Genomic DNA, 144,179 nt, shown 5'->3' with positions numbered 1-144,179 from the left:
AGATAAAATAATTAAATCCTAACTTGAAATCACTGTCCCATATCACAGGATGCGGACTCTGCAACTACAAAATGGAGTTCCATCTTATATGTGTTTGTCCAGCACTGTTACAGTCAAAACAGAAATGACTAAAACCCATTTTTCTGTCAATGGCGGCACGGACATGTGTAGAAGCAATAGCAGTTCTCGTCTTTAGCATGGTCCCCTCGGATCTGTCCAAGTTTGGCAAATTCATGCAGGCGGCAAGAACGGCCCTGAAAGAAGCAAGGTGACATAGTGCTAATATATACAAGCATTGGCATAGCCAATAGGTCTCGCCTTTGGGACCTTATAAGTGTTTAGCCACGCAACAGTTGCATAACTAAATACTTATAAGGTCCCAAAAGCGAGACCTATTGGCTATGCCAAGCGGGCGCGCGGCCACGAAAGTGAAAGTGATCGCGATCAAACATCAAAGCGGCCGTGCGGCGGCGAAAGTGAGGCGCGCGCGCCCCCGCGCACATGCACTGTAGCTCTAGGCTGGCCTGGTAGCACTTTTTGGAGCCCTCTCAATAAGTCTCGCCAGACCAGCGCATGCGCTGGGTCAGGCGAGACCTAATAAAAACTAACCTGAGAAACTCCACCACACAATTTGTGATGGTTTGCGCAGACATAGCACTTTATTTAGCTCATTTGCACAGGCTTAAGATAGACAGTATTTTTCCTTTATCTTGCTTAGAAAGTACTGACCCTGATGCCTTTTATAATGTAAAAATACAATGTTTGATGCATTAGTTATTCACTAATCCGCAGGAACGGTGTGACATCTCCCTCAGCTGCACTTTATCCCATTAATTTCACTGTGGCAAGCTGCTGGTGGATGACCACCCCACCTACAAAATTCCACTTCAGCTGGAAGACTGTCTCCCATCTTGCTTAGAAGCATGCAGACTTTGCGCTTTATTCTCCTCACTTGCACCCTTTAAGTCACTCGATGCAGTACTTTAGAACTGTTGTCTCTGATGTTAATGATATGAAAGCTTTAATGAAATTCCCGCAGATCTTGCACTCTGTTCTGCTTAAATGCACGCTTCACGTCACTCGACACATAGCTTAGAATAGTTGTCTCTGTTGCGTCTCTAATAATATGAAATCTTTTAATGACATTTCATGCCATTGTTATATTTAACAAATGTTAATGCACATATATGTTTTTATATTTGTATATTGGAAACATAGAATTTGCATGACAGTATCGCAGTATGTTTGCTGCACCAATGTATTTTGTTCTTACTGTTTCATCATATTAATATTGCATACATTCATAGGAGGATTTGCAATGATTTTAATTAATTACACAATAAAATGGTATTCATTCATTCATTCCCATTACAGACAACACATCTTCAATTGAAATGGACATTACGTTTGCATAGACATACAGTTTTACTGATAAAAATATACAGCTCACAAACGATAATGTGTGGAAATGTCATCACATAGTGTAGTGATTTGTTTTGATCGTATTAAGATATTTGTTTCCACCACACTTCAAAATCACCCAAAAATGTGCTCATTTCCAGCACACTCCCAGTAGCCAGGTTGATTGTCACACTAATCCTCTCACTTGGAAGTCAGAGAAAGAAAAGTAAACACCAGGCTCCCTGGAAGACAGATCCTGACATTTGACCTCTGTCTTTGAACGCACAGCAAATGTAACAAAATAAGAACAAGATTTAAAGTCATATTTACGGAACTTGAGTTCTGGTGGAAGACTACAGTAAATAGGTGTTGGGCAAGGGAAGGGACAAACTCAAGCTGGACAGCCTTGAACAAATAGAGCCAGCAAATAGAAAGCCAGAAATTATGAGTCATAAACCATAAAGCCAATGGTAAGCAATGGGTGAAATGCATTCCCAGGGAAGCTTCCAGAATGTCCCCAAGATGTCATTAGCAAACCAGACAGCTGGTCTGTCTGGTAGGCTGCGGCCTAAAATTGTAGGTAAACTATTCCACCCCTGCAATACATGACTAAATTAGCCAACACCTCACAATGGTCTCATCCAGCATTTTGTTGTTTGATCTTGCACTAGAGAAGTGTTATGGGTTAGCATTGTGTTTGTTTGTATTTAAGTATACTTCTTCTCAATATGTGAAGCAATTCAGGATATGGGCTTCCACAGTGATAATTGATCAAACCAGATCTTACAGCTGACTTTGTGTTCTTGTTGTTGTTATATATTTGAAATGTTTATGGAAAAGGTACGTCAAGAGGGAGGCATGGTTGAAAGAGAGATCGGGGAAGTGAAAAGGGGTGAATTAGGGAGGGGTAGGTGAGACAGAGAAAGAGATGAGATCGATACAGAGATAGAGGGTGGGGAATAGAGAGTAGTGAGGTGGAGTCAGATAGGTGAGGTGCATTAACAGATAGAGTTAGAGAGAGACAGTGAGGTGATGTGCAGGGATAAGATTAAATAGAGAAGTAGATATAGAGAGTGATAATGTAAAGAGAGAAAGGAGGTAATAATGTCTAATACAGGTGGAACGAGATGCCGTAAGAAAAGAGCAAAGTAGTGAGAGATCAGGAGAGAGCAAGGGTAGAAAGAGAGGTGAGTTTCAGAGATAGGGAAGTGGAATAGTGTGAAGTAAATTGAGAGGGTGGGTTTGGGAGAGAGATGTGGGGTTAACAGAGATAAGGAAACACGTGGAGTATGATGTAGAAAGAGAAAAAGGCAAAGGACTAGATAAGGAACAGAGTGATGAGATATATAATATGGAGAGATAGAGTTGAAGTTTAAAATGACACAGAGAGAGGTGGATTAAAGCGCGATGAGGTTCAGAGGGACAGTGTAGATGGAGAGATACAAGAAGCTGAGGTGCAAATATAGCAATAAAGTGCTCCGAAGGGTGTGGTAGAGAAAAAGGGAATTGAGGCAGAGAGGGGGTAGAGAGGCAGATACGTAGATAAAGGCACAGAGAGTGGTAGAGAGTTGAGACTGTAAAGGAGAGATAAAGGTGAGATATAGACAGGTGTATTTGATAGAGAGTAGGGTAGACAGAGGAGGCCTGGAGAGAGCTGAAATGGTGCAAGGGAGTAGGCATATAACAATGCGGCTTTATAGAGAGAGGGAGGAGAGAGGGTGAAGTAGAAGAGGTAAAATAAAGTGCAATACATGAGAATAGAGGTAGAAGAAACAGAGAAAGAGAGGTAGGATTTTGTAGAGAGAGGTGACATGGAAGCATCAAAGAGTGATCACTTTCAGAATATCAGAACCAAAATTATCGTGTGGACAGAGCATTGTGTGAAAAATATCAAGAAATAAAATATTGAGAAGGTAAGTGCAAATAGGTAAGTATAGATTTACTATTCCTAACTCTACATCTACTTACCTTGAAGATATATATATTATCAAGGTACATATATGTGGAGTTATATATAGCAAAACGTTACTTACCTATAGAAACTTACCTTCACAATATTTTTGTTCTTTATATTCTTGACACAATATTTTGTCCCACAATATTTTTGGTTCCGATATTCTGTGCAAAGACCAGGGAGAGGGCTACAAAAGAGAGGTCAAGAGATAGTTGGGGATTCCATGATAAGGGACATAGAGAGAGTGGTAAAGTAGAGAAAGGTGTGATAGAAAACGTGGGCGGCAAGGTAGAGAGAGGGAAGTAAGGTGAAGAGAATTCTTTTTTTAGTGCAGTTTTATATTGCACGAACCCAACCTGAAGGTATTGTAGTGCTTTACATGAGCACCAGTGACATTACATAAGGACACATATGTTTTTTTAGGCACAGAGAGATTACGTGATTTGCCTAGAATCACAGAATGGTGAGCCGACACTGAGACTTGAACCTGGTTCCCCAGTTCCAAAGTAGGCAGCTCTGGACATTACACCACACCCTCTCAAAAGAGAGATGAGGTGATAGAGAAGGAAATAGGTGTGGTAGAGAAAGCAAGTTAGAAAGGTAGAGAGTGGTACAGAGTGGATTGGTAGGGAGACACAGTCAAAGGTACGCGTAGGCAGAGAGTGGGACGGACATTGAGATAGAGACAAAGAAGCGAGAGAGAGATCATTTTACCAGGGCCCCCTCCAGGTCTTAAAACACCTCTGGCTGTGTATGCTGGCAGTGTTAGCCCGCTACGGGAGATAATTAATATCTAGAAATTATCGTCATTTACTAGGGATAGTGCTGCTTTTTTACAGCCATGTCCTGCACTTAAAGAGGCACTCTCCTTCTTGTCCTCTATTCTACCCAATGTGCCTTGAAATGATGTGTTGTTCCCCTCACTGTGACTGCAAGTCTCCCTATTAATTCTTTCTAAAAGATGGAGGCCGGATTGGTGGTGGTAGTGTATATGATGGAAGCAAATTTGGCTCGATTCCTACTTGACTTACAAATGCTTCCTAACACCGGCTATAAATGTATCTTAAGCTTTAGTGATCTAGGGATGTCGCTGTTTTAGGCAGGGTGCAACAACCTCTGGACATTTTGAACTCCCAGTGCCCACCAGATGTTCTTGAAATGGTTTAACCATTGTGCCTCAAGGGCCTTACAAAAGCATGGAATCATGCCATATTATTGAACCACGCATAACAGTTATCAAGTTTGTCTGGTTAGCCTATTTTTAGGGAGGGTCATGCACGATTTTGCACCATTTATCCAGTGCTTTCTGAAAGAGGGGAAGACCCAAACCTTCGGGCGGAGTAGCTGGCTGGCTTGACAAACCATGAAAGTATTTGAATATTTCTTCAATTCAATAATCTTATGCTTTTTAGCCAATGTATATTGAGTTGTCTCAGCAAGAAACCAACTGGCAGTGGTGGCTGCTACAAAACGGGGGTGGTGAGAAGGGACGGGGGGGGTAATAAACTTAAAAATTAAAAAACACTTACCTGATTACAGCCACAGCTTCTTCTCCGTCCTCTTCTCTTTCTGGCTCCAGGCAACACACAAGCTCCCCTAAGCCAATCACGGCACTGCTGTCAACAGCATGACAGCAACGTCGTGACTGGTCTGAGCTGCCTGTTAGGCTGCTCGGACAGTGCCTGGGAGCCTTGGGACTGTTCTCCATGTTGCTGTGAAACACAGCCAGGTGGAGAAATTCTAGGTGCACATGACTGTTCGGTCAGCCCACCACGGCCAGCCAAACTGTCATGTGCACTTATGGTGTGCAAACCACTCCTTCTTCCCCGGGACCCCCTGCCCCGCCCACCCTAACATAGCCCGTAGCCGGTACCTAAACAAATTGATGATAATGTTATTATCATTTTATTTTTCCTTTTTCCACTGATCGTCGAGCAGTGGGCGCCGCTCCTCCACCTTAGCAGTGGAGCCGCCGCTGCCAACTGGACCTCCCTGGAGAAAGCTGAACACTTTGCTGTGGTCAGTTAGGATTTACCTCCCGTCAGATCCCATTATTGCTGTGTACTTTGCTTGTTCGAAAAAAGAGTAAAGTTGGGTAAAAATATATTCTGCCTGCAGCACCCAAGCATCCTGAGAGGACCATGAGGCAAACCCATCTAACCATCTCCCACCCCTTCATCAGTATCCCTCAGACATAGTCAATCACAGCCCTTGTGCGTCACTGCTCCAAGAGCGATTACTCGTCCAGGAGGGCCTGCTGGTACATGCTCACCTCTTAGAGCATTTCAAGAGTTGAGTTATGACCAAATTTATTATCTCTTGTCACCTTCAGCTCTGAGATCATGCAGGGCCCTGACAGATGTCTGTTCTTGTCTTGCACACTGTCAAGCAAACATTTCAGCAGTAGTTTTAAATTCTGGGCAGCACTGGTTTTTCAGAGCTTAGAGATGTTTTCCATAACAGTCGATTCATTTCCTGGTAAACACTCAGTCAGGAGAACCCAGCAATTAGTCCAACCCTCTTTTTTTACTTTCACGAAATCCAACCTTTATGTTTCAGTAACCTGACAGAGATAAATTAAGTAGCAGAGAAACTATGTCGGGATTTTTTTTATCTCCCGGCTATCGGGGACTGGAAATTTGTATAGAGTTCTTCTTCAGCATCTAGGACCGAATTTAGTACCCGACCGTATGAGTAAAATAACGACTATCACTGGCTGCGATATAACTATAGCACATTGGAAGTATTATATCCAGATCAGTGGAAAAGTTATCCGTGTGGCTAATTTTAAGTGAATGGCTTTCTATTATAAATGGATGTTATACTATACTCCAGAAAAAATCAAAAAGATGTATAGTGGAGTTGAAGACAGTTGCTTCAAATGTGGGTCAGAATCGGGGATTGGCTCCACATGATTTTTACTTGCCATAAATTGAGCGTGTTTTGGACTAATATTTTTAATTTAATAGGAGCGCGCATGGGACGAGTGATTGTTCCCGACCCTTTGGGGGCCCGTTTTGGCACCCCATCGAGTTTAAACAATCTCTCTACCGAACTGAATCAGCTCCAATTATTGCCACTCCAGTGGGAAAGTCCTTAATACTAGCAAATTGGAGGGAGCGCTAGGTGGCGCCTGACCGGCATGGCCGCCTTTCCGTGAGGCTCTCGGCGCCGGACCCCTCTAATCCCTCTGGATCCGCGCTGAACGGCCCTGGCCGGCCCGATCCGGCCGCTGCGACTGGCGGAGCTGCCCTGCTGTCCCGGGCCCGGACCTGGGGGGCCATTGTCCCCGCGGGGCTGCAGTAGACGCCCCGGAGCTAGAGCGGAGGCGGAGGGCAGCGGGAGTGAAGCTGCTGCGCGGGCGGACTCCCAATTGAGCCCACGGAGCCCACGAGGGGCGTAGGCCCGATCCTGCTGGCGGCGGGGAGAAGACGGGCACACGGCCGCTGCGGGCCCGGAAGTGGGCGGAGAGACGGGACTCCGGTCTAGTGGCGGCTCGTGGGGGTCCAGGACGCGTGAGGCTGACCCCCGGAGGAGAGACGATGCGGTGGAGCAGGCGGTGAGTGTGGCTGCGGGGGAGATATCGCTGGAGTCTGTCGGGGCTGCTGTGGGGGCCGGGTGCAGTGGGGAGACCCCCCCCATCGGGCCGGGTGTCGGCGGCCGGGGATTGGGGCCCCCCCCTCCTCCTCCTGTCTGCGGGGGAGTTATCGCTGGAGCCTGTCGGGGCTGCTGTGGGGGCCGGGTGCAGTGGGTAGACCCCCCCATCGGGCTGGATGTCGGCGGCCGGGGATCGGGCCCCCCCCTCCTCCTCCTGTCTGCGGTGCTGGCGCTGGACCCGTCCGGCTGAGGCTGCCTTGGTGATCCGGTGGCGTGGGGTCCCCTTCTGGGTTCGGGCCGCGGACCGGCGTTCCGGGGAGGTGTGTGGCCTTTCCCCCCCCTCCCCTCCTCCCCCCTCCAGTGCTCCGCGGTTGGCCTTGCTGGAGACGCAGTGATCGGGACCCCTGGGGAAGGGGTCCGAATTGTGTGGCCGCCTCCTGTGAAGTTGCGCGCCGACCGGGCTGGCGGGAGGCTCCCGGAGAGAGGTCACTGGCGCGTGGACGAACATCCATCGGGCCTTGGAGGCCTGTCGCCTGCGAGGGAGTCGGCGGGTGTTGTATCGGCCCGGGGCCCTGAACTAAGTTGTGGAGCCTCGCCTTGCCCGGGGTAGGCTGTGGGTGCTGCTGTGGCGCTGTGCTCCGGGAGGTGACCGGCTGCCCTGCTGGGGGGCCCGCGGAGGATCGTGCTGGGGGTCTGGAGGGGCCAGGCCTTCTCCCTACACGGGGTGCCCTGACTGTGCCTCCTTCTGCCCACACTTCGCCTCGCCGGCATCCGTGGACGTCCTGGGGGTGCGGTCCCCGCCCGCTGTCCGACCCCACCGACCTCCGCGCCCAGGGTGTCCTCGCCATGGGTAAAGACAAGACAGCCAAACAGACGCCCATAGCTACCCAAACCAAGATGGACCAATTCACCACCTCCGAGAGGGGTTCAGGCCCTACCGGCGAGCCGGCCCCGGCCCCCCCGGCCGACCTTGCGGCCATCCTGCAGGCCATATATTCGTCCCGCACCTCTCTGGAGGGCATGGTGGGAGAAGTCAGGGTAGATGTCGCTCTCCTCCGGCAAGACTTGCGGAATGCTACCGCCCGCATCTCGGAGGCCGAATCCAGAATATCCACTGCGGAGGATGATATCCGTCAACTTCAAGACCAAGTCCGAGAACTGACCACTCATTCCAAGGAACTACACCGCCGGGTTGAAGATGCCGAAAACCGCGCCCGGCGCAGCAACCTGCGCCTGGTGGGATTCCCGGAGGGGGTCGAATCGGGCCGTGCAGACGATTTTATGGAGCGATGGTTCCGATCCTGGATGCCGGTGGACAGCCTGTCTGCCTCGTTCGTGGTGGAGAGAGCCCACCGTTCCCTGGCCCCCAGGCCCCCCGGGGCCCCCCCCGGCCCTTCATCCTCAAGAGCCTCAATTTCCGGGACAGAGATGCCATTCTTCGCGAGGCCCGGCGCACAGACACCCTCAAATACCAAAATCATACAATCATGGTCTTCCCGGACTACACTCGTGAAGTCCAGGAACTGCGAAGATCCTATACGGAGGTGAAACAGAAGTTGCGCTCCCTGGGCCTTTAGTACCAGCTGCAGTTCCCGGCCCGCCTCCGGGTCGTCTTCCAAAACAAGACACTATTTTTCGACACGCCACGAGCGGCCTGGTCCTGGCTAACGGAAGAACACTCCTTGCACCGCTCTGGTCGCGGATCACCTGTGGGCGGGCGGGGGGGAGGGGAGTGCCCCGGTCATCGAGGCCTCGCCGGCGGTGCCGCACACTGCCCCGGGCGCGTTCAGCAGGAGAGATGGTCATCACGCGCTCCAGGGGGCGGCCGCGCCGGGGGTCAAGGGCCTCTTCTGTCTCTTCGGCTGCGCCCGCCAGTCCTGCGGCTGTCGGGCGGCTGCCGGGTCGCCCCAGCTGACGGATTCCGCGGCCCGGCCTGCCGTGCCTATGGACACCTCAGACCTTTCTCGCAGCCCGACCATTTGACATTCTTCTGCTGTCTTTGTTTGGTTGGGGGGGGGGAGTGTCCCCTCCGGGTTGCTGGTAATCGGGATTGGGCTGGTGTGCTCCGCTGTGTTCGTTGCTCTCGGCCAGGGCGGGTGAATCAGGCTTGTTTTCTGCTGTCTCAGGGGTTCACTAGCGCTCATGGCCGAGCGTTTTAGGTTGTTCCATTTCGTTAGGGCGACAGATGCTTCTGTTCTCGAAGTATAGGGTGGGGGGTGGGGGTTTGGGGTTGGTTTGGGGCTGTTTCTTCCTCCTAGGGAGGGTTTTGTTGGTGGGGGGTGACTCCCGCTTTGTTGTTGTTCCAAGGCATCATGTAACCTTTGACCTGCTCTCTTGCTCGATGTCCCGCTGTCCCTCCTCTCCGGGAGCTCGCGCAGCCGCGCCTCCATTGACCCTCTCTACTGTTCAAGACCATGGCTGATCCGCCTGTTCCTATGGCCGCCATGCGCGTAGGGGTCCAGGACGCATGAGGCTGACCCCCGGAGGAGAGACGATGCGGTGGAGCAGGCGGTGAGTGTGGCTGCGGGGGAGATATCGCTGGAGCCTGTCGGGGCTGCTGTGGGGGCCGGGTGCAGTGGGGAGACCCCCCCATCGGGCCGGGTGTCGGCGGCCGGGGATTGGGGCCCCCCCTCCTCCTCCTGTCTGCGGGGGAGATATCGCTGGAGCCTGTCGGGGCTGCTGTGGGGGCCGGGTGCAGTGGGTAGACCCCCCATCGGGCTGGGTGTCGGCGGCCGGGGATCGGGCCCCCCCCTCCTCCTCCTGTCTGCGGGGGAGATATCGCTGGAGCCTGTCGGGGCTGCTGTGGGGGCCGGGTGCAGTGGGTAGACCCCCCATCGGGCTGGGTGTCGGCGGCCGGGGATCAGGCCCCCCCCTCCTCCTCCTCCTGTCTGCGGTGCTGGCGCTGGACCCGTCCGGCTGAGGCTGCCTGGGTGATCCGGTGGCGTGGGGTCCCCTTCTGGGTTGTTGTTGTTCCAAGGCATCATGTAACCTGTGACCTGCTCTCTTGCTCGATGTCCCGCTGTCCCTCCTCTCCGGGAGCTCGCGCAGCCGCGCCTCCATTGACCCTCTCTACTGTTCAAGACCATGGCTGATCCGCTTGTTCCTATGGCCGCCATGCGCGTACTGTCCTGGAATGTCAACGGTCTGTTAGATCGCTTCAAACGCATGGCGGTCCTTAAATATGCACAACGTGCGGAGATTGATGTGCTCCTTCTCCAAGGGACCCTTCTTCTCGGCAATAAATGTCCCTTTCTCACCCGTTATGGCTATGATAGAGTGTGGCACTCCGGTTTTGCGAGGGGATCCCGGGGGGTGGCAATCTTGCTCCGCAGGTCCTTTCCCTTCGTCTTGGCCCAGGTGCACTTGGACCCCCAGGGCATGGTGGTGGCGGTTTGTGGTACTCTCGAGGGGTGACCCTTTATGCGGCACCAGCCCTCTTACCGTCGGCCCTCTCTTACGCCGCGGGCCTCCTCCCGACGCTCTCGGCGGGCTCACTCATCCTAGGAGGGGACTTCAATGCCGTTTACGTGCCCCACCTGGACTCGACGGGACCGATCTCCACCACCCGCGCCGCTTGCGCGAAGCAGCTGTCGAACTGGGTGGAATCTCAAGGCATGTGTGATGTCTGGAGGGTTTGGCACCCACAGACCCGTCAATACACCCACACGTCGGCGGCGCACCACTCCCATGCCCGGATCGATCTCATTTTCGTTCCGTCCACCGACTGCGCGGGGGTGCAGGATGCGCGCATCCTCCCGAGAGGCCTCTCGGACCATTCGCCGGTGCTGCTTGCTCTTGGCCCGCCTCCCCTTTCTGCCCGCCCGCTGTGGCGTCTGAACGCTTGGTTCCTTCATGACAAAGCCTTTCGGAAAGTGGTCGGTGGCGAGATCGCTGAGTATTATTCTCATAATGCGGGTTCCGTCTCCTCCTCTGCCATCCTTTGGGAGGCAGGCAAGGCGACTATTAGGGAGGCTGCTAAGGGGCATGTACAATTGCAGCGATGTACACAAACCCAACGACTCGCGGCTTGCGAAGCCCAAGCTTTGGAGCTCGAGCGAAATCAGGGGGTGTTGGAGGACGCCACCCGGGAGCGCCGCCTGGCTTTTCTGTGGGAAGAGATCCGCCTACACTCTCTGGAGGCGGCAAAGGCTCTGTGGCGATCCTCAGTGGCCCGGGTTTATGGATGGGGAGATTAGAATGGTACACTCCTCCACCGGCTGGCCACCTACCCCCGGGCGGGCAGGATCATTCCTGCCATTACAGATCCTGCGGGCGAGACCCATACGGTCTCGGTGGCACTGGCCCAAACTTTTGCTGACTACTACTCCCAGTTATACCAACCCCGGGCGTCTGCGATCTCCCTTGCGGAGTTGCTGGAGGCGGACGGGACGACGCTCGGGCGGCTGGGACAGGTGAGTTGTGAGTCCCTCGAACTGCCCATTACGCTGCAGGAAATTGAGGAGGCGATTAGCCGCCTGGCGCCCGGGAAGACCCCGGGACCGGATGGATTCCCACAGGAATACTATGCTCACTATCGTGAGACCCTGGCCCCGAGGCTTCGGGACCTGTTTGCAGAGGTGGTGGAGAAGGGCTCGTTCCTGCCTGAAACGGACACAGCTACCATAGTTGTCCTTCCCAAGACGCAGCCCCCGTCCCAGTCCTGCTCCGACTACCGGCCGATATCCCTAATCAAGATCTATGCCACGATTCTTGTGCAGCGGTTACGCCCGTCTCTTGCCTCCCTGGTCCACCCGGACCAATGTGGATTTATGCCCGACCGGGGGACTAGACACTGCCTGCGGCGACTGCACCTTGCCCTGGCACACCGAGGGCGCCTTTCCCCCTATCTGGCCCTTCTGCTGGTTGACTTTGAAAAAGCCTTTGATTCGGTGGGGTGGGCCTACTTGGGTGATGTCTTGGAGCGAATGGGCTTCGCCCCCCGGTTCCGCGCGATGGTCGGTGTCCTGTATGCGAGTCCGCGTGCCCGTGTGTTGGTCAATGGGGCTCTATCCTGCCCGTTTCCCATCAGTCGGGGGACGCAACAGGGATGCCCGCTCTCGCCCCTCCTTTTCGCTCTGGCCATGGAGCCACTGGCTGTGCTGATCCGGTCGGATCCCATTATCCGTGGGTGGGAGTGGCCCGGTATGATCCCTGACAAAATTGCCCTCTACGCAGACGATGTCCTTCTCTATCTTTCTGATCCGGCGATCTCGGGGACCCGGGTCCGCCGGGTTCTCCGTCAGTTTGGTCACGCGTCAGGTCTTCATCTGAGCCCCAAGAAATCCGTGCTGGTCCCGCTGCACCCGTCGAGGGAGTGTTTCGACTGGCAATCTGACATTCCCCTCCGGCGGCTCTCATTTAAATACCTGGGGATCTGGGTCACCCTCCTTCCGGAACTCTGCTGGGCCCTCAACGTGGCCCCTGTGGTCAACAAGACCAGATCAGATCTGATTCGATGGCAGTCGCTCCCGTTGAACCCGTTGGGGAGGGTCACCCTCTATAAGATGATGATCCTCCCCAAGTTCTTATACATGTTACAAAACACTCCGTGCCCCTTCCACGCCCGTGGTTCCGGGAACTGGATAAGATGGCTACCAAATTCCTTTGGGGCGGCGGCAGGCCCCGGTTGGCCTTAGATCGCTGCCGGGTCCCCTCGTACGATGGAGGCCTGAGCATGACCAATCTTTACCTGTATTATTTGGCCACCCAGCTGCTGGTGATTCACGACTGGTTTTCGGCTGGGTGGGAGGATCCGGCCTACAGGCTCGAGGTGCAGCTTACCGGGTTCTCCTCTATCCAAAACATGCTCTATGGGGCGACGGTCTCCCGGTCGCTTCCGGATGTTGTGCGGGCCCCCTTTCTGGCGTGGCACGCCGCCTTGCGGCATACCTGCTGGTCGGGAAGGACGACGTTGATCACACCACTTTGGCACGGACTTGGTTGCGGGAGGTGGCGGGGCTTGAAGGATTTAGACGGTGGGACCTACTCGGGATCTCCAGCTTGGGGGATGTCTGGCAGGGGAGCCACATGTGTTCCTTCCAGGAACTTCAGACCCGCTTCTCTTTGCACTCTTCGCAATTTTATAAGTACCTTCAGCTGCGTCATGCGATCCAGGCCCATGTCCCTCTGGACTCCAGGTTGCCAGCCCATAGCCCGCCTGAGGCTCAGGTGATGTTGGGGTGTCTGGGGAAGGGGGGTATATCCCGCATCTATAAATCTCTGATCAACAATACCCCGGTGGATTGGAGCGGTCTGAAACAACGATGGGAGACCTGGGTGGGTCCCCTGGATGATGCTGACTGGAGGGATGCCCATATGGCACCCAGATCACTTACCACCTCCGCTAGGTTGCGGCTCATCCAGCTTTACTACCTCCACGCTGCTTACCTGACCCCGGACCGCTTATATCGTGCCGGCCTCCGCCTGGACACCTCATGTGCTCGCTGTGGGGTAGATCCGGCAGACTTCTTCCACATGGTATGGTCTTGTTCCCGCTTGGAGAGCTATTGGGCCGCGATTGAAACTGAGTTAACTGAGGTCCTGGGATGGGAGGTCCCCCATGACCCCAGAATGGCTCTGCTGGGCATAACGGATGGGCTAGACGGGTCCCGTAATGACAAGTACTTTCTGACCACTGCCCTAATGGTGGCCAAAAGGGATATCGCGGCTGTGTGGAAACAGCCGGACCCGCCCAGGGGTGCTACCTGGAGAAGAGGGGTGGATTGGTGTGCCGCTCAGGAGCGGTCTTTGTATGCTGCTCGGGGCTGCCCCCAAAAATTCCGTAAAGTGTGGGGGAAATGGCTTGGGGGTCTGTTTTAAGGGGGGAGTGCAGGGGGCGGGGGACGGGGGTGGAGGGGTGGGTCTTGCAATGGCTTGTCAACGCTTTTATGACTGGTTTTCTTGATGCCAAGTTCAACGAATTGTTGTATGTCATCCTTGACTTTGCTTTCTATAAAGAAATAAAAATTTGCTTATCAAAAAAAATACTTGCAAATTGGAAGCCAACAATCGTACCCACTATGGCTCAATGGAGGATTAAATTGTCTAAGATGAAAAACCATGAGAATTTGTTTGCAAAGAGAGTCAGTGCTAATAAGTGCTTTAATTAAATTTGGCGTAACTGGGAAACAGTCAGGATCATTGAGTCTAACGGGTAGTGGGCTTCGCCAGCCAAATGGGGGATATAGGAGACGCCACTCACATTATTGTTAATGAGTATACTATGAACTTCTATGATTATTGCATTTGATTTTTGTAAATTGATGAACTGCTATTTTTTTAACTTCTCTGCTAGCCAAATGCGGGCCATGAGAGATGCCATTCACAATTATTGTTAATTTATATACAGTAAACTTTTATGAATATTGCATTTGATTTTTGTAAATTGATGAGCTGCTATTTTGAAGTGTTATTTCGAATTGAGAAGCATCATATCTTCTGCATTTATGATAACAAATGTAAAAGAAATAGTTTCAAATTCTGTTCAAGCTCAGAACTGTAGCATAAGTTAAAAACTATGTTTTACTGCAGAGGGATCTATAGTTTGAAAAGTTGCCATACACATCAGACACGCACTGTATTGGGCATGCTGTTCTGTCCCTGCATCCCGGGATGTTACATTGGCACTGTATTCTGGTACGTTATCCTGGCACTATATCATGAAAGGGTATTTTGATGCTGTTTTTTGGGCAATGTAATTTGGAATGATCTCAGGGCGTTCAATCATGAAATGCAATGTTGGGAGTGTCCCTGATATGATATCCTGGCCCTAAAGTGTGGGATATTGTTCTGGCACTGCAATCTAAAGTGTTATGCACTAACAGTATCATGAAATATTATCCGTGTGTGGTATTATGAGATTTTAGCCTTGTACTTTATTGTGGGGTGCTATAAGAACCTATATGGTATGATTTTATCCCAGTTACATATAGTTGCTTTGACAGACATAGGGCTATTTATTTGGAAGTGGGTTACCCCTCCCAACTTAATATACACAATCTGGTTGGGTCACAACATGGTTCTAAGAGAATCCCTTCTCAACAAATTGAAGCAACATGGCCGGCCGTAGTGATGGCGATGCCCAGTGCAACAACCTTTTTTAGCGTTCCACTCAATTACTTCCTTCTCAGCCGATTCCCACACTGCCACCCTCCAACAGTTCCCCACATCTCTCATAACCCCTCCCTCACATGCATTTCATTTGTTTTATAGCGCTGGAGCACTCTACATCACACATACATTATACAGAGACAGTTAATCATACATGTGTAAATCAGTCTATAGAAAATGTTCCATAAAACAATGAGGATTATAAGATGCAGGAATTAAGAGTCATCAATATTAGTAGGCAGTACATTTTAAGAGTCTTTCATCTGGAGAAGAACACACTCAGGATTTAAAATGCACCAGAGTGACTGGAGTTGGATTTACTAATAAACATTTTTTTTTACCCAAACAACCCCATTTTTGCAATATTATGATAATGAAAGACTAGGAAAAAACATGACATTCTAACCTGTACCATGCAGTTTGCATGCAGCTCTTTAATGACAGTTCATAGGTCACTGTGCTATATCAGGATTGAAATATATTAACTGTAAGTAACAAAAGGTTGTTAATAAGCAAGGAGGTGCACCGGGAAAACAAGCCCAGTCTCATAAGTTTCATACAGAGATCCTTTATTTTATCACTCTTCAAAATTCTTTTTAAAACAAGTGCAATCCAGCCAACGCGTTTTGTTCCAAACAAAAAACACTCCTGGAACTTCGTCAGGCCTGTAACAAATCACATAGAACATATACAAATTCAACATACAATACCACACATTGTATACAACATTGACAAAAGACTGCTTTGAAAATCAAATAAACACACATAAATATATAAATCAACATGTACATTCGTCCAACTCCATTAGGCACATGTTGCCATGAACCATTACATAGGAAGTCACATAGGACAAAAACAAAAAAAAGCAACATTTTTATTACTTTGAAAAAAGAAAGTCATGCACATTTAAACACACATTCATAAATACAAAGAGTGAATTTGAGAAAATTCACACCATTTCCCATGGTTTGAATTAAAGGTTGCCAGGTCATAATCACATTTCTTTTCAGAACTACCAAGTGATTAATCTCATGTTGGAAAACAATAATAAAGAGAAAATAGATATAGTTAAAAAAGAGCAGAGAGAGTGCCAAAGAAAGGAAAGAAAAAGAAAGGAAAATAGAAAAAGGAATGAATTGGAACGACTGAAAACCCTGTATACGCCATTAATTACTGAGTCAAATCACACCACCAACTGTGATAAATCATTGCCAATGTCTGTTTTTACAAGAACTCTCACCTTTATATTTAAATAGGTTGATATCTCCAATAGTCCAGCATAAGACGCTAGTTTGTAAGGGCATTGATAAGCCCCATGACCGCCACTTAGTGCATGGAATAAAAACATATTGTTGGAAATGCGAGGGCCGACAACCCTGTTGACTATGTCCCACAACTTCAGTTCACCCTAATTGAGATTAAAAAAAATAGGTCTAAACCGTAGTTATACTTAGCGGACATCTAGGGCATGAGTACCCTAATCATTTAAACATGAAAACCACGTACATGCAGCATAATGTTATGTTTAGGACAAGACTACCCCTCGCCATAGTCTAAAGCCTGTCAGTCGATGCCAACGCATCCTTAAAAGACCCGCATGCGGAAAAAATATATATCCGGCACTTCAATGGTGCAACACATGGTAATCCCTTTATATCGATACTTATAGCTCAAGGTGCCTTAGAGTTAATAACCATATTATCAATACCTTCTGCATTTGTCGGCAATCTGTCAAATAAAAAATAAAATACAGGTGCTCCATATTAAATCCAAACCGGATATTACCCAAAGCTTACCATGATAGGTGAACCTTTTCATGTGACACACTCACAAATGCGGAAGATATTGATATTATGGTTATTAAGTCTAAGGCACCTTGAGCTATAAGTATCGACACAAAGGGATTACCATGTGTTGCACCGTTGAAGTGTCATATATGTATTTTTTCAACATGCGGGTCTTTCAAGGATGCGTTGGCATCGACTGACAGGCTTCAGACTATGGCGAGGGGTGGTCTAGACCTAAACATAACATTATGCTGCTCATACATTATTTTCATGTTCAAATTATTAGGGTATTCATGCCCCAGATGTCCGTTAAGTATAACTATGGTTTAGACCTATTTTTTTTTTACCTCAATTAGGGTGAACTGAAGTTGTGGGACATAGTGAAATGGGTTGTTGACCCTCGCACTGCCAACAATATGTTTTTATTCCATGTACGAGGTGGCAGTGATGGGGCTTATGAATGCCCTCACAAACTAGCGTCTTATGCTAGACTATTGAAGATATTAACCTATTTAAATATAAAGGTACATTTCTTTTAAATGACAGACATTGGTAATGATTTATCACAGTTGGTGGTGTGATTTGACTTAGTAGTTAATGGTGTATACATAGTTTTCGGTGGTTTCCATTTGTTCTCTTTTCTATTTTCCTTTCTTTTTCTTTCCTTTCTTTGTCACTCTCTCTAATCTTTTTTAACTATATCTATTTTCTCTTTATTATTGTTTTCCAACATGAGATTAATCACTTGGTAGTTCGGAAAAGAAATTCGTATATGACCTGGTAACCTTTCATTCAAACCATGGGACATGGTGTGAATTTTCTCCAATTCACTCTTTGTATTTATAAGTGGCATCATCTTTATGCCATATGAGTGTATGTGTTTAAATGTGCATGTCTTGCTTTTTTCAAAGTAATAAAAAATTAGTTTTGTTCGTTTTTGTCCTATGTGCCTTCATATGTAATGGTTCATGGCAACATGTGCCTAATGGAGTTGGTCGAATGCACATGTTGATTTATATATGTATGTGTGCATATTTGATTTTCAATGTAGTCTTTCATCAATGTTGTACACAATGTGTGGTATTGTATGTTGAATTTTTATATGTTCTATGTGATTTGTTACAGCCCTGACGAAGTTCCAGGAGTGTTATTTGTTTGGAACGAAACGTGTTGGCTGGGTTGCACTTGTTTTAAAAAGAATTTTGAAGACTGATAAAATAAAGGATCTCTGTATGAAACTTATGAGACTGCATTTGTTTTCCTGGTGCACCTCCTTGCTTGTAACAATTTTGAAATATGTTGAACAGTGGCACGGAAGGGCGACAGGTGCCGGAGGATTTATGCACAGGTCATCTATACTATGAGTGATGAATAAATGAGGTGCAGCCTGGATAGTCCATCGTCTCTTTCTATTTCTGTGTTCCTGCAAGTAACGAAAGGATCTCTGTGAAAACAGCAGTAACCCACTGAGCTATCCACATAAAATACAATTTAGTGATCTGAAGCATACACCTTCTTTGCAGCAGGCATTTCAACCCTCGGCTTTCTTTTATGATGAGTCGAAACTGCCACTAGACCACTCAGATCTCTCTCCAGCGGTAAAATTAATCACTAAAGTTTTCTTGACAATTTTATTGTTGCCTGAAAACTGCTGGGCATACAAGGAACTCTGCAACAGGTCCTTTTAAACCCATAGGTTATTTCTAAACACAGCATCCACCGGGTGCAGCTAAACTGGTCACAGCATGGTAAAGCAGACCCTGGTTAGCAATGCCACAGGTAGCATGCAATTCCCCAGATAAATGTATGTTCAGTTCAAGTAGTCAAAGGCAACATTACATTTTAGAACACAACATAATAAAATTCGAAGACTAATTTAGAAAATTTAAAAATACTTTAGCAAGCAAAAAGATCCAAACAATATTAAAAACTTGGTATGGGAAACCCGAGTTGTGTCTTCACAATTTTGAGTCAAAATGTAAAAAAGAATGCCCAAAGGAACAATGATGCTCTAACGGTCACATTCTACGTGCATTACCTAAAAAATGATGACACCAGTGGCTGCTCTTGCACCAGAAACTGAAGCAGGGAAAAGTTATAAGCAAACTGCTCTTTCTCACAGAGACCAGAGGTCAGAGACAGAGTCAGTCATTTTCCTCATGGGTATCCTTTAATGCTTGTAATCTCCCATGTGCTTTTCTGGGGTGTGTTTTGGTCACAGTTCCAAGAGATGCAGACCTCTTTGCCCCTGCTTCATGCTAAAAGCAACAGCCCCAAAGGTTTCTTGATTTGGGTAAAGTCACTCCTGGTCTTTCCAACAACCCTCAGGTCCTCCAGACATACCTCCAGGCATCACTTCTCTCTTCAGCCAGGGCTCTGTTAGTGTCGAGTTCCAAGTAGTCGCCGGATCTGTTCAGAACCGGGAGCCTATATTTCCATATTTGTCCCTGTAGCATCAACAGAAGGTCAACTACTTGACCTCTGGAGATTAATTCTATTCTCTGGGTGCCAGCAGGAGTTCTTCTTTCCCTAGCAGTAGGGCAGATGTTTTTTTATCTTCCAGTTATTTCTTCTCAGGTGCAGACATTTTTCGAAGAGGCTGTGTTGAGGAGACAGTCTTTTCCTGTGCACTAGCCAGTGATTGGAAGATTCCCCACACCCAGTCCTGACAGTTTACGCAAATAATTCGGATCTCCTTTTTTATCACCTTAGCTCCTGGTTTACTGACAACCTTCGGAGTACCCCCAACCAAGATGGTCTCAGCCATCCTCCACCTGCAATAGATCAGGCCCTTCACCTAGCCACTCTCATATGGATTTGAGGTGTCCTTCCCTTACTCGTGATAGAACTGGCTTGATGGAGATAGAGACAGAAAGCCTAGGATGGCCCTGGGAATTAAAGGTTGCAGTTCCTGGCAGTTCATTTGGGATTTGCAGGCAAGCGGTTGTTTGTTCTGCCAGGTAACCCTGTACCTCCTCCCGGATGGGTAATCTATGCTAAGTAACTACTTGTTGGCAACTTCCCTGTCTTTCTGTGCCAGAAGCCAAGCCATTTCCTTTCAGGAGGAGGCCCATTAGCAAGTCAGCCAAGGAAGTACATTGCACCTTTGGAGCAGGACCGAGAGACACCCACGTTCTAATACTGTTTACTCTCAGGCAGCACAAAGTATAGTTTTGTAAAGTTCCATTTCCGCTAAAGTTATTCAAAACCTACCTTCAGTGAATTAGATTTTTTACGTTAAGTGGAAAATAAGTTAAAATGACCATCCTGCCGTTTCCGTAAAGTTTGTTGTCCTTGTATTCCCTCTACCCTTGATTTGAGGTACTTTTTGTTTCCTTTTCAATTGACTTGTTGCCCTTTGATTCACTCTCCTAAGCATTTGCTGTCCTTTTGTTCTTTTTCCCTCTGGATTTGCAGTCCTTTTGTTCCCTCTCCAGTTGAGTTCTTGTCCTTTTAATTCCCTTTTCTCTCTCTAGGTTTGTTGACCTTTGATTCCATTTTACCTGTATTTGCTGTTCTTTGTTTCCTTTTCCTCTGGAGGTGCTATCCTTTTATTACCTTTCGTCTGGAGCTGATGTCCATCTGTTCTTTAGATTCCCCTCAATGTCAAGGAGTGGATGATGAGATGGTCTGTTGAGTTCCCTCCCAAAACACCCAGGAAAAGGTCCCTTGATTCCATTAGCCACAGTGACACCCTGCACAGATTAATAAACCTGACCATTAGAAGGTCACATCTTGGAGGAAAATCCCCCAAAGGTGGAAAAACCTTGCTTGGCAATCTTAGTAAATCTTGATTTAAGATAGCCTTGGTGGAGCGCGCAACCAAGATGGCCGCGTAGGTGCGAGGCTCCCGAGGACCTCCGTGACCTCCTACATAAATCCTGGAAATATCCTGTCCTAGATGAGGGGACTGTGTTGGTGAGCCCGAGCTGAGGTGTCACCCGTTTTCCGCTTCCAAATTGGACCTCGGACACCGGCGGGAGCACCGATTGAGGTTTGCGGCCTTCTCCACGCCGGCCCCCCGGATTGGAGTTACGGGGCGATCCGGAGACAAAGTGATCAACAGCGGCGGGCAGGGCTGGGCGACTCGCGTACCCCGCACTTTCACTTTCGCTTTTGCACCCTCCTTGCTGTGTAGGCGAGGTTGGGTTGCGGGGCGGTGTGTGGTGGTGTGGCCTCGTTGGGGTGCCCTGCTGGCCCGCCGGCTGTGATCCGTCCTGCGGACCTGTGGCTGCCCCCCCCCGGAGCCCGTGAACTGGTTTGTCGGCCCTTTCCGAGGTGATTGGCACGATTTGGGGACTGCAACCATGTCCTCAAAACAAGATGGCGACCGGGCAAAGGTGAAATCGACCCGCCGTGGCGCAGCCCATCAGTCCAACAGCATGGACCATTACACCCTCCAGAAGGGATCTCCCGAGGTGCCGCGTAGGTCTCCTGAGGACCCGACTGATGCTCCTGCGCTGCCCGCGGATCTGACCCTGCGAGATGTCATGGGCGCTATCGCCGAGATGAAGGCCTCGGTGGACCAGCGCTTTGACACACTGGCGCAAAAGATTGACTCGGTCCACGTGGATGTTGGCCTGGTGAGGGCTGATTTATCCAAGACCAATGACCGGGTCGATTCTTTGGCCCACACCACCTCGGGCCTTACAGCGGACGTGGCGGCCCTCCAAAAGGAGGTGCGCCGGCTTGGCCAGGCGAGCGCCCTGATGGATCGTCGACTGGAGGATTCCGAGGGTCGGGCCCGGAGGAACAATGTCCGCATTGTCGGGGTGCCGGAGGGACGTGAGGAGGCGGCGGCGGACCTGTTTGTGGAGGACCTGATACTCACCCATCTCCAGCCCCGGGGGCTGAGTAAATTCTTTGCGGTGGAACGTGCCCACAGGGTTCCCGGAGGAAGACCTAAGGCCGGAGCCCTTCCGAGGCCTATCATTGCCCGGATTTTCAACTTTCGGGACAGGGACGCTATCCTTCAGACTTCTAGGCAACAAGGACCGGTCAGACTTGACAACATGGACGTAAACTTCTATCCTGATTTCACCCCAGCGGTCCAGAAGCAGAGACTGAGCTTTCTCGGAGTCAAACGTCGTCTACGGGACTTGAACCTCAAGTATGCGATGCTTTTTCCAGCTAAGTTGCGGGTGGAGGTGGATGGCCGCACGCACTTTTTTGATCGTCCCGAGGCGGCCGGGGACTGGTTGGACTCCTTGCCCGGGGATCGGGGCCGGGGGGGTGGGGGGGGCGTGGTTGGAGGGGAGGGCTCGCCGGATCAGGAATGAGGGATTAATAGTAGGCCTCGCTCTGGACAACATTGTCGTCATTTTTGACTGTTCGTTAAGTCTCCCTCCTGTGGAGGTGGTACGGGGTCTCTTGGGGGCTCTCCCTCCTCCTCTGGGGGACTAGTTAGTTTAATCATTCATGGGGCGACAGGCACACTGCACTTTGGGGGGGCTGTTTGGGCTCATGCAGGGGTGCAGGGAGGGGGGAGTTCTGTTGGGATGGGTGGGATGGGGTGGGGTGTTGTTCGTTTTTACCGCAAGGCAAACCCTTTATTGTATTGGTGTTTTTAAGGTGCTCTCCGGGGGACGAATGATGGCTTCTGTATGTGATGGGGGGTAGGGACCTGACTTTATTGTCCTGGAACGTTAACGGACTGGGGGATAGGATTAAGCGAGGTGTGGTCCTGCAGTATTTGAAACGACTTTCACCAGATGTGGTCTTTCTGCAGGAGACACACCTTATTGGTAATTCCTTTTGTGCCATGAATCGACGTGGCTATCGCTTGGTGGCCCACTCGGGCTTCACGCCGGGCTCACGGGGGGTGGGCATCATGGTGAAGAACTCGCTCCCGTTGGAAATAGACGAGGTGCGCCATGATGAGAGGGGACGCTACACTGTCTTAGTGGGGAGAATGGAGGGTAAAGTAGTTGTCTTTGTATCAGTGTATGTCCCACCGGGGCTACAGTCTACGACTTTTGCAGACTTAGGGCGCCTCCTCCTTGACCTTCCGGGGGGGCTTCTGGTGGTTGGGGGGGACTTCAATGCGGTGGTTTCTGGGACCGTGGATCGTCACCCCCCTAGGGACCTCCCCCGGGCGCAGGCGTGGCTGTCCGGCTTCTTAGATACACTGGGATTGGTGGACTGCTGGCGCTTAAAACATCCCACGCAGCTGCAGTACACTTTCCACTCGGGTGCCCATGGTAGCCTCTCACGGCTTGATTATGTCCTTGTCCCTGCGGCCTATGTTGGGAGGGTAGGAGAGGTTCGCCATTTGGCGCGGGGTATTTCAGATCACTCCCCGCTCCTGTTGCACTTTGATGTCTTCCCGAGGGGGGAGGGCAGGGTAGCTCCAATCAATGCCTGGTATCTGCGCGACCCCACTATTCGTGCTGATTTGATTAAATCCTTGCAGCGGTATTTCGATGAGAATGTGGGGTCTGTCCCTTCGGCTATCTCCCTGTGGGAAGCCTTCAAAACAGTTCTTAGAGGGGAGGCCCTCTCCTTTATTTCCCATGCCCGGAGGCGCGAGCAGGAGGAGGTGACCCGGGTGGAGGCCGAAATCGCTGAACTGGAGGGTGATCTAGAGGGTGGGGTGACGGACGCTGCACTACATGTCCTACAACTTAAGCAGGCGGCCTACAGGGCCCTCGTCACGGAGGCGGCCAGGGGCCTCTATAGAGAGCAACAGGGGTGACTGTATGACGTGGGTGATAAGGCTGGTAAACTGCTTGCATGGTTGGATAAAAAGGAGAGAGCGAGTCGTGTGGTCCCGCTGATTGAGAGGATGGATGGTGTGCGTGTCACCGAGCCAGAAGACATTGTCTCTTGTTTCGCGGATTATTTCCGCGAGGTGTATTCCCCGGTTTCTCCCTGCTCGGAGGAGGATTCCCATGCCCTGCTTAGGGATATCGCGCTGCCTTCCCTTTCGGTGGAGGACAGGGTGTCATTAGATGCCGCTCCTACCTCCGACGAAATTGCCCTCGCCATACGCTCGGTCGCATCCGGCAAGGCCATGGGCCCGAACGGCATCCCTATCGAGTTGTATAAGCTGCGACCGGATGTACTGGCACCCCACCTCCGTGCGATGTTCCTGGCGGCCCACTCGCTGGGCTCCCTCCCGCCGGACCAACGTCTGGCTACAATCGTGGTGATCCACAAGGAAGGGAGACCTCGAGACCGGGTTACATCCTACCGGCCTATCTCGCTCTTGAATGCGGAGCCCAAAATCCTCGCCAAGGTGCTAGCCAACCGGCTGGTCGGCGTGGTGGGCGATTTGGTCCACCAAGACCAGTCCGGCTTTATTCCCCATCGCAACACGGCCCTTAATCTGCGGCGCTTGCACGGGGTGCTCGCGCGTGTCCCGTTTGTGCGGGAGCCGGCCATATTGGCGTCCTTAGACGCCACCATGGCGTTTGACACGCTCGAGTGGCCATACATCTGGGCTATGCTGGCGAAGTTTGGATTTGGCCCGGGGTTCATCAGCTGGGTCAAATTGTTGTATTCGGGCCCATTGGCGCAGGTGGTGGTGAATGGAAGAGTATCGGTCCCATTCGAGCTGGGACGGGGCACGCGACAGGGCTGTCCCTTGTCGCCGCTCCTGTTCGCGCTGGCCTTGGAACCCCTGGCGGAGTGGCTGCGGTGGCACCCTTCCATCCGTGGTCTCCGTTGGACCCCCGAGTATGAGGACCGCGTGTCCCTATACGCTGACGATATCCTTTTGTACCTAGCCTCCCCGCGTAAATCACTGATTGTCCTGGTTGATGTTTTGCGCTCATTCGGCCGCAACTCTGGCCTTGTCATCAACTGGGCTAAATCATGTGTATATGTGCTTTCCGGGGAGGCTCCCGTCCTCCCGCGGGGCTGTCCGATCCAGATTGCCTCGCAGGGGTTTCGGTACCTGGGGGTTTACATTACTCTGGACCCGGAGGCCCGCTACGAGCGGAATTTGCTTCCCCCCCTCCAGCGCTTGAAGGAGGACGTCGCGCGCTGGCGGCGCCTGACGCTTTCGCCGCTCGGCCGGGCGGCATTGTTTAAGATGATGTCGTTGCCACGCTTCCTGTACGCTCTCCAGAATACTATGGATTTAGTCCCGGCGCGCTACTTCCGTGAGGTGGAGAGTCTACAGCGCCGCCTGTTCTGGGACGGGAGGCCACGTATTGCCCTGGCGAAGTTGACGCTCCCATGGTACGACGGGGGGATTGCCCTCCCGGATATTAAACGGTATTACTGGGCCTCCCAGCTAGCTGCAATTAATCATGGCCTTTACGGGCCCGCCTTAAACCCGGCATTTGAAATGGACAAGATGCTCCTGCCTGATGGCGACTATAATCGAGCGCTCTACTCTGGCGCGCCCGGACCCCGCCTGACGGGACCTACGCGTGTCATGGTACGAGTATGGCACGCGGCTAATGCAGCTATGGGGTGGAAGGACCGTTTGACCCGGGCATCACCGTTGTACGCGTCTGAGAGATTGGGCTCCCTGTGGACCTCGAAGGGCTTCGAGAAGTGGGACACGATCGGCATCAGTAAAGTGGGGGACCTCTGGACGAGGGGGGGATTTAAAACATTTGAGACGCTGCAGACGGAGTTTCAGCTGCAGGGCAGTGAATACTTTCGGTACTTGCAGGTCCGTCACGCGCTGGGCTCAGTCTTCCCAGACGTCGCCTCCATCCCGGAGTCTTCCCCCCTGGAGGATAGAGTGCTGGATGGCCATGTTCCGGACAGCACGATCTCCCTCATTTACAAAAAATTGATTAATGATCGCTCGGGCTTGCTGACTGGCCTCCGCGAGGCTTGGGTTGCCGACGGGCTGGAGTTGGACGACGAAGACTGGATTTCCGCGGTGGCCTCTCCGAAGGAGGTGGCCATACCGGCTCGCCTTCGCTTTGTCCAGCTTAAGATACTCCATCGGGTTTACATGACGGGGCCAAGGCTTCTGCGTATGGGCTATGCTGAGGATGGGTTGTGTAAGCGTGGGTGTGGTGCTTTGGCGACTTTTTTGCATATTCTGTGGGAATGCCCGAAGGTGGAGCGATTCTGGCGTGGTGTGCATGAGGTCCTGCGAGTGGTTACGCATGTCGCACTGCTGCCTGAAGCGAGGAGATGCCTGCTGAATGTGTGGGAACCAACTGACTACTCGGTTCCGCAGACGCGATGGGTGACTCTGGGATATATGATCGCTAAGCGTGACATTGCTCAACTGTGGGGATCCCAGAGGCCCCCGGCGGTGTCGGCCTGGAAAGAACACATGGATTGGTGCATGTTCCGAGAAAAGGTGGTGTATGTGGCGAGGGGTAAGCCTGGGGCATGGGTGAAAGTATGGGGCCCCTGGAACGCCTACCGCGGGGGTATCTGCGCGCCACCATTGCTGCCTGCGGCCTCACCAGCCCCGTCCCCTTAGTTGACTCCCTTCCATAGCCCCGAGCACGGAGTTCCCCCAGTCCTCGATCTGTTCCCTTTCCCCTCTTTAGACTCCTGTTGATGGCTGGGGTCCCCCATTCGGGGAGCACGTGCTGTTACTTTCGATTGCGGGTTGCCTTGCGGGTGTGGTTTTTGTGTTGTGTGTATAAAATGAAACCGTATTGTGGGGTCAGATTGATGTGGCCCACGACGCCGATACCTCCTGATTTTGCTTCTCTGCACCGCCCAGTGTTCTTGTATAAATGTCATATGCTCCTGTCATTCTAGCGGCCGGCCGGAAGGTTGTAGGCCCATACTTGTATATTCTTGAGATTGCAATAAACGGTTTAAAAAAAAAAAAAAGATAGCCTTGGTGAATACAGCAGGGTATTAAGCTCCTACTGAGCAATAGGAACAACAAAAGGGCCAAGCAGGAAAAGCAGATCCACAGAATGAGTCACAAAGAAAAGTATACAGCCTGCTAGACCTAACAAGCATTGGCATAGCCAATAGGTCTCGCCTTTGGGACCTTCTAAGTGTTTAGCCATGCAACAGTTGCATAACTGAATACTTATAAGGTCCCAAAAGCGAGACCTATTGGCTATGCCTCGCGGCCCTGCGGCTGCGGAAGTGATCGCGATCAAACATCAAAGCGGCCGCGAAAGTGAAAGTAATCACGGTCAAGTGTGCGCCCACGCACAATTCTGTCATGGAATATGTCACTGCTTGTCACTGCTTGCCCTGTAGTTGCTTCCTAGTCGTCGTTTCATGCAGTTGCCTCCATTCAGTACTGTTTGCTACCCCTCATGCTCACCGTTGCTTCGGTTTGTTTCTTTTATATGATGCATATTATCATGACACTTAGTTCTGATGTCGGAGGCACCGTGAAGTCACTAATCTTTCACTTTGTACATCAATGCTTTCTGCTTGCGCATACAGTAGACATGGGAAAACCGATGTTATATTGTACATTTTCATGGCATACAACAAAATCGCTGATCACAGTACTTGTATCAGCACTCACTTGTGTTCTCCTCCAATCTCTATCTTTGCTGTCTCCTGTTTCCTACATTTTCACCTTTTTTCTCCCGCTCGTAAATTTCTCTCACCCCTGTAATCCTTATTTTTATTTTTAAATTTACTGCTAAACCCCAAGAAAAGGCTTTTGTGCTGCATTACCAGTCCGTTTCGGATCAGGAATAGAAAAAGGGAACACACTTCATACAAATGCATGCGCACAAATGATGCCTTTTTTATTATTATTATTCAGTATGCTGTACATAATGAACTAAAGGCAAAATGAACTAATGTCTGTGTATTATTCTCATGTTGTGCCCCCATAAGCTAGGCCTATTGGCTTTGCCAATGCTTGTTTATTGGAAGCCTAACCTACGATAAAAAGAAAACCTGCACCCATCTGAATATGGCCAAATATGGTTGCAATAAAAACTGCATATTTAAAAAATATTGATATTGCTGTTTTCTCTGGTTTAAGAAACTGCCTACCAAGCTGCTCCATGCTTTTTAGTATCATTGCTTGTGACAGTCAGGTATACATCTAAAAAGCAGATGGAAAAATGAATCCAAATGTAACTGGGCTGGCCTTGTTCAGGAAAATGAAAAGCTCACATTTATGTTAAATTTAAATAAAAACGCACACTTTGAACCAGCTTTGTCACTGAAGAGAAAGGAACTGTGTTTAGACAGATTTCAACAATGTGCACATAATTTGTGCAGTCCCTAAAAAAAGTGAAGACCACCAACGGGTTGCGGAATCAAAATGTTTAATCGCCCAATGGATGAAACCTGCTGACAAAATGGACCTTTATTTATGTATATTATGTATTATAAAAAAAAACCACAATAGTCTGGTGAGACAGCTGAAACTGACGCAGAGGGCAAGCCTAAAAAACTACAGTGATTACCAAGACTCTATGCATCCATCTCAAGAAGGGTCATTGGGGGCGAACAATGGCACCAGTTGGAAGAAAGAAATGGACACTGCAAGTGCTGAGGGTTGCTACACACCATATAACAAGGGGACAGACTTGTGAACTAGACTGTTGCAAAGAGCCAGTCACTCCTTCCTGTGGGTGTAGGATTGGCCCTCTGCATGAGCTGCAGTGGGCGTGGCATCCTGCATTTCAGGGGCTTGGAAGTGCCAGGTTCCGAAATAGAACAAACCGACGCAGCCTAAGCCACCTTAAGTGCTTCTCATTGCGGAACCTTCTTTAGGGTTTAGTAACGAAAGAGCAGCGCTCAGAATGTCAATTCATTACGTAATCCCTCTCAAATTCCACGAACATATTTGCACTCACCTAGCACAATGAGGATGCTGTCATTTTTAGCAACCCACTTATTATGCATGATAATTGTGCATTTTATGCTTGTGCAAGACGTGGGGGGTGCATTCTGAGGGCCATGAAAGGATGCATTCAAAGGCAAGGCGATGGCGGCTACCCGAAAAGGCAGCGGGTGGAGCACTGCAACGCCTGCAATTGTAAACACAGCCAAACACAAAAGAACCCGACAGAAACATGCCGGCTCTGCCAGTCAATGACCTGTGAAGCAGCTGATCACACCGCTTGGGTTTCCTTGCTATCAGCACGTCTATCCAGACAAGCTCCAATCAGGTGGCTATATAGACACCCTCCCTCCCACGTCAGCAAGGAGTCCATCCTTAGATTTGAAAAAAAATTGGAACACCCACTCTTGCTCTGGTAAATAGCTGTCAGGTCACAAAGCCAACCTGCCTGCCTTTTCAAGCTGCTGCAATAGGTAAATATTTTATTTTTTTATTGTATGCATATGCCACAAAAAGAAAAAGAAAAAAATACTTCTAAGGTCCCAAAAGCGAGACCTATTGGCTATAGCAAGCGGCCGCGAAAGTGAAAGTGATCGCGATCAAACATCAAAGCGGCCGTGCGAAAGTGAAAGTAATCGCGGTAAAGCGCAGCGCGTGCGCCCGCGCACATGCACTGTAGCTCTAGGCTGGCCTGGTAGCACTTTTTGGAGCCCTCTCAATAAGTCTCGCCAGGACAGCGCATGCGCTGTGTCAGGCGAGACCTAAAAAGAAAAATGAATAGCAAATGGGCATTGAAAGCAACAAGAAACAAGGGAACAAAATACTTTGCAAGGCATGACAGCTTCCAAGTGCTGCCTTGTATATGCTTGAACCAGGCACTGATATAACAGAATGAAAATCTCAGTTTATAAGGCTTAGTTCCAACCCACTTTAAAAATTCATTGCATTCACTTCACCTCGAAGGAAATGCCTCAGTTTCACATCCAGTTCCCCATGCGGCATTCTGAAACCACCCTGCTGCTGCTCACACCAGGGGCGCAACTAGACCCAAATTTCAAGGGGGGGCTAACACTCCCAGCCAGGACTGGCCCTAGCACTGGTCGCACACAGTGCAACAGTCTTTTTTGGCGGGCCCCTCCCCATTTCCTCCTTCTCCATGAATTCCCTCAATACCACTCACAAACAATGCACCTCATCTCTTTATAGCACCTTTTAGACAAATATTTCATTTTTTTATAGCGCTACTCATAGTTTACTCACACTTAGTTCTGTGATATGCATGGTACACGTTCTTTGTAGCAGGCACATTAATCCTCTGCGCTGTGTGGGTGACAGGACTGCCCATGTGAGTGATCAGTGAGTGATGCGACAGTGTGAGAGTAGCGTAAGAGGAGTGACTGCAAGGTGAGTGAGGTGACCATATGAATTTGGGTGCAGATGTAAGTGCAGAGTGGGACGAATTAATGCATGGTTAGTGATGGGCTTGTTTGAGTGAGATTGCAGATTGAGCAGTGGGGGGACAGGTGAGTGAAGTGTCACATGAGTGCAGGGTGAGTAGTGTGCTCATGTGACTGCAGGGTGAGGTACAGGGTGAACAGCGCAAGTGCATTGTGAGTGCAGAGTGATCACTGGGAGTGCAAGGTGAGTGGGTGAATAGTACGAGTGCATGGTGATCAGAGTGAGTGCATTGTGATCGCTGTGAGTGCAGGGTGAGCGTGAAAGTAAAAGGCGAGAATGAGGAGTGAGTTCTCTGAATGCAGGGTGCATTCTCAGACACTTGAATTAACTCTATTGACGGCAGCATAGGTTTTAGATATGTTAAACTATTGCTATTATGCAAGGCTTTAAGTGGGATGGAAAAGCTGGGGGGCCTCTCAAAGGGATGTGGCCGATATAATTAAGGTGTGGCTTAAAACATTTATTCTAAAAATCTGTGCTCTGCATAATGTGCCACCCGACTGGTATTTAACTCCTTCTGTTATTGCCTCCACATAAGTAACATTACACCTACAAGAAGCCAGGACGATTGACTTTGTCAAAGGTTGTTAGTTGCATAACATAAATATACTACATACATACATACAACTATGGCTGTGTTGTATATAATATTGAAAATGCTTTAGTTCTTGCGTGAGAGGTTGTGACGTAATGGCTAAAGCTGCCAACTTTGGAGCTGAGGAAGCAGGTTTGAGTCTCCGCGTCGGCTCAACATCCTGTGTTTGTGGGCAAATCAACGTAATCGTCCGTGCCTACCAAAAAATAAATTAAGATGTCCGTGTTGGTACTCATGTAGAGCACTTCGAGTTTAGCAATACAAAACTGCAAAAAAGTTACATCAAAACAGTGAACTGCTGCAGAGTTAAGGTTCCTCCATTCTAAGTGTGAAAATGGAGAGCCCGATAGAGACCCGTCTCGGCGTCCGCTTTTAAGAACTGCTGGTGCTGAGCACCGGCAGGACCCGGCCCACTTAAAGCTCTGCTATTATGGCATTAATCAGGGATCGAGGGTAGAGGAAATAATGTGCGGATCCTGCATCAAACTTCCAGTTTTAAGATTAGGATTGCCAGCTCATTATTTTGATGTCCCAGACGGTACAAAAATAAGTAGTCACCTAAAGCCATATTTTCAGCACTTATCTGTGCATACTTCGAACAGCAAATAAAAATAGAAAGCACTTTTAATTGTGTTCTAGGACTGCCTGAATGATCCATGACTGATAATTACAGGGAACAAAGACAGAGAAGTCACATTACAAATTAATACATACGTTTTATATTTATAACTCTATTTAGTGTCAAGACATAGGGCCAGATGTACGACGGTTTTTAGCGTGCGCAAATGGGTTTTAGACCTGTTTGCTCACGCTAAAAACCTTGGGCCCATGTACAAAACCTATTTTGCAAGTCGCTAATCAATTAGCGACCCGCAAAATAGGTTTTGCGACTTTCTAGTAGGAAGGGTCATTCCCTTCCTAATAGCGAATCATGAGCAATGTATGAATGTTTTGCGATCGCAATTGCGGTCGCAAAACACTTGCAAATTACCACCTACTTCAAGTAGGTCGTAGTGCAATTGCAAATAGGAAGGGGTCCCCAGGAGACCCTTCCCTTTTGCAAATGCACACGAGAATAATTTTTAAGGGTAAGCAGTGGTCCCAGGGACCACTGCATGCCCTTAAAAAATTAAACGAAAACGTTTCATTTTTTTATTTTTAAATGCATCCCATTTTCCTTTAAGGAAAACAGGCTGCATTCTTTAAGGAAAATGGGCTCCCAGACATGGTGGTCTGCTGAGCCCAGCAGGCCACCATCCCTGGGAGGGCCAGCCATTCCTAATGGGGTTGCAAAATGCGAGTGCCTCATTAATATTAATGAGCCTCGTATTTTGCGACCCCATTGGGAATTGCAGTCAGTGTCTCTGACACTGTAGTACATAGTAAATTGCGACTCGCAATTTGCGACTGGCATTCGAGCGCTAATTGCGAGTCGCAATTTACTTTAGTCGTACATCTGGCCCAAGGTCTTTGCAGCTCTTTAAACAACACATGGCTGGCTTTTTCTGTTGGCAACCATACTTTATATTCATTTTCAGGAAAGCCATTGTCACACTACAGCAGTAAATATAAAATACAGATGTAAGGAATAGGCAGAGTGGAGGCCCAGGGGGTACTGGAACCAGAAAAAAACGAAGCCTCGGTAACCAGTTTACAAAGGTATGTAAATACACCAATAGTCTTTAAAGACCTGTGAAAAACTCCAGACACTGCCCAGCCGATCCCACAGCAGCTCGAGTTGCAGCAGCCCCGGCTGAGCCACACACCGGAGGGGGTGGGAGTGGGTGGCTGAAGTCCTTTTAGCCCTATGGTTCCTTCTCATTCATTTGCTATACTTTGGTTTCTTTTCTCCCAGACTTGCTACCCTTTTGCCATTTAATTCCATTTGTTCTGGATTTGCTCTCCTTTGATTCCATTTCCTAGATTCACTGGTATTTAGTTCCCTGGCCTCTGATTTTGCTGTCCTTTTGTTCTCTCTCCACTTAATTTGCTGTTCTTTGTGAACCTCCTCTCTGAATTTGCTGCCCGTTGGTTCCCTTTCCTCTCAGTTTGTTGTCTTTTGGTTCCCTTTCCTTTGGTCTTCCATTCCCTTTTCCCTGGATTTTTTGTGTACTTTCCTGACTATGCTCCTCTTTGCCTCTTGATTTGTTAACCTCTGATTTCATTTCGTCTGGATCCACTGCCTATTGATTCAATTTTTTTCTTGATGCTCTGTCCTTTGGTGTCCTTTCTTCTGGGTTTACATGCCTTTGCTTCTTTTTTCTCTATTCTTGCTGACCTTCGGTTACCTTTCCCTGAGTTTGCTGTACTTTCGTTCCCTCTTCCTGTGGAGTCACTGTTCTCCTTCGGCATGGTTATCTCCTGGTCTTTCTTGGGCAGTTTTTCTGCCTCTGAGACTCACTGAGTTTATAAGAGGAGTGACCGCCATTCTTCCAGTACTCACATTTGTAGCAAGTCATGGTAGGCTGTGTGGCAGAGGTTGATGCCAGCCTTGTAGCAAGGCCCACAGGTAAGGCCTGGTGAAGAAACAGCTGTCTCCTTTCCAAGTCTATTTCTTGAGTGCCCCCTCAAGGTGACTACAGAGTTCTAGAAACATATTAAGGCATGAGCAAAGTGGGCAATTGCCCAGGACCCTTACCTTCCAAGAGCCCCCTAGGAAACTGAACTCTTACTCTTTTGTATTTCTGTCTATTTCTCTAGCTCAACCTTTAACAGATAATTCAATAGTGTGGCATCATGGCAGGAGAAAATGGGTAAAAACATTTAAAGCTGTTTCGAAGAGGGCCCTCATAATACCTTCTCGCCCTGGACCACCGAAATCTTTAGAATGACGATGCAGAGTTCTGCTACCAGACTTGCAGCACTCCCAGCATCTCAGGCTCCCCCTTACTCTGTTGGTAGTAAGGACCACACAAGCAAGGAGAGGGGAATAAAAAGGAGGAGATTCAATAGGAGAAAGTGGAGAAGCGTACAGGAAAAATGGTGCTTAATACTAGGGCCCAAAGTTTTTCTTAGGAGTCTGTTGCCAATGCTGCCAAATAATGGGGTTGCAGAATACTAAGTTTTATTCTGCCCCATGCCTCTTTCTTCTGCCAGCTTCCACTTCTCACTTTATGTAACTTTTGCGAAACAGACGTGGAAGGAGTACGTTCGTCAGCCGTATACAATTCAGCGGTATAGCACGACACATGATGTGCTTGGGTTCCCGATGCTACCATTCGTGAACCTCTACTGTTAGCTATTATTTTTCTAGTTGTGATTGCAGGCGTGGTCAGCACTGTATGCACAGTCAAGAAATGTGCTAGGACCCTGCACACAGTTTTATCTACCAATCTGGGCGAATATCGCGTAATATCTTTGCTCGTTGGATCACATTTTGCCCTGAAGAAGCCCGCAAGGTGAAACGCGTTGGCTGTATTGCACATAATCACGAATAAAAGATCTATCACATCAAGTCAAATTTGTTCCTTTTATCGTCACTCTTCTGTGTGTTGTGAACTAAATCCAAGCATTGTTATGTAATCGTCTCTGTACATGTGCCTCTCTTATTTTTGTTTATATATGTTGTATTCAAGACCATTAATGGTGGCTGGTCTTTAGAGGTGGGCAACTTGCGAGAGACTGGATAGAAAACCTCAATAAGGTTCCCCTATTATTATTATTATTTTGAGGAAAATACCGGTAGTGGTGCGGCAGTGTACACCCTGCCACCGAGACTCTGTGTGTTAAAAAACTTTTGCGGGGGGGTTTGGGTGGGGGTTTATCCCTTCTCCTTCTTTCTCTCATCAGTTTCCCATCTTTCTCTTTCTCCTTCCTCCTTTATTTCTTTTCTTTTTTTCCTGCCTTTCTCTCTCTTGCTCGGGGTCTTACGATAAAAAATATACCTGGGACCCAAAAGATTAATACTGGAGCTCAACTCCTGCAACCACAGACGTATGCTAAACATGCATGGATGTGTGTGGTGAGGACGCAGATGGGGTGTGAGGTGAGGGTCTTACTGGCTTGTGTGTATGGGTGCGCATGATGATGTATGGTGAGATAATGAGTGGGAATGGTACCTGAAGGCCCACGTGATCGACGGAGTGGTGATGGTGTGCTTGGTTCTGTGTGCCGGGGGTGCATGAGGAGAAACGTTGAGAAGCGGCCTATGGAGTTGTGTGGTGAGCATAGCAGCTTACTTAACATCTTACACTTTCCTAAACCATTGCAAAATGGGAGGTGGAGCTGTTTCAACAAAGCATGCATCAGGAGGTGAGCAAGGCAGATTCTTTTAGTACTCTTTTGTACTCCAAGAAACTTTCACAGCTAGGGGGGGTATAGGCACAGATCACATTCAGTTTCATAGCTCAAAGAGGGCGGTGGGGATACTGGCCTGTGCTGTATCCACTATGCATTTGGTATGTGACTCTGCACAAGACCTTCCAGTCTTTCTGTTATACTGTGGAGCACTTTGATTGGTGGCGAAAAAACACTCATGTGGATAGTCGGTCGAGGTAGTTCCTTGTGGAGTACTCCAGCAGCAATGGTACCGTTCCTCACAGAGCACAGCAGAGATGGTACCATTGCATATGCCTGCACATGCAGGATCCGTAGCTACTTCGTTGCAGGTGTCACCTAGCCAACTCGTCGCCAAATTCTTGAAGCGGAAACAAAGTTGGCACGACTCCAGGTTTTAGTAATGTATCCCCCTGCGACATAAGAGTAGCTATCCGTCCGCCAGTCAATATCCAACTGACTTCCTTGGAACATGACTGCCGCAGCTGGAACCTGGAACACCAGAACTGACTGTGTTACACATTCCTCCATAACACAGAAAAAGGCTATGCAATAGTATAACACATTCTAAGACAACTTAATGTTTTCTTTCAGGCCACAATCACACTGCTGTCGTTGTGAAGTCTTCGCAAGAGGAGAGAGAGCACATAAGGAGGTTGAGGGAGGGTTTCACGCTTCCTTGTGGCCCAATGGCATGCCAGCGATGATCAGCCAGCATGGTGGGTTCTTAACAAAACATCATATTCTTGGGTAAGAACTGAGTACCAGTTGAAGAGTGGAGTTTTGGGTTGTTGTACGCATTCAATGTAAGTCTAAATGTTAATCAGAATTTTTCAGTGGGTATTCAACACAGTATCACACAGGCTGCAAGGATCAGGCTCTCATTAAATCCAGGGGTTGACGTTCTGGGCTCCATTCTAACGAAGGGCCTGATGCCTGGCCTGGGGTCTTTTTCATGTGCATATTTGACTGTCCAGCTGCCTATTGTCTCTGTTGGGACAGTGGGGGATGCCCACCTGGGCTCCCAGGACAACGAGGGCACGTAACTGTACCGCTACCCTCTGGTACAAGAGACATATAATATAGCCACTCATAGTACCAAACAACTGTTTCCAGCTTCTCTTTTCAACTGTGGTGACATCACACTAGTGAGCAATCAGTTTGTGGCCTGTAGTGACGATGCTGTGCATGAGAAGGGACAGTACGCACAAAGGGGGGGTCGGAGGAAGGTGTCAGGAGGCCTAGTATAATTCAAGGGTACAAAGATTATCTAAAGAGAATAAACTCCTTCACATTTGTAATTTAATTTATAGCTGCCCCATAAGAGGCGTCGTGATTCCTTGATATGTTTGTCTTCAAGGTCTGATTGCGAGAGGAATGGACTGAGGAAGGATCATGGATCCATTTTACCATTCCAATGACTGTTAAAGGATTGGCAACCACAGGTTTTGCGTTACTGTGCGATTGGTAGCCTGTGTCTGCACATAATCTAGACCCTCTGCAGTAGTTTATATGCACGGTACAGAGATTCTAGTATTTTACCCTGAACTGTACAAGAACTGATGTAGAGCTTCTAACAAGGCTTTCATTTTCTCTTACTTTCCATTCTCAGAACTTCTCACATTCTAGTTTTTTATTCTTTTTACATGTGGAGGTCTGCCAATTGTTTTTTGGGGGGTTGCTGTAGATTGCATTGAGATAGTACAGGCCTGCCCTATTTAGGCTGGTTTATGGTGCCTGCATGTCAATATGTACTTCCTGCTTTGTCCGGATCATTAGGCTCTGAATGCAGCAGGGCCTGTACATAAATGGGTGCAGCCTACATGTGCGGAGTGGTAATTGCACTCCAGGTCATCGCAGAAATTATTTAGTCTTTGGCTTTTGCATGAGAAGCGAATATTTTCTGGGCACTGTCATGTTGGTAGTCGGCGGCCATATTACTAGGTAGACTAACATAATTGATAGCCTTGATTTCTAAGTCAAAAGTCCAGGATCCAGTGCCTCTGATGACATGGAGTCATCTTGTATTATGGGTAAAAAGACTCAGGGGCTTATTTACAAGCCTCGTCACTTTTTCCCATATTAAAAGTGATGCACCAGCAGCGCAAGGCGGAGCTGGCTTCAGCACTGATGTTGCCTTGTGTGACAATATTTTTGCCCCCCCCCCCCATGACCTCTTCTTAGGATTCCCCATGACCACCCAGAAAAAGTGCCTCTTATCTCTGCATAGCCTTTCACACACATACATTTCATTTGTTTTAAAGCACTCGTAAAGGCTGACTTTACTAACAAGAATGTATATCTACCCAAAAAACCCTTTTCAGCAAGGTTAGGAATAGATAATGAAAGACTGACGAAAAAACACATAACGTCTTACAACACTTTACTCTGCTCTGTGCTTTGTCACTCTATGCCCTTCCACTCTATGTCACTTGACTCTGACACTACTCCACTCTATGCACTCCACTCTATGCCTCTCCACTCTTCAACATGACTCTCTACTCCTCTCTACGCCAATCTATACAACTCCACTCAACAACACTCTACTCCACTCCACTCTACTCCATTCTATGCCACTCTACTCCATTCTACGCCACTCCATGACACTCTATGACCCTCCACTCTGTGACCTTCCACTCTACAACCTTCCACTCTATGACCCTTCACAACACTCTATGACCCTCCATTGCACTCCACGACACACTACTCCACTCTAATCTACCACACTCCACTCTACACCACGCCACTCGAAGCCCCTCCATTCTTGAACACTCTACTCTACAACACACTTCACTCTATGTCACAACACTCTATGTCCCTCTAGTCCACTCTATGCCCCCACTCTACAACCCTCCATTCTACTCTACTCCACAACACTCTATTCTAATCCACAAAACTCCTCTCTTATTCATGACACTCCACTGTACAACACTACACTCTGCTACACTTTACTCTATGGCACTCTATGCCACCCTACAACACTCCACAACACTCCACTCTAAGCCACTCCTCACCACTCCTCTCTACGCCCCTCAGCTCTATGCTACTTTACTCCACTCTATTCCACCCTACACCACTCTCCTCTACACCACAAACTTTTAGCCATGCTGAACAGCCACACTGTTGTACAACATGGCTAAATCCTATTGGCAAAGTCAGTAGCTCTTGCATAGGCGAGACCTATTGGCTTTGCCAGTACTGTTGTTTTTCTACAGTTTCCTTCCCTTTTCTCTCCTCAGTTCCAGTTCTTGGTTGGTTTCTCTCATGGAACTCTCATCAGACCTCTGCATTTTTCAGCTGCATTGCTATCAGCATTTTTCATTCAGTTGCTGGTTTCCTTAGGGTGCAGCGTTGTGGTATACTGGTCATCCCGACCGGCTCTTTAATGCTGCTGTTACTATGGAAGTCGGTAAACTACAGTCTCTGTGATTCAAATAACATAACTGCAAATTCATGGTTTCTTGTATCATAATCCTTTGCCCTTTGGTTTATAGTCAGTCTGAGTGAGTCCACGTATATAAATCTGTGAGATATTGAAAAATGATGTAATCATGATCTGCTGATCATTAGCAAAAAAGAGAGGCAAAAGTATTTTGCTCTGACCACGCCCCTGTTTTTTCTACTTTCTGCCTCTCATTTCTGTGCCTATAGTGTCATGACAGGAGTTTAGAAAGGGTCTGTCTCCTTGAGGCAGGCTCAAAGTAGTAGAAAAGGTTTCTTCTCCAAAATTCTTCAAGCGTTGCACATGTTGTGCTCTGTACAACACACATACACAGTAAAAAAGTTCTAAAGTGTGTCCGAGCATAGTGTTTTCTTCTGGAAGGGCACACTTTCAGTACAAAACCTATGTTATGCATCACACACACCTTTGCACCGTGGTGCAAATGTGTGTATGCAGCACTAGACAGCCTGAAAGTGTATCAGTATTTTGGAAGAGAGCAGAAGTGTCATATATTAATAGATAAGGCACTGTCCTTATCTCTCCCTCTCAAGCAATGCAGCACAGCGAGTTTGGTTGTTGTCCTGTGTGAAATATTACTAAATCTGCTCCCCAGTGACAAAAGAAGATAACTTAAAGGAGTCATTTGCAGATTGTGTGACCTGATAACACAGTTTCAGCACTAAACCAAATTGTGTGATGCTGGGCAAACAACTTCATATGACTATACCACATTTTTCTTAACTGTACCTATACAAAAAAAAAAACACAATTTATAGAGTGTAATCTTGATTCACGTATAAAAATACTTTTGTAGCCGATTCAAATAATGCATGTCCAAATATATCTTTCTTTTTGCCTCATGCCTGCCAAACATATTCAGGTTTTCTGTCGTATATTTATAAACATATATTTAGAAACTGTAAACTGTTTTAAAAAATGTCAACCAATACAGTAACCTAACACTATTTAATAAATTGAAACACTGGTAAAAAACATTGAAGTTTATTTTTGTTTTTAGCAGTTTTATTATAGTTATATGTCATCTGTAGTTTGATGTCCAAAACCTGCCAACGCACACAGTGCCACAGTGCATCTCATGATAATCTGCTCCCCTCTAATGTTCACCCGGTGATGAACCCATATCACCCGGTAGATCAAAAGGTGGGGTGGAGCCCCCTGAATAGAGTGAGTCTCCGGCTTCTTATTTGGAGCCTCTTCACAGATGACGGGGCTTATTTACAAGCCCCTTGCGCCGCCTCTGCGTCTCTTGGGAAAAAGTGGTGTACCTGCAGTGCAACGGGCCTGTAGATAAGTCCCGGGATGCGAAATAACCCCAGGATAACGGCTGGCAAACTGAAACGTTCAACAATGTGGTATAACGGCCAGAGCTGCCCACTTTGGGACTGGGGAACCATGTTCGAGTCTCGGCGACGGCTCAACATCCTCTGATTATAGGGTGACCAGACGTCCCCGTTTTCCCAGGACGGTCCCCGTTTTTGGGGAAGTGTCCCCGTGTCCCGACACTTTTCTCCAAGTGACTCAAATGTCCCTGTTTTCAAACAGTGTCCCCGTTAAACACAGAAATATCCCTGTTTTTCATTGTTCCGGTTGAACATGCGCGCGCATGCTCTCTTTGCACTGTTTACGGCATGTGTCGTCACTGAGGTGAGCGCTGTAGCAAGAAGGGAAATCCTTTGAAGAGAGACATTTTACACGCAGCACCACCTACGTCATTGTGCCAGCCAAAGTTTCTTCTTTGGATAAAACAATATTTCTTCATCCTGTAGCTTGTATTCATAGTCATACAAACGTTTCAGTAGCCCTTATGCATACCGTGCAAGGATTAATGCATTGCTCATTGCTTGTTTTATTCATAACCAATTGATGCATGCTTTGTGTTCTCCATATCAAAGCTATGACTTGACCTTTTGACTGACCTTTCAGATCACGGCAAACTGTTTAGCTGGAAAGAACTTAAAAGAGCAGGGTTAACGCCTGTGGGAGAGGCGAGCAGTGCTGCTCGAGCTTTTTGCTCAGGTCTTCACACTATTGCACTATGAGATGATACCAATGGCTAGAGTGCACTATACATACCCCACTAAGGTAACATGACATCTCAGCAATAACTACGCAAATGTGGGAGGACAGTGTGGTCGGCCAACCTTTGCCACCCTTAAGACCCTAAGGCAGTAATACCTGGAGAGAAGTTTTTTTTTGTACATTGGTCCATGGCGGCCATTTGGCAATTTAGCATTCCGCAGTTTACCTCCCATGCTTTTCTGTCATGAGCAACTAAGCAACATTGGTGAGTTGTACTTTATGTGGTGCTGACGTGCAGCTATAGAAACGAGCATTGATAAAGCTAGTAAATCTGGCGTTTGCTAGCCTGTGATGTTTTATTGATTTTTGGCAAATATATGCTATAGTCCTTAAAAGTGTAAATGTAATAAAAAGTACTAATGCTGCTGTGTGAAGGAGAGGGTTGCCAATAAAAGACCGCGGATTTGTTGTCTGTAATGCTTCATCTCGGTCTGTGGAGGGAGCTGTAATTGTAGTCCTTTTCCTATGTCTATGACAGCTGTCAAATAGTCCTAATTTTATGTCGATGGTTACTGCAAACCATAGTCCTACTTCTATGTCTATGACCTGTCCCCGTTTTTTGTTTTGAGAATCTGGTCACCCTATCTGATTATGAATAAGTAACTGAATCTCTTCGTGCCTAAAAAACATGAATGTGTCCTTGTGTAATGTAACTGGTGCTCGTGTAAAGCGCACAAACGTTAGGGTCCAGTGCGCGCTGCACAAAACAGCAAAACCAAAAAATATTTACAAACCGTGTTCACCACAAAGTCCCGTCCCCTCCTCCCGCTCAGTGAAAAATGTTTGGCAGGTGAGGTATACATTATTTATTGGTCTTTGGTTTGAATGAAAGGTTCTTCTCTGGTTTACGCTTCATTTAAATGTGTTGCTTTGCCTGTCTCTATGGTTTATAATACAAGGCTCAATACAGTAGTTCCTACAGAGTCTTTAGCGCTCCGCACAGCATTTTTCATATTGTTGATCTCATTAAACACGCTGATAAAGTAAGACTTCTAGTTCTTCTCCCCCTTGTCAGCCTCGGGTTGCTGCTGCCTTGGACGTTTTACTTTAAGACGAGGTCGTTGTTCAATGTACATCTCCTTGTAATTGTCCATGATGGCCACTAGATGGCACGGTTGCTTCAAGAGAAGGAGGCTGGCTGACGTAAAAGGAAAGCATGGTTGGTCGAGTCTCATCAAGGAGCAATTAATTAAAAGGTGGGCTTAAAAAAGTAATCTGTAAGGTGAAAGTTATTACACTTAAAACAATGAAATCAAAAACGTCAAATGAATAAAATTGCAGCATTTCATTTGCTTCATAAAAGGAGCCCAAAAATGCGCATCACACACAACACAGAGATGTCAATGACTTTCTGAGACATTCGCTTCACATTAAGCTGTTGACCTAATATAATTGTGCAACCCGCTCTTTGCTTCAATTTCTCGATAACTTGGGGGATATTTATTCGCTGTATGGTCTTTCGACAGACGCCAACATACTCCATGGGCACATGTGTTCCATCCAGTTTTAACAGAAGTTATTTCATTTTAGGTCAAGGAATGACATGGTCAGTGCTAATATAGGTGTTTTGTAATATTGTGAGATGCGTTGCGTGCAAGGTTGACAATCACAGTGAGAAGCGATGGTGGGGCATGGGGGGAGGGGCAGTCTTCATACCCATTCTACCCTCTACCCACAAAGTCTCCACCTGTTCCCCCTCCTCCCTCTACCCCCCCCCCCCCCCAAAGAAAAAAGATTGCTGAGGCTGCTGCTGATGCCCTGTGGTGTTTTCACACCCCTTAATGGATCTCTGCTACTGCAGGGGATTCCAGCTCGCATTCCATGCCACTGCGTGATATTGACTCTGCATCGGATGACTGTGTGTTGGAAGCCAATACTGTGGGACACACGGTGGCACCGTGTGAGCTGGGGGAGCTGCAATACTGTTGTCTGCGGAGAGGGAGCCGCTGCACAGCCACTCATATCAATGGGTCATATGGCCACTGACAGTCCTGCGTGTGAGTTCTGTGCCCCTGTTTCAAATTCTGAAGCCTGCTTGTGACCCAGACCCACTCTTTCTCTCTCTTTACTAATTCACACGGCTGTTGCCACTTTTCACAGCAATGCAAAGGAAAGGATCATTATACCCAATGCCTCAGACTGAAAACCGCATGCTTCTAAGGGCATGATTATGGCTGCCTTGGTAAAGGGTGAGATACATCCTACGACCAGTAAATACCATTACCCCGGGGAGAGGTTTTTAAAGTGTAAAGTAAGAACTTCCTATCCCGGGTTTGTACAGGGAAAATTGTGAAATACATACGGAATCGGTTACCGCACCTATTGCCGAATGTATTAGATGTTCCTCGCACATTATCTCTCAATAAATGTTGCTAGGTTTGACATGACGAGATCTGTGAGGCATTGGAATTTAACCCCATACTCAAACAAGCATTGGCATAGCCAATAGGTCTCGCCTTTGGGACCTTATAAGTGTTTAGCCATGCAACAGTTGCATAACTAAATACTTATGAGGTCCCAAAAGCGGGACCTATTGGCAGTAGCGGTTCGTGGAGGGAGTTTGGTGGGGCGGTGAGGCGGGGCGGGGAAATGTAAACACCGCAATATGGATGAACGGAGGTAAGTACACATTTAAATAAATAAAACGAATTTTGTTGCGCGCGCTGCATCGCATTTTGCGATGCAACGCGCGCAAAGGAATTTGTTTTATTTAGAGGTCCCATGTATATCCTGGCCAATCTTCGTTTTGGGGTACTTCAGGATTGATCTATGGTTTTTAAAAAGTGATTCAGCACCAACATAAACAGCTAAAGTGATATATAGCAGAGGCTGATATCTGAGGGTGTTAACGTTCAAAAGTGTCATGCGAGAGGGTTATTTTGGAACACACTCCAATAGTGAACTTGTGTGCCTCCTGCACACCCTCCTCTGTTTCGTACCTCCACGAGATATTTTTGGTGTTTTGTTTCTGAAATAGCTGGAAAACCATGACAGGCTGTCAATAGCAAAACATAGTACACTTTTAATAAGTCAGTCTTGTTCCTAAGGGGGGAGGAGACGATTCATAGAGTTAATGTGGTGTCCAGGACTGTTTAGTCACTTTCAGGTTAAACCAACTGCATGTGCCTCTGGGGCACCTCCTGCTTCAAGAAGAAACAAGATGGCGCCATTCTTGAGAAGTGCACGGGACCAGTCTTCCTGCACATCCTGCTAACACTGCCCACCTCCATCTTTCTCAGGATGAGTGTCTCCATCAGCAGGGCTGCCATGTGGTGGTCGAGCCCCCTTTCACTTAGTGAGGGGGCATCCTGGCTCAGGTTGAACTGGTTGTCCATGCTGTTGGCATCACAGAGCTTTGCAGATGGGCAACTGCTGCATGGGAAGAGTGAGCAGTTGCCTCGATTATGCACCTCCAGGTTGCAACGATGGATATAGGTCAGAGGATAGCTGGGGCAATGATGCAGCTGTTGGCGCTCGTGCAGCCTTCGATGCAGCTTGAGGTGAATGTACTGGGTGAAACGGGTGTGGCAGAGCCGGCACTGGTACGGGCGCTCCCCTGAATGCAGACGCAGATGTGTCTTGAGGTTGCTGGTGCTGCTGAAGCACTTGTTGCAGACCTGGAAGATAGGAGACAGATTTAGAAGAAACAACCCACGCACTGGCTGGCGGTTGTGTCTATCCCTGGCAACACTGAACCAGTACCCCGTCATACTTTCATTCTAGTCATTTTTCAGCCAACACACAATTCATGTTTCATTTGGCCCTCATGTGCCCCTTGTTGCAATACTCCCTTCTGTTAATTCCCAACCCAAAATTGTAGTCATAGCCTCTAGATCTCTTACGCATGCCACCACTTGGAGGTGCTGCCTCAGACCCAAAGGCACCACTAGCCATTCCTCGCTCTCTCTGTTCTGGAGATGGGTGGGCACTCAAGTTCACCCTCATTTGCCTAACAGTGGACTATTGTCCTTAACAAAGTTGTAGAATGTAGAGTGGTGTTGGCAGGGTACCCTTTTTTGTAAATCCATGGGATAATGCTGAAATGTGCATGGGTGGGACTGCCATTAACTAAAGAATTGGGAATCCAAGGGAGTAATGTTTGGAAAAATTGTTTGACAGCAGAGGCCTGAAGTCATTCCAAACCCTAAAGATTACTTTGGACTAAATTGTACCTATGCATGGCAACATAGGTAACTTGCCTGCTGCCGAACACACAAGCTACAAACAGGACAAATGTCAATGCTCATTTTGCCTATTACAAATGCCTTACCACACGAGGGAATTACAATGGGGTAGTATCTGGTCTTTATAGCCATATAATCCAACATGTTTTTAGGCCTGGGCGGTGAATTCTGCTCTGTTTGAGAGTTTGCAGAGTTTTCCACACTCCTCTGAGAACATGGAGTTCCAAAAAACTGGATTTATTTTCTCGCTCATGCTCGCCAGTAAAATCCACCTCCCGGCAAGATTTATTGACATGAGCGGTCGGATTTCTCAACGTGGGCAGTCGCGGAAGGTCGTGGCTGCTCGCATTGAGAAACTTTCTGTTCGCGTTCATAAAGCTGCCGCTCGAGTAGAAAATCTACTCAAGAGGCAGAAATGAAGTAGCCTAGCGTCCTCTTGCGCTGCACATGGTACCATTCATGCTGATTTTACAGTGCGGGGCAAATGCCAGGTGCTGAAAATTAATGCGAACGACGCAACCAAATGCACTCTGCAGCTTGCAGAACTTCGCGTAGTATGGCAGAGTTTTTTGGTCACTTCGCGGAACTCTGTGAACTTCACCCAGGGCTACATATTTTCTCCTCTTCCACACTGCAAAGATCAAAAATATATAGGTAAAGGGTACTGGGTAGAAAATACTCCACAGGTGATTAATCTGCACTTCTGAATGCAGACTGTAAAAAAACATAAGGGAAGCATGGCACTGGTCACTCGTAAAATTGCATAGGGCAAGATTGTTGCCACATATTAACTGCTGGAGATGAAAACAAGTTGGATGTAATAACCTAGACATTCCCTGGCACTGCCCCTGTATACACGTTTATTGGAAAGGCATATGGCCCCAATTAGAGGATATAATTGGCTCACGCATACAGCAGTGCCCTTGCCCTCGTATATGACATGAGATGGTGGGATTGAATAACCACAGTAGAAGGTGTTTAGCTACAGCATTAGCAATGGCCAGGATATGTATCCTTCGGCACTGGTTGTATCAATCTATACTGATGTTACATGAGTGGGTGGCGGAAATGTAATGGAAAGCATCATGTGAGAAAGTCATTTAGACAGTTAATAATCTAATAGGCTCATTTGGAAACGTATGCAACTCATTTAAATCATGAGGGAGGACTACGTAGCAACTTCTTAAACATGGCTAGCCACTGAAAAGTATTGAAATGTAAACAGGATATGGTAGATTCCAAGGTATATATTCCCTTCAACCTAATTTTAATTCTAATGATGTGAACCAAGCATTTTGATCTATAGCAATACTAGTACGAACACTGAGTGCTCAATGTAGGAGGGTGCATGCATGTAGTAAAGTTATGAGTATGGTGTTTCCGCACTTGTGGTGAAATCTTCGCACTTGGGGTGGAATCTCTGCACGGCGCACTCTCCGCAGTGCGCTGTGCAGAGATTCCACACTTGTAACTTTACTACATGTAAGTACCTTCGTGAGTTGGGCTCTGAGATTAAATAAAGTAGAGAAGACTTTGCATTTACAGAAAAGGCATCACTATTGCCTCGAAGATTGTGTGAAACATTAAAGAGTCACGGTTCTATCAGATATGATAAGATAGAGGGGGATATAGAGGGGAAATGAGTGGAAAAAGTTTAATAAACATTTGTTGCAATATGCAGTGCAATTTGGAAGTAGGTCACAGTCATATAGAGCGATGCATAACATTGGTTAGTTGATCTATTAATGAAAATATGCTATTATTATCGTGTCATTATCATTTCTTTTACTTTCGTTATATGTTGTTATTCTTGGATGATCGTCGACTGTATTGTTGTGGAGTAGACTGCTAACAACTGGTGGCCTTATTTAGAGTTCTGAGGACAGGTTACTCCGTCACCACAAGTGCCATTGGATATAATACTCTTGTAATACGTCAGACAGAATATCTGTCTCATTTGTGATGGATTAACCCATCCACCAAACTCTAAATCAGGCTCTTAAATGTTAATGAAGGATTATTGGAGCAAGTGATTTGTCCTTAAGATGAGACCAGTGCTTTGCCATGATCACTGTTTTTTTAGCTGTTAATAGTCAGGTGTATGAAATTTGCACCTCTGTGTGCCTCTGTTGTGAGTACTTAAGGCTGGAGACTTCCCTGTTGTATGAGCATCACTCTTCACAAAGGCTGTGTCTGGAGAGAAGACTGGAAAGAATGGTTGAAAGGACAACCACTCATAGCTAGTTCTTGAAGTGCAGGCATAAAATCTACATCCCCTGTCAGCTTTGACTGTATTGTTGTGGGAGCCACTGACCCGCTTGTTGTTCCACTTCCAATTTTTCTTTGACCAAAGATGGAAGTGCTCCACAAAGTACTCTGAGGACTGCTGTGCAACAAGAGCTTGTGTATGCCTGGACACAGGCTTCTCAGAGGTAAGATGACATCACCTGGAGTCTTACTTTGGAAGAAAGAAGATATTCCCCTGACCTGAAGCTCCTGGAAGCCAATGTGGTTGTTGAATGAAGGTAGGAAGTCTGCCCAGTCTGCAGAAGGTGGGACTGTTAAGGGCATGTTGCCTCTTTCACACAGTTGTTTTGTGTAGAGGCACTTTTAAATCTCGCAACAAGCGAATGACTTGGGCTTACAGGATACAATGTTAATGAACACTGCACTGCCGTTTTTCCAGCGTTTGAGGTATGAGCAGGATAGCAGGCCTCCTTGCCCATACGGATTGTAACATATGCACCATTGTACTACTCTGAAAGTAAGTGCTATGTCCTTTTTTTTAAAAAAAAAATCGTTTTGTTTCTCTTTCCATTTTTATCTCTCTCACTCTTTATTGGTTGGATTGAGGAACTCCCAGAGGATGTTCCTTAAGGTGCATTGACCCCTACTTAAGAACCTAAATATAGATACTCTAGGGATACTGGGTGTCGCCATCTCAGATTCCTATTTTAAACTACTCTACACTTCTACCACGATCCTGAAGAAACGCCACGGGATCCATTAGGGAGCCTCAGAAGGCGTGAAACATGTCGACCTAACGCACTCACTCACCATTACCACTTTTCACTTGCTGTCAACAGAACAGAAGGAAAATATTCACCCCTCAGATATAATTCTTCTTGAGGCCTTCATTGTCACCAATTTTAACTTTACCACATGGACTCCTGGTTAAAGTTTCTTCAGGGTACTATTGTGGTAATTTTACTCACTCACCTTCCTCCCCCCCACACACACCCGCACTCACCACTGTGGCGTTACTCCTGAAATGAACTCCGACAAAGAGCCCTCTTGGTGGCCCATGGGGGACTGTAGCGCCACCCCCATGAGTAGCACAGCCTGATGATGAAGCATCACACCCGCATGGGTGTGTGAGGGCACTTCTTCAAAAAGGAGGAATTTCCCCGCCTCCACACTACTCTATATCCAACCTACCCTGTGAGTCAGTTTCTCACAGTCTTTCACAGCGACCGAAATAGGCCAGCTCGTCTTTTCTTTAGGAACTGTTACCCCTTTGTGATTATTACTATTGAGGGAGAGCCAGAAGTAACCTAATCAAAAGTAGACTAAGTAGAGTATTATGCATGCCCGTAGGAGTGCGGGCATAGTCTTTTTATATTAAAGGTTTGCAAGAAATTGGGTTATTAGTTGAGGGAGGTGAGTAAATAGTTCAAGTAATGATCATAGTCCTTGTCAGGGTAAACCACTAAATTCACTAAAGAAATCTGAGCACAACCCCCTGGTAGATATGGCACAGAGCAGACAGGCTTAACTTAGAGGCAATGTGTAAAGTATTTATGCAGTATCAAAACAGTAATAAAATTTAAATGCAAAACAAAACAAATCCCAAACGGAATTAGATAACGAGAGTAAAACTTAATAAACAACTATAAGGAAATGCCTTTTTTCGCACGATCATACTAACGTTTTGAACTGATGTTCCTGACATTTCGACTCTGAGAGTGCACTGAACCCTGCTAACCAGACCTTAGTGTCAGTGTTCTGACTCTAAAAAGTATATGTTTGATTGGCTTACACCCAATTGGTATAACTTTACACACTTATAGTCCCTAGTATATGGTACCAGTGATATCCAGGGCATGAACGTTAAAGCATTGCACCAAGGCTGCAGCACCTATTGTGCCACCCTGGCTATGACAACGTGGAAACATTTCCTCGCCTGCCACGGCAGACTGGCTGAGCAGTTTTAAACTCCTAAGCCAACTTTGACATTTAAACTAATGGCAAAGCCCAAACCTCCATTTTTTAAATATGTCACCTCTAAAGCAGGCCTATTGTGTGGCTAGGTGCTATATATATTAAAGAGCAGGTGATGTATTTTTATATGTCCGAACAGCAAAAAACCCAACGTGTCATTTTGTACTGCAGAAACATAGGTAACCCACTTGCCGAGAGAGTACGAGGTTACATGCAGACAACTCAGCAGTGCTGACTTCTACATGGGACAGCTAAAGTTGATACTTCAAGGTATCAAAAGAGTTGTTACATTGAACACTCCTTGATGTTCAAGTCAAATGTAATGTAACTGTTTAAGAAATGCAAATTTTAGAAAGTTGCCATTCTGTTGCCCAAGTCTTCCTGTAGCCACTCGCAGATGCTGGCCACAAGACAGTCTTCTGTCCTCTTGGGAAGAAGTATGAACAGCTCCCAGGATTACAAACATTAAAGGTCTGCCGTTGGAAGAGATGTTCACCTCTCCCTAGCAGGAAGCCACACAGAGTATGAGCCGAAAAGGCAAGCTTCAAAGGGAAAGCTGGCTTTGAAAGGCAAACGGTAGACACATACGAAAGGGGCTGCTCTTTTGTTGAGGTAGGTGGGTTGGCGTTAGGGACAGAGAGGGGAGACCAGTTGCCAAACTGGGGTATCTATGGGCGTGTAGTCCCCAGCTAGCCATGCCTCTTGGGTGGGCTACCAAGCTCCATACAACGAGAGAGGGGTTCTGCCATCTAGGGATTAGGAAAAATAGTGCAATCTGGGATAGCTAGATACCACACATTGCAGGAATTAATCATCAGACGGGGAGAGTCCTAATGACCCATTGGCTAGTAACTGCTCCATCTACTGAGGGCACATTCTGGGCATAAATATGGCACCCTTGGTACCCAGACCTCAGATCACACGTGGACAAGAGAGAAGACTGAAGAAGGAGTGCCCTGTTGTTCCCTGGCCTTAGCAAGAAAGGCTGCACCAAGCACTCAACTGCACATGCTGATCTTTTAGCTAGCAAAGAGAGCAATGTGCCTGTGGTGCCTGGCTCATGGAATTGCCATTCCCAAGCCCAAGACAGAAGAGGTGAACTCCAAGAGTCAGTTGGCTGACTTCCTCCTACAGCAACAGGTCAATGTATTCCATGGTGAGGTCCTCACAACCACACCACATATTAAACCACTTTTCTCACAAGAACGTAACACCCAATTACAAAAATCCAATTTGGGGAATCAGACATGTACCAATGATAGTCAATTGTCATAGAAGAGAAGGATCTAGGCGTAATTTGACGTTGACAGCGACGGAGCACGTGTGAGAGACACTAAGCATGTTTTCCCTGCCTGGTCAAAGATTTTATTTTTTGACCTTAGTCCTTTAAGTCCCAATCCTCCACAGGAGTACGCTTGTAAAGCTCACCAGGTCCACAGAGGAGACACTTAGAGGCTCACAAGGTAGCAGGCAGAGAATAACCTGGTCCAGCTGCCACTGGTCAGCTGGGCAATTGCAGTAAAAGGCCTAATGTAGCTTAATGTGTCCCCTTAGCTTTAACAGGAGGTCAACCATAACACATTTGGTGTCCATATCTTTGTCCTGGGAGGTAGAGCAGGACCAGTCTTCTAGGCTCTTCTCAGGTCTCAGACAGCAGGTACAGTCCTTTTCTGAGCTTCTACAGTCCAGGAATATTTGGAAGACGATGCCTGGAGATGCCACATTTATGACTGACATGAGCTGGTGGGTGGGGATGACCCCTGGGCACACCATAATCAATGGGGTAAAGGTTACTGGGGCTAACCCTAGCCAATGTGGAAATTTCCAAGATGGCAGCAGTCTTCGGCCACACTAAACATGGGCTCTGAGGGTTGGGTGTGTGTGTGGGGGGAATGTACTATAGGAATCCTAGTGTCCTACACCAAACACTGAATTGAAGTTTTAGGCAGTCCTTGTTCCCCCCGAAAGGCACATGACAGAAGCCTGGGTGAACAAAGCAGGGTTCATCAACAACCAGTCAATGGATACACCAGAACTATTTTGGCATCCGCTCTTGACCTTTGAAGTTAGCTTCCACTGTGATATGTTAAACTTAAGCAGACCTGTCAAGCAGATCTTGGTACTCTTCCAGGATTTGACACTGTGATGTCAAAAATGGAGTTCCAACCACAAAGCCAGTGCCAGATCTACATAAAAGGTTGCACTCAGGCACTACCACCCTCTCCTGAGAGACACCAAGATGAGAGCCCGTACTGAAAAAATCTAGGCCAGCTCCAAATACTGCAAAATCAAAAAGCTCTACAGTAACTTTGAAAAACAAGTGAGCTCCAAGGACTTTATCACCAACTTGCCCACAGCCAACCAGGGCAGCCACATAACCAACTGGAGAACATTCACTGAGAGAGACCCCACTACAATCACAAAAACTGTCCACTTTGGGACCCCAACAGACCTGTGCCCCCATCATATCTACAAAATTGGCGGAACTCTGGTCAGCAAAATCCTCACACACATCATCAACTCCTCCAGCGAATCCACCACCTTCCCAGAAGACTGGAAACACGCAGATGTCATGGCCTTCCTCAGAAACCTTTGGCAGAACCAAGTGAGCTGAGAAACATCCGCTCCATTTCCCTACTCCTAAACTCAGTAAAAGTAATAGAGAAGATATTCAACCAACAACTCACCAACCACCTGTACTCCACAACCTACTCGCTCACCCCAAATCTGGCTTTCAGAGCAACCATAGCACAGAGACAGGACTCATCGCCGCCACGGATGAGATCTGCACCCTAGTGGACCAAGGAGAAACGCTGCCCTCATTTGTCTTGACCTTTCAGCTGCATTTGATACCTAACTCCAGTCTCATAAAAAAATTACAAAAAAGGCATTCAAGAACCGGACCTAAATTGGATATGCTTCTTTCTCACGGAAAGAACACAGAGACTGAGACTACCACCCTACACAAGAACTTGATCTGTGGAGTTCCCCAGGGCTCATCACTTAGCCCAACCTTGTTTATCAATTGCATGATACCATTCACCGATGTCATCAGAGCACATGGCATCTCCATCATCTCCTATGCTGATGACACCAAAGTCAACTTATCAATGTCTGAAAAATCCGTCACCACCAGAATTGACTTAAACAAATACATGATCAGCATAGCAGAGTGGATGAAAGCCAACTGCCTAAAACTCAACTCCGACAAGACTGAAATGCTAATCTTTGGCAATAGTAACTTCCCATGGCACTCCATCTGGTGGCCAACAGAGCTTGGCCCCAAACCTACTCCTACCAGCCACACAATAAACTTGTGAATCATCTTAGATGACAAACAACATGGCAGCACAGGTAAACACGGTCAGCTCCTCCTGCTTTCATACACTCCACATACTCAGAAGACTCTTCAAATGATTTCCCAGGAACACAAGACATACCGTCACTCGAGCCCTCTTCAGAAGCAGACTAGACTACAGCAAAGCACTCTATGCTGGAATCTCTACACACTTCTGCCACCAACTTAAGATCATCCAGACCGCCATAGCAAGACTCATCCTAAACCTCCCTTGCCACACCCACATTACTTCGCTGGCTACGGATACACAAATACAATTAAAATCAAGCTCCTCACACCCACATACAGGGCACTTCGGAACTGCATACCTCAACAGCTGCCTTCACTTCAATCAACCCACCAAACACCTGCATTGTGCCTCACTCGCGCACATCCCATATCCGTAAAAGCAGAATAGGAGGCCTATCCTTTTCCCACATCACACCCAAAACATGGAATATCGTCCCTGTATACATTAGGACCGCCTACTCTCTTTTTGAGTTCCACTAGAAGCTGAAGACCTGGCTCTTTGGTTAGCTATCCACTGACCAATCACTCACTCCCCCCACACCTACACACCTGCTCCAGTGCCTGGTTACCCTATCCAGCTATAAGTCGCGCTCTACAAATCCAGTAACCTAACAAGAAGCCCAACCTATTCAAATGCTAATTAGTAACTGGCAGAAGTGGGAGAGGAAAATGCAGTTTAGATTCCAGGGACTACAAGTAGGGCCAAGGTAACTTTCTAAAAGTACTCTTTCCTTAATATGACACAAAATTCGATTTTACCATTAAATTGGATTTTCAATAATTATTCAAATGAATCCTCCAATTATTTTTCTAGCTGCTTCCAAACCTAAATTAAAACTATTAGATATAATAATGTAACCCAGTGTTTTCCTATGGAGAAGCCAACCTTGCTACAGCGAAAATAGTTTTTGGTCCTTCTTCACTGCAAGGATATCTAGAATAGTAAACATTTATATATGTCCTACCTTTATATAGCATACACCACACCTTCTGGGCAATAAGGCCTCCTCAGGGGTGGCTTACTAATATTTAAAAGGAAGGTGCTGACCCGTCGAAAGAGTTTATTTTAACAGGTCAAAATGGCAGTTTAACGCTCTACAGCCATGCTACAATGGTAGGCCAGGAGGCAGATTTACTGGGTCACTGCAGTGAGTAGCACGATGGGTGTGGCAGCCCACTAGTGATATTTAACTTACTTGACCTTCTCCACTATCTGGAAATAAAGATAAATGATGATTTTGGAGAAAACTATATCAAATCCAAGTTAAAAAATACCTGTTTAAAATATTTTTATATAAAATTATACATGAAATATTTATTATTCTTCTTAACAACAGTTTACATTAAAAAATGGTTTCGATTTTTCAACAAGGGTTGGATTTGAACCTGGTTTCCCAGTTCCAAAGTTGGCATCTCTAGCTGTAGTGCACATCCGTCTTCCCTCTCCCACCCATCCCTCCATTCAGGTTGGGCATCAAGTTTTTCTAGTCATGTTGCACAGCTGCTGTACAACATGCCTAAAAAAAAACCCAATTAAAAAACGCTATGACATGGCCAGTGTTTACTGCATCATAGCTCTTTTATGTCAAGAAAATATTGACCCAGCCAATAGACCTCGCATAGCTGAGTTTGAGACCTATTAGCTTTGCCAATGCTTGTGAATTAAATCACTTAAATTGAAATTTATACCCATTGGGAGATTTCTTAAATATAAAAATTAATATTTTAGTTTGGATCTTATAACTGTAAGTATATTGATTATATTTTGTGGTACATTAGAGCGACTGGTGTGTTTGTGCTACTTCTGAATAACGATTGATTACAGCATACAGAATCACCAATATTAATTGATCACAATCTTTGTCCTAAGGCAGTTTTGGTTATTGTTTCTGTAGCTGTGCAGCTTTCTCGTGCTTTTTCTTCTTTTTTAAGTCTGATCCTCTCAGCCCATTTTTGTTTACTTTTTCTTTTTGCTTATATACTGTCCAAATCCTGCATTCAAAACGATATGGCACTTTACCGAATAAAGATAAAAACCTAAGAATGATTGGTTTAGAAATTGAAAAGATTTAGCTTGGATGTGTTGTGTGTGTTCAAATAGTTTTTATGTGTACACAAGAAAAGATATCTATATATATGGTATGTAGTCTATGTATTTTTTATTCACAGCTTTGACAAAGAGGTTTTCCTCGAAACACATGTTGGCTGTTTGTTCTTTATCATTAAAGAAGTATTTTGGGCTTTTTATTGTACCGAAATGTCAAGAGGTGTAGCATTTCGCATGGATATACCACCGCTTTGTCGTTTGCATTATGCAACGCATGACAAAAATATCACATCCACTACCTTGCAAAGTAAGTCTAGGTAAGTAAATGTGGTGGTAAGATTAGTAGTTATATATTCTTTCCATGAAGTAGTGGTAGATGGTACTGGATACGATATTATTGTAGGATATCAGTCTCAGTGTAGTGTCACAGAGTGCTTATGTAAGCTTTAAACAGGTGTGTGTGATTCTCCCAGCAGGTGTGGCAGGAGGGTTGCATGGGACATTATCTCCAGGTACGCTAAATCTGCCTGGCCAAAGGCCCTACATTTATTTATTGATGCCTCTTTGAGGCACCCTAAAGTCACTTACCAGGCACTGATGGGGCTTCTCGCCGGTGTGCACCAGGTGGTGCTTCTGCAGGTGTGCCAGCTGTGTGAAACACTTCTTACAGATGTGGCACTGGAAAGGCCTCTCTCCGCTGTGTACCCGGAGATGAACCTGCAGACAAGGCAAGACGGCACACAGGCATTACTCAGGGTACACAATGCAGAGACGATAGATTAGGCTTGGCGATATTGAACTAATGTCCCGCGCAGGAGCAAGGGTTGTGGGACCAATTATCTCTTGTAGACTACAAGTTACTCGCTCTGTGAGACCAGAGTCTGGAAGGACATCAGATTTATTGTTGGATTTCGTTGCACTATCTGCAGTGATCACATCAGCGGCAAGCAAGGTATTGGGCAACGTGGGCTGTAGGGTGTAGGGAGAGAAAGATTGGCAGGTAGAGCTGATACAGCATAGAGGGGGCGGGAATAACTGGTGACGCTGGAAATCTTGCGTACTGTAGGATAATATTGACTGTAAATGTGGGGGCAAGGAGACCTGTAGGGCAGTATTTAGTAGAGGCAACAGGACACTCTTGGGAGTAGCTGTGCGCTGTATAAATCTACATAACAAAACATATAACAATGAGACCTGTAGGGCAGAATTGACTGAGGACAATGAGACCTGTATGGCAGAATTGACTGAGGACAATGAGACCTGTAGGGCAGAATTGACTGAAGACAATGAAAATAATGAGCCCTGAAGGGGAGTATTGACTGAAGACAATGAGACCTCTAGGGCAGTATTGACTGGAGACACAGCTAAGAATGTGAACTGCTTCATGGGATTGACTAAAGAGAGAGAAGCAATGAGAGCAGTATTGAAGTACTGAAACAAGGTATTTGGAGAACAAGGACAAATATGTCAGAAGATACAAGAAGCAGAAGAGCTGTAGGCCGAGGCTGTAGGACTCTAGACATAAAGGGTAATGACAGGACTGGAAGTGAAACAGGACCAACAATGGTAGGAATGACTAGAGACACGAGGATCAAAGAGATCTCTAGGGTAGAAGTGACAGGAAATAAAAGGAGCCATGCGAGCAGTATTGCAGTACCGACAAGAGCTTCTGAAAGCAATGATTACTACAGGGCAATAATGACTGGAGATCAGGGAAGCCACCAGGGCAGTAGGTAATATTCATCAGAGGCACTGGGATCAATGAGGGGGTATAGAATGGTATTAAATTGAGATATGTAGACAAAGGAGTGCTATAGGGCAGGACTGGTTGCATACCTGGGGAGCACTGAGGGCTATAAGGTGGTGTTAAATGGATACATTGTAACAATGAGGGCTTTAAGATAGTGGTGTGTGAAGTGAAATTGGTGTAATTTCCCTTTGCGTAATGATGTGAAATTTCTGGAGAACCAAGCGAAACTATGTGAAATTACTCAAATCACAAAATCAGCATTTAGTGCTATTTATTTTAGCGCAAAATAGGCGTGAGGAAATGTTTTCACAAAAAAATAGTGCTCAATCTAAAAACAAAAACAGCAGCTTCTCGAGTTCAGTTCATTTCTGCTGTTCCCGTGCTCCTGTGATAGGATTTTCCCCCTAACAAATGACTGGGAAGATGGTGCGCGATGACCTAAAATGCACATTGTTCATTGGACACACAAATGGAATGGGTAAGAGTCTGCAATCCAAGACAGGGGACAGACGTACCTTGAGGTTGGAGAGCTGTCCGAAGCTCTTTGCGCAGATGCTGCACTCGTACTTGATCTTGCCATTTTCCTTCTTCAGTGGATAGGGCAGGATACCAGCACCAGAGGATGGATCCAGCTGCTTGCCCGGGGGCACCTCAAGTAGAAGCCTCTTGCTCTGAGAGGTAGGCCAGAACGCAGGTCTTGGTTGTGGCATGACCCTGTTAGGCAAAGAGCCACCTCCAGGGGGAAAGCTGAAGTCAGACATCCTAAACTGTGACCTTGGTGGGGAAATGGAACGCGTAGGTGAGGGGATCAGGGGATCATTCGTTGTCTGTCGCTCACTAGCCCCTTGTTTTGGCAGAGATGTTGGGGAAGGTAACACTGCTCCATATGTGTATGGAGGGTGCCCTTCTCCAAGATGTTTGGGGTAGGCTGGGGTTGTAGGCACAGATATCGCAAAAGGCATGAGGTCACTACAACTGTTCAATGAAGGGATCAATGGAAATGTTGAGGAATACGATGGAAAAAGAAACCCGGGGTAATGCACTGGGAGCGAGGTGTAGGAATGGTGGTACGGCTGAGGAAGATGGCTTAAGGGTGAATAAAGGAGATAGGAAGGGGGGAGTCCACCTAAGCCTAGAGGCAGATCTTTCTGCAGAGAGGTAGCTGAGTTGTGTGAGCAGATTGTCGAGCCAGCCTGGCAATTTGGGTTAATGTCACTTTGGTCTGGGTCACTTTGGTCTGAAGAACTGGTCTGTCCAGATATTGGTTGCTCATTCAAGGTCTTCAACCGCGGCTGAGCTTCACTGGACAACATGTTCCTTGAGTCTGCAGTTTGGTTTGAGTCTCTCTTTGGGGGCTTGTTTTGCAGGTCTGGCTTCCTATCTTCCTCCGCGTTCTTGGTTTGCATAGCTGTGATTTTTTGGTCATCTGTAGAGTGGTTCGCTGGGTTCTGCTGCTGCGGTCCAAGGAAGATACAGCATGCAGAAGGTAAGTTACCTTTTTGTTCTGAAAGATTTAAAGGATGTGTATTGAGTTAGGAGTGTCACCACCTGTAACAAAAGAATGTTCAACAGAGGCCTACATTGACAGCTGGACCCCAGTAAAGATATAAAGGACTGATTTAGAGCGTGGTGCATGAGTTCTCCGTGACAAATGTGACAGATATCCTGTCCACCTAATTTAAAGTGCATTAGTATATAGCGTACTTGTAATAAAGAACCAAGATATCCGTTATATATATGTGAGGCAGTACCCTTGCGCCAAACTCAACATTAGGCCCTCATTCTAGGGCATAGCCTGCAACCACAGAGCACAACCCTCATCATAATGACAGTGAAGCCTACAACCACTGCAAGAGCGCAGCGTGCAAATGCAGCCAGAACACAGACTATGAACACAACTTGAGAACAGCCTGCAACCACAGCCAAAGCACGGCTTGCAAAAAAAGCCAGTACACAAATGCCTGCAACCACAGTCAGAGAAGAGCCTGCAAGTACAGAAGTAGCACAGCCTGAAACTGCAAGAACCATGGCACAGTCTACATCTACTGCCAGAGAACAACTTGCACTACAGGTAGGACACCATCCATGAGTACAGGCGGAACACAGCCCATGACTACAGAAACAGCACAGCCTGCTATGACAATGCAAACACAGACTGTAATCGTAGTCAGAGCGCAGACTGCAAACAGCAGAGCCAGAACACAGCATGCAACCACAGCCATCGCACAGCCATTATCCACAACGAGAGCAGAACGTGCAACCACACCTAAGATACTGCCCATTAGCACTACTAAATTAGATCCCATGGTTACAGTTAGAGCTTAATCTGCAACCACAACCAGAAAACAGACTGTTACCACAACTAGATCACAACCCATAACTATAACTAGAGTAAATCCAGTAGGTAGAGCAATAGACTCCAAACACAGTCTTTGACAAATCTTGATGCAGTCTTTAAGCAGCTTAGAGTCTATAATATAATAGAAGTTTGGTCAGTTATGAGAGAAGTTCAGTGTTCAAAGCGCATTGGTGTTATGTCTGTATCATCAGGACAGTCCGTGTATTTTAAAAGGCATTCAGGGCATATTTACAAGGCGGCGATAGAAAATTATCGCCGCTTGTGAGGCCGTTTTCGGCCGAAAAGCGGCGATAATTTTATCGCCTAATTAGCAAGGTCACACTAACGCGTGAAACCTTGCATTAGCGCACCTATTCTTAACGCCCAGCTTTGCATCTCTAATGAGATGCAAAGTGGGCGTTCCTGACCTGACATGACAGGAGAAATGTCGCTAAGCGACATTTCTTCTATCATCAAGCCCCACGCTATGAAGCATAGCGGCAGGAAAAGTAGCGATAACCCATGTTATCGCTACTTTCCTTACGCCTGCTTCAGGACTGACTTAGCCATGATATCCTATGGAAGGTGGATGTCATGGCTAAGTTTGTGAGTCCCTATCAACAAGCTAACGCCGCATTTCGTGAGATTATCGCTGGGTTTCCAGCGATACTCTCACGTTAGGCAGTTAGCGCTAGGATTTTTATCGCTTTTGAGATAAGCGTTGCTAATAGCACGCTATCTCAGCAATAAAAATCCACGCTAGCCGGCGATAATTATCCTAGCGCTAAGTGCGCTTAGCGATAATTATCGCCGGTTGTTGCTAATATGCCCCTCAGTTTGTTAGACCATGCGTTTAGTACTACTAGCAGGAGTTCTATCTGTTACAATAAGATTTCACTGGACTATGAATGGAGAATGACAGTGAAGTTTGGTCTATACCAACAGTGGAGCTGTGGGTGTGTTATAACTGGATTTCCAGCTAATAACATTTTATTAAAGGTCAGAACCAGTGACCCAAACGAAACCTGGGAAACCTACAAAATGTACTGTTTATAAAATTATAACTAATAACCGCAAGGCAGGTAACATAGGTAGGTAATAAAACCTCCTCAACAAACTCATACAAGATGAAATTAAAATTATAATGAAGTACAATGGTTGGATCGCGAAGTAACCCTTCTAATGTAGACGGATAGTGCAATATAAGGACACGCAACCTTGGTAGCACTGTACCCCAGAGGTGCTTTTTATGGCAAGCAGAGACCAATTGCTTCCCCTAACAAAGTCTGTGGCAAAGTCAATAAGCCAGCCTATCTTGGGAAATACACAGATAAGCTCACCAGTAAAATATTCCATGTCCTACCCTGAATCGAGAACCATGGCCATCTTGTGTCCTCAAGAGAGGGGAGCCCAGTCTTGAAATGTGTGCAAAACACTGTACTTGTTGCTGGAAGAACAAGTACAGTTCCCATGCCAATATTGAGAAAGACTGGGATGGTGGTCCTACCTTGTTCAAGAGCATCTGTTAAAAAGGGAATGTAAATGGATGTGTAACCCACCCCTGCGTGCATGCTTTCAAGTGAAATTGGTAGCCTGATGTTTTGTTTTGCCCTGGAATCAGGGTAATATAGCATGTGCTCAGAGGCCTTTGGTAACAAAGAACATATTCTATGACCTGGAAGGACACACAAAACACCCCCTCATGAACAACTGTCCACGTCTTGAGGTAGCCACGTAAACCAATGGTGGCAGCGTACAGTGTTTTTGTAAATCATTAGTATGACCAGACCTTTTTTTCTGTGCCAAGGGAGAGTGTGGTTTACTAACTCCCCTTATGTAATGTATCACGTTTATGTGAGCCCCCAGATCCTGGCGCTGACGATCCATGTGGGTGTTGAGTATTTGTATGTGAAGTGGATATGGTGCATGCATGTGGTAGTAAGACTGTCTGTGTTTGGAGTCTGAGAACGAAGTCCCGTGGGATCCGTTATGGATGGTCCCTGGTTTAGGCTGGCACAAGATGGAGGGTGGATTCAGCTTCCCCAGACAGTGGAAGTGTACTGTCTGCATTGCTGTGACTGAAGTATATAGAGCCCCAGACAGTGAATTGTGGGAGAATGTACGCAGGGTTACCATTAGAAATTCAAGGAGGTCCTTGTTAGCAGAGGGCCGCTGATTAGTTCTTCCTGAGCACTGCCATTTGGTAGATTTTAGGGGTGTGACTGCAGTGTCTTTTGTCCAAAGTGAGGATCTGACAGGATCCCTCACAAGGAAGAAGAGGACAATTCTGCTAAATGGAAGGGTGTGACTTTACATTCACATTCGGCACAGGTGGGCCCTTGATTTCCCAGCCACATGCATTACACAAGTCAAACGACCAAAGGCAAACTCCCACATTCTCCTCACAAGGAACTATGTACCTAATTAATGTGTTTAATATGGCTGTAGAGCCTGATGATGGCTCAAAATGTCATCAGTGGTGATCCGGGATCCCTTAAATGGCAATGATAAAATTAATATTGATGGGGACTTTCATGCTGCGGTGTCAGTGTAAGACCAACATGCAAGTGGATTGGGAATGGAATGTGAATTGTTGGGCATCATCGAGCTGTACTTCCTGAAAATAGCTCCTTTAAGTAGTTTCCTAGTAGGAAACTGATTTTCTTAGCACAGCGAATTTTGTTCTTTGTCTTCCTTGTAACATTCATTGGAGATTTACAGTCTTAGCAGGTAGCTTGGAAATAAATCTATAGGTTGTAGAATTATTTATATTTCACTATGAGCACAGGAGAAGGATTTTTAGAGTTGACCCAGAGTTGTCTGCTTCCGGTCACGCTCAGAAACAACTGTGAATCACAGGTCTAGATTAATCCTGTTTCCAGACCTTTAAGAATCTCTAGTGAATCCTCAATGAATCCTCAGCACCACCTCCTTCCCACATGTACCTGTGTGTGTGCTGAGACTCAGTATGATCTACAGATGTATACTAAGCCCTGGGGCTCTTTCCCTCTCTCAGCCAAACTTCAAGTTGCAGAGAACCACACAAGCATAATTAGAAGCGGACCTCCGCTAAGATCAGAAAGGCTCCAGTTAGTTCCAGGAGCTAGTCAATCAATCAATCAATCAAAAATAAGTTAATTATGACCAACTGGTCTTTAAACTACATATACCATCATAAAACAGCTAAAAGTACAATAATTAAGGTTTATAAAAGTACCTAAAACCAAAAGTTCATTATTTCTTATTTAAAACAACTTGTTTCCATAGTATCATACTATGAACCAGGTCCAAATACATAAAAGTTCAATGTTTAGAAAATACATAAAATAATTAAAATTGACCAATTTGACTCTGTTTGTCCCTCCATGGGCCACTCTTTCCATTTCCTTATTCCATGAGAAATCTCTTAGCTACTTGGACACATGTACCTGTGTGTGTGCTGAGACACAGTATGGTCTACAGATGTGTACTAAGCCCTGGGGCTCTTTCCCTCTCTCAGCCAAACTTCAAGTTGCAGAGAACCACACAAGCATAAGTAGAAGCGGACCTCCGCTAAGACCAGAAAGGCTCCAGGTAGTTCCAGGAGCTAGTCCAGCCGCAGCAGGAATAGCAGTCCAGGCAGAGCTGTAATGATGCTATAGACCTGCATATTGTAACAAGGGTTATGGAAAGTTAGTCACTGTTGTACTCTTGTAATCCTGCTTCTCATTCCCTCCTCCTTCAGGATAATGAAAATCCACGCTAAAGGGTAGAGGCCTGGAAAACCTTTTGCAGCAGAAAAACAAAGGCAATTTAGAAGGGAAAGTGCATGCAGGATCCTTCTTGTACCTGGACCCTACCATCAGCACAGGCACAAGTGCACAAGCCTCCCACAGCTCACGTCTACCTCTCTTCCTCCATGTCAAAGCAGTTAATGAACCAGAGCAGGGCTGTGGGTTGATAGGCCGAAGAAAGGGAAAATAAAGAGCTTCTACAGAGAGCGTCCGGCTAGTTCTCTGGGGGCCTCTGTGATTAAAGTACAGGGAGGCAATCCCTGTAAAATGCGTTGCTGCTTTCCTAGGAAATACAGGAGCCAGATTATAGTGAGTTCACTGAATTGCCAAGTACCTCCTCTTAGAGTAGCGAAGTTTAACAGTCAAGGCTTAGTTCTGGAGGGTGTGGTAGGATAGAACATCTAGTTTATGCACCACATAAGTCAATCACATTAAGTATAAGGTTAAAACCTCATTATTTTAATTACAAGATATGAGACTTTGATTTTTATTAAGATAGTATGCTCTGCAACTTCAAGATGTTTTATGGCCTCAAAATACTTTTAACAACATCTTGGGTCACCCAGTAACTTTTCTGTGCTTTGCAGGGAACAATGGTGATGCACAAAGGAAAGCTGCAATTCTTCGAGTGTCTATATCCAAGTGTAGTGTCTGCTCTTTGAGCACTGATTGGATGTACAAATACATAGCTGTCATTGCTCTATCTTATTTAATGCCTGCACATGTGGTCGCAGACCAACTTGATTCGGCTTTGGGTGAGTCTGCCAGAGGGAAGTGGCTGAGGTTGTGGGTGTCACTGCACAGTTCAGAAACAGCAGTTTGACACCTCTGCGGTACTTGTCAGTGGTGCAAGCACTTTTCTTTTGTAGTTGCCGACAAACCACGGGGGACGACACAGTTCACTGCAGATTTGCAGAACTCAAAGGAGGGGGTGTCACCAGGCTTAGCCAGCAGTCCCTAGATGGCTACAGGCCAGGGGCTCTCAGCAGGTCATGGTACAACAAGCCATAGTGTCACAACGGGGTAACACACATCCCGATCATACTTTCTGAAGCTCTTCCTTGGGGTTGAGTATCCTGCAACATACAACCATAGAGGCTACATGCATTCATGGGGGGACCCCAACCCATGGGTTCCCCCTCTTATGAACTCTTTACTTTCATGCACACTAGATACAATCAGACATCTCAGGGGCCCAATTGTGACATACCACACAGATCTAACAGGGAGAGCGAGTAGGCCAGCCTTCAACTCTGGTTCAGTTAATAAAGCTTGTATCACACAGCTATATTCAGTTAAAACCACCATCTAGTTGTGTCATGGCCTTGCTATGGGTGCAGCAGCCTCATGTTATAAGGTATACCAATTTGTGGTGTACTTCTTTCACCTAACAGTCTATTAGACTGTTGGTGGGCACCATACAAAATCCTTCTAGAACACCGGCTTTTAGACTTTTATGATGGGCCTTCTGCAGAAGAAAACAACTGGGTATGTCAGAACGATAAACTGCGCAGCCGGTTGTCACATGGGCACAGCACCAAAGACTTTCGACCATAGAGCAAGTCAATTATAGTTATTCTTACTTCAAGTCATCATTCCATCAGACTAATCAGAAGATAATACAGTATTATTGAGAGAAGGAGGAGGAAATACCAAGATAAGCATTTTGACTTCGCTGAAAATGTTTTAGACACTGCTTATTTGGACAAAACATTACTTCAAAAATTTACTTCCAAAACATTTTTATGGAAGGCATCTGGAGTAGTCCTAGGGGCTACCCAGAACACTGCAACAAACAATGTGTTACCCTGAAAAGTCACTAAGCTTTCTTTGGTCCCCTACTGGATTTATTAAATACTCTCTCAGGAGGGATACATTAGAAGTAAAGGAGCACAATATTATACTAAATGATATTTTTGACACAATATTTTTGTCAACAATATTGTTTACCACAATAATGTGTCAGTGATCCCGATGTCTTGCTCCAGCCAACTGCAAGAGTAGAGAGCCTCCATAGGTGGGCCAGAGGCGCCATCGCTCTGCCTAATGAGGTGCAATGACCCACCACAGAAAGCATTCTTTGACCCCAAAGTCTCTGCATCTCAGGGTCTGATCGGCCAGTCAGGGAAGACATGACAGCCGCTTTTAGGTCTCGGCTAGCGTAGGCTGCGCGACATGCGAGTCTCGCTGGTGAGATTTTATGTTTTTGAGTAGCTTTCACTAGCTGGGTTTAAGCCCCGCCCCTCTTTTCCATTGGCTGGCGTCACCATTTATGCTAAACTTTGGCCAGCCATTGGAAAAGAGCTTCCAGTGACGTACACTTTTCTCTTTTAGAGCCGTCCCAGTTGGACTGGCTCGCTTGACTTACGTGTGTGGTAAAAGCTTTCTTATCTTTATGGGGCCATGTGTTTCAAACATATGGCCCCATAAAGACAAGAAAGCTTTCGCGAAGGACGAAAGTGAAAGTGGACCGTGCCTTAGCAGCTCAGCCAGGCGCACGTCTAACGGAGAAGTACAGAGTACCCTCTGAAGTTATCTTTGGGATCAGACCCAGGACAGAGCAGAGAGGGTACCTCATGGGATATCCAACAGAAACACAAGTCAGAGCAGAGTGTTTGGACATTGCCGATCTCACCGTTTAATTTTTGTTTTGATGTTTTGTTTTCTAAAGCGCCATCACGTAGATCTAATACAGCGTGTGCCTCCGGCTCGACGCTTTGTCTGGGTGTACTACCTGTGTTTGCCAGTGCTCGTTACCTGCTGTTGTGAGGTGGACAGGGTGTGCGCGTGTGTGTGTCTGAGGGACCAACATCATTTCCAATAACGCACTTGGCAGAGATGTTGCATCTGAAGAATCCAGTGTGGATCATGCCTCTCCTACCCCCTCGCCGTTTTCCTCAAGGCCCGCCATACACCGGCATGTCGGCGCGTGGCGAGACTCTACCCCCTCTGCCATCGCCATTCCCGCACACGCGGAACAAAAGAGCCACATCCATGGAGCGGGCGCCGCATGCAGGACAGGATGCGACATCCCTCACTAACATGACCAGGTACAGTGATGGCTTGGGCACCGCTCGCCAGTAGGCCCAGCCCGATGAGCTTGTCCAGGAAAGGCACCTTTTCGCGTTGTTTCATCTTTAGCGGCAGGAGACGTGCGCCAACGTTGTCTGGAGTGTTCTTCCTTTTTGGAGGTGTGGGTTTTAGAAGAGAAATGCCCGTATAATTATCTGCGTGAGCAGGGTGGGCCAGGTACTGATCTCAGTCTGATGGAGATGGAGCAGGTCGGTTGCCTTGACAACCCTTCAGATGGAGTGGGTTCGCACTGCGCTGTGTTAAGAAAGGGGCCTATTAATTTTATGCACGTGTTAAACACACTTTGTTGTGCGGGTTGGCCGTGACTTGTGTTGCTCAGCCACCTGCTCTTGCGTGCAGAGGTAGCAGTTAACTTTCTCAGTTGTCTGTTGTAGCTAAAATGCCGTCCGCACCTGCATTATGGTGGCCACAGGGGACAGATGTATTCTCCTTCATGCCCGCATGTTGGCGGTGGCAGGTAGGCCCCTCCACAGGTGAATAGTTACTGTTAGTTCTCTCCACAGCTGCCTGGTGTTTTTTGCAAACAATTTCACGCTAGTGCTGTGGCAGGTGCATCTCACCCACGTCTGGGTGCAGTAGCTACAGTTCCCTTCACACCTGTGGACTGATTTTGCAGCGTCCTTATCTCTGTGCAGTGCTCAAGCCCTTCTAATGGTTTCCCCTTCTCCTTGTTTCATAAAGCAGTCCGTGGCTTATTTTCTATTTGTATTCGTTCATTTTCTGAATTGCAGCTTTTCCCACTGTTATCTTGACAATCCCTCTTCGGACCTCAGGTCGCCTTCTGTTGGTTAATACTCGAAGAACATGTTCATGATACCTTTCGCATCTGGTAGTTTCAGTCCCTGCTGTCTGTCCATCAAATACGTCTCTCCCTCCCCCTCCCTCGCTCGCTCCCTTGCCTTGTCTGTCTTTATTCCTCTTTCTTTCTCAACTCAGTGTCTCTCTCATTTTCTGTGGGCCTCTTTCTTAAAGTCTCCCTGTATTCTTCTCTGCACTCTCCTTTCCTGATGGTGGCAATTCATGCTGGTTTTGAGATTCTTAACTGGACAGTCGAATGTATTATATACACACACACAAGGTTGCTCTGCGTCCATATGCTGATTCACGTGAACGCATGCATGCTCGCTACATTGTCCTGTTTGCTGTATTAGGATCAGTCAGTGTATTGAATGTTTCACCTATAAATGTTGCTTGGACATTCCCTCTTTTTATCCCTGGCTCCTCGTGGTCTGTTTGTTGTGTGTTGCTTCTGTTTCTGTCTTTCACATGCTGCCCCCTGTTCTGACGGTCTATTTGATGCAGCAGTCTTTGGGTTACCTGCAAGTATTTTGCTGTTATCCCAGGATCCCGTTCGTCTGTTTGCTGTTCAGCCGGTTGCTGGGTCGCCTGGCCTGCCTTTTGCATTCTTACAATATGTTGCTGGAGTTGTTCCAGTCCATAGGTTACATGAAACTATTTTGCACGTTGTCACATTCTTCTATTGAGCTTTTTATAGTTGTGCCAGCTCTTCGGTAACAGATCGTCATTTGCTTTCACGTGTTCATGTCTCCTGTCTCACAACAGGGGCAGCGATTAATGTTGAGGCCGATTAGTAATCCGCCCCACTCATCTGGTGCCCCTGGTTCCGGCTTCTCTTTTGATGGATCGATCAGACCCTCCCTCTCCTGCCCCACGGATTGATTGTTCCTCTTGGTCTCTAGACTAAAGTGCTCCTCCCAGTTAATTAAGTGGCCCTTTGCTTTATATTACAAGGGCTCTCCAGGAAACGCGACAGGCATGCACCTTCTCCTATATAGAGCGTGCTTCTTTAGTGCAGGGCTCTGATAAGCTTGTGCCTTGTTTGCCTTTTATGAGATGAAAGAAAGAGAACTATATATAAATACAAATATTTCTGGTTTCCCCAGGAACAACCGCATAACTGAATGGCACTGTAAATCTTTAGTAGGAAGTGTGTTGCACTATGATTGTGTGTCAAAAATCACAGTATATGACCGGTATTTCAGCTGCTACAGGCCTCCCCAGTATCCCTAGGGGCCACTGAGTGCTAGTGTATGTGCTGAACAAGACAGAAGGGGGCAACAGTCTGACCATAAACCCTGGTTAATCTGACATCACTGCTGTGGGCGCGTGCCCTAGTTGCGCACACTGTCCCGTCCTAGTGTTTTTTCTTGCTTTTACCTTAAGTTTCAACCATGAAAGTGGGTGTACCCCTGACTCCAACCCCGATGGCTGTCTCAGGAAAGGGGTCTTTTCACCCTATCTGTCCACCTCCTGTCCGTGTTCACTGTTTGAGTGTGGCATGAAAACTGGGCTACATGGATGGCAACCACTGCTAACCGAAGAGTACTAGTATCCGTGGTTTGCTTTAGCGCTGCAGGCAACTAGTGGCAGATTCAGGGCACTTGCTATGAAGAGGACCCAGGAAGGTCAGAGATTGTGGCATCTATTTAAATGCAGGAGCTGTAGTCTGGAGTGGTCTCCTCACGGGAGCTCGAAGCTGGCCTAGTCCTACTTCAAAATCAGTTTATTAAAATGGTGGATTGACAAGCGCTTGGTGTTTTGAGATCTCATTGAGCGTAGCTGTTGGCGAAATCTAGACTGAGAGCATTTTTTCCATCTATGCTCTATGTCTTTTGCTACCATCAGCACCCCTTTAAATTTGACCCCTCTGACCCCGCTACGTGGACGTCAATTCACGAAAATGACAGGGGTAGTGGAAGTGACTGCACATGCCCTTTGACATTCACATTCACTCACACATACACATGCATTGATTAGACATACACACGTATTCACACACACACACACTCTGCCTACACATACACACACATTCACACATACTCTCTTACGCAAACACAATGACAACTGCAAGCACGCACACATTTTTTACTTACCTCAGCTGCCAGGAAAAGTCACATTCCATGTATTTGTACTGTACTCCATTTTTTAAAATTAAACTAATAGCGAATAATTTAATATTATCCACTATTAGTATAATAACAAATTGACAAAAAACAAGGTGTGAAGCGCCCGCCTACGTCCATAAAGGCCAGCTTCTGTTCCTGGCACTGATTTTGCCACTGCTGACGCTAGGGGTCGCAAAGGCAGTGCCAGGGGTCACAAAGGGCATGCCAGGTGTCGCACCAGCGACCCCTTAATGACGTCCATGTCCCTCTATCTCGCCACTGCACCAGAGGCACAGAAAGAAGGGTGAGATAGAGCGAGAATATAAATAACACACTGTGTATCAGTTTTGTGTGTTGGAGGGATGTGTGTGCTGGTGCTTCCTGTCCTACACTGGTTTACCCCGTGCCAGTGCTGTTTCTTAAGGAATCCCTGTAAACCCTGTTCAGGGTACAAAAGCCAAACGATTGGTTCAATAAACAGCCATACCAATAACACTAGACTACTAGCCAATAACCTTTGGTTCGAAGACAGAGTGCTGCCTGGAGTAACGCGCTTCAACGCCTTGTCAGGGGTAGTAAACACTATAAAAATGCAATTACAATATAATACAATTGTTAATGTTCGTTTGTTTCCCTGTGCCACATTGTGCTTCAGAGCTGCCTCGGGGTTCTAGGGACCTCCATGCCTTCGTGGGTAGTTTACATTTGAAATACCTGCACTGAGAAGTTTAATTTGCAAGTACGTGCTTAGAAACACTTTATGCAAAGCTAGCCAGCACTGTGCTCCCCTGCCGGTTGCAGATTAATTTAAGCATTCGGCGGCAGCTGCAAAGCGCTGCAGCCCACTGACATTCAAAGATGGCGTCTGCTTCCCATTACAGACGGAACAAGCTCCAGTCACAAACACTGACTACTGTTCCAGTCACAAGCCTACAAATAACTCTTTCTTAAACTGTGCCTGACATATGTCTAACAGCATCTGGACTTTGTTTTTGGAAAAAAAAGCAGTTCGAGTTTAGAATAACCTATAATTTTCATCTTTTTGCGGGCAGCAGAAATTAGAGGGGATAAATTGAAAGAAATGGCATTCTTTTGCTTGTTAAGGAATCAGTCATATTCTTTAGTCAGTGTGGCAGTTTGACAGATTAATAGCAACAGGCTTTTCTTATCTTTGCCCAAACACAAAAGTATCATTATTGTTGTTCCTCTGACCTCACATTTTACTTTTCTTCAGATTCCGCTTTTGATGTCTGTACAGCACTCCCCACCTTAAGGACTCTTCCCTCATAACGATTATAACAAGCATTGAAAATGCAATAGGTCTCGCCTTTGATTAAGTTAAAGCCATTTGCTTTGCTCATGGTATTCTATAGCAAAGCAAATGGCTTTAACTTAATTAAAGGCGAGACCTATTGCATTTTTAATGCTTGTTTTACTCAGTTGCCCCTTTCCGTAGACCGAGCCATTTCTCCAGTGGCCGCCATGATTTCTGTTGCTACAATCAACCTCGTGGAGCATGTTTATGGCCCTCTTGGGGGCAGTTCAATAGCTTTACAGTCTTCTACAGTGAGAGTAAGGAGCAATAGATTTCAAGGACGCTTACATGCAACCTGCTTTTACTGAAGAGGAGTCTTCCTATCTTATCTTGTAAATGAAATCTAATCTCAGCAATATGTAATGTAATGAAACACCTTTATATGGCAACGTCTTTAATGTTTGTTAAAACGATGTAACTTAGTACATTGTTTTTATGCAACAATATCTATGTACTTGTTCTTTTGTAAACTGGTCGCATGCAGTAGTAACTGTTCTTATGTAAAGCAACCAGACAGCCTTTTGGCCCTTGTTCACGCTACATAAATTCACAAAATTAAAATCTACTAAGCTGCCTCATTAGGCCATGCGGCTACTTGGGTAGGCTTTGGGGGCCTCCATAAACCAGTGACTCTGGTGTTAGGCCTGCAGAACATCTGGATCGTTCTGTTAGAGGGTTTACGAATGTGGTCTGCAATTATACTTTGAAAACTCTACCCTGCTACTCATGACTTGTTTTTAAAGAAATGGCCACCAGCAACAGGGGTCTTTGTACAAATAGTTCCATTGGCATTCTGCCTCAATGTGAAGAAGCCTGGAACTCCTTCTGTGGACAACCACTGAAATGTCCCCCACTGATGCAAGTGAACCAAAATCATAGTGTGTGCTGGTGTGCATGGGAAGATGTGGTTCCAAGTACTGAAACCTCAAGTGGTGAGGATCCGCATCTTAGAACCGCAAATCCACAAGACATGTATATTGTTAATCCATTGACATCTGGTATAAATAGCAGTATAGGAACAAGATAAGTCTACAAACTGGGAAAAACTCAGTCCATAAAAAGACACCGACATTCTAGCATTACCTGTGTAAGAGGTGTGTTCATGTCTGCGTATCTCAAGCTGAGGAAAGGGGCTGGGGAAAGAGGAAACATGTATAAGCTTCAGGGACGGTGTCCAACCACAGGAGCACAAACGTTACTAGCCAAGTACCTGGGCTTTCAAATCGCTTTTGGTTTTATGCAGAACAGCAGTGCTCTACTGCAAATATGGATATCCTATCAGCCTCAGGAAAAGGAATCTGGATGTGAAACATCAGTCTGTAGTAATAAGTGTAGAGTTTCACTCTGTAATATAATTACAAAGGACATCAGTCAGCAATTACAAGTATACTGTTTGCAATAACAGCTTAAGCAAGACTGTAATAACAGGTGTTTAGTTTGGAGTAACAGGGAAATAGGTTCTGTAATAAGAGGTGTATAGTTTGTAATAAGACTTAAAGTCAATCTGTAACAGGCGTATAGTTTTAAGTTAATATGGACTCTGGTCTGTATTAACAAGTGTACAGTTTGAAATACCAGTGGAGTTCAGTCAGTAGTAAAAGGTGCACTGTTTGTAAACTTTAAAGTTCAGTCTGTAATAAAATATGTATAATTTCTAACAACAGTCGAGTCCAGCCTTTAACTATAGGTGTACAGTTTGTAATCACAGTCATGTTCATATGTACACCTCCCCCCCACAACCTCACCCTTTTTGCATCACTGCACAACTACATAATAGCCAATACCTCTTCACACTCTTTACATCTACATTGTCCGCTTACTGTCAGCTTCTCCTTTGTGTTTCTTTGCATCATTAAGATAGATACTGCATTAAATTAATGGCATTTCAATAATGATAAATACATATACATTAAAACAGGGCAGGGCTCTCCAAAGTCGGTCCTGGAGGACCAGATCAATGCCATATTTTTAAGATGAATACATTTATCTAAATGGGGATGTGCTTAAAATCTGGCATGGATGTGGCCCTCCAGGACTGACTTTGGAGAACCCTGTGCCCAGGCACGGTACTAAATACTAAATCATTTAGTAGTTATATGGTTTTACAGTTTCACTGCAGAACTTTTTAGCACCTTCAATTTCAAAGCATCCCATCGTTTTTGATCTATACAGCAGCACTTGAAGCAGTGAGACTGGGCTGGAAAGGACATGTATGGTTCGATGAAGGAAGATTTTTGTTTAGATTTGATTTAAATACAGTTTTAAAATAACACTTTCAGATAGGCCCTCATATATTAACTGAAGTGACGTATGCATATACAATTTGTTTAATGTTTCCTTCTTTTTAGGGATTTTGGTCTGGCTGCCCACAAATAGTGTAGTGGCACATTTTCAGACTGAAAGCTAATGAAGTATATATTTTGTCACTGAAAAGGTCAAGAGGAGCTTGGGGAGGGGGGTTGCGTGAATATTGGTTTTAAACCTCTTGGTTGGCGGATATTTAAAATAACATGCCAGTCTGAACAATGTGAAAAAATAAGACTAAAGGGAACGTAGTTGTTGTACATTACATAGGGAACACATTACCATGATGTATTGGTAGATAAAATAGTTACAGATGTAGTAGAGCCATGATGTATTTGAGGATGAAATAGTAACATATGATCAGTTCAGTCTGTAATAACAGGTGTATAGTTTGTAATTACAATGGACCAGATATAAAGTTTGTAGTAGTAGTAGAGTTTAACTGATAGTGAGAGGTGTACAGTGAAGTTCAGTGTGTAACAAATTTGTACAGTTTTTAATAACTGTGAAGTTGAATTTGTAACAATAATAATTAGAAGCCCCTTACGTTGCTGGTGCATCACTTTTAATATGGGAAAAAGTAACGTACCTACAACACAAGGGGCTTGTAAATAATCCCCTTAGTGTGCAATTCCAAAGTATTCTGTTCTGTAATAAAAATAATACAATTTGAAATATCAGTCGATCGTAACAGATGCATAGTTTCTAGTAACAGTGAAGTTTAGTCTGTAGTAACAGGAGTACAGTTTGTAGTAAGAGTAGAGTTCAATCTGTAGTAACAGGTGTGCTGTTTGTAATAACAGAGAAGTTCAGTTTGTAATAAACAGTGTACAGTTTGTAATAACAGTGAACTTCACTCTGCAATAACAGCCAAATAGTGTGTGATAGGAATGTAGTTCATTCGGTAATGGAGTTCTTTCTGTACTAACGTGTGCACTTTCAAGTTCAACGTGTAATAACTGATGTAACAATTGTAATAGAAGCGATGTCCAGTCTGTAGAAAGAAGTGTGCAGTTTGCAATAAAAGTTAAGGTCGGTCTTTAGCAATATATCTTCAGCATGTTATAAAAAATATGTCTTCAATATTAAATAACAGAGAAGATCAAATTATAATAATTTCAGAGTTTAGTCACTAATAACCAAAGTTCAGTTTGTATTGATGTGTTCAGTCTATAATACAGCCTTATAGCCCGCGGTCACGGGCTACACAGGCCATTAAAGGCCCACTCCAGCGTTCGGCTCGGGCGTTTAATAAGGGAGCGGGACTTTAATATCGGTATATCTCAGCTACGGAGGGCTGTAAGGCTAATAGAACATTTCGCCACTAGAGGGCAGAATGTTCTAACAAACAAAAACAAAGGCCTCACGGAGCCCGAGGGGATTAAAATACCCTCAGGCTCCGTGAGGCCTTTGTTCACAGCAACCATGGGCATCCGCAGAAATTTTTCCAGGGGGGGCGAACCTGGCAAATGAAGGGGCGTGGCTAATGTTAATCAATAGGGGTGGGGCTAAAATGGCAGACAATCAGGATCGGGTAATGTTCAGGCCAACCTGAGAAAAACAAGCACTGGCATAGCCAATAGGTCTCGCATTTGGGACCTTATGACTGACTCACTGACTGAAGAACTTATATAGCGCACTTTTGCCGAGGCGTCTTGGCGCTGGGTAAGTATGATGCCGGCAGTATAAGTATTTAGTTCTGCAGCAGGTCCCAACGGCGAGACCAATTGGCTATGCCAATGCTTGTTGTTATATCTGGGCATGTTGAGAGGCTAGGGGACTGGGTCTCGATGTCGGGTTGGGAGCACAGCAATGACCTACTCAATTTGAATGCGTAGGTAATATAACCGGAGGGGTGAAATGAAAGGTTCACTACCAGGAATAACAGGAAGGTAGAAAGTTAGACTGGTTAGAAAGGTAAGGAGGGGTAGAGGCAGGCATGGTGGTGAGGGGAGAAACAGATGCATGCTAGGAGAGCGCTGTGAGGGAGTGAGGCGAAATGGGAAGAGGCACTGAAGGTGGGTCGGGTAAAGAACGTAGTGAGGCAAACAGAAGGGTAGCGAGGGGTGAAGGGTAGACAAAGAAGTGAGGTGTAGAAGAAAAATATTCAGGAGCAGAGACAGGTAAATCAAAGCTGGAGAGGGGAGAATAACGCAGTCGTAGAACGTGAGGGGGCCAGGTAGAGAGAGGGTGAGGTGTGTCATAGACAGGTAGAGACAGCTGAGGAAGAGGGAATAATAAAGAATGAGGTAGACAGGTGAGCTAGAGGGGTGCGTTGATATAAAGAAAGTGCAGAGATGTGTCACAGATGTTACTGAAGAGGAAAAGAAGTAGAGATATTGAGAAAGAAGTAAGGCACTAAAAGAAGTAAGGGGGTGAACAGAGGTAGAACCAGTGGAAGGGGAGAGAACACGTAGAAGATGAATGGCAGGGTAAAATGAGCGATCAGGCAGTGAGTGTGAGGAGTGGGATACAGAGGGATATGTGGCAGTGAGCGCGAAGTGCGGGGTACAGAGGGATATGTTGTGGCAGTGAGCACAAGGTGCGGGGTACAGAGGGATATGTTGTGGCAGTTAGCGCAAGGTGTGGGGTACAGAGGGATATGTCGTGGCAGTTAGCGCGAGGTGTGGGGTACAGAGGGATATAAGGCAGTGAGCGGGGGCAGGGCCGGCTTTAGCGCTCGTGGCGCCCAGTGCGACAATGCTTTTTGGCACCCCCAATGACCACCTCCACTACAGGTTCTTCATAACCATCCTTTCACAGCGCCCCTCAAGCCTCTGTAACCATTCAGTCTCAGGTGCATTTAATTCATTTTATAGCGCCGCTCCTATCAGTGTAAGGTGTCAGAACACTTTACATCACACAGATTACATAGAGACAATCAATCATAAGTGTGTAAATCAGTGCATAGGAAATGTTACATAAGAGGACAAGAATGTGTAGGAGTCACAGGTCATCCGTACAGGTAGGCAGGATAGTTTAAGAGGGCTTGGTCAGGAGAATCAGAAACCTAGAATTTAAAACCTAGCACCATGGATGGGGGGTTCTCTTTATTAATAAGAATTGATTTCTACCCAAATTAACCCATTTTGCCACATTAGGATAATGAAAAACTGGGGGGAAATCATAACGCTCCAGCCCAGTTTGCATGCATCTTTGATAAGTTATTTGCTCACTGTTCCACATTAGGATTTTAACTCATAAAGAGTTATCAACAATATGGTCTCTCTGACAAGTGTGACCCACTGACCTATTTACATTACATTATACGCACTTTGTGAGCTGCACGTTCTTTGCAGCAAGCATAGTAACCCTCTGCGCTACCTTAGGATGAGTAGAAAGAACAATTGTTACTTACCTGTAAACAGGTGGTTCTCCAGTATTGGTGTCTTTCATAGATTCACATGCTTGAATATTCCCCGTCGTCGGAGTGGGAGTCCCACGGTAAATAATATAGCAATATATACAGCCATAATATATATATATATATATATACATATACATAAGTAATCATATAAAACAGAGATATAAGTAAGTAATAACATCAAGAATGTCCCTATATGAAATTTCCATAGAGATACATGGAAAGAGAAAAAGACATTCGTAGTCTATCTCTGTCATTATGTTAGTCCGAACTCCGGCCAATCAGGCGCCAGCTCCTCTCTAGAACCTTCTCCTCAGAGCTCCTCACCTCAGATTTTCGTAGCACCATAGTGACTCAGAGTGTATGAGGAGAAGAGAGCCTCTGAAGGGAGGAGGGAGGGTCGCATGTGAATCTATGAAAGACACCAATACTGGAGAACCACCTGTTTACAGGTAAGTAACAATTGTTCTTCTCCAGTATTGGGGTGTCTTTCATAGATTCACATGCTTGAATATAGAATAGCTAGCAGTAACAATATCATTGTTTCCATGATCACACAGCTTCGAAATTGTAATGACAATCAATCTTCTTATGCATATGACAGTACTGAATAACTGTAACAGTATAAATGCATCATTATGTCAATTATAAATGGAAACAATATGGAGGAGGGAAGGAAGAGGCTCATCTTATTTAAAAAGATTGCGAAGCACTGCCTGCCCAACTGCAGCATCCTCCTCGTTTAAAATTGTCAAGCAATAGTGTCTTGTAAACGTGTGTCTGCTCGACCACGTAGCTGCTCTGCAGCTCTGATGCAAAGGCACTCCAGCAAATAAAGCAGTTGAGGAAGACATTGCTCTGGTGGAGTGAGCCCTCACTGGTGACTGCAATGGCTTGTTTGCCTTTTGATGGCAGAAGACGATGGCAGCTGAAACTTAACGTGCAATAGTTGGTTTCGTCACTGGACGACCTTTGTGAAAGCGTCCATAAACTATGAATAGTTGATCAATCCTTCGTAAAGCAGCCGTTCTGCTGATGTAGAATGTTAAACCTAGTTTCACATCCAGGGAATGTAATCTCTGCTCCGTAGGAGTTTGCGGATAGCAAAGAAAGTTCTTAAAATCACTGGTTCGTTAATATGACAGTCTGAAGGCACCTTCAGCAAGAAATTTGGATCTGTACGCAATACTACAGAATCTGGTTTGAACTGTAGGAAAAAGGTGGATTTATTGTAAATGCATGAATGTCACGGACGCGACGTGAAGACGTTAGCGCCCGAAGAAAAGCCACCTTCCATGTTAGATACTACAACTCGACCTTGTGAATCGGTTCGTACGGTGGTCTCATTAGTTGAGCCAATACGATGTTCAGATGCCACAATGGAGGAGATTTACAAAATAACCCCTAGACGAATTGATGGATAATCCTTGAAGAAACAAAAGGGAAGTTGAACCATCCTGACGGAAACGGAAAATTGCCGCCAGAAAAAACCCCTAAAGGTTGCATGAGAGAAACCCGGAGTTAGCTAAATGCAAGAAGAACGGTAACAATTGTTCTGGTGTGGAGTGAAAACGGGTGCACCCCATTAGATGCACACCAGTGGGGAACACTTTTCCACTTTAATTTGTACGTTTTCACCGTAGAAGGAGCCCTCGCCTGAGCTAAAATGTCTCTACAGTCCTGTGGAGTATCCAAATGGGCAAATTCACAGTGCTCAGGTTCCAAGCTGATAAGCTCAGTGAGGAGGGATTCGGATGACCAATTTTCCCCTTGTCCATCGTGAGTAGATCTGCACGAGGCTGTAGAATGATTGGTTCGGATTGAGACAGTAGGAGTAGTTCTGAGAACCATGCCTGCCGAGGCCAACGGGGGGGCTATAGAAGTAGATGGCAAGGTTGCCTCCGCATCTACCACAGAAACTCGAGGTACGAGTGGGATTGGGGGAAGAAAAAACGTAGTCAAACAGATCGTACCAGTCCATCAAAAGGCATTGCCCAGAGATCTTTTGTGGGGAAGCCAGCTTGCGTAATCTCGGCATTTCCGGTTCTCTAGTGTGGCAAAGAGATCCAGCTGTGGGCGACCCCATCGTTGAAATATCCTCTCTAGAGTTGGTTGATGCAACTCCCATTCATGGGTCGATGAGGAGGACCCGCTCAGGGAATCCGCCAGGATATTGGATACCCCCGGTCGATTAACTGCTGCATATCGTGATGCGATGGTTGATAGACCAATCCCAAATCGACTGAGCTAGTCGAGACAGTTTCGGAGATTTTATCCTGCCCTGCTTGTTTATATAGTGCATGCAGGTTGTATAGTCTGTCTGTATCAGGACTGATTCTCCTTGGATTAAAGGATGAAAAGCTTTGAGAGCCAGCAATATATAGCCATGAGATCCAACCTGTAGAAGTGCCAGGTTTTTTTTTTTGTTGGTTTTTTTTTTGACATATTGACCATTTTCCTTTTATTGATAAAACCTCCAAATGAGCACCCCATCCTTCCAGAGAGGCGTCTGTTATTGTCATGTCTGGTAGCATTGTCAGAAGAGAAATGCCTTCCGTTAGATTTAACGGTTGCGTCCACCACCTTTGCGCCAACTTCATCCGATCTGTGACGTTTACAACATCGTTCAAAGAACCTGTAACCTGGCGTTCTTGGACATCCAGTACTCCTTGGATGGGGCGTGTCTGTAATCTGTAATGAGGGATCAATGCAATGCATGATGACGCCATTTTCAGAAAGGACTTCAATATTCTTACAGAAACGGGTCTTTTTGATCTGATAAGGGTTACCAGTCGGAGAATTTTTTGAAGATGGTCTTGGGAGAGAAGTGCCCTTGCTGACACTGTGTCTAAAGTTGCTCCCAGAAAATCCGTGCGATGAGAAGGCAGTAGATGGGACTTTGTGGTATTTATGGAGAGCCCTAAGGCGCGAAAACACCTCCTGTCAAAGATGTGTGTGTTGTAGAAGTTGAACTTTCGATTGTGATTTTAGGTGATAGTCGTCCAGAAATGGAAAGATCTGAACACCCTGGAACGTAGGACGCTACCACAGGGGCTAGCACCCTTGTAAACCCTCAAGGGGCCGAGCGCAGTCCGAATGGCAAACTTTGAACTGGAAAATCCCCTCGACCCACTCGAAAACGAAGAAATTTCCGATGTTGTCGTAGTATGGAGATATGTAAATATGCATCTTGGAGGTCGATTGTTTCCATGAAATCTCCTTGTGAAAATAATCGCAAGATCTCTACATGCGTTCGCCTACGAAAAGAATGTTTCTTTAGATACCTGCTGAGAGCCCTCAGATCTAGAATGGGCTTCCATTCCCCCTTCCTTTTGGTGATAAGGAAGAATCGGGAATAAATCCTTTCCCTCTTTTGAAATCTTGGTACTACTCCTATGGCTCCCTTGTGTTATAGAAATTGAACTTGTTGTAACAGTTCTTTGATATGAGCCGGTGGCAGTCCGGTAGGTGGTGTGGGTGGAGGGAATTCGATGAACTCCAAAGTGTGACCTCTTGCTATAATTTCCAAAACCCAACGGTTCCTTGTATGGAGGACCATTGAAAATAGTACCGATAGATTCGATCTCCAATTTTCTGGGACTGATGGAAGTCATGTCTCTTAGGAGTGTAACCCTTGTAAGAGGATTTTCCTCTGTAAGTCTTGGAAGACTGCTGTCGAGAAGTTTGCTGTTGGTTAGAGGAATATCGGTTTGAACCCTGGTTATAAGGTCGATATTGATTGATTCCTCTTCGAAAATAGAGGAGGTGCCGCGTCCGCGTGCACCCCGAAAGGGTTGTTATCAAAATTGCAATGTGCCCAGAGAGCGAGCAGTATCTGTATCTTTCTTTATCGATTGGAGAGCTTCATCCACCTGATCTCCGAATAAAACCTCTCCTTCGTCATATGCCATGGTCTTTGACGGTTCCGGCAGTTGCTCAACTAGTGTTGACATATCCGCCCATACTTGACGGTCCTAACGACCCAGGATGGCCAAAGCATTAGCCGCTCTCACCATGGTGGAAGCCATCGAAGAGAATTTTCACCCTATGGCATCCAAACGACATCCACCACGATCAGGTGGTGCAGTGATCGTAGATGCAGGGTTTCTAGCCCGGCGTTGCTCTGCCTGTGTGACTACAGAATCTGGCTTCGCTTGACCAGTGAGGCACGCTGGTGCTCCTAATGGTGATTTGTACCTTTTTCTCCAATCTAGGCACCCGTGCTGGAAGACTATGAGGCCTCCATAATCTTTTTGCCTTCCTCCCCAATAAATTCGATTATAGGGATTGTATGTGTTTGTTTAACAGGCTGATCTTTGAAATCGTACAGGAAATAATCCTTCGTTAATTTGAACGTTAGTGCTGTCCTATCCCTTAACTGGTGGAACTTGCATATCAACAGGTGGTGAGTCACCAGGTAGCACCGGAGAGGGAGATGGTGTTTGGGCATGATAGTTATCCCACTCCGCCATACCATCATCATCATCATCAGCATCGCCACCATCATCGAGAATCTCACCATCCTCCCTGTCCTGAGGAATTTCTTCTTCTTCTTCAGTATCATGAGGAGGTACTGTCCGAGTTGAAGAATGTCTCAGCGGTACTGTAGGTATTACCACAGAAAGTATTGGAGCCGGTACCGGTTCCGATATAGTTGTTGGCACCACTGGAGTAAGCGGAACCACAGACACTTGTGGTGATAAAGGAAAAACCGCCGATTATAGTTGTCACAACCGATTCAGCTAAACCTTCTTCTGAATCTTGATCTGAGTCAGTGGTAAAACAATGGTTAAGGAAGGCGGGAATCCTCCACCGATATAACTTCACCCGACCTTTCTTGTCAAGTACTCGGTGGTAATGGTAATAAAGGAACAGCAGCAAAGGACGAAGTAGTCGCTGTATATGTCGAAGAGATTTGGATTTTTAATGACCTCTGTGCAGAAGTCGTCTTTTTTAAACCCTTATTTTTACCGATGAGACTGCAGTCGACGGGCTCTGAGGCATAGAAGGCTATTGAAGAGATCTTTGTAGACGGAATCGTCTACGGAACCATCGTCGACGGAAACCACCATCGAAAGATTCATTGCCGATGGAACCATAGTCGACGGAACCATCGTCGACGGAATCATCGTAGACGGAACCACCGTAGATGGAACCACCGTAGACGGAACCACCGTAGACGGAACCACCGTAGACGGAACCACCATAGACGGAATCACCGTAGACGGAATCACCGTAGACGGAATCATCGTCGACGGAATCATCGTCGACAGAATCATCGTAGACGGAGCCATCGTCGACGGAGCCATCGTAGACGGAGCCATCGTAGACGGAGCCATCGTAGACGGAGCCATCGTAGACGGAGCCATCGTAGACGGAGCCCTCGTAGACGGAGCCCTCGTAGACGGAGCCATCGTAGACGGAGCCATCGTAGACGGAGCCATCGTAGACGGACGATGAAGCCATCTTTGAAAAAACTGGAAAGTTGAAAACCTCACTAGCCTGAGAACTATGTCTCGTGGGCGACACAGCAGTATTCAAAGAAGAAGAAGTGGCAGATGTCATAGTCAGAGACATTTTCTTCTTTTAAGGAAGGAGTAGGTAACTCCTGTACACTACTGCGTTTTGAGGCTGTGTGGGAACGGCCAGAAGTAAAGTTTTCTACCTCAGAAAATTACTTCATATTTATCCTTAAGTCTCTGGAGCCACAACAAGAGACGGCCTTCCCGGTCTTTCAGAGTTTTTGTAGAAAAAATTCTACAGAATTTATATTCACCCACTTCATGGTAGGGTAAAGACAGTAAATACACTTACTGTGTGGATCTTCTGAGAATAACGTAGCTTTCCACAAAAGAACAAGGTCTAAACAAAGACTTCTTACTTGAAGTCATCCTGAAGAGAAAAAACTGAGCAGAGCTCAGGGAGACTCCCTTTCACACGACGTGCGGTAGAAAATCTGAGGTGAGGAGCTCTGAGGAGAAGGTTCTAGAGAGGAGCTGGCGCCTGATTGGCCGGAGTTCGGACTAACATAATGACAGAGATAGACTACGAATGTCTTTTTCTCTTTCCATGTATCTCTATGGAAATTTCATATAGGGACATTCTTGATGTTATTACTTACTTATATCTCTGTTTTATATGATTACTTATGTATATGTATATATATATATATATATATTATGGCTGTATATATTGCTATATTATTTACCGTGGGACTCCCACTCCGACAACGGGGAATATTCAAGCATGTGAATCTATGAAAGACACCCCAATACTGGAGAACTTCCATTACACAAAACTTTGATCTCTCCCTCCCTCCCTCTCTCTAAGGAAGTGCATTAATCACTGCAGTCATTTAGACATGTTTATTGGTGGCTGAAAATTTCTAGGAGTCCAGGAAAGAAGCAGGTGCTTTTAAAATCATCATATTAGGGCCCCCTACACGAAGTCAGCACCCGGTGCGGTGGCACCGGTCGCACCGCCCTAGAGCCGGCCCTGAGCACGGGGAGTGGGGTACAGAGGGATATGAGGCAGTGAGCATGGAGAGTGGGGTGCAGGGGGATATGAGGTAGTGAAACACAGGGTCGGGACGTCCTGCCAGACATGATAGGGTGCAGATAGATATGTTATTGACACGAGTCTGTGTACATTTTAGTAGGATCTGAAATCCGGGCTATGCTGCAACCCCAATTTTTGACTTGGGAGAATAATGCATCGGCTCCCCTCAGAACTTCATTCAGAAGACCCCTTGCTCTCAAGCTACAGAGTGTTAAAAGGAGGTCTTTGTGTCCAGACCTAACCATTCCTGCTTGTGGCGCGCAGCTCAGACTGGCCATTGTCATTCTGTTTGTGATAATCAGCCACAGACAGAATGACAATGGGCGGGAGGGGCTGCGAGGAGGAGTGCGAGGCGCCCGGTCAGGGAGTTGAGGCCTCTGGCAGGGAACACCTCTGCTCCCTGCAGGGCCCGTAATTACGGACAAAAAGCGTCTGTAAAAGCATGGGTGGCCGCAGGGGGGGCAAGGAGGAGCACTCCAGGGGGGGGGGCAAGCGCCCCTCCATGCCCCCCTCCTGCGGACGCCCATGACAGCAACAGCTGTGAAGGACAACATTGGAATGTTGGACCTCCAGGTTTCTGCCGGCCATTGGAAGCCCGGAGCACTCCATTGTTTTCAATGAGCCCCCAACATTCCTGTGTACTAACAAGAAATGCCCAGTTTCTATTACCATGTCTTTAGTCTTTTGCTGTAACAGATTTGGCCTTAAAAGAAATGTTCAGTATGTAATAGGTGTCCAGTTTGTAATAACATGTTAAGTCATTGTAAGCAGCTAGTAATAATGTGGCCAGCTTGTTGTAATAGTAGTACAGTTTATAACAATGTCTTCATTCATTTGCATCTGTGAGGTTCAGTCTATAATAACATATGACCCAGTATGTAATAACAGTTAGTCATTCACTAACAACAGGTGTTGACTCCATATTAGTAGGAGACATTAGTTCAATAGTAATGAAGTCTCACCTGGTGAAACAGACTGATCCTTGGACTGCGCTGTGTCGGCTCGACTGTCCCAAACTAAGAGTTTGGTACCAGCCAGGATAGGTCTGTGGGTGTGGAAGAAGATGGCCCCATCGGTCTGACCAGCAGTCAGGTTGTGCAGCTGACAGGAATGGACCCGCAGCACATAGCACATCCAGTTACAATGCTGGGGATCTGATGTGTCCAGGAGCTTCTTAGGGCATCCCTGTGAAAAAACCTTCACACACATAGACATAAGCATCAGTGCTCAATAATAATTTCTTTTTATTAATTGTTTTTAAGAAGAGATGCTTCTCTTAATTTTTTTGTTCTGTTTATTGAGCTAAGCAACACAAAAGGATCCAAAATGCAGGCTTAGAAGGGTGCCAGCTGTTCTACACGGAACCCAGTGCAGAACTGTAAATAGGAAGTGTTATCACCCTACTCATTTTATCAAGCTTGGAAGATTGGCAGGCTGAATCACCATGTAGTGACCAGAACCTATGATCTTCGGGTTACAAACATATTTTCGCAGCAAGCACCAAACTCATTAAGCTATCTTACGACTTTATGGAAATCGACAGACTGCTCAGTTGATGCTTAGAATGTTTGTCAGCCTTTTTGTTGTTATCCTGGTTGCAAAACGTAGTGATTATTGGAAAACTTAGGGGCTTATTTACAAGGCCCTTGCATCACTTTTGCGTCAGTTTTAACATGGGAAAAGTGACGCAAAAGTGGCGCAAGGGGCTTGTAAATTTACCCCTTAGTGAATATTCAGCTCCCTTGGCATTCGTTCAGGTGTGCTTTAAACCATATTGAAATCAAATACCTAAAATTTTCTATAATAATTCAATAGAATGATTCTAACACCAGTAGTAGTGGTAGTAGCAGTACTAGTAGTATTAGCAGTAGTATTGATAACATTGTTATTACTATCTATGGGGCTGATTAAGAGTTTGGCACAGAGGGTGTGCAGAGTACCCTTTCCACCAAACTGAAGGCTCAACCGCCTAACAGACAGGTGAACCTTAAGAGTGTCAGTGATGGAAACTCTTCTGAGTCCTTCACTGACATACTCCTTTGATGCCCTAACTGAGGTTTGGACATTTGACTGCCTGCCTGATTTAGAGTGGGATTGAATGACCATTTTTACTGTCCCTTACCATCAGGAAAAATGTGGGGGTAAGGGACAGTGAAAATGTTTAAATGACCCCCACACCATGCCAATGTTTAGAGTTGTCCGCAAGGCAGACAGACAACTCTAAATATGGTGGGCGGCGACCCCTCGGTATGGCAGGAATAAAGTACTCTGCCACACCAACAGATTTACCTCCACCCGTCAAACTCTAAGTCAGTCTCTATACATCTTATGTTCTTAGGGCCATCAGCACTTGCAACTTTTTGTGTGTAACAGGTGATTCTTTGGAGGGGTGGTAGGATTTACTAATCTCTTGCCTATACTCAGACTATTTTACCTCCTCACTTAATTAGTTGTACACTTAAACTATGCTTGACCTTTCCGTCAATAATCTCTTACTTTGAGATCACATAGATTCCAGGTAGTGCGCTGCTTTTACAGCAAAAATGAGCAATAACTTCTCTAACTGCCAAATATTTAGAGCAAAGCGGTATCCCTGTATTTATAATACTGTATTTCCACAATCGTGGCACTACTGCAATGATACATCTTGCCCAGCTACCACCACCATAAACGTGGTGGTGACTCTGTGCCTATAACTGAGGAAGAAACCTGCATGAGCATTATTTTCCATGCTTTACTCTTAATTTTATTTCAAGAGCACATACTTCTATTATGCCTTACTTTATTTGAAATAGCAGCCATAGAAAAACTTTAGAAACAGAAAACAAACTGGGAGAAAATGCCCTTCAATTGCCAAAAGTTCAATACCCAGACCCCAGGGCAAACCCACCAATGAACATGGAACAACTATACACATGAATCTGGTATAAAGTTATCTGAGACTCATAGACCATTCTCTTTCTTGCTGCTAAGTACTTCCAAAGATTGTATCACTTCTGTTCAGTTTTAGTGGTATAATAATATTGAAAAGTGTGTGCTTGCTCATTTAATTGAAAGCACACCTACATTGCTCTTCCTCCAAGCCCTTCTTGCAGTTATTCCCCAGCGACACCACAACAGAGATGCACTGAGTTTACGTTCCATCTGCAGGCACCGCAGTAGGCACATGTTTCCCCTAGCACAGCGCAAGCTACTGCATGGAGTGTGGTGCCCAATGGTATTCAATTAATAGTTTTGAATAAGGACAACTTGATTGTTCAAGAGACATTTAGTGGATGTTTCATTATTTGGATTATCGAGCTAGGTTAAAGGGGTTTAATCTTCAACATGCCTTAGCAAAATATGGTTCAGTAGGTTTTTGAGGCAGATAATGATGAAAAGAGAGGTCTTCAAGAGAAATTTTAATAATGTTATTGATACTACTGTTTGAGTTTTGTTTGAGTCTGCAATAGTCCAGTACATTAGAAAATGTGAAAGAGATGTTTATGGCACAGGCCCAGCCTGCAGGTAGAATTACAAAAATCAAATACTTCTGAGATAAATATTCTCTAGAAGACTGTGAGGTGTTTTTCTCTTCTATACCTATTGAAAGCTCATTCTTGAAGAGAAAACTTAAAACAAAACACTTCATTGATTTTGGCAACTATCCCTGCCAAGTAATAAAGCAACACCAAAAGTAATAAAGTCACTGTCTTGTTAGGTCCAGTCAAAGGTTTCAATAATGTGAACCTATGCTCAACCCCTAGTAGCTATGGAGGAAAGCAGACAGGCTTAACTTAGGAAATTGTGTAAAGCATTTAGAAGTACCAAACCAGATCATATGTTGAAAGAACAATATCATAATAATTCCACACCAATTTATAACAATAGAGAAAAATATAATAAGCAAAATGAGACCAAAACTACAAACATCCAAAAAGGGGAACCAGAAATACAGGTTTTTAAATATTAAGGGAAAATGGAGCCAGAAAGTGCAAAGAGCTAATGGTATTCAATCGTCGTGGCACACCGGGACATCGGATTGATATGAGGCAAACCGCGAAAGAGCATAGACTTGATACACTAAGTAGATTGACTCTGGTGGGATCTGGAAATATGAAAGTTCAAAAAAGTTCCTAAGTCCCAATATGAAAAGAGACATTGAATTTCTGAGTAAAGACTCTTCTCCATGTTTGACAAACCTACAATTCAATTTGATTCTGTTGCACTGCCAGTCACATACTTTTTGGGATCGGTCCACTTAAAGTTCTGGAGCAAAGGTTTTAACAAAGTTCCTTGACTTTGTTTGTAGCAGTCAGCCTAACTTCATTAGGACCTTCTCACAGGTCACAGATGCCAAGTACAGTAGGTTCCGTCCTCTAGGTATAATTTCACAAATCGAGCAGTGTTCCGAGGAAGTCTGGGTGAGGGTCCAGGTTTGTAGGGCTCACCAGCCTTTGGGTAGGGTCACCCTGAGATACTCCTAGCTCCTCGTTGACCAATTGAGTTAAGGTTCCCAGGCCCTGACCTACCCACTTTTGCAGTAAATCCAGTTTTCTTTACAGAAACAGGCTCAAAATGTAACATGTCAGGGCAAATCCAAAATGGAAAAATGTCTTCAGCCATACTAAACTTAAGCTCTGAGACTAGGGGTGTACTAAAGTAATCCTAGTGTCCTCCCACGAATAAGACTAATATCCAGTTTGAAGCAGGCACAGTACCCAACACCCCCAGCAACAGAACTCTGGTAGAGTAAAAAAAGGGTCCTTTTGCAACCAGACAGTGGATGGACAAGAAGTGTCCTAGCATCCTGTTCTCTCCCTTTCAAGTTCCCCAAAGAGTTCCATGTGGCTCAACAGACCTGTCAGACAAGATTTGACACTGTGGTGTCAACAGAATGCCCACTGCCCCCACCCTGAATATTCTATTGGGCTTAGAGGAGTCATCTCTGCCTATTCATGTCAGTCTATTGTGTGCTCCTGTGGTGAATTTCACAACTCTGTCACACCTATTTCTGGGCTAACCACAGGGTGGGAGTTGGCAGAGACTGACGTTAATTAGCCTTCTGACAGCTTACCTAGGTAAACAATAACTTTCTTAAATTTACTTTTCCTTAAATTCTTATTAAAAATCCCACTTCACCATGGAGTTGGATTTTTAACACCTATTGAAAATATTTGTTTGAATTTTTTTTAAAGCTTGTCCGGTTTCTAAGATACAGTATTAGTATTTTTCTCTGTACTGTATTTTTCTACATAGGACAGCTGCCACAGTGAAAATAGCTTTTAGGGCCTTGTCACTGTAGGGACATTAACATTAATTTTATACATGCCTCACTTTTAAATACCATGCACACTACCCTGTGGGCTACATGGCTTCCATAGGATTGACTTACTAATATTTAAAGAGGGAGGGATAACTTGTTAAAAAGGGTTACTTTAACAGGTCGCACTGCACGTTTTACACTGCAGCAGTCACACTGCATGGTAGGCCTGAAGCCATGTTTTCATTTGTCACACTAGTGAATGGCACATTAAGTGCTGTAATCCGAAGGTGATATGTTAACTTTCCATGCCGTCTGAGTATTTGGTGCACCAAATTCTATGGCCTTATAAGAAAGTTAATTAGGACAATCAGGGATTAGCCAATGTCTGCATGTTTTATGGGTCAGGGTACATACACCAGACACTTGCTCCAATGTGCAAAGCCTAAAACACAGCAATAAAATTCAAGTGAAGTGACAGTGCAAGGGGTTGCTTTGTCCCACACATGCTCTCCCTAGCTAAAACGCCAAGGAGCAATAGCCATTCCTTTGGCAGCTCCCATTGTTTTAATCAGAAAGCAAGCGGGAAGCCCTCTGCATTGCAGGGTCAGTTCCAGCCTTACACCAGTAGGATGTAAGACAGAAGCCAAGCCCACTTCCTGTGGGAAGTTGGACCATCCCAACAGTTTTGGGCCTACCCTCAAGTTCTGCTTTCAACAGTACTGCCACTCTATCAAGCTCAGCTCCAGTCACTAGCCTAGTCCATGAGGACCCCTTCTCATCTGCAGACCCCACCTTGGATTGAGCTAACCTTCGCCTACCCATAAAGGCATCCATGCAAGTGTATAGGACTATCGTGGCCAACATGGTAATGTGGTTCCTAAATCTGCCTTCTGTCCCAAACAGGCTCTGTCATGGTCCTGATGCCTGGTTTGGTCTCTTAAGCTACTTCTCAACCTTAACAGACTAGTCTTCACAGACTTATTCTGCCAAAGATAAGGCAACCCCTTCCAGTAACCACAATGTCGCGAATGCGTGAAACTGCCTAGCAGATAGTGCCTTCCAGCCAGAAGAAGCCCCAAGGAGGAGGAAAGCTCAATGGGCAGAAACCTAAACAACGATCAACAAAGACTGCAGAAAGCTGAGATAACTTGACACAAGAAGATGCCAAGTGGTGAGCTGGAGAAAAGCTGTACAGATCGAAGCAGGTGTCACCGTCTTGAACAATGATATAGAAAAGGCAAGACAGGGAGTAGAACACTAATGGAGTACAGTTGAATAAGGGGAAGGAAAACAGGCAGAAGCAAGGAGCCCGACGAACAACTACTCGAAGCGTTGAGACATAAAGAGTAGAAAGAGCCACCCCCTTTTATAGGTCAGAAAACAGGAAGTTGTGTTGTCGCCATGTTGATTTGGGAAATACCCTCAGTAACTTGCCGAGCAACTGCCATCTTAGAGTGGGACAACTATTTCCTTCCCCAACAACCTCACTAAGGAAACCTGGAAAGTTCACAAAAGCGTAGGTAGTGGAAAGGTTCATAGCACTGACAAATTTCAACTATCATTTTACTTTAATTCTTTTTGGGGGTAGAGGCATGCCTCTTGCAAATGTCATTCCATCTCCTTTTGGTGTGGTCCCTCTGTGCTCACCTCTACTCGTTCCTTCCCCCATCCGCTGCAAGGCCCTAACTATCCATTTTATCATCCAGTATACCCTCATTGTATTGTCTTGTACTTGAATTTAGAAGCCAAACTCAGATCAGACTCATTGCATGCTACAACCATAAGGGCGTGCTTGGTTGTAAAGATGTATAGGAGTGTGGTCTGTAGGGGGAGTGTTTTGGTGTATAGCGTGAGGAACCACAGAGGTGCTCTTTTCTTGTCTTGGGGGACAGTGCTTCATAGTGAAGTGATGAGAAGATGGACACAAAATAGAGTGTTTGCCGTTTACTTTATTGGTTAGTGGGAGTTATTCTGCAGGTCACTTAAAGACTTCTCGGGCAGCAGCTAAAACCACTGAACCGTGTCCTGCACTGGATGCAGCAGACGGATGCCCTGTACAATCTTGGACTTACCACATTAATCTCCCTTTTTGTCTCTCCCCACCATGGGATGCCGCTTTCGACCCATCAGTGTCTGATAGCTAAAAGATCCATTGGGAAACGCCTAAAGGGAAACAAAACAAAAGGCGTGATGACGCAGCTGCTGGCCGAGTCGTTTCATAGGTGTGCACATGTGTTTTATGCGCACATATACGTCATAACGCAAGAGGGGAAATGCATCACCATGCATGCACAGGCCTATGAAATGACATGGCTGCCATTTTTTTTATTTACTGATCCAAGATATATTGATAAATATAAAAGTTTTTTTAAAAATGACCGTAGGGAGGGGTGAAGGAGCGGGTGAGTGGAAGCAATGGAGAGTGGGTGGGGTGGATAAAATATAAATAAAACCGGAGATGAAAAAAAGCAACACATGAAGATGGGAGCAACACATGGTAGTGGGGAAGAAGCACACAAAGGAAAGAGCAGCACAGAGGCCAGGGTAGAGTTTGGCTGGGAGAGAAGCACACAAGAGAGAGAGAGCAAGCAGCACAGAGTACGGGAGGTTATTTGGTGGAGGGAAAAGCACACGAGGGAGAGAGCTAGAAAAAAATGCACTCTCACGAAGTGCTTAACCAAAAAGAAAAAAGTAGTTCCTTAAAAGTGAAGAAGTAGAAAGATACATGTCAACCAATCAAAAGGATGGTAAAGATGCTGTGCGCCAGGGGGGAGACAAACACAAGAAGGAAATGAGACGGAGAATAAAGCACCAGTGGAAAGCAATGGGAGGCCAGTGAGCCCACTGTAAGTTTTTGGTAAGCCCACAAAAGGCTCTTTCGCCACCAGACAGCTTGCACATTCTGGTAGGCGTGACCTAAGCATTTGCCTCTTTTACTGCATAAAGGGAAGCTAATCACCGTGAAAACATAATACTAGGTTTACAGTACTAAATTACAACCGTTTTTGAGATTCTCCTTATATTCAGCAGTATTTTTGCAGTTTTCATCAATTTTCACAGAAATTAGCCATTTCAAAAAATGTAAGCATGTTGTTGACCAATCTTTAAAACATTTTACTGTGCTGTCGAATTGTGTAAAGGTTTCGGGTTTTGTGCATGAGGGGCTGTTTGGTAACGTTCACATTTTGAATACATTGCTAGAAATTGGATAAGATTTCAAAACAAAAGCTTTGCATATCTTCCAGAGGCATCAGGAATGTTAATTTATCTCCATATATGCGAACCCTGCTTTGGGTGCCTGGAACAGCATCACAGCCCTGGAACCATGAACCCTGCTATGTTGGGACCCAGTGACTCACCGTCCACAGAAAGTACGTCTCCACAGTCTTTGGAACAGCCTCTTTGGTGCAGATCTTCCCAACTAAAGGTCCAAAGCGTGTACCTGGGTTGATGTACTCCCTGCTGATCACCGCAGTCACCTGCAAGGAATCAAAAGAAACTGTTATGTGCTTATGGAAGGAGTCCTAGCCTACCATAGTCCAAAGGAGAGGCACCCAGAGGTCCACTACATACCGAAAATCTTGCCCATGAGCCATGGCAATAGTTCCACATTCCTTTTTTTCCCCACAGAGACCACAAATGCCATCGATTATGTTACACCCCTCACTCACCACATTCACTAACAACTGCTGCTAACTACTCAACTCATTCCAAGTACATGCGCCACCATCTGCTCCACACCACATCCGATGTTCACCATATTCATATCACACTGCTTTTTGTGCAGCACAACACCTAGCAGCAACTGCTTCATACTCCTACAACGTGGTCAGTTGTCACGCGTTGAACTGATTCATACCTCTCTCCCCTTTAATAACCACTAGTATCACTTACATATACCCACCCCTGTCACTACCCATTGACCATACCCACAAGAAACTGCTCAAAACTACTCAAACCAACACCAACTACTCAACACACTTCAAAGCAAGATTTAACACTGACTGCTAAAGACACTTCTCACAACAACACTGACCATCAACTACCAAACGCACCTCTCACCACACACTGACCCCAATCCTCAGTAACAGCTGGTCCACTGATCAGCACTGCTAAACACACCTGCCATGACACACTTACCGCCAACTGCTCAAAACACCTCTCACAAAACTTGACCGCAATGAAACCAATTTCCCAGAACAGCTTTCCCCTCATTACCACACCGTACACAATCATGACAACTGATCCACACATTTAACATCATGTTTAACATACATACACTCATCTGACTGATACACGCACCTCACCTGACATCACCATGCACATCGACGACATTCTTCAAACATATCGCTCCCTGCTTCATAGGAACACCCACCGCTCTTAAAGCCCTTGAAGTTGTAACTTCATATCCTCCCCCCTACACATACCTCATTGCTGCTATTGTACTGGAAGGCCAGGTTTGGGGGGAGTGTAGCTCGTGCTCGAGGAGGCCAACCGAGGTAAAGGAATCCCACGGCTGGTCATTAACAATATATGTAACTTGCTCATCCGGTTGTGTCCCGGCATGGCTCTTATCTCTTGTCATATCTGATCTTTGCTACTCTTTGGTCACAGGGCGGACATTCCTAGATGAAAAAGTCTAGTGCTAAATAAGGTCCTTACAGGGACTGCCCCTCTCAGCCCAAAATCATCAAACGAGCATACCATATTGCTCAACAGGGAAGCCATTTTAGAAGTGGCTTCTGGCATTGCAGGGTCAATGAAAAAACTTCAACAGAATTAAGTTATATATTCATAAGGGAATCCATCCTCTTCAGGAGCAGGCCATACTAACAAATAATATTTTATGTTTAAATATATTTAAATGAAAACTTCCGTTGATATTGTTTGTGGTTATCATTTAAGACCACAAAACCTCCTTAATCACAGCCATTATGATGAACAACATAACCCTAACTCCACCAATACATTGCTCAACATAACATCACTCATGATTTCACAGATCACTTCGCCTGTGACATTACATATTGCACCATCACTGTCTTATTAGTAATGTTGCAGGTGCCCTCAATTCCCCTGTACCTGTGACCTCAATGGGCTTCACCTTTGATAAAGTTCAGTATGCTCTAGGTGCACATCATGGCCTTCCACTAGGCTCTTTACCCAACACCCTTTCACAAAGAGCCTGATGGAGCCCAGGAGATGCAGGGTGTAGCCTTTGAGAAGACCCAGCACTGAGTTCCCTCACCCCAGGGGCCCACTGGGCACAGAGAGTTCTGAATATAGGTTCTGATATTTGGCCAGGCCCTGTACACAAAACCTGTGCCCCACATCCTGCATAGCATGGCCGTGTGGGATTGTCAACTTTGAGATTTATGTGCATTAATGTATATGTAATGATTAAAGGCTTCTATAATTACCACCACTAGCAATACATATCCTCATAGTCATAACTGTAGTTGGAAAACTCAGGTATATAGAAACAAAGCTGTGTGTCCACAATCCTCGAACAGGCACGTAAAATAGAATTTGTGTGTGCTTCTGTGAAGATATTGATTATACCAATTGTGCTGTTGAAGCAAAATAATAATTCCAATAAAGTCAGTGAGTATGTCAATTCTGATGTCATCTTCTTGTGTGTGCACTGTACACCCAGGCACTCCTCAAAAACGTAAGTTGAAAGTTATTGTAGTTAAGATCCAAAACCTAAAGATCACTGAAATTGACTAGTGGAGGTGATCTACGTAACCATCTGAGCCCAAAAAACTACTCATGACATCATATTTCATGTCACAGATTACATCATTGATGCCATCACATATTATATCACCTTTGCATTGTCAATGCCATCACTGAAGTCTCTTAGCGCTCCACACTTGGGTGCCGGGAATTAGAGTTTGGCTATGTTCAGCAGGTCTCGGTGCAAGTACGGCTATGCCAAGGCCCTGTGCTCAGTGCCCAACCCAATGAACCCCTGTTCATGGACTTTGATGGTGCCAGGTATGCCTGGGCGCAGGACAGTGCTCAGCCACTCTCTCCTCAGAGCCCATGAGGCTCAGCCTTTGGCTACACTGGGGTATATTGGGATCTTGTATTCCCTATGTGCAAGGACTCGTCTTCAGGCAAGCTCTGCACTCATCACCACTTCCCCCAGGGTCTGCTGTGTGAATGGGCGCGCCCTTCCACCTGAGCTCTGCCTGCAGAAACCCTTTGCTCAGCTCAGACTTCGGCTACGGCCAGCAGACTGTGGAAAACTGGCTTAGCGTTTGCGCAGGGCCAGGTACTTACCTCTGTGTCCCTACCCAATATCCCAATGGGCAGAGACTTGTGTTTTGACCTTTCAAAATCTAAATGTCATTGTAATGGAAACTTTTAGAAACAAAGCTACATTTACGCTGTTAGTCAACAAATGTGTAAAAGCCATCATTTGTTTTTGATGATGCAATTAATGATGAAAATAGTGGTTTGATATGTCATGTCACTGTTGATGTCACTGGGATGTCATCAGTGACGTCATGTATGAGCTCATGAGCAGTGAATTGGGTAATGATGGTTGTGCATCTCATCATTACTAGTGATTCTGAGTGGGTTTTTTTGGGCTTTGGATCAAAGTCCCTTTGATTTATGTATTTTGGTGGGATTTCTTTTTGCATGCCACTCAATATTTTATCTTCGTAGTAATCACCAATTAATTTCATTTAACATAGTTGTATGTGTGACTTTATTTCTTTTATTATGCTATATTTTAGCCCCTACCCGTGAAACCCTACCTAACAGGATGACCGTTCAGTTTTTTGGGCACGTAGATCACCATAACTAGTCAATTTCAGTGGTCACCCAGGCTCTTCTCACAGGTAGACTGGATTAAGGAAACACCCTCTACATCAGAATCCCAGCCTATGTCCTACGCAGACTCCAAGCTATCCAGAACGCTGCCGCCAGACTCATCCTGAACATCCCACTACATAACCACATCTCTCCAAACCTCAACAATGTCCACAGGCTCCCATTCCAGTAAAGATGTAAGTCCAAGCTACTCACCCACACCCACACTGGTCCAGCTTGCCTCAACCACTGCCTCAGCTTCTACCAACCCACAAGACACCATCGATCTGCTTCCCTAGCAAGAGCATACCTCCCTCGCATCAAGAAGACCAGAAGCAGAGGATGCTCCTTCTCATACATTGCAGCCAAGACCTGGAACAGCCTACTAAAACACATCAGAACCTCCGCCTCACTCATAGACGTTTGAAGGAACCTCAAGACATGGCTCTTCCAGAAAAAACAGGCATGAACTCCTCCTCCCCCTATGGCCTACCCTACTGAGTTCCTGGATACACTCACGGGTGATTAGCTGAGACCTACAAATTCTCATAACATAACACCTGTAGTCATGACCGTTGCCCAGTTCTATGGCCCTCAGAGCCAGAAGGCTTGTCCTTTGACTGTGTCCAGTGAGCTCATGGTTCAGGCCTTGTCATTCTGCCACACCCCTGGAGCCTGCTGAGCACAGTCATCTGATATATTCAGAGTGCTTTAGGCATAGTGAATGCTTTTTTACCATGATCTGCTCTAGTTCCCCTGCATACTGGACATGGCCCTTATCAAGGCCCACAAACAACAAAGAGATGGGAGGAATGTTAGCAAATCAGTTTGGCTTTTAGTTTGAAATTGCAGTTTGCGAACTTAATGGTCAAGATACACAAATCCCACTTTTTGTAAGAATACTTTTTTTTAACTGAACATATTTAAACTGAACCACAAAATGGACATATTCTGATTGAAATTGTATTTTTATGTCAAGTTTTGAGTAAGTCTGTTTAGCCCTTTTTGCTGTGGCACAGATCTTACACTCCCATAGAAATTATAAATAGAGATTTGATCTTATGGTTCATCCCCAACAAGGTTTCCATTCTTTCCCCAATTTCCACAAAACTTAAGAGGATGAGACGTATGTGATTGCACTACGTCACTGTCAAATTTGGTGCAGATTTGTGAAACTGCCATTATTCAATCAAAAAATGCATTTTCCATCGATTAGGGATTCAACAGTAGCTACATAGTCGCTATTACCAAAACCTTATAGATGATATTGTTGTTTATTCAGAGCACAAAATAATGTATGGTGTGAAAAAACATAAAAATTCTGTCATGCTCCCTGGGCCATAGCTAAGATAGCAAATGTCTTTCACCGACTGCCTAGGAATCCTCTGCAGACCATATGGGGTCTGAAAACTGTGCTATCCAGCATATCAGGCTCCCTGTTACTTCACTCCAACCTTCCCTCTCGAGAGTACCCCGGCTCTAACTGTATCACCCCAAAGATCACCAGCAATCTTCCAATCAGAAACATTATCAGGGAGCTAAATTTCAGCAACAGTAGAAGGAAAGAGCCTGAATTAGAAAATATTTGTTGCTGAAATTTGAGGTGGGATGCTGGCGCGAGCAGGTGGCAAAAGACCATATATTTCAGGGGGAAAGCTCTCAGCAGATCTCCCCCAACCCCTGCAGAAAATAGTATGTTGTGCCAGAGTCGGCCTGAGGGTGCTGTAGTAGTAATGGTGTGAAGTGTGTGTCTGGTGTGTTGTCAGACAAGGTTTGATGTGGTGGTGGAGTTGTGCGGTATTGTGGTATATGTTGTATAGCATGGTGTGTTGTGTTGTGTAAGAAAGCTGTGCGATGTGGATTGATTAAATTCCAATTAGAGGTGAAGCCCCCTATGAAACTGTAAGTATTTTTTGGTGGGGGGTTCAAAAGGGAGCTTTGATATAGGTCTGTATTTGTTCTAGCGTGTTTTTGTACGGCAAACAGTATGCTCCATTTTGAACCATTATGAGAGGTGGTGTGGTATAGGAATGCTGTGTTTTGTTGCATTCACCTGAGTTATGGTGTCCTAGGCACCAGTATGGATATAAAGTAGGGTTGTTTGTTGTGTGATGGGCGGTGTATTGTGCAGGGGAGCAAAAAGTTGTTGGTATGGTGGGTGTGATATTATATAGTGTCTACTTAATGTGATGCTCCGTGGTGGAATGACATGTTGTATAGTTTGGTGTTCGGTTATATCGACTAGGGTGATGTGGTGCAGTGGAGTGTAATGTGATGCATAGTGGGAAGGTGTGTGTTTTGTGTGGTGAGGTGAGGCATGGTGTGCTGCAAGCTTTTGAGAGTTGGTGTGGTGGGATGTGGTATTTCCCAACCACTGGGGTACGTGTTAAATCCTGAGTGTGTGCTTCTCCAGACCAAACACTCTTAAAATATACTGCCTACTAGCATCGGTAACATATGACTCCTACACCTTGAAATTCTCTTTGTCTTCTGAAACATTTCCTATACACTGAATTACACATGTATGATCCAGTGTCTCTGTGTAGTGTGTGTGTGATTTAAAGTGCCGTGACATCCTGCACTGGTATTAGTAGCGCTACAAAACAAATGAAATGCACGTGAGAGAGTGGCTATGGACAGATGAGGGACATTGTTGGAGGGTGGTAGTGAGGGAATCTGTGGAGAGGGAGGTCATGAGGGGGTGCCAAAAATGATTGTCGCATCTGGGGTCACCAGTGGTAAAGCTGGCCCTGGGTGCTGCCGGTATGTGGAGTTGGGTGGTGTGCTACGATGGTATGTTGTTGTTTGGTGTCATGTTGTATTACATTTGGTTCACAATTATATATAGAAAGCACTCCATAACCCTGACGAAGTAGAGATATCGAATATCATAGTGTGAGGTGGTGGTTAATAAGGCCATTAATAATAATTATAAATATGTCGATATTAGTAATTTAGAATAATGAAGTAATCAAAATAACACTGACAGCAATAACATTTTATAATTATTACTATGAGTAGAAGTAGTAATAATATTAACGATAATAGTAGTCATAACAATAATAATAGTAATAATAATAACAATAACAACAACAATAATAATACTAATAATAATAACAATAACAACAACAATAATAATATTAATAATAATAATAATGATGATGATGATGATGATGATAATGCTGTTGTTGGCAGTGATATTCGAGAGATGCTTTTCTGAGTGCCCCGCCCTCGCTCACCGGCTCCCGTCCCCCGGGTCGTGTTCGGAGTCCCTCCGGGGCGCAGTCTGTTGTGGACGGACCGAGGGTGCGCGCGGGAGTCTCTGTCCTCAACTGCTTCCAGCAGCGACGTCGGGGACAGGTATATGAACTGTATAAATCCTCCCACGGCCTCCCCCCTACACACACACACTTTATTCCGCTGTCCCATAGTTTTCGGCCCAGATGTTTTGAGGATTACAGAGATTAACCAATCACACGCGGCGACATGGCCCCTCCGTCGCCCGCGATGAAGAGATCCTTATGGGGATTGGGTGACTCGGTTGTCACTGGGGTGGAAGAAAGCAACTCGAAAGGGTGGCTGCTCGAGGGTGCTGAGGTGACTTCCCGAGTTCCCGTGGTGACACACCCAGTGGGCAATAAATCCTGCTGTCGAAAAACAAGTCAACGAGACCATATGGAGCCGGGGACGCAACAGACGCCCGCTTCAGGGGCTCCCATCCACCCCAAGGCCAATGAATATCTGGGAGAAATGAGCGACTCTGTGGCCCATCTTTATATTCTCCACTGGGCCATCGTTTTGCGTAAGGTCATGGAGCAAAATAACAGTTGGCTGATGGAATGTGCCTGTTTCTCTTTCTGTTTTTTAATTTTGTTAAAGCGCTAACCGTTTCCAGGGCACCGAGGCGCTGTTTAAACAGCTTTACCAGATCGTTGCTTGTACATCGAACCCGCTCGCTTTACAAACCATGATCGCCAGGCGCAAGTGGCGGAATTGATGCAAACGGTCTGGTAGCACGACTATGAAGCAAATAAAATGACAGTGCAAAGGTAGACGATATACAACAGTAAAATACATCGCAGCTCAACCCAGCGTTAGCCACTGTTTCCTGGCAGAAGGGGGAGGGAGTAGAAGTAGAGACACTAGCAAGAGGAGAGAATTTCCCCAAAACCAGACAAAACCCACAAGTATATATATCTTTTTGATGAATAGATCTGTGGGTAGTCCGAGGTTACCGGGTTCGCAGAACAGAGGCGTTAACTCCAACTGTCATCCTTCCGAGGTCGATAACACGGCTTTCATTGCCTTTCGTAATAACAAATCACGTTATTTTAAGCACTCAAACACTAGTCAAGGTGTGGGAATGGTTCTTTCTAGTATCTTGACTTGTGAGGAGGATCCTGCCTGTGCCTGGGTCGCTGAGGGGGTCCCTGCCTGAGCCAAAGATTGGTGTGGAGGGGCATGCCTCTTCCAGGAGTTTGGGAGGAAGTTCCAGAAGCTCCGGTGTTCAATGAAGGAGGCCCTCCTTATGCCAGAGGTTGGCAAGGAGGGTCCTACCTGGTGCAGGGGTTCTTGAGGCAGATTCTATCCGTGCCAGGGGTTCTCATGTGTCTGAGGCTGGCAAATGATAGGTAAGGGAGGGCCCTATGTGTGCCAGAGGTTGACTGAAACAGGTCTAACGATGCCAGAGGTTAGCAAAGACATTTATGCGTGCCAGGGGCTGGTGAAGAGAACCATCGTGGCCGTGCCTGAGGGTTGGGACTACTCCGATCAGTGCCAGGGGCTAGTATATAGAGCGAACACTGTTCAACCCCAGCCAGGGGCTGGCTAGGGCGTCCTACGTGGACCAGGTGTTGGCGAGGAAGGCATGCACGATGCAGGGTTCTGATGGGGGAATCCTGCCTGGACAGCAGTTGGCAAGGGGTCCCACCTCTTTAGTGCCAGCGGTCAGTGGGGATGTCCTACCCGTGACCAGATGGAGAGGTCTCCCTCCCCCCAGGTAGGAGGGTACTGGACGCTGGTGAGGGTTATGAGCTTCCTACCTGCTCTGCGTGGCCACTGCCGAGAGACCCCAGAGAGTCCCAGTCTGAAGAGAAGCGATGCTCTGCTCTGCCTAGCGCCCCGCTTTAAAGTGTGTTCAGAGACAGGAAGGATGTAAGAGATGAGGCTAGCGGTTACTGAAATGTGGACGGGTGGGTGAGGCATGCGCTACAGAGGTAACACCTAAAACCCAGGCAAAGCCCACATTCGTAAATATGATACATGTTTTATATACCAATAAAAAAACGTCTCTTTTAATTGATGGTACTCTTCCACCCTATTTTCACCTGCAAACAAGAAGCAGGCACGGACGCCCTATCACCCTTATTATTTGTTTGTGCTTTGGACCCTTTTCAACCGCGTTAGACATAATGTCAGAAATCACTGACCTTGTACTCGGGATCCATTCTTCCACTTCTCACCACACCCACTACTGCCCACATACAGTACATATATGAGGCTCAATCTGGGACAGAAATTAGGCATGTGCACCAAAATACATGTATCCCCCATTAGTAAATCGGATAGCTAAAAAAAGTGGCCCGTGTTTGCAAATCGGGGCAGTTTTGAACTTGTAAAGACACGTTGTGCAGGTGTTTTGCAAGCTATGGGAGACTGCTTGGATTTGTGCTTGCTGTAGGCAATGTTTGTTTTAATACATGGAAATCACCCCAAAAATATGGCCCAGCTGGGGGGCGTGCGCGCAGGCTGAGATGGCGCTCACATCCTAGATGCACTCTGGGACCTCCTCCAGCATCCTGAGCCATCTTGGTGCAAGCAGAGGCCTTACGTCTCACGCCACCGCCAGCCAGCCAACATGAGTACCTTTAAAGCCCTAGGAACCGTGAACTATCTGGGACCCCGCAGCGAATGGAGAGTTAGAGTGTGGCAGCTAGTGAGAAGTCAACAAGATGGTGGCCCGCTAAGATGAGCGGCTGTGGAGACTGACCGCACGCCTGCACAGCCATTCTGAAGAGGGCCAGTGGACATAGGCCTTCGGATCCCATTAGCCATGGGGAGTTTCTCAGCCTCCTTTCCCCCCCCCCAGGGCCCACAAGCCCTGGGGGGGGGCAAAGATCATGACAAGATCATGGCCCGCTAAAACAGCCGGCCGGCGAAATCCTCTATATGCCCACTTCGCCACCTCTCGGAATTGGTAAGCGGCAGAAGTCACAAATCCGGATGTGGGGGAAGTGCAGGGTTGCTAGGCAACTCTGCCACCCTTCCCCTCTGCCTCCTTCCCAATCGAGTTGGCGGTGTTGGTCACCGCGCCAATGAGCTGGGCGAGCCATTTGCCAATTTCGGGCTGCATAGTGGGTTGCTGCAGCCTGTGCGACGGCTCGCTCCTGCTGGAGACCTGGCTGCTCGTGCTGCCTTGACCCGCGGTGTGGTGGCAAGTAGGCCGAGTGAATGAGGTCCCTTGTGCCTCCAGAGGGGCCGTCAGTTTGCTGACATCGGGGAGCTGGAAGGGGTGGACCCGGGCCTCGTGAGGCCTTGGGCAGCCCTAGTATACATGTGTGTCATGTTTGTTGCCCCAGTGACCTTCTCTCACACTGGGCCCCCCCTTGGAACCCTAGATGTCTGTACCCTTGAGTGGAGGTGGACTTGAAGGCTGCCCCCTCCCCCCCACCTTGACCCAAACATCATGGTTTTCTACGGCGCCCTTGCCCTCTCTGCGAATTGCCAACAGAAGACACAGCAGACTGGACCAGTTTTACCGTGGCACTGGGACAGGCCTTTGGGGGCTGAGACACACACGTTCACACTGTGATTACCTGGGGGAGCTCCCCAGGTGCGCCCCTGTGCCTTTCCTGCCGACAGTGACCTAATGCACCCAGCGCGCCATGGGTAAAGACAAGGGCCTCTGGTCCTACATCCAAACAAAGATAGACACGTTTGAGGTTCAGAATCCTCCAGGCGCTGGACCCCCCCCCTCACCCTCGACACACCCCTCGACACACCCCTCTGCTACTCCCACAGACCTGGTCATCATCTAACAATCCGTACAGGCCTCTAAAGAAGCAGTTGAGACCAAAATTGGTAAGGTCGGACTGGACGTGGTACTCCTGCACCAAGACTTGCATAACATGGGCAGGGTTTTCACCCTGGAAGATGAAGTGGCCACACTTAAAAACTCTGTGGCCAAACCAACAACTGCAACTGCTAACCTGGAGGCCCGAGCCGAGGACTTAGAAAAACGGTCACGTCAAAATAACCTGTTGTTGGTAGGTTTCCCCGAGGGCGTTGCGGGCCCGCTACCTGAGAATGTCCTGGAGGCCTGGCTCCTGTCCTGGGTGCCTGAGGGAAAATTGTTTCCATGGTTTGTCATCAAAAGGGCACATCTCCCCTTGGCCCAGCATCCCCCCAGGAACCCCATTCCGGCCTTTCATGGCCTGAATCCTCAACTACAGAGACAGGGACGCAATCCTGCAGGAAGCCTGCTTGGCGGGCACCTTGACCGACGACACCTGCAGCATCATGGCCTTCCATCACTATACCCTGGGAGGTTAAGCAAAGGAGGAAATCCTACGGGGAAGTGAAACAGAAATTCAGGGCCAAGGGCATTTGGTACATGCTTATCTTCCCAGCAAGGCTTAATCATCCACAACTCCAATACCTTCTTCTTTGAATCCCTAGATGGTGCATGGGAGTGGGTAAGCGAATGCTTGAACATTCAAAGCTGGCGTCCCCCACCAAGACCGAATGTGTCAAACTGATTCTCGCACGCGGCCCAGGGCGCACCGGAGAGCATGGTTGCACAGGGAGCCACCGGCGGCTAAGAGCTCCTCTGGGGCATCTGAGGGAGGAGGGGCAGCAATCGTTCTCGCACCGGGGAGCAGTGCCCTGAGATGAACAGTGTGAGCTGAGATCAACACCTTATGCCCCTCCCCTTTTCGCTTGAGCACTAAGGGTCTCACCCATGGAACACTTTTGTGGATTAATCTTTGCTGCTATACGGTACATCAGTCCTGCTTCATCCAGTAATGGAGGAGGTCCCACGCTAATGTTTCACTCATGTTCCAGTTGGAGGGTTGCTTTTTGAAGCTTTACAGGGACAGATGCTTCAAGAGGAGAAGTATGGGGCCAGGGGGAGTTGGAGTGGTTGGGTTGTTTTACATTGTGTTGTTTTCTTAGTTTTTTCAATTGTAGACTGTCTCTGCTTGTATGCATTACACTAGACACAAAATGGGTTGAGGATGATGCTCCTCACTCCTGTCCTCTGAGACCAGCTGGCCCCTGGGGGAGGGGACTCTCGCCCCACACTATGTATGACCTGGGGTCCAATGGCACACTTCAAAGTCCTGTTGTGGAACGTGAATGGCCTCCTGGATCGCAGTAAGCGTACCATGGTTCTCCAATACACTCAGTGCTCCAAACCAGATGTCCTGCTGCTGCAGGAGACCCATCTCCTTGGCTCCCATTGCCCCTTCCTGAGGCGCTTCGATTATGATAGTGTCTATCACGGGATCTTGACTAGGGGATCTCGAGGGGTGGCAATGCTCCTTCATAGGTCCTTCTTGTTGGTGGTTACGTTGGGGTGGAGGGCCTTCCTGAGGGAAGGCAATGTGCCCTGCTCAGTATGTATGTCCCATCTCAAGCCCCCGCCAAGGCCCCCTCCAGGCTTTGGAAGGTACTCCTCGACTTTCAATACGCTTTTGTGATGGTGGGGGGCAATTGTAATGCCCTGTCAGATCCAGGTCAGGACTGTTCATGTTCGCCCAATTCACACAGACTCTCCCAGGCCCACCAGCTATCCTCATGGATGGATTCACTGGGGCTGTGTGACACCTGCCGCATATGGCACTACAGAGATTGTGAATACACCCCCACTTCGGTGGCCCACGGAACCTTCTCATGCATTGACATGTTGCTTCTGCCGGCCATAGATATCCTTCAGGTCACGATCCTTCAATGGGGAATATCAGACCACTCTCCTATCTTCTTAGGCACCGAACCGTCCACAGTGCCAGTTTGGCACCTCAATGCATGGTGCCTAGTAGTATCCTAGTGTGCAGAATTTCTCTGGTCTGAGGTACAAGACTATTTTGACCACAATAAGGGCACGGTCCACTCCCCCGACACCATGTGGGGGGGCAAGGCCACAGTTAGGGGTGGGCCTCAAGGCTTCCTTCGAGCCCGGACCCGTGAGAGACTGGTTTGGATCACTGACCTGGAACGCATATTGAATGTGGATCAGATTCTTCAGTGCGACCCTTCAGCAACGCTGGAATTTCAGGTACAGTTTGCCCAAGCCTCCCTCTGTCATGTCTCCCTGGAGGAGGCATGGCAGAGTTGAAGGGTCTCAGTCCAAAGGGTGTACGAAAGGGGTGACAAAAGGGGCAAATTGCTTTACTGGATGGCTACCCATGATATGACCTCCTGAGATAGCGGTTGCATTCGCAGCATATTACAGTCAACTATATGCCCAGAAGCCACCGCCGCCAGCCGAACAAGACCACTGTGCAGGTGTGAGTTAATGGAGTTCTTTCCGAGGAGGTACCAATCAGTAGAGGGACCTGGCAGAGCTGCCCCCTTTCCGTGCTTCTCTTTGACCTCGCCATCAAGCCTCTGGCATGCCTCATTTGCATCAGTACTCCGATGAGGGGGTGGCGATGGACTGAACAACTCGATGACAGAATCTCCCTATACGCGAATGATATCCTTCTCTTTCTTGAACACTCGCACCTATTGGGGCCCGAGCACTAGAAATCCTCAATTTTTACAAAATGGCTTCCAGTCTGCGAGTTCACCCGAAGTAAGTCCCTCCTCATCAAGCTTCATGGGGACCGCCTTATGTATCACTTGGTCCTCTGATATACCGGAGAAAATATAGACCAAAACCATAAACATTCTAAATCGGCTAATAATATGCAAACATTATTTTTAAATATAATAGAATATTACTTACTCTGTTTAGTTACATACAATATATAATGAATCTGATGATTTGTGCTGATCTTATCAAACAACAATGGGTGATTTAATGCTTATATTATTATTTTCACATGAAAAGGTGTACAATTTCTGGTTGTTATTTGGGCATAAATATAATCAAATTCTCAAGCTAACCCTACCTCTTACACTTCAGAACGTCATTTTAGGTTCTTTTAACTAGCAAATTGACAATGAATATAAAATACTTGATCTTCTAACCTCTGTTGCATTTTACCAAATTGCCTAATGCTAAAACTACTTTTGTAACTTATCATATATGTCTGGGTGTAAATGAATTTGTGCCAATCATAGAATTAACAGAGCCTTTATTTTACTATTTGTGACAATATCAAAAGAGGTATGTTTAACTACTTTTCTATTATCTCGGCTTACACAAACCTATTCTACTGTTTTGCAAGATCAAGTTCTAAAACCACCAAAAGTTGCTCACTGTATTAGTTTTGTTTCTTTTTATTTTGTTTACATTATTGTTTGTCACTCCTTTACTACATTGTTTTACTTACTCTTATGATTAAATGTAGTTTTCAAATGGATCCTGCATTTTCTTTCCCCCTCCATTTCTCACCGGTTCTCACTTTTGCTCTGTCTTTAGCCTGCTTCACAAATGCATAATAGAACAGCCTAGAGCTGTATCGTTCAGCTGTTGCAACCCCATAGTTGTATGTGCCCCGCTATATGCTTTTCTATAATCATTTTTCACCTGGTGGTCTATGAGTCCAAGCACCCAGGTGGGCGGCCCGGACTCACCATGCTAACACTCTTGCATTTTCCCTGTGGAATGCAGGCTAAGGGGCAGCTTTCACAGATGCATGGGCTGCAATGACTTAACCATAAAAGCCCACATGGTGCCATTCCGGCCTGCCATGTGGCTCTGGTTTGAACGTTTTCACCAAGGCGGATTTTGGTTTCCAATCTGGCCATGCGAGTGGATGTCTGGATTGCTTAATTTGTGGTAACCATAAGTATAGGGGCCCAAATATTTATTAGAAGCCCTCCAACTGTGCTACCAAATACCAAAGCACCTTACTCTTGATTCAACCTCCTTCCCCTTTCAATGAAGACCTATTATATGCTACTGTTTTTGGATTAAATGCACCTTCTCTAAGAAAACTACTTACTGCATTAATTGCTCCTGATTTCAGATTAAAGTTAAGCAGCAACTACAAGCCATTGAGCTTTCAATTTACTGGTCCAATGACCTTACTAATCCATTTTATAGTGAGATGGACAGAACCTATCATCAAACTTTGACCCAGGGTAAAGGAAAGGTAGGAAATGAGAAAGAAAAAAGAAAAATATAGGAATAAAAAGATAGGAAAACAGTGACAAAGCGGTTATGAAAAAGAACCTGCAAGAGTAAGTTAAATAAACAAGAAGTGTACACGAAATGACAGCAAAAGTATGTGATATTACAGAGATTTACAAGCAAAGACTAACGTAGCATTTAGCCGTATTTTCTTCAAACAAAATGCACCCTCATGTCCAAAACAGACACAGCCAATACCTTGTTTTGTGCTTCTGCTGTGGGATTTTTGTGCCAAATTATTCATAATTACGCAAATGGTCTTAACCACATCCTTTACTGTAATTTGGCATTGAAAGTGTAACACGAAATTACTGAAATTACTCTGATTACTCTGGCGTGATTAAAATTTTACCCAGGCCTATTCACAATTAGTTTTCTTGAGTCCACACAAGAGAACAGGTGTTTGTTTAATGCTTACAGTATATATTGGGTTGGACAAATAGTTCCTTTAAGTTAGCATATGCATATATCAAAATAATTTTGGAAGAGTTTTGAAAAATGCTAACAAATACTATATCATATCTATCCACGCCTAATTTCTAATGATCCAGACAATAAGCATATCTTCTGTGTCCACATTGAAAGAAAAGGAGTACTGATCTTTTTATGGAGGTATTCTACCAGAACAATATGGATTATCTATACTTTCAAAATTTGCTAATGCAAAAATAAAAATCGGATAGGGCTGAAGGTAGTGTTACTCTTACAAACAGCGTTATATTTGATTTTAGATGTGGGTTGCAGGCCTAAACTATGGTAAATAGCATTTAATTAGTTCCGTATGTTATGCAGAACTCAATAGCACACTGGATGGTATCCTGGTGCTCAGCCAAATTTTATTGGTATTCAATATTTTTATTAGAAGTTTGGAACAACTTTTAATAATGACATACAGTAAATGTAAAGCTAAGAAATGAATACATATTAAAATTTAAAAAATGCCGTCATCTAATCTTTTAAATAAATAGAAACACTGTAGTTACTAAATAATAGAAAATTATAAACAAAAAAATAAAAAAAATCAGAGAGCACTTTTACCAAATACATAAATCAGTGACCATCAAAATAAATACATTAAATTTGAATCAAATTTTGTAAGTAAAGATACATTAATTCATCTTTTGGTAAAAATGACCCATTTCCGCCAAGCCTTCTAAAATAACTTCACAGATGACTTCCATTTACAAATAACAGATTTAACTTCGAAAGATATTACAATATCAATTTTGTGCCATGCAAATATGTTTAAATATTATCCTCTGTATGTATAAATAAGGTGAAAATACACTAATTTTAATTTTATAGAAGGAATTTTGCAAATGCGAACCCATCTTTTATTCCAAACAGGAACAAAGGACTTAGAATAAAAGATCCTATGGGACAACCTAGCCTATTCATCGTCACATTTCCAACATTTAGAAACTTTTAACAGCTTAGCTCTAAATGTTTTATAAGGTGTCCATAACACATCATGTTGCAAAAATAGGTGATTGTAGATTGTGGAAAGACATCCTCTAAGTTTAGCTTTCTAAATAAAGTTTCAATCTTCATCAAAATAGGTATATCAGACCGCTGACCTGGGTTTGAACTTCAATGACCCCTGGATAATAATATCTGACCAGAACTTCAGTGAACTCTGGTTAACAAATTCTGATTGGGCTGATTGACTACAATGTCATCTGTTTAATTACGTCTGATCTGGCTAATGGAATTCAGAAATTTTTGGTGAATCACTTTTTATTTTTGTAGTGGGTCAGATTGGGTAGTGTTAAAGAAAGAAGGCACAGGGCCCCTTTGAAACTATGCCCGTTCCTGTTCCTTTACTGTTCTCTGGAAGAGCTACTGCCAAAGGTTAACAGGTCCAAGGCAGCCTCCCTTGCTTTTGTGTCCTTTGTATAGGTTTCTCGAGCTTAGAGATTCTGAGCTCCACACCCCCTTACTTCCCACACTTCATGACAAAGATCTTGGCTGGACCAATCTAAGTGGTATGAGCAAAAGGGCAAATCTGCCCATAACCAGTCTCAGAAGTCACTGCTGAAATACACAAATACTGGCTGCCACTTTGTCCATGGGGCATCTTTAAGGTGGCACAAACTTCCAGTCGGTGTGCCAATATTCCTCTGCCAGAAATCAGGGTCCCACACTTGTGATGCCTGGGAAATTTGTCTGTGCTCCTCTTGCCAAGTTCAGGACTACATCCCAGAGACATTCTACTAACCTGCCAGGGAGGGCTAACTGAACCCTGCTTGAAGGATGGTGCTGACCGGCAGCTCGAGAGGGGCTTTTTTTAGATGTCTAAGAACAAGGAAGGTGCTGACGAGAAGCAATAGGCCACTAGGGAGCCTGGACAGGATGAACTGAAACTCGGGAAGAACTGCACTTCTCATGCAGGTGTGTGAGATTTGTAAGTTCCAAGTGGCCCTACAATGTATGCTTGATGTGGCAGTACCCATGTCCACAGGGCCTTCCTAAAGATTAATCAAAGTGCCCTTTGATTAACACATTGAATTAGGAAGCACCAAGAAGTGTGTGGCACTGAAGGACTCTCATCACTTCCCAAGATCACCACAAACTGACCTGTGTTCAAGAGCTGACGTCTTGTGAAGACGAACGGCTTAAGCTCAAGATTAGCTAAGCAGCCGATTTGAAGACTTCTACTTTTGTGTTGGGCAGGGGGCTGTGCCTGGGCATGAAGAAGAAACCATGAGGTCTTGATCACCAGACGGCGAGCAGGGCAATTTGAACACGAGCCATCACTGGTGCTGACACAGCGAACACTCACTTAACCAGGTGGGTGCTGACACTGAAGCTGCAATCTACAAGACGGTGCCCACCCTGGTGCAATGAGCTGACAATGCCACTCAGTAGGCCTTGCACAGAGCAAGCCACCTGGATTAGTAAGTCTGCCAACCACCAACGGAACTATAGGCCAAGCGTATACTGCATCAGAGTCAGTGACTAAAGGTGCTGCACAATTCAGAATGTATAGCTCAATTGTTGAACTTTCATTATTCGACTCACCAGCCTTGAACTTGACTGAAATTCTGAGGGAGGACTGACCTTATCCCACTAGAAGGGAGAGGGAGAGCTATTTAAGGACCCCTGGGTCTGTGTTCAGAGGTACACCAGTAAAACAAATTCATTGCTTCTTTCTGAATCATATGTACAGTTTTGTGGTTGTGTGTGTTCAAGTAAATAATCTATCCTTTTAAGTCATTCACTGGCTGAACCTTGATTTATTTGTTGATTTTAGTCGGTTTATTGAGTTCTGAGTCTCCAGACCTACACCAACTCCCTGAGTAGTCTTTGGACTGCTAGACTTCGCTACCCTGAAGGGCAAGTGCTAAAGGGGTTTATGTGGGGCCACGTTTTGGGTTCAGCAGTAAGGTTAAGCCCTAGGTCGTCAGTGGTAAAACGTCGGAATAGACTCAGTCTGAGCCCAGTAACTCCTGTCTATTGTGGGACTTCCGAAAAAGATTCCTATGCACAGAAAATACAAACAATTGAAAAGATTTTGAAACCTATAATAATCACAGTGATCTTGAATATCTACTTTGCAATTCATAAATTATCATTGCTTACTGTCTAAAACTATGTTCTCTAGAAAATGGAAACGGACTGCTCGCTATAAGAACAATGTTAGAAAAGTATCAACGAGCAATACTTACACAGAATTGAAGAGAACAAATAGAAGATGAAGATGTATGTATTAATATATATCTATTTTTGAATTATAGCGTTTACATTGAGCACAAGCTGTGTAACTGTTTTCAGCTGTTGACTTTATTGAGCCTGTTTTAAGGTACCCATTCAATGCGTGTAAGACGAAACTAGCCCTATTTTACGTGTTTAGGGAAGCTTGCATGCCAGCTACACATAATGTAGGATGTAGCTGGGTGCACAAAAACACGTAAGATAATGTTGCAGTGCTGCTCTTTATGTTGTAGAAGTGTATTTACGGTTCCATGTGTGAATGTGTGTGTATGCATGTGTGTGCTTATGTTTGTATATGCACGTGTGTGTTAGGGAAGCTTGCACTCTATCTGTACATGATGTAGAGTGTCAGTGTATTTGTGTTTTAGAAGCTTGTATGCCCACTGCATATAAATGGTGAGTATCTGTGTTTCTGTGTATGCACATGCAAGGAAAAGTAAATTGCTGCTCTCTATGCCGCAGCAGATGAAATAGTAAGAGACACTTGTGCTGCTGCTGCCTGTACTATAACAAGGGCCACTGAGGTTATATGGCACAGGAGGTCCAAATTATGCGGCAGGCTTGTCTAAATTATGCAACAGGAAAAGGAAATTTCTTCAGCGTAATGCAGCACAATTTGTGATAGTATTTCATTATTGTGTCATTCTTACTCAAGGCAACACTGTCTGAGTAAAGATTTCACCTCATTAGTACCAGTTTAACAACATCAATAAGCAACTGAAAAATAACCTGTCAACTTTTGTGAAGTGCCTTTTTAGGTCTCGCGCATAGCGTTGCACTGCGCAACAGTGCTCGCGCAGCGCGAGACATTTAGTAGATGAAAAACGGGGATTTGGAGCTGACCTAGGAATGGCACACGCACAAGCGTGTGCCTTTCCTTCTTCTGCACATTATTGGCCTATGCGTGCGTGCTTTTTTGAAAGCCAGCACGCAATAGGCCAAAGGCGGGCGCATTGCTCCGCCCATGGCCTATTGGTGTCTATTACGTGCTTGGTGCGCATAATAGATACCAATAGGCCATGTGGTTTCAATTATCGTGCTCAGACATTGGCGCGATAATTGAAAGCACATGGGTCGCAGTGGCGGCGCACCACTCGTTGTGCATGCGAGAGCAGCTAGTTTTCTTTGCATTCTCAAGTGAGTTATCTACAACCGTGACAAACTCGCCTGGGCTGGATCTGTTTTTCTTCTTTTTGTAATTTCTGTATCTTTCTTGCGATTACTTGGCGTTCATATATACTTTGTTTAACAGGTATTGTGGCATTTGTTTTGCTTTGTACGTTTCTTCTAGTCTAGCCCAACTAGTTTTATCACTGAGGGCATTTCCAGAACTTTAAAGAAGGAACACTCGCCGCTTCCATCCCGTGCTCCCGCAGTGTCTGCTCGGACTTTGGGTCCCACTCCAAACCTCTTCGGCGTCCTGACATTTGCCCTTTGCCCACCGTCTCTTCCAGCCTTTCTCCCTTTGTATTTGCCCCTTCCAACCACTTCCACTCCAGTGTGACCCTCACTGCCATCTCGTGCCTCAGGTCGTTCATTCCGACTTTGTGTCTACCCATTCCCGACTACCCTTTTAAAATCTGCCCCTTCCGTCTCGTGCTCTTTGTTACCTGCCCGTTTCTCACATATCCGTTCGTGTCTGCCTCTCCACGTACCCCGTCTGATACCTGTGGCCCCCGCTCTTTCTTTACTCACACCTCTAGGGTACCGTTCGGCCTAATTCCTCGCTTGACCCCTGATATAAATACACCCCCCCCCCCACAGCCTTCAGGAATGTCGCGACGCCCTTAGCACACTTTAGCAAAATCCTTTCTCGCTCTAGTTTCTGTTTAAGGAACAGAGCTCTTTTCAAGTTAAAAGGGTTGTTATACGTGCAACAGTTTATTGTGGGAATGTAGTCAGGTCTGCAGTCAATTATTTTCCTGTTGTGTCTGATCGAATAGGGCGCAGTAAGATGAAGTGTGTTTTTGGGGAATAGTTGCAATTTCTTTAGCGCACACCTAGAATCCGCATTGCTTCTTGGCTCTTTGATTGCGGTGTTATGGTTAGCTGGCACAATGAATGGCTGAATGGGAGGGTCCAGTCATGACCTGCAGTGTAAACAATAGTAGATGCGTAAAAGTGTCGAGCTCTTTGACAGGGATATGACTCTCTGATGCCTGAGTTAAGCGGAAGTGCGTTGGTCTAGTGAGCTACCTTAGGTTCACATGTGTGACCCGCAGGTTACAGTAGCAAACTCAGCTCGTGGGGGCAAGGCACCTGCTACTGTCATATTGGGTGGGATTGGAACTTGTGGCTGCAAGGTTCACATAGATAGATGTATGGAGCAGGTGGTTTAACCCACTGAGCTCCAGCTCTCCGGTTAAAGAAGTGATCAGGCATTTCCTTGCCTGGCTCTGTGCAATATCACGGGACCTCCTTACCTGCACACGTTTGATGCGTTGGATATCTGGTCATAAGACACTATTTATAGCGCTTACTAGCTTGCGTCTTCCAGGAGTTATGGGATGTGATAACCCTAGCGGTATTCTGAGGTCCGGTATCTCTCTGGACACATTTTGCGAACTGTTTAAAGGGCCATCTTTTCTCTTGAGGCCAGAGAGAAGGGTTATGTCACTAACTCCCAGGACCGGAAGCCTCTCGACTTCCGCTCAGATGGGAACCAGTGTCCCGGAAACCACCAGGCACACGTCTGAGGCTAGCGCGGTGCAACCCGCCACTGTGACTCCCCGAAAACAACTCTTAGCAAAATGTGCTGCAAACGCTTTTCACCCATTTTAGTGGCAGAATTCTTAAAGGTGGCATCTCTGTGTATTATCTATATTAGCATCCTGTTAAAGGCAGTTATTTTAACGTGGTAGCTTGCATCTGGAATAAAGAGATCTAATTAGGGCACCCCGTCACACAAGATATTAGTAAAATCGATTTCTACAGCAAAATGTACACCTTTCAAGCGTAAGGCAGAAAAGGCACTCTCTACTACTCTCTACTACTCACTCTCTCTACTACTCTCTACTACTCACTCTCTACTACTCTCTACTACTCACTCTCTCTACTACTCTCTACTACTCTCTCTCTACTACTCTCTACTCACTCTCTACTACTCACTCTCTCTACTACTCTCTACTACTCCCTCTCTACCACTCTCTACTCACTTATTACTCACTCTCTACTACTCACTCTCTACTACTCTCTGTACTACTCTCTACTCACTCTCTACTACTCACTCTCTACTACTCACTCTCTACTATTCTCTACGACTCACTCTGTACTACTTTCTACTCTCTACTACTCACTCTCTACTACTCTCTACTACTCACTTTCTACTACTCACTCTCTACTACTCTCTACTACTCACTCTCTACTACTCACTCTCTCTATTACTCTCTACTACTCACTCTCTACTACTCTCTACTACTCTCTACTACTCACTCTCTACTACTCACTCTCTACTACTCTCTGCTACTCACGCTCCACTACTCACTCTACTACTCACTCTCTACTACTCTCTACTACTCACTCTCTACTACTCACTCTCTACTACTCTCTCTACTACTCACTCTCTACTACTCTCTCTACTACTCACTCTCTACTACTCACTCTCTACTAACTACTCTCTCTACTACTCTCTACTACTCACTCTCTACTACTCTACTACTCACTCTCTACTACTCATTCTCTACTACTCTCTACTACTCACTCTCTACAACTCTCTCTACTACTCTCTGCTACTCACTCTCTACTACTCTCTACTACTCACTCTCTCTACCACTCTCTCTCTACTACTCTCTACTCACTCTCTACTACTCACTCTCTACTACTCTCTCTACTACTCTCTACTCACTCTCTACTATTTGCTACTACTCACTCTCTACTACTCACTCTCTACTACTCTCTACTCTCTACTACTCACTCTCTACTACTCACTCTCTACTACTCTCTACTACTCACTCTCTACTACTCTCTACTACTCACTCTCTACTACTCACTCTCTACTACTCTCTACTACTCACTCTCTACTACTCACTCTACTACTCACTCTCCACTACTCACTCTCACTCTCTACTACTCTCTACTACTCACTCTCTACTACTCTCTACTACTCTCTACTACTCTCTCTCTACTACTCACTCTCTACTAACTACTCTCTACTACTCTCTCTACTACTCTACTACTCACTATCTACTACTTATTCTCTACTACTCTCTACTACTCACTCTCTAAAACTCACTCACTACTACTCTCTGCTACTCACTCTCTACTACTCTCTACTACTCACTCTCTCTACTACTCCCTACTACTCTCTACTGTCCACTCACTCTCTACTACTCACTCTCTCTACTACTCTCTACTACTCTACCCTTTACTCTCTACTTCTCACTCTCTACTACTCACTACTACTCACTCTCTACTACTCACTCTCTACTACTCTACCCTCTACCCTCTACTACTCACTCTCTACTACTCACTACTACTCACTCTCTACTACTCTCTACTACTCTCTACTCTCTACTACTCACTCTCTACTACTCTCTACTACTCACTCTCTACTACTCTCTACTCTACTACTCTCTACTCTCTACTACTCACTCTCTACTACTCACTCTCTACTACTCTCTACTACTCACTCTCTACTACTCTCTCTACTACTCTCTACTACTCACTCTCTACTACTCACTCTCTACTACTCACTCTCTACGCTCTACCTCTCTCTCTACTACTCTCTACCTCTACCTGTCTAGCTCTCTACCTCTACCTGTCTACCTCTCTACCTGTCTACCTCTCTACCTCTCTACCTCTCTCTACCTCTCTACGCGCACACAACACTAATCCTTATGGGTTCCAGAATAGCGTGCTACTTGTGCTTCAAAACCCAATAAGGGGTAGCAAGCGCTATATAAATACAAACCTCTTTCCCTCTTCTATCCCGCCACCTACCCTTCTCTACTCAAATAACTGAATAACATATCCACTACTCAAATTACTTCATATTTTACTATACTAATTTTCAACACTAATCCTTTATGGGTTCTGGAGTACCGTGCTACTCGCCAGAAAAGCGCTTCAGCACCCATCAGGGGTAACATGTGCTATATGAATGAAACCTTTCTTCCCCTTTTATCCCTCTGCTGTCCTTCTCACTCCAAATAACTGATTAATATCCACCAGTAAAATTACTTTCATATTTCACCATATTAATTCACCTCTAATCCTTTATGGGCTTCCTGAATAGCGTGCTTCAACACCCCATCAGGGGTAACAAGCGCTATATAAATACAAACCTTTTTTCCTCCTCTATCCTTCTGCTATCATTCCAAATCCAAATAACTGACTAACCTATCCACCACTTAAAATGTACTTGCATGTTTCACTATACTAATTCAACACTAATCCTCTATGGGTCCCGGAGTAGCGTGCTACTCGCCGAAAAAGAGCTTTGACGCCTCGTCAGGGGTAGTAAGCGCTATATAAATGACAATACAATACATATGCACATATATATATATATATACACACATATGTATGCATATGCATTTATATATGTATGTGTTTATATATACAAACATATATAAACATATATGTACATCTGCATATCTATTTAAATACAAATATAAATGCATGCATACATATACGCATACATATGCATGTTATGTACATGAAAGTTTGAAAAAACTAATAAAAGCAAAGCTAAAAAGCAACCTAATTACAAACAGAATTGCTTTAACTTAAATGAGGGCGAGTCCTATTGCATTTTCAATGTTTGTTAATCAAGGGAACACATGTTGCAAACCTATTAGTAACTTTTGATCCATTTGAGCTAGAAACCGTTTTTTGTTCAAATCTGCGAGTGTGTGTGTGTTCGTGTGAGAAACACAAAGGAAACCTGCATTGCTCCTAACTATACATTGCTAGTACTGTGTATGAGAAAATGTACGCTGTTGCTATTCTTGGGATGGCTGTCAGTAACTTCCTTTTGTGAAAAGGTAGCCTGATGCGCAGCACACGTCAGGCTGTTGTCATTGGTGCGTGTCAAAGTGCTCTCATGTGTGGTCCTATCGGATAATGCGGATTTCTTAGCGGCTTTGGCATATCCTGTTTCCCTGGGATTCGCTTGTGCGTGGCAGACCGCAGGCCGCTGTTCAGTAACCTCCAGCCTTGAAGGCGAGGATTGCTGCTAATCCTCAATTAAAGTTGTTTCCAAGGGGACACCAGCACATTAACTAGTACCTCCGAAGTCCCCTCTGTCTCCCTAGCAAGAAACCTGCCCGACAGATGCGGACTCTAATCTCACTGTCGCCCAATCAGCGATGGCCGGGCTAACCCTGCCGCTACGCAGAGCCTGACGCGAGGCTGCGCGGACGTTAGGGATTGTTTCAACAAGTGCGACTGAAAGGCCAGTAGAGCTGTGTGGAAGTCAGTCAGATATCAGTCTTGTTGCAGGCCGCCGGGTTGGTCTCTTAAATTAGGAGTCAGTCAGGTGTAAAGTCGGTGCCACTGAAAGGCAAGTTGAGCTGTTCTCAGGTAGTCATATGTCTGGCCCGGTGATGGTAGAATTGTAGCAGTAGACGCGTCGGGCCAATGACACTGAAAGTCTGGTAGAGGTGAGGAAGAGAAAGCCACACGTCAGAATAATGCCACCTAGAGGTGGTTACATGTTAGGCTCATGCCAGGCTAGTTCCTCCAGTGGTTAATTTGTAAACAAATAAGTACAGGGGCTCTCATTAGGAGGCAGCTTGCACCAGCTCATTTCTCCTGGCAGCGCCGCTAAAAACAGATCCAACTGCTAACCATGAAAGTGGGGAGAGGATGTGGCACATTGGCCAGAGCTACCGACTTCAGAATTAACTGGTGCTCATGAAAAGTGCCGGTGTTGGTGATTAAGTGCAGTGCTGAGCACTGGAAACAACCGGATCAAATTAAGCACTGGCACTAAGGTTCCAGGCACCCTACATTTATATACCCTGCCTGCAGCCAGTCACCAGCATAGCTATGAGGGGGCCCTTTACAATTCTAGAGCATAGAAAGGTCCTGGCAGCTCACTCAAGCCAGCAATAATTTACAGCTGTAAGCAGAGGGCTCAACCGGGTCCTACTCAACCCCATGAGCAGTGGGCGCCCTCAGATGGGGTGGGTGGTGGGGGGGGTGAGGGTTGAAACAGGAACTACCCTGGCATTTTCCTGAAGGTAGGATCCTTGTGAAGACCTCAGATGGGACAGCAGAACCAGTCATTCTACTCCATCCACTTCAAACCTCAAGGCCCCCTCATAGGGAGCCAGTTTTCACTGCCCCGAAGGCCCTACTGTGATGGCACCTCCTTGCCATCCAGGGAAGCTGGGCCACATAGCACTGTACCAGCTGTGCACAGCTAACTTCACTCACATCCAACATGCCTTCCATCTCAAACACAAGGAATTAACTCAAAAGCACCAAGACAGCTGCAGCCTGTTTTAAACCCTCAGGCTAAATGGAGGTTCAGGAGGAATAGACCAGTAGATCGGAAAACAGCCCTGGTCCTTTCAGCAGTCACATGTATTCGCAGGCTGGTTAGTCAAGGAAAGTAAAAAAAGTGTGTGAAGGTGCATGAGATGTGTTGCTGGACAGGAGAGGGAGAATCAGAGTCAGTAGAGGTCCGGGCGGCTGATGTGTTTCAGGGTGGGGAGATAAGAAAGAAATTGATGTATTTGTTTATTACTTTGGGATTATATTATTGTGTAGGGCTATGGGACAGAGGATTTGATTTTGAGAGTTTGTCGTGCCTCAACAAAAACATCCTTTAACCAAATGTAAAGACATCAGGGCATGTCTATAGCTCCTTCAAAGTTTCTCCCAAAAACGTCCATACATACCTACGCTCCCCAATACACCGAAGAGACTTTCAGCCGCCTTGTGTTCCCAAAAAGAGCTCAACAGAATAAGTGATAGAAGGAAATAATCTGTAATTAATACTTGCAATATTCACCCTAGAAGGGGAGTTGGGTGGGACACCCAAGAACCAAACCCAAGCTAACATCGTCTAGTAGCATACACCAGTCTATCAGGAACTGCAATAATTGATCCAAGGTAATTCTGGTGACACCTGAAATTCCCCTTGCCCATACATGAGCAAGAACACTAAAGCCGAGCTTGCCACCACCAATAGAAATGCATAGCTTCCCTTGCCCATATATGGGCAAGCAGAGTTTACCACCATCAATAGAAATGCGTAGCTTCCCACCACCCTCTTCTATATCCGCCATGATATCTCTCTATGTATATTTTTTCACTTTTTTCTGCAGACGTAAGCTGGCCCAATTTGAATAAAAACGTTCTTTCTCCTGTCGCGGCACATATAGGTTTGGTTTTGCTCTATATTTCGTTGGGGTGCTAAATTTGAAAACCCATAGACTACTCCTGGATGCTCTCAGACTTCGTGTGGCCAAGTGGCCCTTTTTTTGCGGTTTTGTATAGCGCAAACACGACCCAAAAGTATTGGAGTGCTTTACATTAGCACCAGTTACATATCACCAGAAAAGATTCATTTTTTGGAAGGCGCAAGGAAATGAAGTGATTTGCCCAGAATCACAGGATAGTCGACCCCGAGACTCGAAACCCGATCCCCGGCAACTCTTACCGCATTGTACTCAGTGAAGGTTTCTTCGTACAGTTTTCAACTTTCGAATTTGTGGCCTCAGCCTGTCAGAGTTTTTGCGAACTACCCAAAACGTTTGCTAGGTTTTCCGTGAGGCCCAACAATAGCAATTTGAAAGCGCACATGCCAGAGAACACTCTCTCCCGTAAATCCCTCTTTGCTTAATTCATTCATTTTTTTCCCGACAAAGCATTAGTCTGTCTAGGCCTTGAGCTGCTTACTACTAACAGACACAGTACTGCTACATACTGGCTGATCGATGCCCTCAACGCAACGCCACAGTCGTCGGGGTCGGGCCGACTTGAACGCGATGACTCTTGGTGAGCTGCTGCGCGCTGCGGTGGTTATGCTGGGGCGTGGCAATGTGAAAAAAAATCTGCGCACATTGCCGCACAGCCCCTACCCCAATATAACCAAAAATCCAGCCCAAATCAGTGTCCTCCGGATCTGCGGCCCACCCACAGGCAAGTGGCTAAGACCGCCGCGGCGCGCAGTGCGTGCCGCCATCAAAACAGTTACATATTTAAATGTATTTATGAGTAACGAATTTCCTCTGCAGCAGGCTAAGTGTCTAAGTCCCACAGCAACACCTTTAACCACCGGTGCTGTGACCCACTCAGGAGATGTGAAAAACACGCAGCGGCTGCACGAGAGGACAGTAGTAAGTTTAATTGAAAAATAAATGTAACTTGCTCAGCAGATGCGTACTGTAGACCTGGCCCTGTCAAATAAGTGCCGGTGCTAAGCACCGGAAAGCACCAGCACAAATTAAGCCCTGTGCCTCTGGACAGCTAGAGAAGGGATGGTGGAGAGTCAGTAGCATGTCAGGAGTGTGAAAGGCTTGCGCTTGCGAGAGGCTCGTTGTGCTCGGAAAGCATTAGTTCCATGACAGTCAGGCACACAAATGAAAGGTCGAAAGGGCTGAATGATAGTCAGCCACATGCCTTTGATCCTCAACTAATGTGGCTTCAGACCATGGCAAGAATAACTGTGAAAGAGTCGTACCTCTGAAAGGCCTGTAAGAATAGGGAGAGCTACCGACTTGACATCACAGGCCATTGCTTTTGGAAAGCTAGTAGAGTAGGGTAGGGTCAGGCACTGTCAGAGTCGATAGAGGCCAGTGCCTTTGAAGACCGGGTTGGACTGGGACAAATTCACATGCGGAAGAGTGGAGTTGGTCATATTTCAGTCTCTGCATCTTGTTCATTCCAGCCAGTGTGCTGGGTGGTAGGCTGATTTTTATAAAGGCCCCTGCGGCTTTTTACTTAAAGAGGCAGAATTTTCAATCCCTTCTTCCTGTTCCACTGTATCCATCTCCCGATACCCCCAGCAACAGTCAACACCGACTACGAAAATATCAAAAACGGTAGTGGCTGGAGCAACATTGACAGCCACCTAACTGTCCCGGGATCAATGGTGATGAGCTGATGTGTTAGGACAGGGCCTATGCCAAAGTCTCACTCTGCTTGAGGACAGGAGGGTGACTGGAGCTCATAAATAAAGACTGAAGTTTTGGGGTAAAGTGAGAAATTGGGTTGTTGGTTGAATGGGGGGTGACTCCTGTTCAAGCAACAGCCACAATCCCTGTTATGGTGAACCACAAAAGTCACTACATTAATCTGCTTAACCCTTGGTATCTTGGCACAAAAAACAGTGGGGCATATTAACAAGGAACAGGGAAAATCAACGCTAAGGGCGCTTAGCGTTAATTTTTTTAACGCCCGCTATCGCTGGATAATATCGCCTGGTTATCGCGTTATTAACAACGCTAACCGCCTAGGCGATAAAAAATCCAGCGATGGCGGCATTTTGGGAGGTTATCGCTGGTAATGCAGCGATAAAACTACAAGGATAGGGATATCCTTGTTGATAGCCCATGGTGGATTTAGCCATGTAATCCACCTCCCATTGGATTACATGGCTAAGTCTGAAAATTAGCAGACATAAAAAATCAGTGTTAACCGTGGTTAGCACTGCTTTTTTTTGTCCCTAACAGGGTTAGCGTGAAGCTTGATAATAGGAGAAATGTCGCTTAGTGACATTTCTCCTATTGTTTTGCTCTGGAACGCCCACTTTGCATCTCATTAGAGATGCAAAGGGAAGCGTAGTGAAAAAGGGTGCTAACATGCGATTTTGCATGTTAGCACCCTGTTGTTGATAGGGCGATATTTTTATCTCCGCTTCTTTGGCTTTTAAAGCCAAAAAAGCAGAGATAAAGCCCTTGTTAATATGCCCCAGTCTTTTTTAACTTTGAGGCAATGTGTAAAGAATTTAAGCAGCACACAAACAGTAATAAAGTGAAAACACAACACAAGAAAAATCCCACATCAATTTGGAACATTAAGAGTAAATTTTAATAGATTGACACCAAAACAACAAAAATTCAAACAGTAAACTGGCATTATGAATTTTTAAACTTTAAAGTGAAATTTAGCACCTATAAGACCAAAGCGTTAAACGTAGACATCAAGTCACATGAGAACGGGACTAAGTCGAATAATATGCCAAACCGCAATGGAGTGCAGTTCGGATACACAAAGTGGGTTGGGCCCAGTCTGTGCTCACCTTTGAACTTTAGAAGAAATTTTGTTACAAGTCTGCATGCGATGTCTTATGAGAAGGCAGTGTTGTCATGGAGCCGCTGGACAGAGCTGCGGTGAAGATACCTACATTCTGACTCAATCTATTTTTTGAAAGTCGTAAACCTTCAGCTAGATAAAACTGGAGGCTGTAGCCGATGACAGTTCCAGAAGGTAAGATATCCCTTCGACGAGGGGCCGCTTAACAAGATTTGCTGCTGCGGAGAAGAACATAGCGGGAGCTGCCATATAGTGAGGCCAACTGGCATTGCACCTTGGGCGGACAATTGGTCCCGGTCTTCTCTTGGTTCTCAGAGCAGTTTTTAGCCACAAAGTTAGTCCCACGTTTTGGATTTTGGCTATCTGGGCACCATTAACACTACAACCAAGGGTCCAGGACTGGAGCAGCATCACTTAGGGGTTCAGGATTCACTCAGGCTGAATCCAGGTGCAAGTTCAAGATGGTTAGAGCCTTTTATGTTCCTGATGCTCCGGTCAGGAGGCCAGCAAACTAGCCCTCAGAGTCAATCTGGTAGTCCTGTGTTCAAGTCATGAAGCAGGGTTCAAGCAGCAGGGAAGGCCTCTGCTGGTTCAAGGTAGGCTGTAGGCAGGCAAGCACTCCTTCTAGGCACAGCAAAGCAGTCTTGTGAAGTAAGCAGGCTAATAAGAATAAGAATAAGAGTCCTTCTGCAGCTCCAGAAAGTGAACAGAAGAGTGGGTCTGAGGTCCCCTTTTTAAGCCTTTGTCTTCTTTGAAGTAGGAGAAGTATCTATATGTTGTCCTTTGAAGTGCTTGGAATTGCCTGACTCCCCTGCCCTGGCTCCAAGCTCGGGGCATGAACAGTGCAGTGGTGTGTAGTCCTTTGTGTGAAGGCAGAGCAAAGCCTATTCAGTTGCATGAGGGGCTGTGCCCAGCTCAGCTCACCCCCCATCCTGCCAGTTGATGGCCTATTCAGACACACCAAATCCCTCTACTGTGTGACTGTCTGGGAGGAATTAAAATCTGACTGCCAAAAACACCCAATCATGTGACCTAGGACAGGCTGCAGGCACCAAATAGCAAGGGCAGGAAAAGGCCAACTTTCTAAAAGTAGCATTTTAAAAATTGGAATTTAAAATTTGACTTACTGTTAAAGAGGAATTTAAATTACAGTTTCATAGATACCAAACATGAAATGTTTATCTGTCCCAATCAAATCTTAGCACTTATTAAACGTAATAAGGCAACCCAGTGGCTTCCTGTGGGACATGTAGGCCTCATAGTAAAGAAAATAAATGTAGGACTTTTTCACTATCAGGTCATGTAACTTACAAGTACATGTCTAAACTTTTAATTACAATGCACCTTGCCCTGTGGGTTACCTAGGGGATAACTTAGGGATGACTTAAATGTACTCAAAGGGTGTTTAATGCTTGGCAACAGGTTTATATTGCCAAGTTGAATTGGCAGTTTAAAACTGCATTCAGGCAGCAATGGCAGGCCCAGGACATGTTTTAAGGGGCTACTTAACCGGGTGGCACAATAAGTGCTGCAGGCTCAATAGTAGCATTTACATTTCAGGCCCTAGGAGTGAGCACAAGCACTTTAACATCGGTTGAAAGTGGTGAAGTACAGAGTCCTAAGGCCAACAAAAACGAATTTCAGCAAAAGAGGAGGGTAAAGGACTGACAGCTCTTTCACGTGTCTTCCCCCCCACAAACTCTCCACCCCCGACAACCACTGAATGTGGAGAGAAATACCCAGCCTCCTGGGAGTTCTCATTACTAAAGTGGAAGAAAGTGGACAGACCATCAGCATTGGAGTGGTCTGAATCGGGAGGGTGTTCCACCGTGAAGTCCATTCCCTGTAGGGAGATGGGCCAACTCAACAGTTTTGTATTCTCACCCCTTATCTACATGAGCCATCTGAGGAGGCTTGTGGTCTGTCTGAACCCAGAAGTGAGCCCCAAACAGGTACGGTCTCAGCTTCTTCAGTTACCAGACCACAGCTGGGGCTTCCTTCTGAAAAGCACTCCACCTCTGGTCCCTGGGAAATAGCTTCCTAGAGATGTAAGCTACAGGTTGGTCTAGGCTGTCCTCATTCAGCTGTGATAGGACTGCCCCTATGCCTTGCTCTGAGTCATCTGTTTGTACAATGAATTCCTAAGAAAAGTCAGGGGCCTTCTTCATCCCAGCACATTAGGTTGTTCCCACAGCTAGGCATGACTGAATGAGTCTCTGCCAGCATATCTCACCTTGGAAAGGATAACGCTCACTCTGCTAAGTGCACACTCACTAGATTAGGCCTTATTACAGAGCTCTGTAGTAATAATGGAAATTCTTTTTGTGATTAATGTATGGGTAGGCAGGAAATGAAGGACGACTGTGGTCAATAGACAGAGGGTGGAGAAGGGTGAGGTAGAGAAGATTATAGAAATTGAAGGCACGAAGAAGAGAAGCTAGAGAGTGAGAATGAAGGAAATATTATAGACATATTGAGAGTGATTTGTGAAAAGGAGTGAGTAAGGTATTGGAAAGAGAGATCAAATGAGAAGAAAGGACATATATCATAACAGAAATGACCACTGAGTAAGTTGAGTTCCTGCTGCAGAAAACTAGCTGCAGTTACAGGTTCGAATCACGGTGGTGCAGATGGCAGTTATTGCATGGTTGAAAAAAGGCTATTACTGTTGTGGTTGATAATAATACACATTATTTCAGCCTCAAGGTTGTACTATGTAACTGGCCTGTGAGAGGTTGGCAAGTATAGAGTGAAATTATGGAAAAAGGGAAAGAGTGGAGATATAACGGTAAGAAAAGAGGGGAAAAGGAACCAGAAAAGATGGCGGATGTGTCAATTAAAAGACAAAAAAGTTACTATACTAGAGGTGACTAAGCTCACAGGCTGTACCATAAGAACAATTAAGGTGTTTGTGGTTGAATGCTTCCATCCTATGTGGTGTGTTGTTGTTTTATAGTGCTTTTCAAACAAAATTCATTAAAAAGGCCTCAAACCACACTCCCTACTCTTACTCTTCTGTCTCCTAGCCCTTCTTGGCTCCTGAATAGTTTTGCACTGGCATTTTATAAACAAATGATAGCTTACCATAACACACAGCATAGCAGCACCCATGATCTAGTACAACAGCATGCACGTTCTTTAATAATAACTTGTATTTTATATAACGCTTCAAACATACCTTCTGTCATTTCTAAAGAGTAGAATTTACTACTCATTTTAAAGGTATTCAATTTACTGACCTTTGGATGAAAGGGAGGCTGTATCAGCCATGCCAAATACAAACTTGGCAGGTCAATGCTTGTTTAACAGTGAGCGTTAACTTTATTGAGCCATCTTGCCATGTCCATGCAGTATACACATCTACATACTTGAAAATCTGAACCATCCTCTGGACTCTAGGAAGACTCTACTGGCCTAGAACTAGTATTCATGTATTTCAGAGCTGTGCACCTCACTTCAAATTAAACCAACTCCTGGGACTTTCATCAAGTATTGGATGCAGTGATAATCACTGTTCATTTTAAGCATCTACAGCAAGGGCAGGACCGGACTTGGAACCGAAACCGGCCCTGGCAAACTGCTCGGCTGGCCCCCCTGGGTTGGGGTGGATTGCTGAGGTCTCGGCCGATTTTGTTACAGGGGGCTGATATTACAGCTATGCTGTAAAACCGTTCCCCATAACTAAAACGGCCCCCTGGGGCCCAAAACCAGCCCCCACCCTGGCATCCCACCGGGGAAACACCCGGTGCCTGCTACGGCCAGTCCGGCCCTGAGGAAGAGACGTGATAAAGAAGATCTGTGCACATGCCAATTGAAGTGTAAAATGGTTTATTGACAAAAGAAACATAAACAGTCTGTGAATCATAGAGTCCAAATGTCAAAGTGCCCTCCTGCATCTGAAAAATAAGTGAGATCCACAACAAAAAGCAAGCCACAAATATATAGTTTTTCCAAAACAGACTTGTAAAGGAATCGCATAGTGTCAGAGCCCATTTGGATGGTCATAGGGTAGATAAGGACTACTAGGTCTCAACCGTGGGGGTTAAAGTCGTTTGCCGCTGTTGGCCAGCGATCCATCCTACAATGTCTCTCCAAATAGGGGCAAGTATACCTTTTTTGCACTTGACACTCAGGGTAGCAAAAATAAGCAGCAACAGGCTTTTTTGGACAAAAGTATGCGGGACACGAGTACAGAACCCAACAATCAACAGACACAATAATTTAGTGTCCAGCCCAGTGCCCGTCTATTAGGAAAAAAAGTGTTTTTTTAATTACACAGTAGTAATTAATATTGCAGACTGTACTACTGAATATCGACGTGAAAAAATTTGACATACAAGAATATTGAGGACAGAATATTGAGAGACAAAATATCAAAAGGTAAGAGCATATAGGGAAGTATAGATTTACTATTGCTACCTCGACATCTAAGTACGTTGAAGATATGTGAAACATGTAGGTACATACATGTGAAGTTAGGTGTAGAAAATCTAGACTTACTTCCATGTTGATATTTCTTTTCAATATTTTGTCCTTGATATTTAATACGTTTGATATCCAGACTTCAATATTTATACTGCATACCGTATTGCTCAGTTCAATGAAGCATACAAGGTAGTCTGCCTGATCATGATTTCCATGTAGGCACCACACCTCTTACCCACCTCTCCTTGCCCTCTCCCACCCAGGTGAGCCTAGTTGGATCTATCCCCCAACAAAACAATAGTAGCAGCAGAAATAAGGCTGAGGTGCACTTTACATTTTCCAATACGTCATATGTAAAATCAGTCACTATTGAATGAGGCCAGTAAATAGTGACTGGTGTCACAGTGGGAATGAAAGCAATCTTCGGTCCTTAATGCTTTCTTCATCATGAGCTCAACAACTCAATCCTACCACAGGCGGGAGCCAGCACTGATCATGTGCCTCTCGGGTGATCAGGCATCACCCGACAGGCCCTGGCACCACTGTGAATGCTATGGAAATCTTAGCCCGCTTCTGGGTGATCACTTGTCATGCTGATTCTTTCCTTACTCAGGCTGAAGCACACATTGAGGCAGTTGCAGCCCACCCACTCCAGTACTCACAAAGTCAGGCAGTTGCAGCACGACCTGGGATTTTACACACAGTACAGAAGCTGCAGCCACGACTTGCTTTTGCAAGGTAGCAGCAGCCCCAATCTTGGCAGATACATATGGCAATGCAGATGCAGATGCAGCCCCAACCTGGGCTGATATGCATGGTAAAGTAGATGGAGCTTGCTCCAGGCCAATGTGCATTGACTTTTGCAGTTTTCGTGGGAATCCAAGAGATCAGTTGGCCCTCTGAGAGTAGCTCGCTCCTGGCTTTGCTCTCTCTGGAGTCTTTCTCCGGGTGCCCGCCAGGCGATGAATCTGCTGAGCTTCTCCTCGTGGACAATCTCTATTTCTGCAGGGTCAGACAGACTCATGCCCTCTATCGGCAGACAGAGAGGCAGGTTTCTAAGCAGACCCTCAGCTTCTTCAGCAAGAAGTGCAAACTTTAGGTGATGACACCCACTTCTGGAAGCCTAGGTGTCAAGACAATACCAGCCTTGATCAGACAGCAGTTCTTTGAGTACTCTGCGGAGCACTTCCTTAATTGTTCATTAAGATCTAGGAACTGTACCAAAGTGGGGTGGTTTGGGTTTCACTTTCATACACACTTTCTAGCTAAGGATGTGCATCAACTATCTCAAACTTCATAACAGGTTCTGTTTCAAGCGGCCTTCTCAGACTATCCGCCATGCACAGCCTTTGTGTAAAGTGGTACTTCTCACACCAGGTAGCACATGGGCTGTCCCTAAACCATTGCACCCACAACATTAGTACAATGAAGTGTAATGTTTCTACACTTGGTTGCCATCAACCTTTGTGAAGTAGTAATCAGGGGCTGAGAAAAGAGCAGGCATGGCCTAGAAACTTCCTCATCTTACACAAAACAAATTGCAGTGCCACACTGCAACCTAACATTTCCAAATGGCAGTGCTCAGGAAGAACTAATCAGCTGCCCTTTGCTAACAAAGTCTTCATGGAATTTTTAAAGGTAGCCCTGTCTCTACCCTCCTCACTTAAGTGTCTGGATCGCTACACGCCACCCACAGGAATACAGGCAATACACTTCCACTGTCTGGGGAGCTGTTTTCACTCTCCATTCTCCAACCAGTGGCATCCAAAATGGATCCCATTAGTTTCAGTACTGAGACTTGTACATACACACACACGGAGTACAACTAATGCACATGTGCTAAGCTCATAGAATGCAAGCACATGCTCTCCAAATATACACAGGATGACAGTGGAAGTTTCTGGATCTTCACATAAAAACTGGAACTCTACTTCAGAGTGGCCAATAAGCCACACTCTTAATGACACATATGAAAAGATCGGGTCAAAATGAGATCACATAACACAGGATACTGCTGCCTCCACCTTATGTGCTAAGACCAAGATAGGGACAGTAGTCCTTTATCCATTCTAAAGGTACTCTTGGTGCAAACCTCCAGATCACAGGACAGGTCCTGGTCCTCGCATTCACAGGGATAGGCCCAGGCCTCAGCACACATGCTAGATTAGAATAACAACAGAACAAAATATAAAAGTCAGGATAGCAGATACCCACTCAGATAGGCATTCAGGTCAGGGGTACCTGCTTGTGTACCTTGCAGAAGACATTCCCATCCCAACACATGAAATGCCAAAAAACGGAGTACACAGGTGCAGGAGTTGAGCTCACAAGAAAGGGAGAAGGGAACCTTCAAATGTAACAAAAATATATTTTTTCGGTTGAGCAAACTATTCATTACTTTCTTGTTTAAAGACTCATGGTGTGAAATAGAAGTTCAAATAATCAAAGATGGGTATTTCATTTAGAACATGGTGATCATGAGCATGAAAACATGTCTACATTTTTATCCACAGAGATTTACGTGAATAACATTCAGCAGTAGGTAAAATGATCACATCACGTAGTGAATGGAGAAGCACTGCAAATGAAGTGGGCAGAGCTCATTGGAAGGGGAGCGAGGCCACAGGAAGATACTGTGCAGCTGATTCAAAGCACTCAAAGAAAAGCATATTATTTGCTAGACTAAACGCTTTAAAAAAAATGTTATTATGGCGATTTAGGACTCTTTGGATCACTTCAGCAGGATGCCCCTTGCAATTAGAGTTGTGTAAAAATACACCTGCGCAAAATCTATCATACGCAGTGGTGTGGGAAATTAATCTCGTCACCATGCAATTCAAGGGCAGGACTGAGTGTTCAGAAATCTAAACTGCACTGAAAGTCTCAATGAGGGTCGAGGCACCATGAGGTCAGATTCTTCTGCTCAGAAGCACCCCTCTATTACTACGAGTACCCAGATTACAAAAAAGCCTAGTCCCCTTACACCAGGTACTTACTGTTGGGGAAGAAAGGGCATGCTGCACAACCAGATGCCTCTTACAATCATGAGAGTGTGACAAGGTTGACTTTAGGCTCCATGGGGCCTACCAGACTATTAGGCTCATCCACAGACCAGAAACATCATTGCTTTCCCTGAATGGGGAACTACGGGCAAGCTGAAAGCTCAGACAGGTCCCAGTCAAAGCTGTGACAGGTCCAGGGCACAGGCCCTGATCCATGGACTCAAGGCACCAACCATTGGTGGCCCAATTTACCCATTATATGTTTACACAGGGCCCAGAGGCGTCCTCCCCTCACAGAGGGTGTTGAAAGCTCCGACCAGTTTCCCAGTCAGAGCGCCAACAGGCTCAAGCTGTGGGCCCTAGGGCATGGCCTTGGTTTGCTGGTCGGTGAGGTCACAACATATTCATGACTGGGTTATGTAGACCCTGAATGGGGTGAAAAGTCCTGAAAGGGCTTTAGTCAGAGTCCAACAGGTCTGGCATGTGGGCCCCTGTCTATTTGCCAGCCCAGGGTGTCACAGAGAGACCAGGACAGGGTTCTGTAGATATGGAGAGAGGTCCCCTGCTTTGGAGCGGAGAAATGCTCTAAATGGACAGTGCAAACCTAAGGACTTAGGCTCTATTAAATATTTCACTGTATCATAAAATTCCCAGGGTCAGGAATAGCTTTCCTGCATTCTCGGAATGAAAATTTCTGACCAGACTCTCATCAGCACTCCAGCAGGCCTTGGGGTTGTGTTCACTTGGGTGTTCGCTCAATTTGCTGCGCAAGGTGCTACAATATGCCCAGCATGGAGTTCCATAAGCCCTGGGAGGCCTCATCTGCTACAGCAGGGATTAAAGCTCTGACCGGCCCAAGTCTGAGCTCTGGAGATGCTCCCTGAGCTTCTCTGGCCTGCAGTGTCTCTACTGAGTAGCAAGCAAAAACAACCCCTAAGAAGACGGTGTACCCAGTGGGCTATTCTCCACTCCAGGTTCAGTCATCTGGTCATGCACACCATAGAAATGCATGGGGGGCCCAGATGGCAAGTCTGCCCTGAAAGTCTCGTTGAGAGCTCATTTGGGCTTCTAGCTCAGCCTGGTACCCTGGAAGGTCACATATATTTGGTCAAACAACTACTCAGTCGCCCCTAGTGCATGAATGAGAAGAAAGGCTAGGGACTTTCCTCTGGATTAATGCGAAAAAGGTGCTCACGACCTACCTTTCAACCAGTTGCTCTCCCCAGATGATGCAAGGGCTTCAGCAGACCCATATGGGGCCCCAGAGTCCCAGTTCGTCAGCCATCAACCAAATCTGCCGCAGGGGCACCTGTGTGAGACTAACTTCTCAGAGAGCAAACCAAAAAACAAAGTGCTGACAAGGGGATCATTCAAAACATGACTCATGAATTGTAAATAGATTTTTATCAATGTCATGTACATACGCAGAAACATTTTCTTTTTATTCTGAGCATTAAAGTGAAAGAGAAGAAGATTCACTACACAGGTGTATATAAGTAAACAAATATTTTTTACTCCAGAAGTCAAATGATAAACAAAGAACATCAACAAAAAGAGGGAGTGCACACATTCCAGCATTCAATAGCCAATGACCCAAAGAGAATCCATTCAAGTCCATGAATATGGCCAGAAGTACTGTTGATCCACTCTTACTAAATGACAATTCAACCGGGACAAAATCCGTTGATGACAGAATTATCTGTGTGTTGACAAAAGCCAAATTAGTTTAGAAAAAGCAAGTAGTATGGGATTCTCTGAGGAAGGCCTATGTAGGAGGGGATGCGGTATGGTGGGTACTTTCCTACATATCATCTGGGAATGTGGTGTCATCACGGAATTTTGGAGGCGAGTTCATGCGGTGATGGGGGAGGTGACGGGCATTGCTATGCAGCCGGAAGCGCGGTGTTGTCTCCTGAATGTCTGGGGGCCCACTGACCATGATGAGGCACAGACCCAGTGGGTGACCCTGGGTAACATGGTTGCTAAGAGGGACATCGCGCGCTTGTGGGGTTCCGGGGGGCCCCCCACGTTAACTGCGTGGAAAGAAAATATGGACTGGAGTATGCTCAGGGAGAAGACGGTATATTGCGCCAGAGGCCGCCCTCGGAGGTGGCATGCCATCTGGGGGCGGTGGAATCAATACAGGGGGGGAATATGTCTTGCCCCTGATCTGGACCCCCACGAGGAACAGCTTTCTTCTTGACCTTCTTTCCAGCTCAGTATGTAGATGTGATGGTTAATTGACTTCTTGGGCCTCTGCTTTTCCCCCCTTTTTCCTCTTATCATAGTACTGTGACCGTTAGACGATTGGGGTCCGGCTCCCCCTGAGGGGCTACCACCGTGGGCATTCAGTGTTGTTGCCTTGCTGGGGTTTGTTGTGTGTTTGTAATTATTAAAAATGGAACCTTCTCACTGCTCCTTCAATGTACTGTGGACGACTCTCTGTACTCTCCTAACGAAGCTGCCGAACCTCCGGGTTGTCGGCTGAATAGCTGTGTCCAGATTCTTGAAGAAATAAAGGTTTTTAAAAAAAAAAAAAAAAAAAAAAGAAAAAGCAAGTAGTGAACGGATGCAGATGTTTCAGTCTCATATATAATTAATATGGACGACCATCCTCAGGACAATGCATACAAACAACACACCCCGTAGATTTCACTAATGTACACAAGAAAGAAAAAACAAACTTAGACAAACACCTCAATAAATGAAGTTCAGATAAAATCAGGGATACATCCGTGTAAAATTACAAGTGAACAGGCATTAATCCAATTGTGTGGCACTCTGTGACCAACTTCAACCAGCTAAATCCAGACAAGAGTTTGGAGTGAACATTACTCAGTTAGCTAGTCAGAGTGCAGGCAGGGGCATGATGAAAACATCCAGAGCAGGGCGACCTGTTTGGGGATGGTCTAACTAGTGATATTCTCTTATTGATGGGGTGTACTTGGTGCATTAGGGAGGGACTGTTTGGTCAGCCACAACTGTTGTTTCAAACAAAGAGCTTCGCCACTCCTCGTATCCTCGGAAATGAGGGTGTGCCTCTAAGAGGCCCTTCCCACTCAGCACAGCAAAGGACAAGCAGCCCGACAGCTTGCCCCCTAGTGGCCTGACCAGAGTGGATGAGGTTTGGTGGTGCTATCCCTGGACCCCATCTGTTGCCTTTCTTCACGCAGCACATTGAAGTGGCAGCTCATAATGACCATTTCATGGAATGTCCCCACCAAGTATTCCAGAGATGAAGCAAAAACTCCTGTGTCTCTCGCCTTGGCTGTGCCTTGGCCTGCCACTCCCTTCTGTTGTTGCAGAGCAGGTTGGGCCATGCAATTGTCTTTTCCACCCAGGACCTGCAGTACAGTGAATCTGTGAATGGCTCATTATATAATCTATGGTTTCTTTGATCACTCTATCTGTTAAATGAATTAGTGTTGTGACTCCATGGGTAATTGAAGATCACGTTTAAGTTCTGGAGAGGAAGCCTGAGAATTGGTTATCACATCAAAGTAAAGCATCCGGCATGCACATTACCCATTCCCAATTTAGAGAGGAAGTGACAATAAATAACAGCACAGGAATCTTTCAGAGCCCTGTAATTGGATATAGTACACTTCAAATGCTTGAACGAGGACTCATCAGAGGGCAACTCTAGCTCAAGCAGTTGTGGTAATTCCTACTGCAATAGTGTATATTAAAGATGCTGCAGTTCCAAAGCTCACAGTGGGAACGTGGGATTGAGTTGGTGGTCCACCACAAGGTGAGCTCCTGTCTGTCCTAGTTCCTTGCCTGATGGAGCCGCGTTGATGCTATTGAATGAGTGTTCTGGGGGTCTGAAGCATTTACTGAGTGTTCAGAGCAGGCCGTCCCATAAATACTTCACCTAAGAATAATGGGATGGTAATTCTATTTATTTGATTTTCTGAACTGGGTAATGACTACGAGGGACAGCCGGGGCCATTCGTATTGTGCTGCTAAAGGTGAAATTCTTGGATTTTCACAAGACAATCAACAGTGAAAGTATTTGCCAAGCATGTTTTCATTAATGAAGTATAAAAATTGGAGTATTTCTCTTAATCCCATCCATGATGGAAAATGGTGATAGCAATAATTTCCCAAGAACAAGGAACTCCTAGTGACTGCGGGTCAAATTCTCACATTAATTAAGTCCCTCTCCTTTGTACACCCTGCCAGTTGCTATTACTGATTGAATGGTTTATGAGGGCCTTGGACTGGCCCCGCTGGGGTCAGTAATGGCCCTAGCAGAGCACCAAGGTGATCAAACTTGACTATCAAGAGGAAATAAAAGTCATAATAAGTTTTCCGCAAGTGAGCATGTGGAAGGATCATGAACGGTGCAGCACCTCGAGGGATGCCATGAGACAATCTCGACTGTCTCACAGAAGGCACAGCACGTCTCTCCCTTGTGTTCTGGTCGATGAGATGATCCACAGCAGATAGGTGCTTGGGTGAGGACTGGGCAGGGGGCTCCTACCCTGGAGGTCCCAATCAACACCCGAGGGCCAGGACATATGTGCCCGGGCTGTCTAAGTGCAGGAGGGATAAGCCTGGCAGAGTGGTCACCCAGCAGAAGCATACAGTGTGGACCACAGCCGCTGGACCCAGGATCTGAGTGGGGTTCTGATGCAACAGAACACCTTCCTCATATGGAACCCATGCTCACCCAGCATGATCCTGGAGAACCATATCATAGTGACTTCCAGTGCTAGGCCACAAGAGGCTCTGCTGCCTTGGTTGCCCACACCAGATCCAAGTTTGTCCGGGTTTCAAGTGACTGAGGTGCAGCCCACCATGGGCTGCAGGGCACTTTGGGGGGCATAAGGTTACCCCAACTTATTGCAGAGACACCATGCCACATATCTATGTGTGAACCCATGGTGGCGTGCAGTTGTCCCTTTGAGGGCCAAGAGGGGAGCAACTACCTTCCAGGCACACATCCTGAAGGTAGTTGCATGAGTTGCTTCACAGTGTGGGAGAGCCTGGCTCTTCCCCACCAGTGCCTTCCTTGGGCAGAGTGGCCAAGCCCACCAGCATGGGTCAGGGTCACTACCTACATGATTATTGACGTGCATGGTTTGAACCCTGGCTCCTGCCAACTGTGGTGGGTTGTAATGACTGAAATGTAGGTGGAATGACCATCTCTTGTTGTCAGGCATCTGGTTGCCTGCTCCTGTGTAGCTGAGCTGGGCTAGCCCTGACTGGGCATCTGTGCACCTGCCGGGTGAAATGAAGTTGGAGATGCGTGGCTGTCTGTGGTGTCCTACAACTGCATGCACGCACTACCTTGGGTTTACCTCTCCAACTTGATGCTCCTCCAAGGTTCCACTTGCGGGGCTTAATAGTCAAGGAAGAATGGCTCCTCGATAAGACCAAAGGGTGCAGGGAGCTAAAACCACCTCAGTAGCCCATGCCTGGACATCCAGAGCTGAACGACTGGGCTAGCACTCCCATGCAGTGATAGGATGTGACCCAGTTTAACAAGCCCCAGTGAGAGCTGGGTCAAACCTCAATATTCGAATAAACGAAAGAACGTTTTTTCTTTCAGAAATGTCCAACTGTCGTTCTTCGAATATAGTATACATAATTTTGTGTCCCTGCAATTTGGCCTATGTTGGCGAAACGGGGAGAGAATGCAGCAAAAGAATTGGGGAGCACAAATCCAATATCAGACTACTGAAACATACTGCCCCTCTGGTTTGCCACTGGATAGAGGATGACCATGTTGAGAGTGATCTCAGATGGTCTATCTTGGAGAAAGTCCTGCCTCAAGCGGGCAGAGACGTGACAGCCACTCGTAGGAAGAGAGAAGTATTTTGGATATTTACTCTTAATTCCTGTAATGTAGTTCAATGATCACTCAAAGCACGTTGTGTGGACACCGCTATGTTTATTTAATATCACTTAGGAATGTACCGAGGAGCGCCGGCCGGCACTCTCTCCCTGTGGCTGCTCAGCGCGCTAATGCCACGCGCACACCCCGGCGCCAACATGGCCGCCTACGTCACGTCAACGTGACGTGACCACAACTAGACCGCTACATATCTCCCCCTTTTACCAAACCCAAAACAAGTCACTTACAGTTCGCAGGTTAGTTCAAAGTCTCGGAACCTGGAAGGCCTTACAACTTGCCTTCCGCTCCTGGTCACCTTACCAATGTTCCCTCGAGCCCCTTGGCTCTGCGTTTCCTCGATTTCTGTTCCTCCACTCATCGCTCCTCCGCTGTTCATATTGCCACTCGGCCTGTCCCTCTCTACCACTGGAGTCTCACCCCTTAACACGCCTTCTTGCTCCTCTCCTGCACCTGCTTCTCCCATTTGTTCACTTCCGCCCATCTTGTTCTCTTCATCCAGGTCTCCCATGTCTTCACCTTCCGGATCCCACTGTTCCCATCTCAATATCTTGTTGCACCGGGCCATGCGGTCCTGCGACCACACGTTCCCGTCACTGAGCAGGGCCGCTCGATCATAGACTTCCTTAACCTGCATCGGCTTGCTGTACTTGCTGTCTCCCTTCCTTTGTAGGGTCGCCAGCTTTACTCTCACCCATTCTCCTCTCTCTAAATGAGTGTCCTTCACATTCCTCCTCTTGTTATAGTTGTTGGTGTAGATGGCTTGTGCTCTCTCCAGATTTGCTCTTACTACCGCCGGGGACCATTCGCTGGTCACCACCTTCTCCTTCCAGATTCTGTTGTCGTGCGTGAAGGGTTCACGACCTCTCAATATTTGGAACGGGCTGTACCCCGTGCTTGTGGGCGTTATTCTGTAGGCCCATACCATGTTCTCCAACGCTTTCTTCCAGTCTTTATTACAGGTGATGGCCGCTTGTATGGCCCCCATCACCACTCTGTTAAATCGTTCCACCAGACCGTTGCCTGCCGGATGGTATATGGCCGTGTGCTTTACGGAGATGCCATTTCTACCCATGAATTGTTTCCATCTTTCCGACGTGAACTGTGGTCCATTGTCGCTTAAGATGGACTTGGGAATTCCTTCTCGGGTGAATGTTTCCGATAGGAACTCCAGGATGTTCTCCGTGTCCATGGATTCGCTCACCTTTATTTCTGGCCATTTGGAATAACGGTCGATGAGGACACACACGTATTTCTGTATGCTCTGGTCATCCAGCACCGGCCCTAGAATGTCTATTGACAACTCTTCCCACGGGTTTGAGGGAGTGTCGAATTTTCCAAGGGCTGGGCGTAGTGGTCTCAATGTTTTGTCGGCCCCTTGACATTGGGGACACTCTCTGACATGCCTCTCTGCTCTTACGTCCATACCTGGCCACCAGTAGTTCTGTTTCGATCTGGCCTTGAGTTTTCCTATGCCAAGGTGGCCTTCGTGTAATAAGTCCAGCAGCTTGTTGATGAGCTTCGTGGGGGGAATTACTCTGTCTCCCCGGTAGATGAATATGCCCTTGTCTCCTACGGTCAGTTCTTCCTTCACTTCATAATATGGTTTGAGGTTGGGTTTCACCTTTTTCTTGTCAGGCCACCCTCGTGTGATGTGCGCTTTTGCTTCCACCAGGTCAGAATCTTCTTCATAGGCTTCAGTCCACTCTTGTATGCTGATTATCTTCTCTTGGTCCTCTACGAGAGCTACCATCTCTCCTCTGTCCGCTGGGTCCTCTTCTCCCGGCTCCATGGCCGCCGCTCGACTCAAGTAGTCCGCCACTCGGTTCTTGTTTCCAGGGATGTACTCCACATCATATCTGAATTCCAACAGTTTTAAGGACATCTTCGATATCCGGGGCGTGGCGCTGGCGTGCCCGCCCGATGTTAATACCTTCACTAACGGTTTGTGGTCAGTCTTGAGCCGAAATCGGGTACCCCATAAGAACTGCCGGAACCTCGTCATGGCCCACACTACCGCTAACATCTCCTTCTCGATGACACTGTACTTGCCTTCTGTTTCCGTCAGTGCTCTGGAGGCGAAGCTGATTGTTTCCGTGTCCCCTCTTCCTCGGTCTTGCATGAGTACAGCGCCTAACCCCTTGTCGCTGGCGTCAGTGATGAGTATGGTGGCGCCTTGTGGGTCGTACCCCTTGAGCGGTATGGCTTCCAGGATTCCCCTTTTGATGACTTCAAATTCCGCTTGGGCTTCTGGTGTCCACTGGAACACCGTGCTCTCCCTGGTCAGCCTTCTCATGTTGTAGGTCTTGGATGCGAAGTGTACCACGAATTTACTATAGTACTCCGCCATCCCCAGGAACGATCTGACCTCCTCCTTGTTCTTGGGGGGCGGTGCTTCAGCGATAGCTTTCACGTTCTCCGTCTTGGGTGTGATCCCCTGTCGCCCAATTTCATGGCCTAAATAGGTTACCGATTGCAGTCCCAACCGACATTTCGACCACTCTGCCGTGAGACCTTTGGCTTCCAGTGTCTGTAGTACTTTGTCTAGTTTTCGGTCATGATCTCTTCTATCTCTCCCCATCACTAAGATATCGTCCTGGAAGTACTGTACATCTTTGCAGTCTCTGAACAATTGGTGCATCATCTTCTGAAAGACGGCTGCCGCTGAGGCTAGCCCGAACGGCATGCGACAGAATCTGTAACACCCAAACGGGGTGATAAACGATGTCAGGCTTTTGCTGTCTGGGTGTAGAGCTACCTGGTGGTAAGCGGATGTAAGGTCAATGGTGGAGTACCACTGAACTCCTCTGGTTTTTGCCAACATCTCCTCTATCTTGGGAAGGGGAAACTTCTCCACCACTATGTTTTTATTGAGTTCTCTCAGGTCCACGCAGAGCCTGACCTTCCCGTTGGGTTTCATCACGACCACCAAGGGCGCCAACCATTCGGCGCAGGTAATGGGTTCTATAATGCCCTTCTTCTCCAGGTCTTGGAGTTCTGTCTGGACGGCTTCCCTTACTGCAATGGGCACATTCCTCACTTTGTGTGCCACTGGTGTGGCTCCGTCCTTAAGCACTATTTTATGCTGAAATTTCTCCATTTTCCCTACAGTGCCCCCAAATACTTTTGGGTAGTTCTTCTTCCATCTGTTCATGTCCGGCCATTCCTCCTGTTCTGTGAGCAGGATTTGTTCCTTCCCTCCTGGGTCGAGTTTTATGCCTAGGTCGCCCTGGTCTAACCATCCTAGGACGGAGGGTCCTTTCTCGGCCACATACAGTTTGCACCACGCTGATCGGCCTCTGAACTCGAACAGTAGACGTCGGAAGCCTAGCATGGGAATGCGATCCCCATTGTAGGTAACTGGTCGTATGTCTAGTTTCTCCAGATCAGGGCCTAACTTGGTTTGGAACTGTCCTTCCCACACTGCTCTCTGTATAATGGTAAATGGGGATCCGGTGTCTGCCACTACTGAAATGGTGATGCCGCCCATGGACATCTCTAGGACTGGTTTGGTTGATCTCTTGTCGTCTACGCTCAATACTTGATCGTATATACATAAGACGGTGACCACTTCTTCCTCTGGGGCTTCCTCCAGGTCTTCTGTGTTGTGGTCAACGTATTTCACCACTCCTTTCTGTTGTTTCTTCCGACACACCTTCTCGTAGTGCCCCATGATGCCGCAGTGCAGGCATTTGGCTCGGAACGCCGGGCAGCGTCTGTCGTGGGCTTCGTGAGACCAACTTCCACACCTGTAGCACGCTTTCTTGTTCACGCTGTCCGCTTGTTTCCCTTGCCATCTGCTAAGCCCTTTGGCCGTGGGTAGTTTGTTCTTCTGGTCCTTGCGGTGATCTTCCTCCTGTATCCTGTTCACCATGGGTGGAGTGACCGCCTCCTTTTTGGTAGCTTCGGCGCACCTCCTCGAGAGTTCTGCCCTCTTCACTATGACCATTACTTCCTTGAGTGTGGTGTCCCCGCTCGCCCACAGCTTGTCTTGCACGTTTGCACTAGTGGTGTGCATGATCACCTGGTCTTTTATGAATTCATCTTCCCACAGTGCGTACTTGCATGGGGCTGCTAGCTTTCTCAGCGCTGCTACATACTCTTCGATGGATTCCCCCACCTTTTGTTTCCTTTGCTGAAAGTTATATCTATCCACTGAAACACAGATGGTGGGGCGGTATCGCTCATCTAGGTCTTCTACCGCATGCGCATACACATCGTCGTCCGTGTCTTCTCTCTTCGTTGGTACTAGACTCTTGTATATTCTCAGTCCTTCTGGGCCCAGATTTAGTAGCAAGATGCGTTTCTTTCTCTGAGGAGTGAACTTCTCTTCATTTTCGTCCTCCAGGACCCCTATGAAGTTGTCTATATATTCCTTCCAGTCCTCCCATTTCATCAGTGGGTCTCCGGGTTTCGTTAGGAATTGCACGGGTGCTATCGCGTACCCTGCCGGGGTACTCATCTTCACTTCCTTGGCGCTCGTTCCGTCGGTGGCTTTGCTCGGGGGGCTGCCTGGGGTGTTGTCGTTGTTCCCTGTATGCTTGATTCTCTGGGGGCTCTTATTACTAGACCCCACTTCCTCCTCCTTGGTAGCCAGCGCAGCGCTCCCAGTGCGTGGAAATGTGTGAAGGTGGCGCGTGTGCTCTTGGCCGTTAGCGGCTTGCTTCGTCCCTGTGGCTTATATGCAGCTCGTGTGCTGTGCTGTGGCACTGCCACGCTCCTCGGTTGCTCCGTGCCTCGGATCGTCCGACGTTCCCCGTGACTCCCCCGCTCCAGGCAGGCCTGTCTGGTGTTCCGTTTTGGCCTTGTGACCTACTTGCGTGTCTTCCTTCGCCTCGTGGGGCCACGTGGAGTGTTGCCTTCTCCAATGTTCCCGCGTCGGTCCGGTCTCCGTCCCGACCTCGTCGCCACTGTAATGTAGTTCAATGATCACTCGAAGCACGTTGTGTGGACACCGCTATGTTTATTTAATATCACTTAGGAATGTACCGAGGAGCGCCGGCCGGCACTCTCTCCCTGTGGCTGCTCAGCGCGCTAATGCCACGCGCACACCCCGGCGCCAACATGGCCGCCTACGTCACGTCAACGTGACGTGACCACAACTAGACCGCTACAATTCCAAAGAAAAAGGACTAAAAGAAACCTTGCCATGGGAGAATGCTATTCTGTACTACGTACCTGGAGCTCTCTCTATCCACTGCGCAGGTTGATATCTTTTTCTTGAACTGCTGTAATCCACTGAAGCATGCCATACCTTAATTCGTATCTGGAGTCCGTTAACCCTGCCCCTGTGCAGGAGTGTGTTCCCTCTTGGGATTTATATAACTTTACAAGCGTTCCATCTTCGGCTCTCTCTTCTATTTTTGGTGCTTGTCACCACGGTATCACACTGTTCCCATAATTCCTTTCTCTTTCGGATTACGCATATGTACAGTTTTGTAGCCTGCTGGATGCCCTGAGGAGTGTCTTCCTTCCCCGGCACCTATGTTTCGTTGTTGATGTCGCAGGCTAACACATGCTCTTTTGTATTTATCATCTGAGGCTTCCTGCTCATCATGGCGCCCGTGGCTATGATAATCTGTTCGCCTCATATCCTCTTTCTAGCTTTGATCTTCACGGGTGGGGAGGAGCGTTTACTTGGTCCTCCCTTGTAAGCTGTTTACTTATGCGCTTCCCCTATTTAAACCAGCTGCTAGCCTAACGGCGTTCTCAGTTGTTCTCGTTAGCTGTCGGATGTTTGCTACAGGTGGTCCAGCCATCGGACGATTCCTACCGTAGTTTATATATACGTATCAGGTCGACTAGCGTACCCCTTGTGCATCTGTGCATACGCAGTAGTTTTCTATCGGTTTCCAACCTTGGCCAGCTCGCAGTATCCTGCTTTCCCCCAAAGACTTTCACCCTTTTCGGCGCTCCAGTCTATGAGGATTTAGCCACCCTGTTGCTTACGGGAGCAATTGCCATCTGTTACATGGCACATGTTAACCCTATCGGACTCACTGACGGAGCACGGCCCTGGCAGACTTTGACCAGAGCTCGCCCTGTCTAAAGCTGTTCCCTACATCTTCTCTTAGAACTACCGGTGGAGCACGTCTCTTGTAGGCATGGATTATAGCCAGCTCCGTACAGTGTACATCCTTGCCCCGTATTGTCATAGAACTTTAGACGGAGCACGTCTTTTGTAGACATAGTCTGGAGTCCGCTCCGTGTATTGCAGTTTTTTGCCACTTATTTCTCTATTCTTTGTCTTAAAGCCTGTTCATATGTGTGTATTTGTGTCCTTCCAGGCCTTTGCCAAGTGGTTTGCCTGCATTTGAAAGAAACTGTGGGGCCCGTCCTAGCCCTTTACATTACAAAGCATTTATGGCCTCTTTCCGGACCTCTGTACATTCTATTCCATGAATCTTGGCTCTATGGATGCCATACCCTATGTGAAAATTCAGCTGTCCCCTTACTTATCTGGGTAAGCGGCGGCTCACTCTATTGATACATCCACTCAGTGACTGATATGTCTGCCTTGAAACCTCGGTCGTTTGACCGTGAGCCTAAATATATTTATTTTATTCTGTAGGTCCCAGTGTGGAGCCCATGTTTCACTGTTCTTTGCTTTCCATGATCTTGTGGTTTTCTCTTGGTTATCTGTCCCAGGTATTTCTCGACGACCGGGGCGTCTTCAATTTAGTAACCCTGTTATTCCTTTGACTTACCTGGTCACTGGTATCACGATCTGGTCGAGTGTGTTTTTTAACTGGTCTAATGTTTTCTTTTTCTCTATTGGCACGTATGTATCTCACATTGGTGTTTTGGTGATCCTATGTACTAGCTGGTGACTAGACTTGCGATTTATATTTTCCTTATGTCTGTCTAGTGTGCACGCCCCTTTGTCTTTTTATCTGTTTATCTGATTGTCCTAACTTGTGCCTTCCCTCTTATTATGAATATCAGCAGGGGATGTTCTGCATGTTGACACCCCTATATTCCATAGTGTATCATATACTGTATGTTTATATTATATTTGTTGTTCCTCTAGGCGGATCTCACCTTGTGTCTCGCACATGATCAGCTTGCCCTGAAGAAGGTGTGACCCATAGCTGGGTTACACACCGAAACGCGCGTCGGCGCTGGAGCTTTATGTGTCTCCCTTGTCTCTACCTTCCCTCCTGAGAAGAAACCGGATTATGAACTGCATTACTGATTGAGGAATTGACTTCCTGATGTCTACTGTTATTAAACTCATTTGTTTTGGATTACTAATCCTTATGTGCTCTCTCTTTATTTATGGGAGGATTGTTGCTTTTGTCCAAGAATGTGCATTGTTATTTAATAAATCCTGTTGTGATGGGATGTATGAATATGTCTGGATATGTGTTTTGTTTGTTTGGCTTGAAAGATTGTGTGTGTGCGATGCAGGATGCGCATAGAGTTTTTTTTATATTTATTTGTATCATGTTCTTTTTACAATTTTGATAAAATAATATAAATAATTGTGATATTTGCTTCATACAGTGTATTCCGCATTATAATTGGGAAGGCCAATGTTTTAGGAGTGGTTTAGTATATCAGTGACTTCCAGCACCTTTTAGAATAATTTACAGGCAGATAGGTTTTTTCTTGATTGCAATTTGGTTCTTCCCCGTCTTCTCTGCCTGTCACTAGCCTCTGGGGCCCCCTTCCGTGTGAGTGGTTGAAACCTCAATTGATGCCTAGGGCCAACCACCCAGGGCTAGGTTATAGGCTGCCCACAGCAACCTTCTCTAGCAAAGGCAGGATGCCGCCGGGGAGGAGTCTTGTGCTCCTCCAGGCCAACAAGCTCAAAGAAGCCCAATGATAGGTAAGTGAAGCTTATGCAGACCACTCCAGTCCACTTCGGGGCTCCAGTCTCCCAGGTCATGGCCAAACGAAGTGGCTAGAGCCAATCAGAGTGTTGAAAAGGCACGTAAGAGATAATCAGAACACTGTCATTGCATCTGTATATTTTTAAATACATTTTTTTTAAATTAAATTCTGGAGAGGGTTTCATCTGAAATTTTACGCAGCTTAGAGTTCTATGGCATTGTACACCCAAAGTGACTTAATCCCCTGAAACATGAAAACACAAAATGCCAAAATACTTGTTAAACCATGAACACCATGCCTCTATTTAAGGTCTGGAGACTCTTCTAGATCATCTGATGTACCAATAAGAGCTCTACTAATTATTAAAATACAAACACATTTTTTCACAACCAGGGAAGGGGGAAAACTTTACAATAATTTACCAGACCCAGAGTTCCATTGAATTGGAGATGAACAGTGACTTCATCCACTTGAACTAAAAAACTGGAAATCTCAAAATTATAACAAGTTTCCAGACTCTACAGTTAGGGTATAGAGACCCCTACTAGACTAGTATACATATAGGAGGTTTGATAACCATAAAACATAAAAAAAATGTATGTTATATTTCCCACTCAGAACCAGACAGAAGGAAAAATGGGAATCTTACATGCCTCAGAGGTCCATGGCATTAGCTCCAAAAGGTAAGGTGATTTTTTCCCATTAAAATTAAAAACTTTAAAAGGTCACAATTTTTCCAAAAGAGATTTCCAGAGGCTAGACATGTGTCCTATAAACTAGACATGGCCATCTGAGGTATAATATGGGGTCAGACACCCACAGGGACCCATAACTTATGATTATTTTTGCCTGCTATGTATGTATTAGGTAGGAGGTTCTCAAACCCTGAAAACTGTTGACCATTTTTGGCACACAATTCGGCCAAAACATGTTGGCAGTTATATGTGGTTAGTTGAAACATTTTTTTTTTGACCAAGGCGAGTTTCGTCAAAACGCGTAGGGTAATTTTTCTGGCTGTGGCTTTATAAAATAAATGAATTACCATTGATGGACGAACTCTGAAGCGGTTATTTGTTCCTGATAAGAGTGCATTAGTACTGTTAGTACTTGGTGAAACGTAAAAATATATATATATATAGATATATATATATATTTTTCTTACAGGACTTTGTAACATCACTGGATTCTTATGTACAAGACACAGGGGATTTTCTGCGCAAGATCAGTAAGGTCAAATGGAAAGATGGCTACTGGATGCTGGCCCTTGATGTGACTTCACTCTACACGAGTATTGGGCATAATGATGGCATACATGCCATCAAACATTTCTTATCAAGGAAACCCGCCTTATTTGAATCTCATAACGAGATGTTGATTGTGATGCTTGAATTTTGTCTGCTGAATAACAATTTCATGTTCAATAGCCTTCTATACCGTCAACGGAGGGGCGTAGCTATGGGAGCTAGCTTTTCCCCAAGCTATGCCTGCCTCCACATGGGTTTCTGGGAGGAAATGATACTTCAGAGGGATTATGCCAAATGCCTTGAAGAAAATGTGACAATCTGGTTGCGTTTTATAGACGACCTCTTTGTGATATGGAATGGGTCTTTAGAAGAGGCACACAATTTTATTGAGAATCTTAATGTCAACAACTTAAACCTCCACTTTACAGCAACCTGCAGCCAATCCAGTGTTACTTTCCTAGATACTGAAGTTTATATACAGGCAGGCAGACTTGAAACTAGATTGTTCCGCAAATTAACTGCTGGAAATTCTACCCTTCATGCTACTAGTGCCCACCCGCCCCACCTGATTAGGAGTATACCTTATGGTGAAATGCTGCGGCTCAAACGTATTTGTAGCAATGAAAAGGACCTTAGAGCAGCCCAGTCACTCAGCAGGCAAAGGTTTAGAGAGAGAGGCTACTCTGTAAGCGTTGTTGATAGTGCCATTGCTAGATCCAATGGTCTCAACCGAGATGAATTACTAACACCCACTATCAGTGTCACCAGCATGACCACAACTCAAACTAATCAGGGGAGGAAGGGCAGTAATTCGCCCGATGCCTTCAGATTCATCTTGGGCTACAGTAAGCAACATATGGAAATACGGAGAATAATTAACAGGAATTGGCCCACTGCTCAGAGTGATCCAATAATTGGCCCTTTGCTCCCTCAACGAGCTTTGATCACCTACAGTAGGGCCCCTTCAATGAGAGAAGCATTGGTTAATACGAATCCTGAAACTATCAATAAAACTTACTGGCTGCAACTGAATAGTGGATTTTACAAGTGCAAAACCTGTAAAGCATGTATTCATGGCATAAACACAAAAACATACTTGGACCCATTCAGTAACAAACAGCACAAGATCAACAAGTTGTTAACTTGTAAAACTGAATATGCGATCTATGTCCTGACCTGTCCATGTAATCTCAGTTATGTAGGGAGCACGAAGTTAGCGGCACACAAACGAGTGCTGCAACATCTACGCGCAATCTCCAACCAAGATAATACCTACCCCGTAGCTAGGCACTTCAAAGAAACCCACAAAAGTGACATCAAGGGACTCAGTTATTTTGTTATTGACTCCATTGAACCTAGCAGAAGGGGAGGGGACCGGGAGACTAAGTTGCGCCGATTAGAGACACGCTACATCCTGCAATTAAATACCAAAACTCCAACTGGTTTAAACATGACTGAAGATTTACACACATGCTTGGGCTAAATTTGATCTGTATAACTAAGCAATTTTATCATCTTTTACTCCATCTTAATTCTAAACGAGCTTAGGTGTCCATTGGGTCATAACGACATTGTTCTGGTCACCCCCTTGGATTTTACCCTGTGTCTCATTTATGTATTTATATGAAATTTGAGTCAGATGTACAGGGGGCAACTTTTAACCTTTTTAGTCATGTGTCTTAATCTATTTAATTGTTTTAACAATGCAATTATTTATTTAGTATTTTACTATTTATCTTATTTTAGACACAATGTACTGTATTGGTTATTCTTGCGTATTTGCACATCTTAATTCGAGAATCATTCTTGAATATTACTATCCATGGAGACACTGTTTTAGCCTCACACGCTATGAAACCTCCTTTTTCCGCACCCT

The 144,179-nt window shown here is 45.9% G+C and overlaps 1 protein-coding gene across 1 annotated transcript; it reads right to left on the bottom strand.

Annotated features, from left to right (window-relative positions):
- Positions 1-43,420: 43,420 nt before the first annotated feature.
- Positions 43,421-97,140, bottom strand: ZNF683 (zinc finger protein 683; the record flags this gene model as incomplete). The annotated part of the gene is made up of 6 exons (XM_085647747.1): positions 43,421-44,039; positions 54,830-54,958; positions 56,507-57,495; positions 82,605-82,839; positions 90,247-90,366; positions 96,952-97,140. Coding segments are annotated over 6 exons (2,172 nt in total), but the record flags the coding sequence as incomplete, so codon positions are not given.
- Positions 97,141-144,179: the final 47,039 nt, after the last annotated feature.

This window comes from Triturus cristatus, chromosome 3_2 (assembly GCF_964204655.1).
Source record: "Triturus cristatus chromosome 3_2, aTriCri1.1, whole genome shotgun sequence".
Lineage (NCBI taxonomy): Eukaryota > Metazoa > Chordata > Amphibia > Caudata > Salamandridae > Triturus > Triturus cristatus.
Note: the sequence above shows the minus strand (reverse complement) of the source record. Positions and strands in the feature narration are given on the sequence as shown.